Source organism: Nuphar pumila, chromosome 6 (assembly GCF_984573655.1).
Source record: "Nuphar pumila chromosome 6, dmNupPumi1.hap1.1, whole genome shotgun sequence".
Lineage (NCBI taxonomy): Eukaryota > Viridiplantae > Streptophyta > Magnoliopsida > Nymphaeales > Nymphaeaceae > Nuphar > Nuphar pumila.
The window spans coordinates 47,417,342-47,561,520 of NC_143254.1; the positions used below are offsets into that span (position 1 = coordinate 47,417,342).

The following is a 144,179-nucleotide window of genomic DNA, read 5'->3' on the forward strand; positions in this document are numbered from 1 at the left end:
GGGTTTTCTGTTTACATTATATTGCTTGATTGTTTTTCTTTTTTGATGTCGATCTTTGGCTTTCTTTTGAACAAACATTCGGACTAATGGGACTGAGGGTTAGAGTTCTGATTTTTGTAAAGTTTTGTTTCATTTGTTTCCCCTAAACTATGGGTTCCTGTGGTAAGATATTGGGGGTTATCTTGTTATTTCTTTGTTGATTTATTTTTGGAGTTATGCGTTCATTTTTAACTGGGCATTAGTCCTATGAAGTTATTCTTGTTTAAATGGATTGATGCCAGTGATGTTTTGGAACTTACTGTTTTAATTTTAGGTCCGTCTACGGGAGCCACATTGTCTGAGAGTGTTGATACTCAGTTTCAGGACAATATTATAACTAGAGAGATTTATGGAACATATTATTTTTGGGGAGTGCCTGTGTAGTTATACACTGCCGGTCCCAAGCCCGGATAAAGGAGGAGGGTTGCGGTAGGCCTGTGACAGCCAGCATAAAAACTTTGTCATATCCTATGAAAATGAACCAATATGAGAATTTCGTTGGGGCGTTCCCTACTGAGCGACGCGCTGTACTCTCTAGGCCCGGAGGCAGTGATAAATGTGCAAGGGTTGCTAGGTCGTCGCTCAGAAGCGACGCGTCACACCGGCGCCCGGGTGTGGTGTCAAATAGGCAAGGGTTCCCTCACTTTGTTGGACGGGTGGGGGTAAAGAAGTTAGTCCAAGACCATAAAATTAGGTTAGCCACTTGGAACATAGGGTCTTTAACTGATAAGTTGGTAGAGTTAGTAGATGTTATGTGTAGGAGAAAGATTGATATTTTATGTCTTCAAGAGACCAAATGGGTAGGTGAGAAAGCTAAAGTGATAGAACCTTGGGGATATAAGATTTGGTATACAGGAATAAATAGGAATAGGAATGGAGTAGGGATTGTTATGAGTCGTCAGTTTATAGATAATGTAGTTGAGGTCCGTAGGAAGGGTGATAGAATTTTACTTATTAAATTAGTATTAGGTACGGATATTATTAATATTATTAGTGTTTATGCACCTCAAGTAGGTTTAGATGATTCCATTAAGCATCAATTTTGGGAAGATTTAGATGGAGTAGTACAAGAGACATCTTATGGAGAAAAGCTTTTCATCGGCGGTGACCTTAATGGACATGTAGGCATTAGTAGGGATGGATTTGAGAATATCCATGGAGGCTATGGTATAGGAGAAAGAAATGAAAGTGGAGAAAGGATTTTAGATTTTTGTTTGTCCTATGATATGATCTTAGCAAACACTTGGTTTAGGAAGAGAGAGTCTCACCTAGTAACATTTAAAAGTGGGGTTAATACGAGTCAAATAGATTTTTTCCTACTTAGAAAGAGAGATAGGGGTTGTTGCATCGATTGTAAGGTTATACCAGGAGAAAGTGTAGCTACACAACATAGAGTCTTAATTTTAGATCTTAGAATTAGACAATGCCGCAAAAGGGATAGACATAGGATAGATCCTAGAATTAAGTGGTGGGCACTGAAAGGAGCTAAACAAGGAATGTTTGTAGAGCAGGTAGTTAAGGAAGTTGATTGGTGTCTCGAGGAGGATTCAGAATCAATGTGGAATAAGATAGCGGGTGGTATGAGAAAAGTAGCTAAGGAGGTATTGGGTGAGTCTAAAGGCGGTGCACCACTAGGTAAGGATACTTCATGGTGGAACGAGGATGTCAAATTAGCTATTAAGGTTAAAAGAGAGTGTTATAGAAATCTAAGTAAGAGTCGTGATAATGAGAATTTGGAGAAGTATATGATAGCAAAGAAGGAAGCTAAAAAAGTTGTTCGAAACGCGAGGGCTAAGGTATATAAGGAGGTTTATGACAAGTTGGATACCAAAGAAGGCGAGAAGGATATTTATAGGCTTGCAAAGATGAGAGATAGGAAATCGAAGGATTTGGGTATGGTTAGATGTATCAAAGATGAAACGCAAAGGGTTTTAGTCAAAGATGAGGAGATTAAGGAGAGATGGAAAGATTATTTTGATAAGCTATTTAATGATAGTCATGCTCAAGATCTTGGAGACTTCTCCATTCCTTTTCATGAGATAAATCGTGACTTCATGCGCAAGATTCAAAAGAAAGAAATTGCAGAGGCTTTGAAGAAAATGAAATCAAGAAGGGCAGTTGGCCCAGATGGTATACCTATCGAGGCTTGGAAATGCTTGGGAGAGAAAGGTTTAGAATGGTTGACAAATCTTTTTAACTTGATTTGGCGAACAAATAAGATGCCTAATGAGTGGAGGAAGAGTACTTTGGTGCCTTTATATAAGAATAAGGGTGATATACAAGATTGCACAAACTATCGTGGTATAAAACTCATGAGTCATACTATGAAACTTTGGGAGAGGGTGATTGAGTCTAGGTTGAGGAAGGTTGTCATGATATCGGAGAATCAATTTGGTTTTATGCCTGGAAGATCAACTATGGAAGCTATACATCTTCTTAGACAACTTATTGAAAGATATAGAGAGATGAACAAAGATTTGCATATGGTTTTTATTGATTTAGAGAAGGCATACGATAGAGTACCTAGGGACGTTCTCTGGTGGACAATGATGAAGAAAGGTGTTTCTCTCAAGTACATTAGTATAATTAAAGATATGTATGAAGGAGTAGTAACCAATGTCCGCACTTGTGGAGGGGTGACAACCAATTTTCCGATAACGGTTGGGTTACATCAAGGATCTGCTTTAAGCCCTTTCCTATTTGCGATAGTGATGGATGAACTTACGAGATCAATTCAAGAAAATGTACCGTGGTGTATGTTGTTTGCTGATGATATTGTTTTGATTGATGAGTCTAGAGCTGGGGTTAATGCTAAGTTAGAATTATGGAGACAGACATTGGAAGCTAGAGGTTTTAAGTTGAGTAAGAGTAAGACTGAATATATGGAATGTCGGTTTAGTAAGCAACGAAGTAGTGATGGGAGTGTAGTGAAGCTTGGTGAGCAAGATATACCGGTGAATGATTATTTCAAATATTTGGGATCCATCATTCAAAAGTATGGAGAAATTGATGGAGATGTAAATCATAGGATAAAGGTTGGGTGGATGAAATGGAAAAGTGCTACTGGAGTGCTGTGCGATCGTAGAATGCCATTGCGGTTGAAGGGAAAGTTTTATAGGACGACTATTAGACCCGCTTTACTATATGGTACGGAATGTTGGGCTGCCAAGAGACATCATATTCAAAAAATGAGTGTAGCTGAGATGCGGATGCTTAGATGGATGTGTGGAAATACAATAAAAGATAAGATTCGGAACGAAGAGATACGTAAGAAGGTAGGTGTTGCACCCATTGAAAATAAGATGCGAGAGAATCGTTTACGGTGGTTTGGACATATTCGGCGAAGGCCTAATGATGCTCCAGTTAGAAGGTTGGAGAAATGGGAAAATATATTAGTTAAAAGAGGTCGGGGTAGGCCTAGGAAGACTTGGATGGAGATGATAGGAAAGGATATGAATGCTTTGAACCTCACCGAGGACATGGCGTTGGATAGAAATGATTGGAGGAAAAGGATTCATGTGGAAGACCCAAAATGAATTTCTTTTTGGTTCATATCGCTGACCCCAATTGTTTTGGGATGAAGGCGTAGTTGTTGTTGTTGTTGTTTGTTGTATTATTTTTGGGGAGTCTGTTTTAGTTTTCATGACACAATTGCATAAATATATTATCTCGTCTGGGTTCCCCAATCGATTCACTGTCATGAGAATCTTCAGATTTTTATTATTTTCAATATAAGTTTACGATTCATGGTGGTAGTAGTTGATGGGTTGTAACTCTTGGAATTTATGCATCTTTTGAGTGGATTTTTCTGTTTTTGGTAATTCACATCCTTATTTCCCTTTTCCCAAAAGTTTCTTTTTTCATTTTCAAGGTTTCCACATCTTTTGAGTGATTTTGGTTTTTCTTCTTGTTTTTGTGGTCAATAATTCGGTCTAACTCTTGGATTTCTGTTGATCAATTGATTTCACTTGGATAGACTTGAAAGTAATTGTCATTGAAACCCTATTTTAAGATCTCCTTTGGCTGGACATTTATGTTTCAGTAGCTATAATTATAGCTGATTGGGGCTTTCTTGTTCTGATTTATGTGGACATCATACTTGAAAGTTGCCAAACTTCGTCTTAGCAAACTTCAGCATTTGGTTGGCAATTATCCGCTTTGGCTTGTGGATGCCTCTTGTATGATACATGATCCCTTGGTCAAGGATTTAAGTGTTGGTACCCACTTCCCAGTGTTTAAGTTTAATGCATATTTTTAAGCTTCTTGATCAACATCCAATTTATTTCTCAAAAGAAAAAATAAATATCCGATGTGACTCTTGAACATTTTATCTAAGGCTTGTCCATGATCTGCAGGTTTGTGGAGTCTCTTATTTCTGGGGAGTGCTAGTAATTTTGTTGAACCCTCTGGGAGTAAGTCTTGAAGTTTTTTGCCAATTTGCAATATAAATTTGAATTTTTTTGCAATGCATTTAGTTTATAAGCTAGAAAATTTTAGTTTATAAAGCAGTTTTCATTTATTCTTTTTCTCTTTCCTGGAGGTATGTTGTTTCCCGTTTGCATCTACCTTTTTCTAGTTTTTGTCAACTTGCAGCACAAGAAGCTTTTTTCCTGAAAAGTGGCATTTCAGGGATATCTTTCTCATACTTTAAATCTTAAGCATACAAAGCAAAAAGATCTTGTGTGCTCAGTCACAGTTGTGATTTTCTTTGGCTCTGACCTTATCTTAATTTTTCCTTTGTTTTCACTTCTTACATCATTTGATCATGACCTGCATGTTTGAGATTCTTGAAACCAATTCCTTTTTTATCCTTTTACATTGTTTCTGACTACTCTGCTCATGTTCATCCTGATTTTTGTTTTTTTGTTTTTTTGCATTTATGCAGTATTTGCAGACACCCACATTTCATTTGTTGTTCTATCCTGGACCTTCCATTCTTTCGTCATCCATCTCTGGATTAGCTTCCATCATTCATGGATTTCAAAATTTTTAGCGCACTTTTCATGTTAGAGTCCAGATTTGCAATTTCCAGGAACTTTCTTCTTCTTCTATATTTTAATTGATTAATTTCACATTTTGTAAATTTTGGTCGGAATACACTCCAACCTTAAGACTGTAGCAACAGTAAGTGAGAGAAAAGGAAAAAAAAAAGATTCTTTGCTGGTGTCTCTGCAAAATATATTCTATCATTGGAGAGTATGGCTCATACAATTGAAGTTAAGGAGGATGGCGTTGTTCCTCCCATCAAAATAGGAACCACCGGAACCATTGGTTCCTTGATGATCAGAGAGCTGGAGTCCATGAAAATCACACAGAAGACAGCAGACCGTCCAAGAAACAACACACCCACCATACCCGTCTCTGTCCTCTGTGGTAGCACTCCCAAAAAAGTGCAGACAAGGAAAAATTTGTCAACAGCAACTGGTAGTGGCAGCAGCAGCAGTGGAAGTTGCAGTAATGCAGCAGTGAGAAGCTCTCGGACCTTTCAGAAAACCCCCAGAAATAACCAGCTTAAAACAGATCATGTACCTATGCTGAATTCTGAAAGTGGCTTCACTGATAAACACTGCTGCAGCAAAGTGACCGACAAGAAGGCATCGGGTTCTGGTTCAGGTTTAGGATGTTATGTTGTGGAAGTGGTGGACGTGAGATGCAGTATCTCAGATAAGATTTGGTCAAGCCCAATTATGAGTCTTAAGAAGCTTGGATTCTCTAAGCTATCTGATACTTCCTAGGTGACGGAAGGAAAATGAAAAAAGAAGAAAAAGGTGGAGAGACAGGTAAACAGAAGGAATCTGGATTTAGGGTTCCCTGGTCTCCAACTTCAGCTTTCTGTAATCAAACATGGGTGTGCTTTCTGGCTGAGTATTGTTATGAACAACTTCAACCAAAGAGCATATGTTGAGTAGGAATCCATTACCATTTCTCTTCTTTTGTTTTTCAGAGCTTTTGGCACAAATCCAGAAGTGGATCCGAGAGTTTTGGCTGATGCGGGCTTTGAAGACCGTGGATGACTTGTTGGTAGATTCTAACTGCAGTTAAGTTGCAGGCTTCTGAAATACTCAATTTCCTGCTAGGTCAGGGAGGCTACGGTTCCCTTGTCCCTATTTCTAATGGATTCGCTGCTGCCATTCTTAAGAATTACCCTGTACAAGCCTCTGCGAGCTTTTTATAGATCTAGGCTTGTGGGTGGTAACAACAATCTGTAAAGTAGAAGAAGCCTTTGATGAGTCATGGTGGTTGTCCGAGTATGGTGATATATACTGAAAACTATTGAATAATGTATGCCATCTGCGTTTAGGATGGATAATTCTGAGTTTTCAAAGTGATGGGATTGGATGAGTGTGGTGGTGATGATACTGTCATCGTGTTTGTGTTTGCATTCAATTGGAACCTTTTCTGGATGGATTTTTACGTGGATAGTGGACCATTTGCGCCAGTTTGGAAGTCTGTACTCTTAGTTTGCTGCAATTTTTCATTGCCACCTACATAAGTTGTAGCATACCATTTTAAAAAATAGGTCTTATCTTTGGGGTTGTTACTTGACTGTGCAATGACCATAGGCGCATGGCTTAGCAACGGTGTTTTGTTGCTTTTGCCTTGGCTTTTAATATTTTTTTAGAGTTAGCACCTAGTGTGTATGCTTCGTAGGTTTTAAGAACATCAATACTCCTTGCAAATTCTTATTCCATTGTATGCTTTGAAAATGTTAAAGGCATTGATTATTAAAAAAGTATATTCTTTGGTTTTAAAGTATAAGCTGTTCCATAGAATTTCTTTTTGTATAAAATGTAACACTCCTAATCTTATTATTTGAACCATTGCTGTGAGGTTCTACATGTTGCTATTGACAATAAACAACGGTGAGCCTGTTAACTTCCACTACGGCCCATGTTGGTGCGCATGCATGCGCCCATACATTACTCATTTTGATATAGGATTCAGCATTTTCGATGGGTTAATGTCACGTGTAGCCAAGCCACCCACATCCTGTCTTTTCTTTGTAACTGTGGCCATCGACATTTATTAGTATCTGCCGAGCATTCATATAGTAATAGTATCTGACGATTCTCGTTGACAAGAATGGCAATGTAGGCCAACCAAACCATCTTAATATATAGGTTTCAGGTCACCAGCGAAGCATTTCAAGGATCAAAAATGGATTTGTAAAAGCATAGCTAATACGCATTTTATTAGCTATACTTTAAAATGTACAATAACTTCATCTAAAAAAAACATCAATATGTTTTCTTTAAAAATTATCAAAATACCCACAGCTGGTGCATAATTAATGCTTCACCATGTCATTTTTAGTTTGTTAGGAGCAAGATTATGTTGGAGAGATGGTGTTTGGGAGGAATTAATTGAAATGATCTGCAATGTGGGAGGAATTTAGAGAAATTTAACTTGTTTTGAAGAACTTTGCCTAGGTTTCAAAAGGAACCGGTTGGCAATCATGTCCTTTGTTTGAAAGAATCCAAAACAAGGTTTTGGAGGAATTGACTGATCCGTATTCCTTTCGTGTTTCATGATTTCACAAATTCCTTTGTCAGGAAATTGGAAATCCTGATTCACACTACCTACTCGAAATCCCTCTGGTTCTTTTAATTCCTACTTCTCGAACCATGTGCATGGGTGCACACACACACACAAAGAGAGAGAGAGAGAGAAACTATAACCATCAACATTACGAAATAGGTTCAACCAACATTGAACCTGCCGGAAAGCCAAAAAAAGCCCAAGACATGCCAAGGAGCCTCAAAAAGAAAAGAAAGAAAGAAAGAAAAACAAGATACATATACAATTAGACGACGAGCATCACCTTGGATCATGAGGGGGCCGTGGAGGCAGATTGCGTTGAAGATCAGGGGTGCTGATGTGCAGAATGGCGTACACGGCCACCAAAATAAGGTTCACTTGTTTATTGAACACTGCCGAAATATGTCGAAAAATAGCGTTGTTGTGGGTCATCCATACGGCCCACCAGGATGAGAGAAGCCAAGTTCGCCAAATAATTTGTCATTTGTTGCAATGACGAACTGGCTGGGAACCCCATAGCAAGTCGTTGGCGAACGATTCCTGACGCACGCTGACCCCTAGCTTATTCCAGGTCACCTTAAAGATGTTTTGAAAAACAGTGCATTCCCAAAAAAGGTGAAGCAAAGATTCTTCGACCGCCTCGCACAACACACATTTACTCGACAGATGGAATTCGATTGATTTGAGAAAGTTGTCAGTCTGCACTCGATCGTGTAAGATTAGTCATGCCAGGAAACGTGATCGAGGAGTCGGTCCCTTGCCCCAGATCAGGCTCGCCGGGAACCGGTCTACCCCCGAAGGAAGGAGAGCTAGGTAGCATTCTTTTGAGCGAAAAGATCTGCTCAGAGCAAAATTGTGTCCAAAGAACTGTGACTGTGAGTCAACAATTTCATTATTTGAAAGAACCGCGGACCATGCTTGGATCCATGATCGACAAAGCTTTGACATTGTTTGCTGACGCACACTTGTAGCCCCCACCAACGATTCTACACCCCCGTATTTAGCTAGAAGAACGCTTGCACATGTGGACCCAGGTTGGTGCGCAAGCCAGCTCTGCTTCACGACGAGCATCATACTCATCAGCCTGGGATCCTTGATTCTCAAACCCCCTCTATATAGAGGAAGTCGAAGGGTGTCCCACCCTATCAGGTGGCGCTTGTTGTTGGGGCCTCGCCCAGACCACATGAAGTTTGCCACTACCTGAGCTAACTTCTTACTAACCCCCATAGGCATCAGGAACATAGATATAAAAAAATTCTGGCATAGCATTTAGAACGTGCTTGATGAGAGTCAGTCTACCAGCGATGGAAAGGTAGGAAGCTTGCCAGTCCGATATTTTATTTTGAACCCTTTGAAGAGTAGTAATCCAGGTTGTCGTTGTTACACAACTAATCTGAAGCGACAGACTCAGATAAGAAAAGGAATTTTCTGATACCGAGCACCCAAATATCCGCTAGCCCATGGCCAGCATTGACGGAGGGGCATTTACCATAGTCAGACAACACTTATCATAGTTTATGGATAGACCTAACATTGATAGGAAAAAAAGAAGGACAAGCTTGAATCTTAACATTTGTTAGATGGTAGCCCTTCCGAAGATAATTATGTCATCGACATAGGTCAGGATCTGAATACGACATTCCGGTATATCGAAAGGCTCAATTAGACCACACTCCACTGCCCTTTTAACCAATACCACAAGGCCTTCAGAGACGACGTTGAAGAGTAAAGGAGACAGGGGACATCCTTGCCGAAGACCACGACCAAGTTTGAACTGTTTTCCCTTGACCCCATTGATCTAAATCTGTGACTGGGCATTGGTTACCAACTCATGCACCCAGCTAGAGAAGCGCCTACCAAAGCCCAAGTTCTCCAACATGTTGAAAAGGAACGGTCAATAAACCGAGTCATAGGCTTTATGGAAGTCAAGCTTAAGAGTGAAAAAAGGTCCCCCACTGATCTTGAGAGAATGCAACACTTCAGTGGCAAAAATGAAGGAATGTTGAATCCTTCTATTAGGAATAAAGGCGATGAACCACAGAAAAAATCCTAGGAGCGACTGACCGCATCCTATTAGCCAAGACCTTGGCGATAATGCGATATAAACCCTCTAACACTGATACAGGGCAGAACCGCGAGATGTCTGATGCAGCTTCTTCCTTAAGAATAAGTGACACAATGGCTAGGTGAGAATGAACCGGCAATCGGCCATTGCGATGAAACTCAGCGAAGACACTAATAATATCATTCTTAACGCATTGTCAGAATATGCGAAAGAAATCCACCAGAGACCCATCAAATCCTGGAGTCTTCCACCCTGATGAATCCCGCACCGTCGAGAAGATTTCTTCTTCAGTGAACAACACCTGAATTGACTTGGAGAGCGCCCAATCCATGGACAAAAATAATGTCGTACCCATATAGCTACCTGTAGCTTGGTTGCAGGAATACAGGTTAGAGAAATAGTTGGTGACAACATGGAGTACCTGATCGCCCGAGAAGGAGACACCGTTGATAAACATAGAATGAATCGCATGTCTTTGATGCCTATGAGATGCAAAAGAATGAAAGAACCTTGTGTTCCCGTCACCCACTTTAAACCAAGTCATCTTTGACCACTGATTCCAGCAAATCTCATCCTTTAGACACCAAGATTGTAACGCCCCAACTTTTTATAGTAAAAATTTTGGAGTAAAATTTTTTTTTTGAAATAGCGAAAGTGTGAAAACAAGAGTTGGGTGCATTACAGGATAAACAGAGAAGTACTAAAAACATACTATTCATTAATTGAAGCATTAATGTCATTAATTACATCCCATAACAGGAATGTAAATCTACTAATCAGAGTTCAAACAGAAAACACTGAAAAACTGAGATTTCTTGACTACTTCCATATGTGACGCTCACGATGCTCTGATTTAGTTGCTACCTGAAAAACATTTAAAGCAGAAGGGTCAGACTTCCTTGTCTGCGTAAGAAGCATTATAATTATATGTGGTGCTCAGTGTCCTGTGTACAAATATGTGCAACATCTGCAGATATAACTAGCATAAAAATTTATATCATTCTAAGGAAATGATTATGCGTTCTAATTCATGATACAATGTAAAAGTTAACTGAGCTAACAATACATTAGCATAAGCTGTAGATTTCACCAGCTTTATGAAAGTCATATCAACAGTACGCAAATCTCCAAAATTTAGTTTCTAGTCAACTTAAATTATTTATTGTTTATCTTACTCTTACCCTGTGGGTACGCACAAGCATAGACATCGTAGTAAACTGAGACCATATGGTGATACGCCTAGCTTTCACAAAAAACATGAACGTTTACGAAGCTTGTACCACATACCCTCTCCAAGGTAGATCAATGGGTCAAGTAATATATATTGTCTTTCAGGTATACCTAGAGCCCAGAGAATTCGGTAACATATACCACCTTTGAGGTATACCCAGAATCTTGAAAGTTTTATGTTTATGTTATCATTTAACATCTTCTTTATAATCACGTGTGAATCATTGCATCATGAGGGGTTCGGTAACACACACTGTCCTTCAGGTGTACCCAGAGCCTCGAAACTTTATGATGTTGCATACATTTTCATTTTTTTTCCCGTGTGAGCCATCACACCACAGGGATTTCCCAAAATCCTGAACCCGCCATTGGATTCACACGACTTGTATGCACTTCCAAGTCAAGGTGCCATAGCACCACCAAAAATTGATATTTCACAGGACTCGGCTCAACCCTAGAGCCACAATTAATATTCCAAATTTCTAGCTAGGGTGCACACTTCCACAACCCACGAGCTATGCCAGTCTTGTGGCTTAATTCACTTATTATATATATTTAGATCTATATCTTTAGGCAAGCTCCTAGTGAAATTACTTGGCCTTCGCTCAACACGATGGTTGTTATAAGCCTAATTAGTGCCAAAATGGGGTCCAACCCAGCAGCAAATTGGATTTGGTTGCAGCATGGTTCTGTTTTTATAAGGCTAACATTAGCCTTTCAAATTAGGGGCACCACCCTAATATACTTAGAATGACATGTGGGTTATGTAGACTATGAAAACAACAAAAATACTGATATCACTTGAAGTCCAATTTTTTTTTTGAACAATAATTCCAATTCATCAATCATTATTACCAGCAATATCATGTTGAGATTTGTTTCACAAAATGGGAAAAATACGAACTTATTTCTACCCATCTCACGTTTTATTTTTATTTTCTTTTTTTCTTTTTAATTAGTTGTGGTAACCATCTTTTAGCTCTGCAGCACACTTAAGTCAGTGTCCTGTTGTTAGGAACAATGTGGCCCAGTTCTGGTCGTCCATCAATACCCAAATCCCACCAACAGTCCTTGCATCTTGGGTCCCAGGGAGGTGTGTTGTTCATGGCTAGCACTTAAACGTCTAGACCAAACCTTGATGTATAAAAGTATATGTGAAATCCCATTGTATGTTGTGAGTGAATCTGTTTCAAAATGTGCCATTCATGAGTGGGTTATACCCATTTAATCATGGGTGTTGGTTATATATATTGCAAAAGTTTATGGTTCCTCAAGTATTAATCCAACTAAAATTTTTCAGAGCTAACATCATACAACAAGGAATCAGATGTTAGGTCAAGCTATTCACATTCCAAACATTAATTCCAGCCAAGACATAGTGCACTAGAGCATAAATCAGTAGCTTATTTGGCCCATGTCTAACAAACTATCAAGCAACCTTTAGTAAAGGTTCAAAGCAAAAATCATTAGGTCAAGGCAAGCTTAAACCTACAGGGAGCAACCAATCATGAGTCTCAACAACAATCTTGTAAGTACCCCATTCACGTTACTTCTAATGAATCCTGGGACAACAGATATGGGAGCAGCATATACTTTTTTTTTATTTGCAGGACATGTCAAATTTTTAAAAAAAATTGGAACCCAATAGCAGCCTTGTATACATTAACTGATTTAGTAATGATAACAAATCAGCATAATATGATGCCTAATCTGGACCAGATTTGAATTAACATCCTTCCTATGCAACCTCTAAATAACTATATGAAAAAAAAGAAAAGTTACATATTGCAATACTAGCAGGTGTGATGGCATGTTTATTCATTCAAAATACACCATGAAATCACAGGTAGCAAATAAATCTCTAGTCACTACATATTTCCTTAGTTCTGGCCATGGCACGGTAGGACATATTTGGTAGCATCATTTTGACAAGGTCACAAAGCCAAAACACCTACTTAAATCCAACGATCTCATTTTCATATATTTATATATTTCTTTATTAGGTGGAACACACCTCGTATTGCCACCATGAACATTATAGGGGTGTTCACAGTCCAGCATTGGACAATGTGTTTGCTTGAGGAAACGTCATGGTGGCCTTGCGCTCGCTATGACGTAGCCAATGGTTGAACTTTCGATATTACCACATATATATAAAAAAGAAAAGGTGGAATCCATACATGAACGGACCCCAAAACCCCAATGCACGCACCTGTAGAGGGTGCTATTTGCTAGAATTCAATGGTGCTGCAACATGGTTGTGGTACAGGACCTCGAACCCTACATACAAAGATAATGCTCCTTACCTCGTTGGAGTCTTGCGACGGCACGGCTGCAATCTCGTTCCTTCGTTGGAGCGACACACCACGTTGCCAATGGAGGTCTACTCAGTCCAACAATGGAGGTCGACCACCACCGGGAGAAACAAAAAAAAAAAGAGAAACGTTGTGAGAGAGAGAGAAAAAAAAAAGGGAGAGAGAAAGAGAGAGGGAATATGGGACATCCAACAATGGCTACCCGTTCCTCTCTTGAGCTCTTCATTCAACTCCTCTTAATTAGGGGAGTTAAAAAATTTCAAACTTCAAAACTCCACCCTATTCCCACGGTTTTTGGTGGGTACATTTTTCTTTCCAAATTCACCCCCCTTTCTCCTTTGGCAAGCTTTTCTCTAACCTCCCCATTTAGTTGTTTTATGGGTACCCCTCTTCCATGTCACATGGAATTCTCCTCTTTTTTTGGTAAAGTGAGAGAAGTTGCTCACGTTTTTTGTGGAGAGAAGCCAAAATAGTAGGGTTTAATTTTAGCCCACGTTTTTACCTTTTCCAATAAGGTAAAAACCATGGTGTTTTGTGCAAAAAGAACTCCTAGACAAGGGGTTTTGTATCGTGGTCTTCCACCAAAGGGGTAACAAGACCCACCAATTGTGGTACATTGCTTTTCATTACAAAGTATGTGGATTTTATTCTATTTAACCCTTTTTTGTTGAATTCCGGATTTCATGAAAAAAACAACGTTTTTCCTTCCTACATAGGCGCATCGTGAGTTTTGAACTTGGGTTGTTACTCCAAACAACCGTGTGTCCTACCACTACACCACACCACTGCTTGTTGTTTACTTTTGCAAAGAAATTTTCTTTATGTCTTATTGAGACGTTTACCCCCGTTGGTGGATCTCTCCCGTTACTACGTGGATTTTTTCTCCCGTTTATTTCAACCTTGCACCCTCTCACCTTAAATGTGCTTCGGATCTCACGCTATTATCCCAGAACTATTGAATTTCCCCACTTGGCCTCGTGAACCGGGTCGGATCATCGGATCTCGCTAAAGTCCGGATCCAAGTACCCTTTCTAGTATTCGTTACCGGGTTCACTCTACTGGCCCGCAAGCCTCAAAATCACATTGAATATTTCATAAACCATATTATTTCACATAAACACACCTTTTTATTTCATTGAAAATTCTTTAAAATTCATGGGTTTTACAAAGATTGCAAAAGAAGAGCCAGCTCCGCCGATCTAGCATTTAGGCTTTCCATCTCTGATGCATTCATAGAGGTCATAGCCAAGAGAGAGTGACTGATAGACGACAACTCACTCTCCCAATCCTCTATATTTTGGAATTTGCTTATTTTATTAAAGATAAGCCAAGATTTGATGTTGCATGATAAGCGAAAAAGCTTAACCATGCATCGTGTCACCGCTCGGTCCGCATAGCAAGGTTTACTCCAAGATTGTTAGACTAACAACTCGAAACCCGCCTCTTTAAGCCATCATTGCTCAAATCTGAAGGATTTGTTGCCGGTGAAGCCTTGGCCCCATCGAATAACAATCTGACTATGGTCTGAGACAAATGGTGGAAGTAGGCAACATGAAATATCATTAATAGAGCTCAGCAGATCCGACAAAAGCACCATGTCTAGCGTACAGAAGCACAATCTAGGTCGCCGATTGGTCCAAGAGAAAGCTTCACCTACATGGGGAACGGGGTACAGTCAGTTCATCTGAATAAAATTTTGGAAGCCCCTCATTGAAGCTGAGTAAGAAACCGGAATGCTTGAGTCGATAGGTGACAGAAGGCAGTTGTAATCTTCTATGATAATATGTTGTTTCCCGAATGAAGTAATGACCCTATTCAAATCCGACCAAAACTCCTTTCGACGGCTTTGACGGTGAGAACCGTACACCATTGTGACCATAGCTGGTGCCATCTTTGGCGGTAGGTGAAGAGCAATGGATATAGAAAACGCTCCTTCATCCACTCGTAGTAAGGCTAGAGAATGTTTTCCGCGGATGAGGAGGCCTCCCGCATATTGAATCGCAGGCTTGAAGAAGAAATCTGCACCACACCAGATTTTGGAGACGACAGAACTCGAGATATCCGCCATCTTTGTTTCACAAAGTGCAATCAGATCGGGCTTTTCTTGACGGATCCAACTCGCCAGGAAAAGACGCTTGGAGGGGCAATTCAGTCTCCGAATATTCCAACACAAGATCTTCATAACTGGAAGTCCGGAAATCTCTGAGGAGTACGGACTCACTGGATGGAGATAGCGAAGGCCGACAACGTCTTTTTATTGGGAGACCACCCGCCCAGTTTGAGATAAACCCCCGACCGAAGGAGATTGGGGGTTGACGTTATTGTTACGCCAATCATCCGCGGCCAAGGTCGATAAAAGATCTTCGATCATGGCCAAGGACTCACGCATAACAGAATCAACGTTGAGTAACTGAGGTTGGGGAAGCGCTAGGTTGAGACATCAAGCGGCTTCGTCTACGGACATATCCATAATTGATGAAAAATGACCACTCATAGAGGGCGAACCTGCACGCGATGGATAGACCGAGTTTGGGGCGCCCCCCTGGTCATCGAAGTCGCCCTCCCCGATGAAAGAGGTGTTGTCCAATCCAAACGGAGCCATGTGCTGGAGAGAGAGAGAGAGAGAGAGAGAGAGAGAGAGAGAGAGAGAGAGAGAGAGAGAGAGAGAGTTAACCAATTAGGTGAAACTAATTGATTTTATGGTAATCATAACACTAATTGATTTTAGGGTAACCATAACTAACCATATGATGGGGCTGCCTCTATCATATGCCAATCTCGGCCAATGATATCGGCATTCAGATGCTGCCACGCGGCTAAAATCTTTCGACATTAAAAAAAAAAAACCATGGTCTTGTGTTGGTCAATCTTCCTAACCTCACCGCCTAGAAAAGGCTTCGCCGAATTTCATCTTGTTATCCTTTGTCGTGGCTCTATTAAAAGTCATGGGCTTGATAGCAACTCCACGTGCTGCTTGAATCTTGATGTTTTGTTATATATTGCATCTAGTCGGTGAATAAACCTATTTTAATAAATTAAAAGTCCCACAAGGGCTCCTCTGCCTTCGCGCGCCTGAGTTAGAGGGTTGGCTTAAAGCCTTAAAAGATGAAGGATGTCACGACTTCGATACTCGGGTCGGGTGTATGTCTCTTACGTCAATTCAGAGAAGCTTGTGGGAAACCATTCAGGCCAGCATAATACACCTACTCGTAGAATTTTACAATGCCAACATCGAAATAAAGTCAGTCAACGTGGCACCTCCCGGCCCGTAATGGGATGTTCGAATCAAAACAGTGGTTTCGAGCACCGTTCAATGTCAAGCTCAGTTGGGCATTTACTGGGTTCCGGCACAAGTGGATGGTGCTTCGAGGTTTTTCTTTTTCTTTTTTTCCTATCGACACTCCTCAACAACTAACTCAAGGATCCACTATTGACCACTACCATCATCCTTATCCTTCTCGATTATCTGATTCAGGATCTACCAGATCACCAGCATGGCGTGAACATATGATATGGACCCACCCACCAAGGCTTGCCTTGGTGTAAAAGCATTGCGGTGCTTGGTGGAGCGTCACCGTCTACTGTGCTACCTAGTCATCGATTCATTAATGGTTCTCACTTCTGTGGCCGCTGAGACTGTTTGTTGTATTTTGGACCCACCAGCTTCTGACCCAAAGCACAAAACGCTAGGTATCTTGAAAAGGGACTTCGCTAGCGAATGCAACGTAGGGGGGTTTTCCAGGATCATGAATTCAGAAGAGCAGGTTTGCCGAGCCGAATCTGAGACCCGCCATTCATCGTCGCCTTCTTCCCAACAGCATTTGTTTTCTTATAAAGACCAGCTTCATGTATGCATCTTTGTGCTCTCGCGTCTTCGTACAAAATTTGAGGAAGAGTAGTGCATCAATTAAACGCTAACTTGATTTTTCATGGGATTTCATCTGAAATTAACGAACAAAAGGATGGCAAGCGTGAAGGAAACCAAGCCCCATTATAGAACAACGCAAAAAATGATTGAAGAACAAAGTCCTATTTTGGCCTTGCAGTTTCTGCAAAGTCCCAATTGGTTACTGGTTTTGCCCAGACCCACTTGTAGAGAGTCCAGTAACAGTAAAACAATGTAACCCAATCGAAGACCATGTCCAATATTTTAGAGGTGCCAAGTTGGACGCATATAAATCGAGGCTACAAAAGCCAGTTTAACTGCCATCTCACATAGACACACAGCAACACGGCACACCCCAATCTTGAGTAATTTTCCATTAAGAATAGTATCGAAGGAGGGGGCCATGACACTGGTAAGTTTGGGACCATCCCTAGTTCAACTCATCGAATTCAAGTCTCAGGACACGGCTACCCTCACAGTTCAACCAGGGCAAAAGCAGGAGAAACAAAGAATTTGAATTTATTGATAAAAGATCACCATTAGCAGTCGTCGGATACATCAAAAAGCCAGTTCCCCTCAGAGCTCACACCCAGCAAAGGAAAACAGAAGCATGAAACAAATCCCCAGACTATGCAACTATGAAATGAGATTATACATGACAAATGACCAAAATACCTTTTTTTTTTTTTAGAGGACAAGTGACCAAAATACTTACATACCCCAGAACCAAATGAAACATAAAAGCCCGAGGTGAGACCTTAACATCTAAAACCAAATCCGTAGCCCGTAGGCGCTCAATCATTCCTTCCTGAGGCGTCAGCTTTCTTGAGAACCAGACACAATACCAGACAAACCAGCTATGCCACCAGGACTATGATCACAATGACAAGGATAACACCAAAAATCACTAGCAGCAAGCATGTCTGCAGGAAAGCAAACATCACCATTAAAACACTCATGCTAGTTTTCCTGATTCAACAACGTCATAATCTATTTAATAGATTATTACCAGAGATGAATTTGATTTTTGAGTCTTCCCTGCTTTTGCTAATTGAGTTTTCCCTTGTGCAGTAGCTGCATAGGAGCTCTCAATGTTGGAATCTATGTCGTCTGTAAGTAGGAAAAGGAGATTCAGTTTTTTTTTCTTTCAGAAGATACTTGATAGAACAATCTGCAGTTGAAAACAGCATACCGATCATAATTCCTTGTTCATGGACAAGCACTGCCAGGTCTTTAAAGATTTCGTTCACTTCCCCTATTTGCTGTTGGATCTCTTGAATCCCCTGTTCACGTTCCTCGATGATCGCCTCATTAAACGCAATCTCATTGTCAAGCAATAGGACCTTTTGTCTAGGAACAAAAATAAACAACGATGAATAACAAGTATAGCCCTTAAAGCAGTACTAAATAAAAGGGCAAAAAGAAATAGCATATAATATATGTCCTGAAAAGATACTGTCATTTAGTATAAGGTCTGGATCTCAGGATCCAGATCCAATTCCTTTCATTTTAAACACATGCTCATTAATGTTTCATTAATGGCATGCTGTAATTTTATCATAACATGTAATGGGTATTTTCTTACCCTAGCTATTGTATCATTGTATATTTAATCAGAGAAGCAAAACTGAATCCCCTGATTAGGGATTTTTGCTGCAGCCATGTTCTCTCTCCCCATGCTCTGCTGTTGCTTGTAGATGAAGAAAGGAACCCATGATTTCTATTGGTCATAATGCTAGCACTCCTGAAATTGAAGTTTATCACCCTTGGTTGAACTCAGATCTCTTTTTTAGTATTGATAATGTATGTTCTTCTGAATGTAATCAAAGAGACGAGGGAAACGTATCTACTGTTGCGCAAAGAACTCAAGAAAGTATAATGTCGGAATCACTATTGGCCCCCGAAAGGTATAAAGGCATTGTTTACTCTCGACGTGAGAAGGAGATACCTCCCAGCTTTATGAAAAAGGTGTAAAAGATCTGACCCGATCCATGTAACTCTTTTTACATTTATCGGGTCTGGATACACTAGACCCGGACCCATACTGTAATGTAAACTTATAAACTTAAATACACAAGTTAGGTCACGATTTCACTTTATTGAAATCGTGACAGCTGTAATCGATCTCTCTCTCCGTCTCTCTCTCTCTCTTCTCTTTCTCAACGCAGGTGCAGAGGAAAACTTTCATGGTATCAGAGCCTACATCTATCTAGGGGTTGAAGAGGATTCCAAATGTGCGACAGATCAAAGGTTTGAGGATTCGTTCATCTCCCATCTTCTTTTCTTCTTCAGATTTCTTTCTTTCTACCTCCATTCCCAATCTTCATCTCTCGTTTTCTCCCTTTTTTGTTTTTTTTTCAGTCTTTTCTTTTCTTGTCACTGGATTCACGCCTCACGTGAATCCCTAAGTTGTTCACGCAGAGTTCACGTGAATCCTGGTTCACGATAACCCTGTACATCAAAGAAAGGGAAAAGCTCGTTTCACGTGAATGTCCTGTTTCACGTGAAACACTAAGATTAAGTTATAACCCACTCAAATTTTTTTTGCGTATCCCTTCTTCTCTTTTCTACGTATCTCTTCTTCTACTGGTCTGGATATCCAAGTCTGATCATGCATTTCGGGCAAACCTACAACATCAAATCTGGGATTCTAAACCCTTTTGATGTTCAGCCTGTTGTATGACAACCTCTTTTGATTCGACTCTCAGAACCCCTTTCTCGTATCATATTTCTTTTGACTGTTACGAGTGGGATCCACATTGAAAATACAGTCTGAATTTTTTCTATTCCTTTTCTCATTGCTTCCACATTGAAAATATACTCTGAATTTATTTTTCATTGCTTAAATATCCGACCTTACAAAAAAAAAAACTCAGTCTTGGAATACAGTCTGAATTTCTTATGACGGCCTCTGGTCGCCAATTTTTTGAGTTTCTCAGTCGTCAAAAAAAAAAGGGGGGGAAGACGATCATCAAACCTCTCTGGCTGCAGACTGAGCACTCGGTGGATACTCTGGTAACACAAAAAGGGGTTCCTTTTTCTTGTTAAAACTCTTCTTCATTCCTCTTCATCCAATATTTCTTCAAGTTTTCTCACTCAACTCGTTTCTGAAAAGTTAACTACCTCAAACTTCTTGATTTGGAAGAGACAAATCATTCCTTTATAAGGAGTCAAGGTCTCTTAGGTCACCTTGATAGAACCACTCCCGCTCCACTCGAATTTGTTACGAGAGAGGAAAAAGACGACAAAGGAGTAAGTTCAATTGTGTATGTCAAGAATGTAGAGTACCTCAACTGGAAAAGGAAAGATCAGTCAGTGGTTGCATATATCACTTTCACCTTGTCCCAAGAGGTCCTTGTTGCAATTCCCGACAATTGTATTGCTCTGCAACTTTGGGAAAAATTGGTTCAAACATATTCACAAGTTTCGTAGGCATGAATGGTTTTTCTCAAGAGGGAATTTCAAATGCTGAGAAAAGATTCCATGACCATCATGGAATATCTGAACAAGATGAAGACTATCACAGACCAACTTGCACTTATAGGATGCGCGGTGAGTGACAGTGATATGGTACAACAGACTCTGAGTGGATTGGGATCCGACTACAATATGATCGTCACTTCACTATTGTGTCTCCCTGTCCTTCCTACCTTTGATGAGTTGCGAGCAGAATTGATTCAGTATGAGATGACTCTGAAAGGGTTTTCTGAGGAATCTCACATTCACACAAATTCTCAAGAAGTTTTTGCCACAGAAGTGACTTATGGTAGAGGACGAGGAGGACAAGGGCGAAGTGGATACGGAGGGCGTGGTCTGCTTCCCACTCCAAGTACGTTAGCTCATGCGCAGGGATCAAGATCCATTCCTACTTGCTTCCTTTGTAATAAAAAAGGGCATATCAAAGCGAATTGTTGGCATAATCCAAAGAATAAAGGAAAGGGTCCACAGACAGAAAACAAAAGGAAGTTCTCAAATAGTGAAGAGATTAAATATCTTCTGATATCTGCCTTGTCAGAGTTGAAATTGAAGCAGAGTGATGAAGGCACTTGGTTTGTCGACTCAGGGGCAACGACTCATGTGACAGGTGATGCAGGTAAGATTTCTAATCTCATTCCTTATTTTGGAAAAAGTAAGATTGTCACTGGAGATGGATCCCACCATCTTGTTTCTCATGTTGAAAAATTTGTCATTCCCATGTCATATTCCACTCTTACTCTTTCAGACGTTCTTCATGCTCCTGACATTAAGAAAAATATTGTCTCTGTTTCCAAACTTATTGATGATAATAATGCTTCAGTTGAATTCATTCCCTTCTCTGTGCAGGTCAAGGACCTACGCACGAGGGAAACATTCGTTGATAGAAAGAGACAAGGCAATATGTATGTCTTTGAAGAAGCTCCTTGTCATGTTGTTCGCCCGGTCCACCTGAACTCAAAGCCCTCATTAGAGTCGTGTTCATCATCTTCTGCTAATGTTTTTAGTATTTCTGAATGTAATAAGTCATTCTTATGGCATAGTCGGTTAGCACATTCTGGGAGTCATTTTATTGAAAAACTTGTATCTAATAATCTCATTCCAAAAGAAAGTCTCAATAGGGATGAGAACAGTCACAAATGTTCCAGTTGTCTTTCCTGCAAGAGTCATGTATTGCCTTTTCATTCCATTAATAAGAGAGCTTCAAAACCTTTTGAGATAATCTGTTTTGATGTATGGGGACCCGCCCCAATTGCCTCTGGATCTAGAAGCAAATACTATCTAATATTTGTTGATAACTATTCTCGATACACTTGGATATATTTCATAAAAAATAAGTCGAAAGTCTTCTCTTTGTTTCAAATTTTTTTTCCCTTGTCAAAAATCAATTTTCTGAGTCCATTCAATTTTTCCAATGTGATGGAGGTGGGGAATTCTCATCCCGTGATTTTATTTCTTTTCTTCAAAATAACGGAATAGGAAGAAGGGTGTCTTGTCCTCACACCCCTCAACAAAATGAAATTGTTGAACGAAAACACAGGCTTATCGTTGAAAGTGCCATGAGTATGCTTCATGACAGCAATCTTCCCATCAACATATGGACAGAAGCTTTTCATTATGCCGTTCATGTGATAAATAGACTGTCTATGGTTGTTCTGGAAAATAAGTCTCCTTATCACTGTCTTTTTGGAACTCATCCTAGTTATTATGATCTGCATGTTTTTGGATGTGTCTGCTATATGCATATCGATCAGTCCCTGAGAAACAAGTTTCAAGACAAGGCCCAAAAGTGCAGATTTGTGGGATATGCAGATGACTACAAAGGATATAGGTGTTATGATCCCACCAACAAACGCATCAGGACGTCAAGAAATGTTGTCTTTGATGAACAAAATTTTGATCACGGAGCTGACACAACGAATATGCCAACTGAAATTTACTATCCTTGGCTGAGCTCAGAACTTTTTGCTGGCTCCAATGAAGCATGTTCCTCAGATTGTGTGCAACAAGAAGGAGAGGTGTTTGAGAACACTGGGACGTCGGGGTCACAGAAGTACCGGGCAAATACAAAGGCATTGTCTATTCTAGACAGAAACCGACAACATCAAGTCATTCAGATCATGTCTCAGTCGCCAATCCTGCGCCTTCTCATACTCTTGCAGCCAGAAAATCAAACTGCATACGACATCCTATTGACAGGTGGGTTAGTTATAACAACTTCTCCTTGGATCTTCAACTGTTTTTAACTGCCATCAATAAGGATGAAGAGCCCATCATGTATTATCAGGCAGCCGCTTCTATGAAATGGGTAGAAGCTATGAATGATGAAATGCAAGCCCTGCATGAATGTGAAACATGGGAAGTTGTTCCCAGACCACCTGACAAAAATGTTGTCGAATGCAAATGGGTCTACAAAATCAAGTACAAGCCAGATGGAACCATTGAACGATATAAGGCAGGGCTTGTAGCAAAAGGATTCACTCAAGAAGCAGGGCAAGACTATGATGAGACTTTTAGTCCGGTTGTAAGAATGGGAACGATTCGAATCATCATTTCCCTGGTTGTTGAACATGGATGGAAGTTGAGTCAGCTTGATGTAAAAAATGCATTCTTACATGGGAATTTGAAGGAGGAAGTATACATGGAACAACCCCCTGGATATCAAGAACAAAATTGTAAAACCCATGTATGCAAGCTAAAAAGAGCCATCTACGGCCTGACGCAAGCATCTCGCTCTTGGTTTGATAGTTTCTCGCTAGAGATTCAGAAACATGGATTTTCACGTTCCATGCTGGACCACTCATTATTTATTTTTAAAAGTCCGCCTGTGACCACTCTATTATTAATTTATGTCGATGATATTATCATCACAGGAAACTCTGCGGACCACATCCAAGAAATAAAAGACTTATTAGGTCAAAGGTTCAAAATGAAAGATCCTGAAGTTCTACGCTATTTCCTTGGTGTAGAAGTTGATAACCAGGCTCATGACTTGACACTCACTCAACACAAGTACACCGTAGATGTTCTCAACAAGGCAGGCATGAAAGACTGCAAACCTCTGGGAACTCCGAGTGTACTTCATCAAAAACTTAGCGCTCATGATGGAGATCTGTGTGATGACCTCACCAAGTATCGTAGCATAATAGGAATGTTACAATACCTCACATTCACTAGACCTGATATTGTTTATTCAGTCAATCAAGTGTCTCAATTTATGCATGCGCCATGTACTGGACATATGAAAGCAGTCAAGAGGATCCTTAGATATCTGAAAGGGACTTTTGGGGATGGATTGATATATTTACCACAGTCATATGGCCAAGACGAGCACGAAATTACTGTATATTGTGATGCAGACTGGGTAGGAGATCCTGACGAACGAAGATCTACATCAGGATATTGTGCCTTCATTGGAAGAAATTTAGTCTCTTGGAGCAGTAGAAAACAAAAAGCTATCGCTAGATCAAGCACTGAGGTTGAATATAGATCCATGGCTGCTACCACTGCCGAAGTCACATGGATCAGGCATCTTCTAACTGAAGTAGGAGAAAAGATCTCCCACACTACCTTGCTATGTGACAATCAAAGTGCCATCAACATGTCATTCAATCCAGTACATCACAGTCGTGCCAAGCACATTGAGATCGACCAACACTTTGTGAGACAGAAGGTTGAAGAAAAAGAGATTGAGCTTGAGTTTGTCAGCGCTGAAAGACAGGTTGCAGACATATTTACCAAAGGGTTAACCAAGGACCGCTTTTGGATGCTTAAAAGCAAGTTGTTCATGGTTCAAAACCATAATCAACTTGAGGGGGGGTGAAAAAGGTGCAAAGGATCTGACCCGATCCATGTAACTCTTTTTACATTTATCGGGTCTGGATACACCAGACCCGGACCCATACTGTAATGTAAACTTATAAACTTAAATACACAAGTTAGGTCACGATTTCACTTTACTGAAATCGTGACAGCCGTAATCGATCTCTCTCTCCCTCTCTCTCTTCCTCAACGCAGGTGCAGAGGAAAACTTTCACTTTAATCAGGAGCATAATTCTCCTTATGTTTTCACTCAATCACCTGCTCACAGAAGGTCTACCCGACCTCGGCATCCTATTGATAGGTGGGTCAGTTATGAGAACTTCACGATGGATTTTCAACTTTTCTTAACCTCTTTGGGCAAGGAAGATCAACCAACAACATTTTATCAAGCAATAAATTCTAAGAGATGGATTGAAGCTATGAACAACGAAATGAAGACTCTTCATGAGTGTGGCACTTGGGATATTGTTCCCAGACCACATAATCGGAATGTGGTTGGGTCAAAATGGGTCTATAAGATAAAGTATAAGTCAGATGGTACTATCGAGCGATATAAGGCAAGGTTGGTTGCCAAAGGATTCACACAGGAGCAAAGACAAGACTATGATGAGACCTTTAGTCCAGACGTGAAAATGGGAACTATCTGCATCATACTATCATTGGTTGTTGAGCACCAGTGGACTCTCAACCAATCGGATGTGAAGAATGTGTTTCTACATGGAACTCTGAAGGAAGAAGTATACATGGAGTAGCCCACTGGGTATGCAGAAGGGAACTCTAAAGAATACGTGTGCAGGTTAAAGAGAGTTATATATGGTCTGAAGCAGGCATCTCGATCTTGGTTTGACAGTTTCTCTCTTGAAGTAGAAAAATATGGGTTTAGTCGGTCTCTTCTTGACCATTCTCTTTTCATATTCAAATGCAAAGATATAGTTACCCTGTTATTGATATATGTTGATGATATTATCATTACAGGTAACTCTAATGAACATATTGAACATGTTAAAGAACTTTTGAATCATAGATTCAAGATGAAGGATCTTGGTAAATTGTGATACTTTCTTGGAGTAGAAGTTGACAAGACTCCTGAAGGCATGACGCTTACTCAACATAAGTATACCATTGATGTTCTTAGCAAGGCAGGTATGACAGATTGCAAGCCCCTCAGCACACCCAGTGTACTTCATCAGAAACTAAGTTGCCAAGATGGAGATTTGTATGAGGATCCTACGGGATATCGCAGGATAGTAGGAATGCTTCAATATCTTACCATCACTCGGCCTGACATTGTCTATTCTGTCAATCAGGTATCTCAGTTCATGCATGAACCACATATTGGGCATATGGAAGTCGTTAAACACATTCTTCGATATTTGAAGGGTACTATTGGAGATGGTCTTCTGTACAGAAAGAGTATGCTTGGTCATCACATGCATGAACTCCTTACTTACACAGATGCAGATTGGGCAGGAAATTAAGATGAACGTAGGTCTGTCTCAGGATACTGTGTTTTCATTGGGCTAAATCTTATCTCCTGGAGCAGTAGAAAACAAAAAGCCATAGCCAGGTCGAGCAGACAAGCTGAATATAGATCAATGGCAGCTGCTATAGCCGAAGTAACATGGATCAGACACATGTTGACAGAAGTAGGAGAATCGATTTCTAAAAGTATTCTCTCGTGTGACAATCAAAGTGCTATCAACATGTCATTCAATCCTATCTACCACAGTCGTGCCAAACATATTGAAATTGATCAACATTTTGTAAGACAAAAGGTTGAAGAGAAGGAAATTGAACCAGAATACGTGCGGACTGCTGATCAAGTTGCTGACTTGTTTACAAAATGACTTATCAAGGACAGATTTTGGATGTTAAAAGGCAAGTTGTTCATGGTCCAAAACCATGTACAACTTGAGGGCGGGTGAAAAGATATTGTCATTTAGTATAAGGTCTGGATCTCAGGATCAAGACCCAATTCCTTTCATTTTAAACACATGCTCATTAATGTTTCATTAATGGCATGTTGTAATTTTATCATAACATGTAATGGGTATTTTCGTACCCTAGCTTTTGTATAAGCAAAACTGAATACCCTGATTAGGGATTTTTGCTGCAGCCACGTTCTCTCTCCCCATGTTGTGTTGTTGCTTGTAGATGAAGAAAGGAACCCATGATTTTTATCAGTTCCCTCTAATGGGAAGACATACATGTGTGGCTTAGAACCTTCCCAGCAAATACACTATCAACACCTAGTGACAAATCTCGTCCTTGGGCAACTCTGTGAGGGAAAATCTTGTGATATTTTTAAAAATCTGACTTCTTCAGGAAAATATCGGTACATAAAAATGTAAAATATATATAGAATTTATAAAATCATATATTTAACATATAAATAATTGCAAAAAACTTAATCTGATATTTTAAATGTGATAATAACTAATCAAAATGCAATATTTCAAAATAGTCAGTTTTTAGAAAATACTACTTTTTTTAACAGCAAATATCAGCATTATATGTAACTATGTTCAATATAATTAATAATTGGCAATTCATAATAAAGGTTAAATACCGAAGCCCTCAAAACTACTAATTTATGTCACTAGTCATTGCCCTCCCTCAATTCATAGAAATTTGGTGAAAAGTTTGGATTACCTAATCAGGGTATTACACTCATGGGTTAGCGTTAGGTAGAACAGCAATTTAACACAAGGCATGGAAGTTAACCAGATGGGCAATTTGACTCAATTTTCATGCATGAATTCACTGAATAATCAAAAATATTTTGGCATGGAATAAAAGCAAGATATGGTGGTCAAATGAAAATTAACCGATAGAAAAAACAGCACACACACACACACACACACAAAGAAAAGCTTTCATTTGACATCATACATTATTTGCTCACTAAATTAGCCAATGTGAGAAGATGTATTTTTTGGAAAAGGGAAAATTTTCAATATGTGATTGGCCTTTCATACTTATATCACAGCTGGAATATAGTCAAGGAGTTAATGGGCACAAAAAAGTGAGAAAATTAAATTGAATAAAATTAAGAAAACCAGAAGCAGAAGTAGCAATGGCACAAGTACCCTACTTTGTCAAGTTAGGTACTTTTTCTAAGATTTTGAATTAATATATAACTCGTTATGGTTCATCCAGTACTATAAATGTCATAAGAAAACTACTGAGCACCAATACCTAGTAATGCATCTACACAACATATACGAAGGGAACAAAAATATATATCACCTTCTGGACTCGACAAGAAGAGTGCGTTGTTCACGAGTTTTATCCAGAGTTATATCTAGCTCACTGGATGTAAAGCTGCAAGAAATGATCGATGGTTAAGTATCAGGAAACTGTAAATAAGAAAAGGCCTGGCACAATCAAAGGCTAATGAGCAGCAGATAGTAGAGGAAAAGGACATCTAAATGATGTAGACATGCACACACAACTTCTCATTAGTAGCTTCATTTTTAATGGAATTCCAGTTGCATACATGTAGATTGAGGAACAAAGGGTTTCATATAAATATAATTTATAAATAACCAAAGTAAAAAAGAGATGCTATCACAGTCTTCGTTTGAAAATGAAGATGATAAGTTGCATGACTTTCGAGTTACCTTCAACTTCACAGACCTAAATAATAACCATTTTCTCTGGTAGATTGAAAAATATGACCGTCCTAGTTAATTATGTCAAAGACAGAAACCCCCTCCCCTGCAATTCCCCCCCTCCCTCCAAAACATACACCAACACCCCAAAAAATTAATTAGAAACAAAGAAGAGAGTTATAGGTATTGAAAAGCTAATAAGAGAAGGTGTTGAATCAGGCCTGAAAGAGCCTGGCCACCAGACCTAGATACAGCGACCAGCCGACCCACAGGCAAAAAGAGGAAAAATGAGATATATATATATATATAGAGAGAGAGAGAGAGAGGGAAAGTCGTTATTCTTTTCATTCATTCCTAATCCCTTCGATTAGTTAAAATTAGTTTACAAAAAGAACCAATCTATTTTGTCATAATTACATATTGCTACCCAAGCACATAAATATTTTCTTTTAACACTCCCCCTCAAGCTGGAGCATATATATCTATCATGCTCAGCTTGTCACAACATCGAAGAAAGCCCGCACTAGCAAGAGGTTTAGTAAAAACATCAGCAGCTTGATCCTCTGAAGCAACATCACAAGTAGAGATTTGTCCTGTCTGCACTAGATCTCGTATGTAGTGACAATCAACTTCAATGTGTTTCGTCCTCTCATGAAACACCGGATTGTTAGCAATATAGGTGGCTGCTCTGTTATCACATCTCATCACCATTGGCGTTGAGGTCTTTACCTATAGGTCTCTAAGAACTGATCGTTTTTGCCTATAAACACACATAACCCCGTAGTAGATTTTCTATCATTAATGTCTCCAGCGTAGTCAACATCAGAATAGGCAACTATATCGAGAGAGGAGCTTGGTTTGTATAGTAGTCCTTTACGTGGAGAAGATTTCAAATACCTGAGAATCATCATTGTTGTCTGCCAATGCACTTGGGTTGGTTTATCTATGAACTGACTTATCTTGCTCATAGCTAAGGAAATACCTGGTCTTGTCACTGTAATGTACAGGAGTTTACCAACTAGAGACCTGAAACTTCTACTATCCACATGTGAAGTTTAGGATCCATTGGAATGTTAGCAGGTTTGGCTCTTAACATTCCTGTTTCCTGCAATAAATTAAGTGCATACTTCCTCTGTGATAGAACTAACCCCTCACTGTTTCGAGCCACCTCTATACCCAAGAAATATCTAAGAGGACTAAGGTCTTTGGTAACAAAGTGCTTCTGAAGATGAGCCTTGGTATCTGAGATAGCCTTTGTATTGCTTCCTGTGAGGATAATATCATCCACGTACACAACCATAACCACAACACCTGTGGGAGTTTTCTTAACAAACAATGAGTGATATGATGCTGACCCATTGAAGCCAAATGCAGACATACTCTCAGACAACTTCTAAAACCACGCACATGGACTTTGCTTTAGACCATATATTGCTTTCTTTAACTTGCACACCTGGTAACACTCCCCCGAACCTCGAACCTTGTAGGTTGCTGCATATACACATTTTCGGACAAATCACCATACAAAAAGGCGTTCTTCACATCCAATTGGCATAAACTCCATCCATTATGTACAGCCACTGATATGACAATCCGAATAGTGCCAAGACGAGCCACTGGAGAAAATGTTTCAAAGAAGTCTACCTCGTACATCTGTGTGTACCCTTTTGCCACCAACCTGACTTTGTAACGTTCAATTAAGCCATATGAATTGTACTTAATGGCGTAGACCCACTTACACCCGACAATATCAGCATCGACAGGAGGAGTAACCAACTCCCAAGTATTCCGTGAAACTAAGGCATCCATCTTATCTTGCATAACTACTCTCTATTTGAGGTCTACTACTGCCTGATGGTGATTAAGCGGTAGAGATGCAGTAGATAGAGCTATGATGAACTTTTGGCAACGGTACATGACCAAGACGAAGATGCCATTGATAAGAACTGGAGGATGACTCAGACATGGTGTGCACGGCTCCAAGTGGTTGATGTAGATAGTAGACACCTTCTTTATAGCCTCCACCAATCCTCTTCCCCGTCAGCAAATCCTGAAACATGCAACACAAAGGATCAAAAATCACTCTACAATTGTGGTCATTCACAATACAGCTAACTGATAATAAATTTTGAAGAAAGGAAGGAGCATGGAGCACATTTGTTAACTAAAGTAACGGAGAGATGGAAACATTTCCTTGACCCACAATGGGTGATGAGCTCCCATCGGCAAAGACAACATTGTGATGTTCACACATGGGATCTAACTTAGAAAAAATCTTAGACGACCCACATAGGTGTCTAGAGGCACCTGAATCAATAATCCATCTACTACCTTGGTGATTTAATCCATCACCTACGCAACATCAGCAATGGGAGTAACTGCGCCAGATCTAAAAGGGCGGTGAGACATCAATTCTTCGTACTCTGCACGACTAAGAGTGACTGAATCATTGGAGGAGTCAGTGGGAGTCTTTGTATCAAACTTTGCAACTTGTTCCTTGTTCATGTTTGATGTCTGAGAAGAAGAAGGGGGTCGACCATTTTTGTCCCAACACCTGTCTTCAAGATGTCCCAATTTGGCACAGTAGGTACACTGAAGTCTACATCTTCCTCCTATGCCTCTGTCTAGACCTCTTCCACGAGTATTTAGGAAATTTCCTCTTCCATGACCCGAGGTGACTACAAGAGCAGATACTTGTGAATCAGACCGAGTCTCTGGAAGAGTGATAGCTAATCTGCTCAGACGGTTGTAGGCCTCGACAAGAGTCGGGACATCAGATCCAGACAACATCTGAACCTTGGCAACAGAAAATTCAGATGATAGCCCAGTAAGAAATCTTGCAACCATGGTTTGCTCCTGATGAGACTTCTGCTTGGTCCAACATAGGGGCATGTGTGCATTCAGCCTTTCAAAGGCAAATTTTACAAATGCATAATATTGAGCCAGTGTTTGATTTCCTTGGTGCAATTGATAAATCTCCTGCTCAACTTGCAAGATGCAGCTAACATTAGTCTCATGGGAGTACGTATCTCGAAGATTGTCCCACATTTGTTTAGCGGTAGTATTGTAAATAAGACCGCCAGCTATATGAGGCAATACATTGTTCATAATCTAAGACATAACGATCGGATGGTTCTTGTTCTAATAGAATATGCTTTTTCCGATGACCTAAAACGGACATCATAAAGGTCCGGGACCATCTTGCATAGTTAGAGTCATCTAGCTTGACAGAAGATCCATAAGAAAAAGGGTTTGCAAATGCCTTATATTCGCCAAGAAGCTCCCTTTTTAGATCAGCCATATTGATGGAGTCTCAACCAGACACCAGACAGAACTTGCACGTATACAGTCTCCCTAGAGGGGATTCTGGTCTTATCTTATCACAATCTTAACAAAAAACTTGTAGACCAACCCAGATCTGATCTGCGATAGGAAAAAAAAATCATGTCAAATCTGACTTACGGTCAGATCAGATCTGATATCCGATTTGACTCCACCATGTTAATCCACAACCAGTTCCCACGCCAGATCTGATTCCTGATCCGAATCTGCCACGAAAAAAAAATCCACGACCTTCAACAAATCAGATCTCTGCTTGATCTGATTCTTCACAACCTTCGACAGATCAGATCTCCACTCGATCTGATTCTTCACGACCTTCGACAGATCAGATCTCCACTCGATCTGATTCCACGACTTCTCTACATCAGATCTCCACTTGATCTGATCTTCTCCACGATCCACACTCCACGATCATCTTCAGCATCATCAATCAGTAGCAGAATCCCAGATGAGGGCCCGACTCTGATACCATGTTGAATCAGGCTTGAAAGAACCTGACCGCCAAACCTAGATCCAGCGACCAACCAACCCACAGGCAGAAAGAGGGAAAACGAGATAGACAGAGAGAGGGAAAGTTGTTATTCTTTTCATTCATTCCTAATCCCTTCTTAAAGGGATTAGTTAAAATTAGTTTACAAAAAGAACCAATCTATTTTGTCATAATTACATATTGCTACCCAAACACATAAATATTTTCTTTTAACAGAAGGCCCAGTAGTTTTCTCTATTATGGGTGACCTTATTTCATGGTTCAGAGAGCACTTGTGTATGTTATGCAAGTGAACAAACAGAACCATCAAATTGCAATTCCCCCCCAGCACATATGTCTGTTGCCACTAATGCTAAGGCAAAATTTCCAAATTTACTCAAAGAGCTGACAAACAGACCATGATTACCTTGAAGTTAGAACAGCTTGGGGAACAAAAGGGGTATATGCAGTTTCTCTCTCAGCGGCAAGCCTTTGGGCCTTCTGAAATTCCTTCAAAATTGTTTGAAAATCTTTTGCAAGCTTTGCATCAGCAATCTTTTTGCTAGCCTGCATGTAGCACATGGAAGCTTAGTTTCTAACGATATGAAAAGTATAACTATATGGACTTCATAAATGTGTTTAAGTATCACATAAGAAGCTTACGTTGTGACATGTATTTATGTTGATTTGATGTAACCTTTAAAGGAAGCAAAAATTACTGACTATGCTCCAAATCATAGAATTTCATGGCTGATAAAAACCAGTTATAGTTTTGCTTACACACAGAAAAGAAACATATGATGTTGATAAGACAATAAGCATATCATAGCACTAAGGGAACATGTGAAAGGCAATAAAGAAATACTCGTACTAATATTCATGAAAAGTATGGAAAGAATCAATGGCCTAGACATACCAGAGAAGTAACAAAAACAAAAAACAAAACTAACAAAACATTTGCACCTGAAGCAAAAACAAAAAATAACAAAATATGTGTACCTCTCTCTCTCTCTCTCTCTCTCTCTCTCTCTCTCTCTCTCTCTCTCTCTCTCTCTCTCCTGGCGATGGGCATCCAATGATCCACTGATGGCACAAACCTGGTGGATGCTCCACCCTAGCATTTTTCCAGCAGATTGGATAGCTGAAAAAGTTTGGCTGCTATTGTCCAGCAAGGCTGAAGGCACGTTGACTTCTTCTTGCACCTTGTCATGGGAAAAATTCAACCACAATAGTAGGTATAAGGAATGATAATTTTATTGAGAATTGAAAATCTGTGTAGTCAAGTGACGAGAGGTCACTTAACATACCAGATATACAGGATGGAAATATCATAATGCGTCAACCAAGTCTACTCCCTCTAATCACCCATCCTATCAATTGGGCAACCGACAGAAATTTGTGCTAATACTGCAGAGGCATTGCAATAATCCAGTGTGCAATGCTGGCAGACTGTATCTTCAGATCATAGCCCGACCCGACCTGATCCAGTCCAATGAACCCCGGCCCCACTTCCGGGAGACACAGTCCCCAATAACTAGTCTGATCGAAATCAAGTGTGCAGCGTCATCCATTGTTGTTTCCTTGAAGATTCTGCTGTTCCGCTCCTTCCATATGCACCTCCAGGCAGTTAATAACCAAAGCCTCCATACAAATTTCCATTTGCTGCCATGGCTATTGAGATGTGGAGCTATAATGAGATCCCTAGGAAAATGCAGTGTTTCGAGAGCCAATTGTTTGTCCTTCCAAGCGGCATCCAGCAAAGCTCAGAAATATGCACAATCCCAAAAAATATGCTGGTCATCTTCCACATGGCAACCACATAAAGAACAACGGCTTGCTAGGTTCAAACCTCACCTTTTCCTCCTCGCGTCCATAGAGAGTCTACCAAGTAATACGAACCAGTCCAATAACGAAGAGCGAGCCGGTAGGTACTGTTAAAATGTATCATTCGACAATTGTAATATTATATATATTTTATATATAAAGGATAATACATATTCATATATGGTATATATGCATATGTATTATCTTAATTATATATATAAAATATATATTTATCTATTTATAGGCATAGGGGTAGTTTAGACATTTCACAGTTTTTACGCATATTCCATTTGGAATATGTTTGTAATTTTATTTTTAATTTTCTTTTTTATTTTTCCCTTTTTTGTGGTTTGCGCCACCTAGGGAGGTTCCCCAAAGAGTCGTTGGGGAGCCCCCAACGGTCACAAATGTGACCGTTGGGGGCTCCCAACGACTCCTTTGGGAGCCCCCTTGGTGGCCCCTCTCTTGTGTTATAAATAGGGGTCTCCTCCTTTGTATTCGACACTCTTTGGAGGAGCTTACGCTCCATTGTATAGGGTTTTTACCCTCTTCTCCCTATTTTTTCAATAATATTCAACTTATGACTTTAAGTCATATTTATCCCTTTATGGGTTTATGTATTAGCACTTGATGTGCTTGTGTTGTTCCCTTAAGTGGGCATATTCGCACTTAATGTGCATGTGTATGGGTTCATTATCGAACCTAAAATATTCAAAGTCACTTTCTAACATGGTATCAGAGCAAGGTTGAGATCGAGTTGCTCTTTGGTGCATCGGGAAGCGTGGTATTCAAGAAAGTTTTTAAGAAAAATGGTGAAGTATTCATTTCTCTCTCTTTTCTAAAAGTTATTCGGTATGCATTCTATTTCTTTAAGTATTGTATGAAGAATTTAATATGTTCTTTTTTTATGTGTACTCTTTGTCATTATGTCTTTTTATAAAAATTTGAGTTACTTGATACTCTATTGAATATTTTTCATATACATACTTTTTCGTATGTTTTTCTTTGAAAAATTTTAAAATGATAACTTGTTTGGCGAAAAATTAGATATATGATTGCTCAAAACTTAATGGGTCGGTAAAGATTTATGACCGTTGGAGTCTTGAATTTATATTTTAAACCTATCTTTGTTTATAAGAATACCTTTTATATGTGCTAAGTCTTTAAAGAAAGGTATGTTAAGATTAAAATTTTTGTGAAATGTAGTTTTTCGAAAAATGCTTGGCATATATGAAAAATTTCTTAATAAGTTTTGATTCACTTCCCTAATGTGTCCTTTTTATATGAGCAACATTTAATTAAGAAAGTTTTTTTTTATATATATAATTCCGGTTGAATTAAGTCATGTTTTTTTATAAAACTTAAGAGCTTTTTGAATTTTTCCTCAATAAATGTTTAATTTTATAGATTTATGCCATAGTACAATCTTACTTTATCATAAGGTTTTTTAACAAATCTATTATTCTTCTTTGGGATTTCTCTCACTTTAGTGGAGTTTCCCCCTTCTTTGGGAATTTTTGTGTGTTTTGAGATCTCCTTAAGGAGCCTTTTTGGTCCTTATAATCTTCTTGTGAGTATATGCTCTTTTATGAAGATTTCATGGTTGTTGTGAGAAGATTGTTTGTGAGTACCTTTTCCCTTGCATAATATCCTTCAAAGATTCATTAATACTTGTAACCCTTTGTGGATCTTTTGAGATTGGTTGTGAGCATCATTTTTTAAGTTACAATAGTGGATTTCATAAGTTTTTCAAACTTCACCATCTTTATGAATGCCTATATTGGCCTAAGTTTGTTATTTGCTCATTCAAGATTATTGTCATTTAAAAATCTTGCATTGCATAAAAGTGCATCTATTATCATTTGGTATGCATTTAGTTGCACTTTATATCTATCATAGTTGAGGCTTGTTTTTGACTTTTTGATTATTCCAAATCGGTTCTTACGCATGATGTTGCTTAATATTTCATAATTGTGTTAGTTGCATAATAAGTCTTTTTTGTATAAATGACTTCTTTTGAAGATTAAGCATAATTCGTGTTTATGCAAAATTATTGTTATAAAACATATTATTGTGATTGGTTATATTGGACCTTTGATTCAATTTTTTAATCGGTCCTCTTTTCTTTGAAAAATAATTCCTAAAGTGTTTATTGCCTTTTTATGGCATTTATATTTGTCCATCACATGTTTTTTTTAATGCATCATTTGTTTGGCCTTATTATTGTTTTATTAGAGATGTTTGTTGAGGTGAGTTATGGGCACCTCGTGTTATATCATTCTAGATTGTCCACTTGCCATATTATAGATGGTGATTGAGGTGAGTTATGGGCACCTTAGGACTCTAGAATGATTTGGTATATGATCTCTAATTATGAGTGTGTCACTTATTGTTATGTCATTTTAGTTTGTCCACTTACCATATTATAGATGGTGGTTGAGGTGAGTTATGGGCACCTTGGGACTCTAGAATGATTTGGTATATGAGTGTGTCACCTGTTTAATGTTGGTCATTGATCTTATGGATGCTCTTATTTATATATAAATGTGATGGATATATGACGTTTAAAACCTTAAATGTTTTAAGGTATATTAAAATCAAGGTTTTGGGGTTATTGCCCAACCTTTTATTGTTTATGAATCATATGAGTGCATTTGCACATTTATGTTTTGTGCTTTTGTGCACAAGTGTTCTTGGTGTTTGTATATTCACACATTTTATTTCAAAATGATATTGTTATGGGTATTCTTTTTTTAAGAATATTGTTTCAAGGTTTTATTTATATGTTTGTCATTACAAGTTTTATTGCCTCAAAAGTCTTCTCCTTTTATGCCCCTTATCTAAGTGTCATCATATGTAGACAAGAATTTTATAATACCTTCGTGTGTTGGTAGCCCTTTGTTGGCTTTTGCTCTCTTGCTCTAGTAGCTGAACACACTTGTCTTGAGTGTTATTTTATGTAGACAAGGCACGTTGATTCACACCATGGTGTGTGATTTTAGTTCATGTTGGCGTTTGTGTTCTTGTTCTAGTCGCTGAGATGTATGCCCATGGTTGGCTTATTTCACTCATTTCAAGTGTCATCTTATGTAGACAAGAGATGTATTGTGTTTTAGCCCATGGTTGGCTTGTTACTCTTGTTCTAGTAGTTGAACATACTTGGTTTTAAGTATATTTTTACGTAGACAAGAGATGCTTTTGGTCCATGTTGGCGTGTATTTTCTTATTCTTGTCGTTGATGCACTCATTTCAAGTATTATTATATGTAGACAAGAGGTTCTTTTGCACACCTTTGTGTGTGTTATTTAGCCTTTAATGACATTATATTTATATTCTTGATCTAGTAGCTTATACACTTGATTTATGGGTTTTGGAGGACTAATGAGGTAGTTGCCTGTAGTGGATGAACTACTATTGAAAATTACAAAATTTCATTCATAACTTGGGTTTTTAGATAAAAGTGAATCATATCTATGATATGTTCTTAAATCAAATTGATTTTTTGCCATTTAATCTATATATTAAGTGCTTATGGTTGTTTGGCCACTTTTGTATGCAAAATGTGTTTTTTGTCAATTGAGTGAGATTTTCCTAAATGGGTAAGATTCTCTACTCAAATAACACTCTTCGTTTTGCCTCGTAAATGGATTTAAAACCTTGTGAACTCTTGTGTTTATTTTGTCTTAAGTATGCTTGGAGACTTCGTTTCTCTTGTTTGGCACTTCATTACATGTTTGAAACATGTTCATTAATGATTCCTTTACGTATTAATTCATTTCATGATAATATATGCATATGCTCTTTATGGCCTTTTAGGATCTCATTCAATAAAGTATATGTTGCTTATGCCTCTTCGTAGGATTATTGTGGTGTCCCTTAGTGGACTATTTTGTTATTCTCCCATTATGGGGTTGTGTTTGTACCTTATGAATGCATTATGCATTCTTGCAATATGTTTCTGCTCACTCTTTAAACATGATATATGATTTTGAAAACTTTGGTTTTCTAAATTTTCTTTTCATGCTAAAGTAATTATCCTATTATGCATAAATTTTGCACCTTGTTAGGAATGTTCCTTTTTGAGTAAAGTGCAAAGATATTTTTTACTTGTTATTTGTTGTTGTTCCTCAGGATCTTGAAGATAAGAGGAAAAGAAGTACCTTGGATAGATCATGGAAGGTGCTCATCGTTAAAGACATTGGAGGGAGACATTTACAATGGCATTCGTCCTGAAGGCTCTTGAAGCCTTGAGATTCTTCCTCTTGCTTTCTTCAATCTTTTCGTTCCCCCACGCAAAGCTTGAGGGGGGGTGTTAAAATGTATCATTCGACAATTGTAATATTATATATATTTTATATATATAAAGGATAATACATATTCATATATGGTATATATGCATATGTATTATCCTAATTATATATATAAAATATATATTTATCTATTTATAGGCATAGGGGTAGTTTAGACATTTCACAGTTTTTACGCATATTCCATTTGGAATATGTTTGTAATTTTATTTTTAATTTTCTTTTTTATTTTTTCCTTTTTTGTGGTTTACGCCACCTAGGGAGGCTCCCCAAAGAGTCGTTGGGGGCTCCCAACGACTCCTTTGAGAGCCCCCTTGGTGGCCCCTCTCTTGTGTTATAAATAGGGGTCTCCTCCTTTGTATTCGACACTCCTTGGAGGAGCTTATGCTCCATTGTATAGGGTTTTTACCCTCTTCTCCCTATTTTTTCAATAGTATTCAACTTATGATTTTAACTCATAATTATCCCTTTTATGGGTTTATGTATTAGCACTTGATGTGCTTGTGTTGTTCCCTTAAGTGGGCATATTCGCACTTAATGTGTATGTGTATGAGTTCATTATCGAACCTAAAATATTCAAAGTCAGTTTCTAACAGGTACCCACCCCAAAAAGCCTCAGATGATAACCATTACATGGAAGGGGCCTAGCAAGAGGAGATAAACAGCCCCGGGTGTAAATCTGCCATTACTCGATAGGCACGCAGACTATCGAGTCTTCACCAATACCTGGTACCACGTTGGTGAGCAGTGTAGCAAGCGCTGCCCGCTGTTGCTGCACCACTCGCAATGGTGATCTTCGAAACTGAAAATCCCAATCTCTCACCGAGCCCGACCAAAGTTGTTGTATTGTAAGGAATTTACCCCTCACCGCATCATAGAGGTCTCGAAATTCGTCTCTAAGCCTTTCCCTCCCACACCAAGGGACTTGCCAAAATAGAGTTGAGCCTCCATCTCCCACCACAACCTTGATCGCCGCACAAAATATTGGTAGGGCTTGCAACCACCCCTTCCATACGCTCGAACCCCTCAACCATTTGCTACAAGGCTCCCACCTCCAAGGCTGCCCATTAAGAGAGTACTTTTCTAAATAAATTCTTTCCACATTTTCATTCCTCGTGCATAGCCTGCAAAGCCATTTGGACAAGATAGCTAAATTCCATGAACTCAAATTATGAATGCCCAAACCACCATATCCAATTGGCCTAGCAATAAATGACAAAGAAACCGAGAATAAGTATTTGCCTTCCAACTTATCAGTCCAAATAAACCTTCGGATAACGGATATCAAGCATTTCTTCACCTTTTTTGGAATCTTAAAAACTTTAAAAAAATGTAATAGCATGGGCATGATATTGAATCTCAGCATATACACACTACCAAGCTTCGATAGAATCCATGCCCCACAATTTTACACCTTTGTTCTAACCCGATCCTCCACCCCATGCCAATGCGATTCCCTTGACACCCCCAAATGCAATGGGAGTCCAAGGTAGTTCAACGGTAATGTGTCTGGTTGACAATTAAAGATCGTTGTAGCCCTCGCTTGTAATTCTCCCGAATGAACACCATGATCCTCGATTTAATTTCATTCATTCTCAAACCAGAAATGTCCGCAAAGCACTGTTAAAATATATGTAATCACACACACACACACACACACATATATATATATATATATATAAATACCGGATAGGGGTATTTTCATCATTTTTTATTTTTATTTTTTCTTAAAAAATATTTTTTGTTTGACATTGGGGGTCCCACATAGGATCGTTGGGGGCTCCCAACAACCCCAAGCCCCCAATGGCCCCCCTTCTTTTGTCTTTTAGCCTCTCCCTTTTGCCTACTTTTTGTGTATAAATAGGGGACTCTCCCCTTGTATTTGTTAATGCTTTTAGAGCTCCTCTCTAATAAAGCTCATATTCTTTTATGTGTGTTTCCTTGAAGGCTTGTTGTATTGTCCCATAGCGGACTTCTATCTTGTTCTCTCTCTCTTGTTCATTGTAGGACATTGTGAATGCTTTAAGCATTTGTTATATTTTCGCATAATTCATTACAAGCACCTTAACACACCCAAAGTGTCAAAAAATTTAATTCGGATGTTCCCCCAAAAATGAGTAAATCATCCACAAATAGAAGGTGAGAAATGATCACACTCCGCGAAGTCTTACACCCCCGAAACAGCCCACAATGTAACGACCCAAATCCAGACCCTTTAAAAATGCGGAACATTTTTTTTCTAAGAGTTGCGGAAAACTTCCCAGAGACCTGGGGTCCCTACAGTTCCAATTTCAGTTGGATAACCACACACCACAAACCAACTTACATTTATCATTCATAACCAATCAACTGAACTCTTTTATTAATGAATCAATAAGAGTCATATTCAATGTCAAAAGTGAAATATCAAATTGCAGGAAATAAGAAGAACTAAAAGAAAACACAAGCAGAGCCACTCTGTCCGTAAGTGAAGCCGTCTGAAGTAAACGTGACCCTCGTATCCCCTCAGAAGCGAGTCGATTTCACTGATCGTCTGGGTCTGGGAAAAACCAATAAAATGAGAGGGTCAGAAATTCGAAGAATTCTGCGTACAGGTTTCCCTAATGAATCAAATAAGAAAAAGAACATAAATAAGATCCATGTAATATTTTGAGGAATACAGTTATAATCCATTTATAAGACAATTAACCAGTTATGCATCAATAAAATAAACATTAAGCATGAGGGAACGCTAAGTGAGTAACAGTGATTATAATTTAACCAATAAAGGCATTTGAGTGCAAAAGAGATCAACATCATGCAATGATCAATATATAACAACCAAGTGAACAGATAAACATGCATGAACTAATGCAAAGCAAGAATATGCATGATTTATGTATAATGCATGAACCCATATTATCTTTCATTTAAGCTCCCCTCTTTCCATATGCATGTCCTATTAAATGCACACAATCTTTAAGTTCCCCTTTTTAATATATCATTGCTCGCGGATACACCAAACGGGTACAATCCCCGAGGTCAAGTAGGGTTCCCGGGGTAACTTCACACACAATTTGTATTTTATTACCGGGTTCCAAACTTAGCCCTCGACCGATATCAGGAAACAACATCATCCATCGGAACCTTGGAAAACAGCATCCAAAGTCGGGGACACCAGGGAAAACAGCATCCACTGGCGCCACTTTCTTGGTATACCAAAACAAACTCACAGCTGTGACTAACACACCACTCCCGGGTAAAGTGGCGGATTCTCCCTAAAACCGTGGCCAGTAGAAGAACCTCAATATCGGGTTCAGGGGCAACAAAACGCACACGGAGTTTTTGTATCCTCACAGTTTCCCCTAAACCGCAATATCCAAGATTCTCACGCTAAAGCAGGGACATCAAGAAGAAAGTGAATTACACTGTTCTTTACTTTCTTTTATCTGGGTATTAATTCATTTCTTTTACATTTGCGAATTTACATACAGAATTAATAACATAAGCTTGCACATTAGCATGCTAAGCTTTTCACGGGACCACAGCCCGTGACAACATAGAACAGTGCGGTAAAACAACGATATCACATTTGAGTTGTTGCAATGCATCAAAAATAATTAAAACGGAGAACAACTAGTTCTCGAGGCTCACCCAGCCCCTGATGATCCAATTTATCATCGATGCACCACATGCAAAAACCATGAATAGCATACCACAAAGCGTCACTTTTGAATGTTTCACAATGTACATTTATGCATGCCAATTAAAAATGTGCACGAAACAATGATAAGCATATGCATGCATATGAATTCGCAGTCTCATATTTATTGCATGTGTCCCTCGGATTTGCATATTCATGTCAACGGCATGATTTCATTAAGTATTTGTATGCATGCTTTCCCTGCAATACACACGTACAACTGCTATGTGCACACTCACACAACCACTCGCATGTAGACATACTTCAATTCCATGTAGACTCATGCATGAGAAAACAGCCAAGTGTTACCATTAGTAACGCAGCATAAGCTATCCTACGTATCTTGATCACAATGTAAATGGGCATGAACAAAATACATCAAGATAGATTTGATGTCCTAAGATTGCTTTTTATTATGATAAAAAATGCACAGCGCTTGCACCAAAATGTTTTCCAAGAATTTTGAAGGTTGACAAATAATATGAATATTAGGCATATGGTCTAAGTAGCATTGGTGAACACTGGGCGGCCTGGACCAAGACCATGTCGGCTTACCAAACAGAAGCTTCTAGCACTGGTTACTGGACCAAAAAGAGTTATGTAGAATAGTCACCCAAAACACGAGTCAACAAATCACCAATCATACACCACAATCTTAGTAAACCATGTACAATCTTTCTAGGACACTGAACTTGGAAACAGATTATCTGCAAACAGGGTATGACACAGATAACAAGGCCCAGTCAAAAATACATCAAACTAAAGGACATCTTTTGTGATGTCGACATGATTTGTTCTCAACTACCCAGTGCATGCACATTTAGATATTTCAGTAAGTTAAGACATATTGCCCATATTGTACATAAACATATTGTATTTCAAATCCAAAAAAAAAAAGAAAGTACATAAACATATTGTATTTCAAATCCAAAAAAAAAAAGAAATATTGCCCATATGTCAAGATAGATAAGTCTCATGCAGTTACATTTTACACTAAGTGGACAGTGAGCCTCATTCAAATTTGAAAATTTTATGCATAAACTAAAACAGGTACGCCAACTTTTTCCATATAATACAACAAGAAGTCAGCTACTTCGCAATAATGTTAACTAGGTATTATCCCACATTAAGATTTGAAGAGTCATATTTACATAAATGATTTATATGCAGATAAGAACTTCTCCCCAATCTTAATGTAAATCGTTCTAACATTTCAGTATTTATAAAACCTTAAATCATGAAAAATCTGGACCGTGACTGCATATGTGAATGGCAAAGACGGCAAAAAAAAAAAATTTATTAGAGGGCACAAGAAACACGACATAGCAGGATTAGGCAAAAGCCTTGAATCCAAGACCCAAAAAGAAAGCATATTTTATTTAGAATTTGACTAGTCTACAGGCGCACCTGCTAAGACACGGCCTTTAGAGCACAAGTACATGGATTTTATTTTTTCTTAAGACACAGCCACACCCCATTGAAGGTGCATGCTCACGGTGCTTTTTTTTCATGCGATACCATAAACTTTTACAGCACAATAAATGCGTCCAATAATTTCTACACTACCAGTCATACAACAAACTAGAAAAGGGCCAGATATAGGAAAAACCAAAGTGTAAAACATTGGATGTAACGTGCCAAAATTTCTAACCTCTAAAATTTTTTCTAATCCAACCCACTTAAAGCCCAAAAGAGAAAAACAGAAATTTCAGGATGATATTTCCCAAAAAGATTACATGGAATCCAGTCTATACCCATTTTCTCACCCGATTTCAAAAGAGAGAGCCCGTACCTCTTGAAGAATTCTCCGGCGATCGGAGGCTGGGAACGCAAAGCAGGGCCGGCTAGTGATGCTCCTCTCACTGACGTGACGAAGGAAGGTCGCTGGAGGTCGGCGGTGGTGGATGTGGGCTGCCGCAGCTCGCCGGCGACCTCCTCTCACCCAACTCGACAGAGAGAGAGATAGAGGGATAGAGAGATCGAGGGAGAGAGATGGGGGACTGAGTGGAGAGAGAGACACGAGGGAGACGAGGGAAGAGGGTGAGACCCCCTCTTCCACCCCCCTTTTATCGCCGAACCCCCCCCCCCCTTCTTGCCGAGATGGGTGGGGTTTCGGTTACGCCTGCGTAACCCCCCCCCCCCTCTTGCCCCTTTCTTGTCTTTGCTGAAGACCTAACGGGCAACCCTTATCGGGTTGCCCCTTTCTTTAAAAGGGGTTACACAGGGGCGCGGCTCGGGTCCGGACCCGAGGCCTGTAACCCGACCCCCAAACTATATGGATCCACCAGTTGGATCCGAATGGATCCAACAGTGGATCCTCGGATAAATAAATAAAAATTTAAATTTTATTTATAGATTCTTCTTATTATTATTATTATTAGTTTTATTATAGATATGGATATAAAGACCATTTTATGGATCTTAGATCCACATGTTGGATCCATTTGGATCCAAACACGGATCCAACCTTAAATACTTTTTTTTATACTATTAATTATTTATTTAAATATTATAAGTATAGTTTTAATACCCCATGGTGGGTTATTTACGCATTCTTTTATGGATCCGGTAACGGATCCGAGGCCCAAAATTAGAAAAGTACTCGTTATTTTCAAATAAATTTAAATAAATAAATTACAAAAATTGAGGTTATTACACACAATCCTCAACCAACAGAAGTATGACTGAGAGTACCTACATGGCAATGACAAAGAGCAACAAAGAAAGTGGATCTCATTGCCTTAGACCCCTTTTGGTTTAAAAATTGACCATGTTTCCAATTCAAAGAGACCACAATTGAGGCGGCATTCAATAAACCTTCCACCCAAGAAACCCATTTATCACCAAAGCTCATACCACGCAAGCACCCAAACAGTGTTTTAAAACTCGCCGAGTCAACTCGTTGACTCGACTGACTCGGCTCGGCTCGCCCCTCCAGCGAGTCAACCCGGCAAGGCAAACTCGGTTTGCCAAAACTCGGGCTTGACTCGGCCTGACTCGGCCTGACTCAGCTTGACTCGGCCTGACTCGGCCTGACTCGGCCTGACTCAGCTTGACTCGGCCTGACTCGACTTGACTCGGGCGAGTTTTGGGATGTTTGAAATTTGTTTTTTGAGTTTCAAATTACAGTTTCGAAATATATAATAACATATATTTTAACGAGGGTTACCCCCAGATTTTGTATAAAAAAGAAAATAAAAATCATTTAAAGATAAAAAAACATTTAAATCCATAGAATAAAATCGCTATGTTGTTCGAACTACTGTTTACCCTGTGTTATCAACTTATTCTAGCAAAATATTTTAAAGAAATGATTCTCACTATATATCGCGGGTCAACTGTGCCTATGGGAAGTCACATTTAGGTTTCATTATCCATTTGTTATGTGAACAAGCATTGAACATATTCAAATATTAGTAGTCTTTTTATAGTTGTGCCATTAATATATTTCCTGCATAGTTTTATACATAAGAAAATTGCTTATTTATGTTGATATTGGGCACTCTGTAAACTTTCAATATGCACATATATCCTTGTTTTACATTTATGGATTTGTTAGAGAGGGAATTAAAACTTTTAAAACAAGCTAGCATATATGATTGGTCATTTTAGGAACCTTAGGTAGTAGCAGACTGAACTCATGGTGACCAAATCCTCTAATTCAAGTCATGAATTAGTCAAAGTGCTTGTATAGATATCAAATTCAATTATTCAAGCAAACCTCTATAGCTCTTTGCAGTTGTTTTTATATTCTTACAGACGTTTGGAGACTATGTTTACTCAAAAACATGGTTTCAGACAAATTATATATTGTTTTTCTTTTAAAATCAAAAGTTAACAAAACCCCGTCCGAGTCACCGAGTTGACCCGCCGAGTCACGAGTCAATAAAGAACGAGTCGAGTTTCGAGTCACGGGTTTTAAAACCTTGCACCCAATCAAGAATTTTCAATCAAGCGAGTCAAAAGCCTTTTCCAAATCAATCTTAAGCATGAATGATTTGGATCCGGAGGTTTTGATGGAGTGTATTGTTTCCTGAGCTACTTTATACACACGAATCATGCAAGTGCCTACCCGGCAAAAAAGCACTTTGTGAGTCCGCAATGAGTGGGTCAAAGAGAGTTTTGATATGGGATGCTAAGACCTTGGAAATAATTTTGAAAATTGTTCCCACCAAGGAAATAGGTCTAAAGCGATCAATGTCCAAAGCAATTGAATCTTTAGGAATAAGGATCAAAAGCGACTTAGGTAACAAGTGCAGAACCTTGGCATTTGAGTGAAAATCAATAAATAGCTGCAAAAGGTCCCCCTTCGAAACCTCTTAAACCACCTTGAAAAATTCTCCGAGAAACCGGTCCACCCCCGGGGTCTTCCCATTGGGCAAAGACCTCACTGCAGCCATAATTTCGTCTAATGAGAACTCTATAATGTTGTCCAAACAAGTACCCTCATCCAACTTATTGAAGTTCATTCCAGACATGTCATAATTCACATTCACCAAAGGAGAAAAACGATGCATGAAGTAATTGGATGCATTAGGTAAGATACTCACACCTTGAAATGTTTGGTCACTAATCGTCAAAGAGGCAATGGCATTGGATCTCCTTGAGGAGGCGCGCATGTGGAAGAATTTATTGTGCAACTCCTCGGATTTGAACCAATGGACCTTGGCCCTTTGTCGCCATCAAACGCATTCCCACATTTGCCATTCCGCAATGTCCTTAACAAGCTTTTTCTTCTCCATAGTCAAAGCATCAAAATCAGCCCCCACAATCCCGAACTCCTCTTTCTCTTGTATCACTTTCAATTGCTCTTCCCAAGAAAGAATGTCTTTGAATTTTGCCACGCACCATTCCTTATTCCATTCAATTATTCAAGAATATCAAGTTCAAAGATGACTTGAATAACCCACAAGATTCACAAAGAGAAAAAGTGCACAAAGGCACAAGGAATCACTCACAAAGGAGCACAAATGCACAAAGGCATAAAAAAGTAATCCTTTATTGAGAGAGAGAGAGAGAGCACAACAAAAACATAGAAATTACATGGGGGAAACCCCTTATTTATAGGCTACAAGGGGCCCGAGGAGGGGCTCCCGTATAGACGTTCAAACGTCTATATGGTGGACCCCTCCAAGATATAAAAAAACAAAAAATAAAAGGAAAAAAAGAAAAAGAAAAATGCATATTCAAGTGAATATGCGAGTTACATGTGAAAAGACAACATTACCCCAATAGGGTATTACAAAGAAAAAATATGTATATATATAAGTAGATAGATACATAGACATATAATATATATATATATATATATGTATATGAGATACAATTTAACACCCCCCTTCCTCAAACTTACGGTGTAATGACCGAAAGGAGCACAAATGCACAAAGGCATAAAAAAGTAATCCTTTATTGAGAGAGAGAGAGAGAGCACAACAAAAACATAGAAATTACATGGGGGAAACCCCTTATTTATAGGCTACAAGGGGCCCAAGGAGGGGCTCCCGTATAGACGTTCAAACGTCTATATGGTGGACCCCTCCAAGATATAAAAAAACAAAAAATAAAAGGAAAAAAAGAAAAAGAAAAATGCATATTCAAGTGAATATGCGAGTTACATGTGAAAAGGCAACATTACCCCTATAGGGTATTACAAAGAAAAAATATGTATATATATAAGTAGATAGATACATAGACATATAATATATATATATGTATATGAGATACAATTTAACACCCCCCTTCCTCAAACTTACGGTGTAATGACCGAAAGTTTGCCAATGGAAAAATTGAATCTAGGAGATCAGAGTGTCTTAGTAAAAAAGCCAATTAGTTGATATTTCGATATTACATAAGGTAGATCTATAACTTTCTTCAAATATTCTTCTCTAACATATGGCAGTCCATCTCAATATGCTTCGTGCGCTCATGAAAAGTGTGATTCTTGGCAATATAGATTGCATTCTTGTTATCACAACACAACTTCGTGGGTCCTTAAACATGAACCCCCATGTCTTCTAACTGCTGGCGAATCCACACAATCTCCAAGGTTGTAGATGTCATGGCTCGGTATTCGGCTTCAGTAGATAACAGAGACACTCTTTGTTGCTTCTTACATCTCCAAGAGATTAATTATTCACCTAAAAACACGCAAAAAAAAGTGGTGGAGTGACTGTTATTTGGATCACCTCCCCAATCAAAGTCAGTATAAGCAATTAAATTTAACTTAGAAGATGAAGAAAGAAATACTCCCTTATTCAAGGATCTCTTTATATATCTAGAAATTCAGAGAATTACACTCATATTAACTGATGTAGGAGCATGCTGGAATTGACTTGCACCATGAATGGCATGTGAAATATCAAGTCTAATGATGCTAAGATACATCAAAGATCCAACAAGTTGCCTGTAAGGAGTGAGATCTTTTAGGAGAACCCCATCATCAATTTTTAACTTTGTTCTTACTACTCCAGAGGTTTTACAAACTTTATCATCTGTAATTCTTGACCTGTCAATAATCTCATATGCAAACTTAGTTTGAAAAAAGAAATAACCCATGTGAGAGTAGGCAACTTCTATGCCTAAAAAGTATGTCAAAAATCCTAAGTCTGACATTTAAAATTTTTCGTTTAGTATAGACTTTATACTCTTAATCCCTTTAGCATTGTCTCTTGTAATTAGCATATCTAAGTAAATCCATTTTCTATCACTAAGTTATTAAACATATCATACCATGTAAAACCCGCATTTAAAAAAAAAAATCGGACCCGACCCGGGCCCGCCATCGATAGGGTTTTAAGATAACCCGACTCGAGAAGGGGATTTTGAGAAAACCCCTTCCCGAGCGCCGCAACACCTTTCCCCCCTCCACCTTCGATTTTGGGGAGATTGGGGGAAACCCATCGGGGTTTCCCCATTCATCGCCCCCCCTGAGGCTTTTAAAAGCACTGCAGGGGGGCGGAGGAGGGCACACATCCCTTCGCCCCCAGCGCAGCCCTCGATCTCCTCGCCGACAACCCCGACTGACGCCTCCTCCTACTGGTCCGATCGCAGCCGCCGCTGCAACCACCGCCGACGATCCTCTTCCCAGGTACGTCGTGAGGCCGATGGCCCCTGTCGTGCCCTCCCTCTTCACCTCCCTCTTTTTCCCCCTTCCAGGTACTCCCTCTTCTCCTCCTCACCCCCCTCTCTGTCACCTCGCTGGGAGGCCGACAGGCGGCGCACGGCCCCTGCCGCGCCCTCCCGCCTCGCCTGTGCCCATCGGAGGCCCGACAGGTGGCCTACGGGCCCCCTGTCGCCTCCCCCTCTCTCTTGAGGTTGCAGGTGAGCCTGCAGGGGGCCAGTCACCCCTGCGGCACCCCTCCGCCCTTCTTTCCCTCTCCTTGAGGGCTTGCCGAGAGGCCAACATACGGCATACCGCCTGTGTCGTGCCCTCCTTTTTTCCTCTATGCCTACCTGAAGGGTGGCAGGGGACTGACACCCCCCTTGCCGCACCTTCCCCCTTGTTTCGCCGTTGTTCCGTCACGCAGGGGTCGGGGCCCCAGTCATTTTTTCGTTTCGTCAGGCAGGGGCCGAGGCCCCTGCCAATTTCCGTTTTGTCTGGCAGGGATTGAAGCCCCTGCCATTCATTGTTTTGCAGGGGCCGAGGCCCCTGTCGTCCAATATTGTCAGGCAGGGACCCAAGTCCCTGCCATTTGCTGTTTCCGTGAGGTAGGGGGCTCGGCCCCTGCCATTTATTTCTTTCGTTAGGCAGGGGCCTAGGCCCCTGTTGTTTGTTGTTTTGGCAGGCAGGGGCCGAGACCCCTGCCGTTTGTTGTTTCGGCAGGCAGGGGCCGAGACCCCTGTCGTTCGTGTTTTGGCCGGCAGGGGCCTCTGCCCCTGCCATTCACTGCTTTGTCTGGCGGGGACTAAGGCCCTTGCCATCCGTTGTCCTGTCAGACAGGGGCCGAGGCCCCTGTCATTCGTTGTTTGGTCAGACAGGGGCCGATACCCCTGCCACTCTTTTGATTCCGCCGGAAGGGCAGGTCTTACCAGTGGCCTTCTGCTATTTTTGACAACTACGTCATAATAACTCTCACTCTAGCAGATTTTCGCAACGAGTCCAGTTCGCGCTCCGCGGCCCGACCTTCGTATCATCCACACCCGTAGACGTACGCAGCTGCACGACAACACGAGGTAGGGTAAAGTCGCACAAAGGGCAATTGATGAACGTATTTAAGTTGAAATGATTAAGATGCCATGCTAGATATGCTTAGAGTTATATTGCTTCTGCATTGCGTATTATCATGTTTGTATGCTCATGGGTCGAGGTACAATTTCATTCTTCGATCATTATTTTGCATAGTTGCTTATGAGTTTGAGGTGTGGTTTCGTACTTCGTGCAATACATATGCCCGTGTTTGCTTGTATACATTTCTGCCTGCATATTTCCTTTGAGTGAGGTACGATTTCGTGTCTCATGTATTACTTATGACCTTATGTGTTTGCCTGTCTAAGTGGTCAATGTATGGTTTTGGTACCTCGTGTATTACTTATGTGCTTTTCCCTCGATATGCGGCATCGCAAGTCGAGAGTTGTTTGTTGACATGTTATAACCTGCATATGCTCACACTCATGGTAAATATGTACTTACATAAATGTAGTCTTGTGCCTATCCTGTTATCACTTGTTTTCAAAACACTAGAAGTTGCACTTGTGCGCTATAGTTCTTTTAAAGAGGATTTCCTTCTGCAAACCCAGGGCTCTTCAAAATACACAGCTTTTGCAAAGTTAAGTTTTAAGTCATGTCGGATTTCGAAGTCATATATAGGCCCTCACAGGTCCACACACTTGGGAGAAATATTTTATAACCCTGATTCGAGTTGCGACCCAATTCGAATAACCCCGATCAGGGGCATGAGTCTATGGATGAGTAGAGTTCTGTTGAAGGACCCATTCTTCATTTATCAATCTAGTGTCGCATGTCGATACTAAAATAAATTTTGGATGCAAGATTGATAGTGATGTGCCTTGTGTGGATGACTTAATGTGGCATTATGGCTTTTAAGGATGAATCGTGCCAAATGAGCACTCCTATATTCTTTGGATTGTTATGAAGTTGTGTGTTAGGTATTCCTTTTGAGAAGCCCACAGACCTCCCTTGTTCAGTATAACATACTTTTAGACATGCACAACATGTTAAGTACTTTGTTGATCAGACGAGAGATCCGAGACGACCTTGCATCATGAGATATGCAAGATATTGTTGAAGTGAATTCAAGATTTATCTTGCCAGACTGTGTTGTATTAATCCTTTGGCAGATAATATCTGTTGGGGTTTCTTTTGTGGAACCATTTCCCTTTCATTGTAGCCGTACTTTTGACAAGTACGTCCGTACTTCTTGACAAGTGTGTCTTCTTACGTTGCGATGATTGGATAAGTAGGTTGTGGCAACCTCGATGAGTGCAAATAACAAAATGTTGTGATCACCTAAATAAGTGATGTTTTCGCCTTCACCGGCAAGATACTTGAGTTGATCGAAAGACCAGAGTATGTAGAATGGGTCTTCAGTTAACTACCCCTGATGTACTCATTCGAATCGTTGACTCCTGTCAGGAGAGAGGACAGGAAGGTACAAAACTTCGATGGACAGGCCATTAATGGCAGTTACGAGCAAAAGACTCGGCTTCCCCAGTCATCGGAGTTAGAGGAATGGGACTACCATAATTATCCTAGGTGGTAGCTCTCCATGTTTGGGATGCATCCATTGTTTATGCTGCTTTGGGGATTTCTCTCTTGGTCACCGACCGTCCCCTTAGGTGCGGACTCAGTCAGCTATCCGGGTTATCATAAAATACATAGCATAATAAACTCCCGGATCAGTCTAGGTTGTTTCTAGAGTCGTGCCTTGTGCGTACCCGCTTGGCTAGTTAATATCGAAACATAATTTAAATCCGATCAAACAATGTGTTCAGTTATGCACGTATGAAAGTTATAGGGTACAACAGGTTCAATACTTATGGAATTGTGTGTGTGGTTGATGAAGCATTGTATTTTGCTAGTTAACTTTCTTGTGCAGTGCTTTGCTTGTAATAGTTAGCCTACTTGTGCCAGTAAAATGCTTGTAATAATTTTAGCATTGTGCTCATGATAGTTGCTCTGTGAATCTGTTGAAATTAAATTGCTATATAATTGTCTATCTACTTGACATATTAAATTATTCTGCTTAATTATGTTCAATATTGTCATGTCTGTGCACCTACCAGTTTTTAGTGAAACTGACCCATTTTATGGGCAGGTTTTGGATAGGTAATACAGTCTGCGATGGCACGATAGCGTGATGAGTTCAAGATAGAGCTTTTTCCCTAACGTTTCGCTCCTGAGGACATGTTGGTAAATTTGGTATAAAGTGTATTTCAAATTTCGCTTTTTATAAAACCTTGAGTTACTAAAACTGTTTTAGTAAACTTCTTCTTGGTTTCAACAAACAAATTCTAAAGCATTAAAATTGCATTTTAAAACCCCTTTGATTTCAATAGTTGTGCGGAATTCGGTAAAAGAAAGTTTACGTTGTAATGCGCTCAAGGTCCATCGACTTATTGTTTTAAAAATATCATTTTCCGCTGAAGTACTATTTAGACTCTGATAATTGTATGATTTCAAAGTTTTCTAAACTATTCTAAAAGTTACAAGTCCTGGATTTTTGGGGCGGTACATACCAAGCCTTGGGAGCTTATTTTAAACCATAAAGAGCTTTTCGTAGGCGAGAACTTTACCTTTAGGATCATCCATACCTGGAGGAGCATTCATATAGACTTCTTCATTTAGGTCACCCTTTAAAAAGGTATTTTTAACATCTATTTAATATATGTTCTGCAATAGTAATAAGACACCTAACAGTAATCATACATGCAACATGAGCAAAAGTTTCATAGCAATCTATTCTATATTCTCGATTATACCATTTGACAACTAGACGGCATTTATACCTTTCAAGAGACCCATCACTCTTGGTTTTGACCTTAAAAACCCACCTATATCCTATTGCCTTCTTTCCACTAGGTAGTTTTTGAAATTCTCAAGTTTTAGCCTTTCTAAGAGCTCTAAGTTCATTATTCATGGCTTCCCTCCATTCTACAATTTTTTGGCTTCTTCAAAGTTTTTAGATTTCATGTATGAATGAATGGCACTAAGGCATGCTCTATATTTAGGTGAAAAGGATTCATAGGATATGAATCTAGAAGGAATTCTTCTAGCTCTTTCGGTTCTAGGAGGATTTAGATTATTTGTGGAGGTAGGCTCACTAGTCTCACTATATTTCTCAATTGAACTTCTAAAAATGTTTTTATCTCTATACGTATAGGTGATAGGATCACTAGTTGTTCTTACTTTGGTAGGTTGATCAAGAGATTGATAAGGAAAATTGTTATTTTCATTGTCACTAAGATCATTATATAAGAGTTTATCATCACTAGAAACATTCATTTCTACATGACATCTCAAACAAAAAAGAGTAATCAACATTATCTCTATGAGATTCACATTCTTCAAAAACACCAACATTTTCTAAAAAGGTTACATTTCATGTCACAGGGATTCAGCTAACAGGGTGCCACACCCGCGTCGACGCGGGTGCGGTCAACCCGATCCTGGGTGCGTTGACCGCACCCAGGGTCATTTCGGTCTATTTTTTGGATTTTTTTTTTTAAATTGCCCTATGAAATGGGCTGCAGAATTTTTTTAAAAAAATCTTGGGGGCGGGGGGGGGGGGGCGCTACCCCCTATAACCCCCGCCAGGGGCGGCCCCCCTGACCCCTGCCCGCTAACCGCGCCGGGGGGAACCCCCGGACCCCCCTTATATATATATATATATATTTATTTATTTATTTTACATTTTTTCCCTTGCCGCACCCCTGCACCCGCACCCCTGAGACATAGGTTACATTCCTAGAAACATATAATTTATCATTTTTAATGTCATAGCATCTAAAATATTTTTGTGTTTCGGAATATCCAAGAAATGCACAAGGGATGACTTTTGGTGAGAGCTTATCATTTTTGTCAGTAAGAACAAAACATTTTCATCCAAAGACTATCAATATATTATAATCTAATTCTTTTTTATATAAAATTTCAAAATGTAAGATCTTATTTAAATTTTTTAAAGGAAGACGATTTGTAAGATAAACGAATGCAAGAGCCACCTTGGCCCAAAATCTTTTAGGAATATTTTAAGAAATAAGCAAAGTTCTAGTGGTTTCAATAATATGCTTATATTTTCTTTCGGCTAGACTATTTTGTTGAGGTGTTTTGGGACAAGATTTTTTATGAACAATTCAATTATTTTCAAGATAATTTTTAAATTCATTTGAAAGATATTCACCTCCGGAATTGGTTCTAAGAATTTTTAAGTTACCATTAAATTGTTTTTTAATCAACATATGATATATCTTAAATGATGCAAAAACCTCATGTTTATGCTTAAGAAAATATATCCAACAATATCTAGAATAATCATCAACAAAAATAACATAATATGCAAATCCTCCTTTAGATAAGAGGGGTGTCGGTTCTCATACATCTGAATGCACAAGTTTAAATGGTTTGGTCATAAACATAAATCTTTGTTCAAAAAGCAAACTTCTCATTTTTTCAAGAATACAATCATTACAAGTAAAGTTACTTTTACAAAGATCTTTAACAAAATGTAAATAGGAAAGCTTGATGACATTAGGATGCCCAAGTCTTTTAAGTCAAACATTTATATCTTTGTGTTGGGCAAGATTACAAAAAGAATGTTTTAGAATTTATAGAAACTTCATATAGTAGAGATCTCCTTTTCTAGAGCCTTCCCCAATCAACTTCCTAGACCGACGATCATGTACCCAATATTTATTTGATGAGAACTTAACATCACATCCATGGTCCAAGAGTTTAGAGATCGAAAGCAAATTTAAATTTAATTTTGGTATAAATCTAACTTTGGGAATAAAAAATTCTTGTTTTTCAAAGTTTTCAACTGCTTTGATTTCAAGAGAAACGTCATTTGCGGTTGAAACAAAAGAAAGTAAAACATTTTTTGTGTATTCAGAAAGTGCAAAAATATTGAGAGTCATATGAAAGAAGGCACCCAAATCTAAAAGCCAAAGAATCTTACTGGGAGAAGAAGAAGATGATATGACGGGACCGAAAATGGATCCTTTAAAAAAGGGTTGAAGAGCCCCCATGACTTGGTTTAATGATAATGCTCCAATGTTGGAAGTAGATGGATTATCCTCCTTGTGTGGTTTAAACGTGGTAGACATAGCCACCTTCTTCTTCCACTTTTGACAAACCGGCTTAATGTGTCTCGATTCTTTACAAAAATGGCAAATAATTTTTTCATACTCCCTTCCTTGATTCCATCTTCCATTTTGGCCTCCTTCCCTTACTCCTTGATTTTGATTTTGAAATTTGTTGAAATGAGGAGGCTTATAGGTTTTCAAATTATTTCCCGGCCTAGAGAAGGCACGGGCTCCTTCATTCTCATCTTTGGTTGGAGGCATAGCAAGAACACTTTGATTGGTTTTACTCATTCCTATTCGAGTTTCTTCCGTACTTAGCTTAGTAAGAACATCTTCAAGAGGTGGAGAAGTGAAGGAAGATAAAAGAGAGGATCCTATTTGCTCGAATTCGGGTCTAAACCCATTCAAGAAATTAAAAAATCGATCTTCTTCTAATTGTTTGTGTCGTAGCTCAATGACTTCTACACTCCACTTTGGTGCAGGAATAGCAAGTCCATCCCAAATAGATGATAATTCGGCGAAATATTCTCTAATAGTCATTTCACCTTGTTGAAGGGTTAAAGCCCTTTTTTGGAGGTAATATTTGTGAGATAAATCTCTCGAGGTATACATCCTCTCAAGATATTCCCAAACTTGAGACGCCTTTTTAAATTTCAAAATATTGTCATTAATCCTAGTCTCAACGGTAGAAAAAATCCATAAAAGAATTTTGAAGTTTTTCATTTTTCATCCTTCATGTTTCTTGTTATATTCTTCAAAAGCCTTCACTCTTTCCTCTCTATAAGGACTTTTATTTTCCCTTTTCAACTATAGTAATTTTTGGCTTCGGTTCCGGAATTGTACCTTTGATGTAGCCCCAAAACCCTTTTCCCTTGATATGAGCTTGCATATTACCGGCCTAAACATGATAGTTTGACCCGTTGAGTTTGAATCCAAGGAAAAAATGTGAATCATTTTTTGCCATTGAGGAGTTTTTATGAGAAACAAAAAATCCTCACAATTAGAACACTTACCACAACGGGTCTTCTTTTAGCTATTTCCTGTAGTACGTCAAATGGGAAGAAGATTGCAAGAGCTTTTCATGTCAAAAAACAAGAATGAAGAGTGGGCACAATTTTTTAGGCAACCATCGTGATAATGCAGCACACGTGCTAACTTTTCATAAACCAAGCTCTGATACCACGTAAAAATATCTTCAAGAATATCAAGTTCAAAAATGACTTGAATAACCCACAAGATTCACAAAGAGAATAAGTGCACAAAGGCACAAGGAATCACTCACAGAGGAGCACAAATGCACAAAGGCATAAAAAAGTAATCCTTTATTGAGAGAGAAAGCACAACAAAAGCATAGAAATTACATGGGGGAAACCACTTATTTATAGGCTACAAGGGACCCAAGGAGGGGCTCCCATATAGACGTTGGAGGGGTCCAAAGTCTATATGGTGGACCCCTCCAAGATATAAAAAAAGAAAAAAGAAAAGAAAAAAAAAAGAAAAAATGCATATTCAAGTGAATATGTGAGTTACATGAGTTATATGTATATATATATATATATATGCGACATAATTTAACACTCCTCGGATTTGAACCAATGGACCTTGGCCCTTTGTCGCCATCAAACGCATTCCCACATTCGCCTTTCTACAATGTCCTTAACAAGCTTTTTCTTCTCCATAGTCAAAGCATTCAAATCAGCCGCCACAATCCCAAACTCCTCTTTCTCTTGTATCACTTTCAATTGCTCTTCCCAAGAAAGAATGTTTTTGAATTTTGACACGCACCATTCCTTATTCCATTCAATTATTCAGCATCATATAAACTTTAACTTGGAATTGACATTAATAACCGCCCACCTGGCCAGCAAAGGCGCCTCCACCCACCATTCGGTCAAACGATCTTGCAAGCCCGAAACCCTAAGCCACCAAATCTCAAATGCCCACCTTCTCCCCAATGGAGCCAAATAGTGGCATGATCGGAGATTGAAATCGAGTCAGCCACGGCATGGATGTCATGAAATTCCTTGAACACCATGCTGAAAACCAAAAACCGGTCAAGTCTTCTCATAATGGGAGTTGATAGCTTGTTAGACCAAGTAAACCGCATCCCTTGGAACAGGATGTCCGTGAGACCACAATGATCAATGAAGTTTGCGAACCTCCTCATGTTTCTCGAGTAAGATTGATTGAAATTGGTGTCCTCCATTCTTAGAATTGAGTTCAAATCACCGCCTACACACCAACGGACTCCATGATGAGCAATGTGATCAACCCACACTTCTCGAGTAAGATTGATTGAAATTGGTGTCCTCCATTCTTAGAATTGAGTTCAAATCACCGCCTACACACCAACACACCCTATAATGAGCAATTTCTTCTTAAATGTGGATGTACAAGGTGTTAGTTTTGGATCATGGATCCGACCCGCACCACATTCCAAGGATCCATCTTGGGATGCGTGGGCGGTGGCATGTTTGTAATTTATTTTTATTTCTTGTGTAATGTCATACCCTGTACAACACTTATAAATAATAAGTGAAAGAGGAAAAACCCTATTGCCACCGACTTCTCTCTTCTATCTCCTCTCTTCTCTTCTCTCTCTCATCTCTCTTTACCTCACCTTTAACACTTGCGGGTCGATATTTCTGGCATGGTATCAGAGCACAGGCGCGGCGTCAATCATCTAGAAGACCTATAAGGACCAGCACGTGCGTCAAAAGGACGTAGGCTTTATTTCTGTCTTGTTTCCCTTAATTAGATTTCTTTATTTCTCATTTTCTTAATCTGATTTCACGTCATTCTAGTTTTCCTTTTTTATTCTTCTCATTCTCAATATTTCCGGTACGCACGTCTTAACATCTTGTTTCAGTCTGTCGAGTTTTTGTTTTTCTTCCCAAAATATTTTTGATCCTTTCTTTTATTTCTGGTTCGCACGTTACTATTCATCTGTGTAACGTGTGTGCTGATATTGTTTTCAGCACACAGCAACATTGTTGTTTCCTTTTCTCTGTGTAACGTGTGTGCTGATATTATTTTTAGCACACAGCAACATTGTTGTTTCCTTTTTCTCTTTGTAATGTGTGTGCTGATATTATTTTCAGCACACAGCAACATTGCTGCTTCTTTTTCTCTGTGTAACGTGTGTGCTGATATTATTTTCAGCACACAGCAATTGTTGTTTTCTCTTCAATACACTGTTATAACAGTTTGGCTTCTCATTCTTCATATAATACATGGATTCCAAGTTAAACCCTAGTTTTCTTACTCACCTCATGACCCACAAGTTATCTCATGATAACTACTTACTTTGGAAACGTCAGATTGTGCCTTTTATTCGCAGTCATGGTCTTTATGGGCATCTAGATGGGCGATCACCCGCTCCACCTACACATATCATGCAAGAAATAACAGGTGAAGATGGGAAGGTGAGTCAACTTTGAACCACCAATCCTGCTTATGACATATGGGTACAACGGGATTAGACATTAGTTGCTTACATAACTTCCACACTTTCTGATCGTGTTTTACAAACTATTTCTGATGATCAATCTGCTGCCGAGTTGTGGAATGGACTAGCTCATTCTTTTTCTCAAGTTTCCGAATCTCGGGCTTTGCAACTCAAGTGGCAATTCCAATCCATGCGAAAAGAAAACAAATCTATTACAGAGTTCATGGGGGATGTCAGGGTTATTACAGACCAGTTAGCTGCCATTGGAAGTCCTGTATCAGATAAGGACATGATACAACAGGTATTAGGTAGCCTTGGACCTGAATATCGCATGTTTTGCACAGCACTCCAGGTTGTCTCAGTTCTTCCATGTTTTGATGATCTTCAATCTAAGCTTTTGCAATATGAGGTCAGTTTAAATCAGGAACACGCGTCAGATGATACTCATCCTGTGATGATGGCACATACGCCTATTCAAACAGGAGTCTCATTTACTCCTCCTTGTCCCAATAGAACAACTATAAACAAAGGAGGATTACTACCTACACCAGGTGGAGGAGGCCTTGGCTCAGGCAGTGTACCACGAGGGGGACGTGTTCCTACTTGTTTTCTATGCAATAAGCAGGGACATGTTAAAGCAAATTGCTGGTACAATCCTCAGAACCAGAACAAAACAGGGAGGCCAGGGCAGAGGGCAACCCAGACGTTTGCACGCACTCCTCAGGGACAAGTTCTTCCACAGGACGTACAAAATATCCTTATGACTACTTTCAATCAGATGAACTTGCGCCAAAATGATGAAGGTATATGGTATATTGATTCAGGGGCAGCAGCACATGTTACTTCTGATGCAGGTAAATTTTCTCACTTGACTCCTTACACTGGAAATGGCACTATAGTCATAGGAGATGGATCTCACCACCCCATCTCTCACACTGGAAATGTCTCTCTTTCTTTGCCTGAATCTCAATTACCCTTGTCAAATGTCTTACTCACACCTGCTATTCAAAAGAATATTCTATCTGTGTCTAAATTAGTTGATGAAACAAATTCTTCCGTTGAATTTACTCTTGTTTATCTTAAGGATCTTCACACCAAGAAGACGCTCGCTAAAGGTGAACGGCGCGGGAACATGTACGTCTTTGAAGAATCTCATGTGCCTTTGAAGACGTCATCTTCCGTAGCCGTGGCTTCTTCAGCTCCTTCCTTTCCAACATTTTTGAGTCGATCCACAGATAATAGTTCTTTATCTAGAGTCTTGAAACTTAATAAGCCAGACTTATGGCATCTTCGTTTGGGTCATTGTAGTCAAGTTTTTCTTGACAAGTTGTTTGCTAAAGGTCTAATACCCGCAGTCAGTTTAGAGTTAAAATGTCCAAGTTGTCATTTATGCAAAAGTCATGTACTTCATTTTCATAATATCAATAAAAGAGCAACAAAGCCTTTTGAGATTATATGCTCAGATGTTTGGGGTCCTGCGTCCATTGCCTCTCTTTCTGGATTTCGATACTATGTACTCTTTATTGATTCTTACACTAGATTTAGTTGGATTTACTTCATGAAAAACAAACATGAAGTTTTCAAGTTGTTCAAACAGTTTCATGCACTAGTCCAAAACCAATTCAATACCAATGTTGTATATTTCCAGTGTGATGGGGGTGGGAGAATACATATCCCATGATTTTAGTGAATATTTGAAGGAGCATGGCATTACACGTAACATTTCTTGCCCTCATCCCCTCAACAAAATGGAGAGAAAACACAGGCATATTGTTGAGACAGCCTTGAGCATGATGCACACTGTGGGTATTGAAATGAAGTGCCAAATGAAAAGAGCAACGTCTCCAAGCGAAAGCACGGAAGCACGCACATACACAAGAGGCCACTAAAGGGCAAAATAAACCACAAAAGTGGTCAAGCACAAAAAGAGATAAAAAAATATATTTCACTTCATTGAATGCTTCACAAGAAGCTTAACAAATACATGGGGCTGTGCCCCTTATTTATACACAGCAAGGGACCCATGGAGGGGCTCCCATAGAGTCGTTGGAGCCCCTCCAACGGTCATATTTATGACCGTTGGAGGGGTCCAACGACTCTATGTGGACCCCTCTCCAATGAATAAAAAAAGAAATTAAAAAACAAAAAAGAAAAAGACTAAAAGGAAAAAGAAAGAAAAAAGAAAGCATATCAAAGATATGCGTGTACAGGTGAAATGACAGAAATACCCCTATCGGGTTTTACAAAAATAGATATATATATATATATTTATATATAGATAGACACATAGACATATATATATAATATATATGTGTATGTGTCGTAATCTATATATATATATATATATATATATATATAAATATACATCATATTTTAACACCCCCCCTCAAACGCACGGTGAAATCACCGAGAGTTTGCTAAGGAGGAAGTAGAAGCGAGGCGAAGGCAAAGCTTTGGTGAAGAAGTCCGCCAACTGATATTCGGTAGAAACATATGGGAGTTGAATGGTGCCTCGTAAGAACTCATCTCGAACATAATGACAGTCCATCTCAATATGCTTTGTCCGTTCATGAAAAGTGTGATTGCTAGCAATATAAATGGAGCTCTTGTTGTCACAACACAGCTTTGAAGGAGTTGAGAGTGAGACACCCATATCTTTAAGCAGACTTCTTAACCATATAATCTCAGTTGTGGTAGTGGCCATCGCACGATATTCTGCTTCGGTAGACGAGAGAGAAACTTTACGCTGCTTCTTACACCTCCAGGAGATAAGCGATTCCCCAAGAAACACACAATAACCTGTGGTAGAAATACGATCATCGGGGTTACCCCCCCAATGAGAGTCAGTATACGCAAGTAAAGTAAGAGGTGAAGAAGAGGATAAGAACACTCCCTTAGTTATGGAATTTTTTAGATATCTGATAATTCTCATAACTGCTGCCATGTGAGTAGTGGTAGGAGCAGTTTGAAATTGGCTTGCACTATGAACTGCATGAGAAATGTCAGGCCTGGTGATAGATAAATATGTTAAGGATCCAATCAATTGACGATAAGGCGTGGGATCTGCTAAAGGAGTGCCATCATTGGCTCTCATCTTGGCATTAATCACTTCTGGAGTCTACACCCTTTTGTCATCAGTCAGCCCAGACCTAGCAATAATGTCAGAGGCAAGCTTCATTTGAGATAGGACATACCCCTTGGGGGAGTATGCAACTTCAATTCCTAAGAAATACCTTAGAAAACTCAGGTCAGACATATCAAAATTTTTCTTAAGAATATTCTTAATAAGATCAATATCTTTCTTATCATTACCTGTGATAATCATATCATCAACATATAATAACAGAATTGTTATATACTCATTAGAAGATTTAACAAACAAAGCAGTATCAGTGTAACATGAGGAGAAGCCATTATCAAGAACTACTTTGCTAAAAAGATCATACCAAGCTTTTGGTGTTTGTTTTAACCCATAAAGAGCTTTGTTTAATTTTAGAATATTACCTTTCCCAATTTCAAGACCCGGCGGAGGATCCATAAGAACTTCTTCACATAAAGTTCCATTTAAGAATGCATTTTTAACATCAAGTTGGTATATAGGCCATTGTTTGATGGATGCTAAAGCAATTAAGGTTCGTACACTAGTCATTCTGGCCACAGGAGCAAAGGTTTCTTCATAATCAATCCCATATTCTTGGGCATAGCCTTTTGCAACCAGACGGGCTTTGTATCTCTCAAGAGACCCATCACATTTGGTTTTGACTTTATATACCCATCTACACCCAATTGTTTTTTTTCCTAAAGGTTGAGGAATAATGCTCCAGGTTTGGGCCTTGTTAAGAGCCTCTAATTCGATTTTCATAGCTCCAACCCAATGTGGGTGATCTTTAGCTTCCTTGAATGAGGTAGGTTCGTGATACGAATGTATTAACATGAGACAGGCCCTATAATTCGGAGAAAAGGATTCATAGGACACAAATTTTTGTGGTGGCCTACTAGTACGAGAAGATCTCCTAGGTAGATTGTTGTCAGTAGATTCTTCTAAAGAGAAGTCTTGAGAGTATCTGTCAATAGCAGGTTGATGTTCATTTCCTATCCGCCGGGTATAAACATTTGTATCATTAAGATTTTCATTTTGGGAAATATTATCATGTTGTGGTATATCATTATAATGTGAAATTCCATCACAACTAGTATCACAAGTAATATCCTTAGGAGACTCAATTCTAGGAGCTAAGTCAAATAAAAAAGAATAATCGATGTCTTCATTAGATATGTGGATATCAAAACCATTTTGTTCTTCAATAAAGTTTACATTTCTTGACACATATAATTTATTGTTTCGAATATCATAGCATCTATAGCCTTTTTTATTCTCACCATAGCCAATGAACACACATTCAATAGCTTTAGGTGACAACTTATCTTGTCCTTGACTAAGCACAAAACATTTGCATCCAAAGATTCTTAGTCTATTAAAATCGGAAGTAATTTTAAATAATTTTTCAAAGGGCAAAACATTTTTCAAAGAAGAAGAGGGCATATGATTCACAAGATATGTTGCGGTAAGAAGAGCTTCGGCCCAAAAATTTTTAGGAACATTTTTAGACACAAGAAGAGTTCTTGTGGTTTCGATTAAATGCCTATGTTTCCTTTCCGCAAGACCATTTTGTTGCGGAGTTTTAGGACAAGATCGTTGGTGTAAAATTCCATTTGTTCTAAAATAATTTTGAAAATCTTTAGACATGTATTCTCCTTTTGAGTCGGATCTAAAAATGGCTATATTGTGATGGAATTGATTTTGAACAAGAGCGTGAAACTCTTTAAAATTAGTGAAGACATCGGATTTATTTTTGATAATATAAATCCATGTGTATCTAGAAAAATCATCAATAAAAGAAACATAGTAAGAGAAGCCTCCTTTGGACATAACGGGTGCCGATCCCCATACATCGGAATGCACAAGTTCAAAAGGCCTTTTTGACACAAAATTGCTATGAGAATATGGAAGAGAGTGAATTTTCCCAAGAATACAATCATTGCATGTAAATGTATTTGTATTACAAAATTTTTCCAAAAATGGAAAAAGGTACAATTTGGAAATACTAGGGTGTCCGAGTCTCTTATGCCAAGTCTCAATATCTTTGGATTGAACATGATTACAAAATGATTTGGATGGCAAAGACAAAAAATCCATATAGTAAAGGTCCCCTCTTCTATGGCCTTGCCCAATCCGCTTCCCGGACTGGAGATCCTGCACATAGCAATGGGTTGGTGAAAACGAGACATTACATTCAAAATCGGTAATTTGAGAGACGAAAAAAAGATTTAAATTAAGTTTTGGGATGATCCGGATTTTGGGAACAAAAAATTCTTTGTTTTGGTCTTAAATTTTCTCTAGGTTTCCAATACCCTCAACATTTAAAGATGTTCCATCGGCGGTGGATACATATGATTTAAATTTATTGAGACTTGGTTTTGATAAAAGCGATGCATTTGGAGTCATATGGAAAGAGGCACCCGAATCAAGAATCCAAGAAGTCATACCTGGGAAAGAAGAGATGGCGGCACCGGAAGTGGAAGGTGAGGATGATGATGTAGAGGCGTTCATCTTCATAAATTGTTGAAGAGTTTCGGTTAGATGAGCGATGGAATCCTTTATGTCACCATCCTTCTTAGAATCTTCATTGATGATTGGAGGAGTTTCTCCCACGGAAGCCACCTTCTTCTTGAATTTAGGGCAATCGGGACGAATATGACCCGGTTCATTACAATTATGACAAATGATTTTTCTTCCTCCACCACCATTATTCTTCCAAAAATGTGGTGGTTTATATGGTCTTACATTGTTGCCGGGTCTAGACACGGCATACACTTCATCAACATCTCTTTTCAAGGCCAAGCGGGTTTCTTCTTGACATAAATCGGCCAAAATATCGCTTAGAGGAGTAGAGGCCCTATGAAGTAGAGATCCTTTAAGTTGTTCAAATTCGGGACGAAGCCCATGAATAAATTGAAAGAACCTCTTTTTTTCCATTTGCTGTTGTCTCATAGCAATAGCACTCCCTTCTCATTGCGGTTCGAGAAGAACAAGTTCATCTCATAAAGAGGATAGGGCACTATAGTAGTCCCTAATGCTCATATCACCTTGCTTGGTAGCTCTTACCTTTTCTTGTAAAAAGAAATGTCTAGCAAGGTCCCTTTGAGTGTACATACCTTTCATGAAAAACCATGCTTCATTAGCCTTTTTGAATTTTGCAAGATTTGCACAAATCTTCAATTCGACATTATTCATGAACCATGCTAAGATTTTAGCATGTTCACTTTCCCAATCTTCCATTTTAAAAGAGTAATCAAGAATAGCCTTTTCCTTTTCTTCTTCATTCAAAGCTTTTTCTTCACCTCCTTCAAATTTAGTTAACTTTAGTTGTGGTTCCGGAATGGTTCCACATACATAACCCAAAGCTTTTTACCTTTGAGATTATTCTCCATAGCGGCCGCCCACATGCGATAATTGGTCCCATCCAACTTGAATGAGAGATCGATCTTTGCATCTTTGTTGGCCATTAGAAGAGAAAAATTATAAGACAAGAGAGATGAGAGGTATTACTTGTCAAGGGAGAATCCGATGAAGCCTTCTTATCCAAGGCTCTGATACCATGAAATGAAGTGCCAAATGAAAAGAGCAACGTCTCCAAGCGAAAGCACGGAAGCACGCACATACACAAGAGGCCACTAAAGGGCAAAATAAACCACAAAAGTGGTCAAGCACAAAAAGAGATAAAAAAATATATTTCACTTCATTGAATGCTTCACAAGAAGCTTAACAAATACATGGGGTTGTGCCCCTTATTTATACACAGCAAGGGACCCAAGGAGGGGCTCCCATAGAGTCGTTGGAGCCCCTCCAACGGTCATAATATGACCGTTGGAGGGGTCCAACGACTCTATGTGGACCCCTCTCCAATGAATAAAAAAAGAAATTAAAAAACAAAAAAGAAAAAGACTAAAAGGAAAAAGAAAGAAAAAAGAAAGCATATCAAAGATATGCGTGTATAGGTGAAATGACAGAAATACCCCTATCAGGTTTTACAAAAATAGATATATATATATATATATATATATATATATATATATATATATATATATATATATATATATTTATATATTTATATATAGATAGACACATAGACATATATATAATATATATGTGTATGTGTCGTAATCTATATATATATATATATATATATAAATATACATCATATTTTAACAGGTATTCCCTTCTCTCTTTGGGCCGAAGCTTTCCATACAGCTGTTTACGTTATCAACAGGTTGCCCATGACCATCCTTGAAGATAATTCTTCGTATTTTGTTCTTTATAATTGTCATCCATCATATGAAGAACTACATCCTTTTGGTTGTGTATGTTATGTTCACATTGATCATTCATTGAGAGATAAGTTTCAAGACAAAGTTGTTGTAATAACCATAATTTTAGGCATTTATTTAAATATATTATAATATATATTTCATAACAGAGTGATTTGGGCCTGGGATCCAAATTTCAGATCCGGGACCCATAAAAGGATTTTTCGAATAAATTTACCTCGTAAATTTGATATGTATGTATAAGTACAATAATTTTTATTAATTAAATAATTCGTGGGATAACTATTTACGATGGTGCGTAGATGGGTCCGAGATCCACCTTCCGGATCCATATACCCGTATATATATATATGTTAATATATATATAAAAATCGTAATAAAATAAAGAATGCAGTAAATAGTGGGGGCGGATCCACTCTTTTTCCAGCCCGGATCCAAATTGGGATTTGGATCCTGAGTCGTAGAGTTCGGATCCATTACCCGAATCCGTAAATAAACCACAAATGGGGGTTAAATTATATGTATAATGTTAAATTCAAATTAAATAAATAATTAATATTAATTATAAGAAAAAAATAAATAAACAACTGTGGTACAGGGGTCGGACCCACAGTTGGACCCGCAAGGATCCAACTGAGGATCCGCTAGCTTTTGGCAACCCGGATCCAGTTGCAAACTGGATTTGGTATCGCGGGTCACGAGTTCGGACCTGGACCCGGGGCATGCCTTATAAAACCTATAAAAGAGAATCGTGCCTAGGGCACGATTCTTTCTATTAAGGAAAGGGGCAGGGGGGGTTACGCAGGGCGTAACCGATCTCCCCCCATCTCGGCATGGAGGGGGGGGTCTTGGCCGATAAAAGGGAGTGGAGAGGGGCCCCTCTTCACTCGTCTCTCTCTCTTCCCTCGTTTCTCTCTCTCCCCGTCTCTCTCTTTGTCTGTGTGCGCGCGCGCCGAAGGAGAGGAAGTCGCCGGCGAGCTGCGGCAACCAACAGTCACCACAGGCCACGACGAGGACTTCCTGTCACGGCAGCAGCAAGGAGCGTCAGCCGGCCCTACCCACGCGATTGCAGCCTCCGATCGCCGGAAAGATCGTCGGGAAACCCATCGGAAACAGGTACGGTGCTTCTTGGATTTTGGGTGAGGGATCGAACATGGGTTCGATTCCATGCGTGGGTTTGAGGGGAGAATACCTTTGATTCGTGAAAATCCAAATACGCTATGGGGTGGTTGGATTTGTTATTGAAAAGGGGGTTTGGGTAATAACCATACCCAGGTTTCGGATTTCTGTCTTTCTATGTATTAGATGCTTTGGCTCTGTTAGAATAGGCGTGAACAAATCTTTTTTTTTTTTAGCTGATGTTGTCGATGTGTAGTGTGCTAATGAGATACGTAAATTTCTAGTAATAAGTCTCTGTTGAATGTGCATGTTTTGTGGGACAAAAGAAATCCGTGGTTCTATAACTAAAAGCTAATGGATGCATACTTCATTTGACACTTTTGGTTTAATATTGCTACCTGTGAGCAGAAACTGTACAACAATTCTCATTCGGGTGTACTAAGTTTTTAGAAATAATCTAGAGGTGTGCCCTAAGACAGGCTGATATGGTTGCTCATGTATATAATACTTAATCTGTATTATATACATACTTTTAAATTTGTAGATTTGGCATTGGAAATACATTTTAAAATTTTTGCTCAGCGTTAGCACGATCTTAACATTTACTGCTGGTGGTATGAGTTTTGACAGAAGCTGGTATGGATTGAGTTCAATGACAGTGAAATTTTTATGCCCTGATTGTAATCCAGTTCTGTTTTGAACTCAAGAAATGCAGGGAGTCTTGTTATGTTGAGTACAGGGCAGAAATCATTCGGTTGCTTTCCTCTTTCCTTGATAATATTAAATAGCATTATTAATGTAAATAGCCAGAAAGATGTTGATACGGCTGCAAAGCCCATTCTGTTCCTTAGCCTCCTGCAGGATTGTGAGGATCAGTAACACATACTGCTACTGCTATCATGTTTGGCCTTATGTTTACATGCAGTTTTCTGGTTGCACTGGATTTGGGTTTCCCATGAGTAGTCGGTTTTGGAAAAAAAACATTCTTGAGGGAAAAAGGATCTAACATTATTAGGGATCTTTATTATTGATAGCTGAAATGTCTATTTTGACTAGTGTTAGAACCAATTATCATGACCATTGTGCAGTTTTTGACAATCTTAGTCTTGTTATTTTGTTATAAGTATTGAGGGGAAGGAGAGCATAAGATCATGGGTGGTGTGGAACCCTGCCAAGCCCAGCCGAATGGTGCTGGACTATATTTTTACAAAGGAAAATATGATAAATGTCATTTCCTTAATTGTCCATGCTTGTGGACAGATGACAGGTCGATTGAATCCTTGTTCATGTATAGTATGGCTCATATGGAAGCTTAGCTTAGCACTTTAATTTTTCAGAATGCTAGCGAATCGTGTTAGACCTGGCTTTTTGCATACAGGTGAATGAAAATGCTAATATGCTTAGACTTGATTGTTATGCTTGATTTGGATATCGTTGTCTAGTTGTTTTCATGGGCATGAGAAATCATGAAACTAATGCTTTATTGCTTGAATTTACATGCATGGGTGTTCACATGATATAATAAAATTAATCAAGGAATGTCAGCATACATCTGGTATAAATATGTGAATCCTTGCGCATGAATCTTTGAAACCATGCTTGTGAGTGTTGTTGTTTCATGTCCATGGTTATATTGGCATATATGGATGTGCATTTGGAAACACTTGTCGTGGAGGTTTATGTTTTCATTTGACTGTTATGATTATGGTACTCATGAGTGTGAGCATGATTCAGTTATTATTAATTCTTCTTGAACATGTACGCTTGATTATTGAGTGAATTGGTACATGTACACTCACACACTTAAAGAAACCATGGATTTGGTTAATGCCCATATGTGATGTAGGTAACACATATTGAAAATGCATATGAATGAATTATGACATGCATATGTTTGGGTTTATATTTGCATGAACATATATGCTTTTGGCATTTTGGCTTAGTGTTATAAATGAAACACTATTTTGGTTTTGTTATGTGATGCACCGATGGCCTAAATGGACCATTATCGGCCTGGAGAGTCATGGGTTTGGTTTGCTTTCACATATGCATTTAACTGCATCACTTAAACCAATAAGATGGTTTGGCACATTACTACACTGTTCTAGTGGTTTATACGGGCTGTAGTCCCGAATGGGTCCCCGCAAGGGAGAATGCGGGTTTTTCACTTTACTTTTGCATATGGTGTTGCAAACTTAAAGAATAGACTTAAATAAAAATATAATGAATAAGAACAGTGTAATATACATTCTGGGATATCTCATCTTGAGTATGAGAATCTTGGATATCTGGTCTTGGGGAGACTGTGAGGATACAAAAAGTCCGTGTGCTGTAAAATTGTCCCCTGAACCCGATATTGAGGTTTTTTCTCCTGATCACGGTTTTAGGGAGAGTCTGTCACTTTACCGGAGAGTGGTGTGTTTTGACACAGCTGTTGTTATGGTACCAAGGAAGTGGCACTCGTGGGCGTGGGGTGTCCCTTGTGTCCCCGACATTAGATGTGGAGGTCTAATGTTCCGATGGATGGTGTTGTTTCCTGATATCGGTCGAGGGCTAAGTTAGAACCCAGTAATAAAATACAAATTGTGTGTTAAGCTACCCTGGGAACCTACTTGACCTCGGGGTTTGTACCCGTTTAATGTATCCGCGGGCAACGATAATTAAAAAGAGGAACTTAAGGTTGCGTGCATCTAATAGGGCATGCATATGAAAAGATGGAACTTAAATGAAAGATAACAGAAGAAATCATGCATTGCACATAATCATGCATTTTTCTGTTATGCATTAGATCATGCATGTTTGAATCATTCTTGATATCATGACATGATTTGGTGGTAGCATATGATTTACTTCTCATGCTGCAAGGTTTGATTATTTAGTTCTTGATATATGACACTGCTTTACTGTTCTTGACTGGTGAGTATATGCAATTATTGGTAGTTATGAATATTTGAATGTTGTAAATTTTATATCTGTACTCACTCAAATCATTGCATGAAATTTTATCCATGTTCTTTCTCTCACCTGGTTTCTTTAGAAGTAGCTGTGCTCAGAATTTCGGTTCTGACACCCTACTTTGTTGGTTTTTCACAGGATATGGTGAACAGTGAAGTTGGACATGCATCTGAGGATGGATGAGAGTCATACTTGAGCTTGACCGCTTCAACAGAGGACAGAGTGACTCTTTCTTAAATTCTTCTTGCTTCTTTCCAGTTGTCGCTTTATTTTCCGTTGAATAAAACCTTGTCTTTGAAATTTCCTCTTACTCATAAATAAAGGAATTGGTTTGGTTCTTATGGATGATGATTGCAACTTCGTTTGTGGTGGTTGGGCTATCCAATGGAAATTGGAACTGTGAGGACCCTAGATCTCTGGGAAGGTTTCCGCATTGAAAAAAAATAAATAAATATTCCGCATTTTTAAAGGGTATGGATTGGGGTCGTTACAGTTGTACAGTGCAAGTTTCTTGGGTATGCAGATGACTATAAGAGATAGAGGTGTTATGATCCTCATACAGGCAAAATTCGGGTATCTAGAAATGTTGTTTTTTATGATGAAAATTTTGACATTCTGGGTTCGTCTTCCACAGATACACAGGACAGTTATGATCCTTGGCTCAGTGACTCACTTTTATATGACTCGTTGCCTTATGAGGATTCATCTTTATTGACAGACAATGAACCATATACTTCAGATGTGGAACCGCATATGGAAGACATTCCTCCTACAACAACATCCTCACGTCTTTATGGTCTTGTTTATTCTCGTAGAGCTCATCCAGTAAATGATGAGACTCCTCTATGACGTTCTACTCGGATTAGACATCCTATAGATCGTTGGGTAAGTTATAACAATTTCTCTTTGGATTTTCAATCATTTCTAACCAAAGTGTCCAAAGAAACAGAACCTTCCTCTTTTAATGAGGCTGTACATTCTCGTGCCTGGGTAGAGGCGATGAATGAGAAAATGGAAGCATTACATGAATGCAATACATGGGAAATTGTACCAAGGCCAGATAACAAGAATGTTGTAGGATCCAAATGGGTGTACAAGATCAAGCATAAACCGGATGGCAGTGTTGAGCGCTATAAGGCTCGTCTGGTCGCACGAGGCTTCACACAGCAGTATGGGCAGGACTACGATGAAACGTTCAGCCCAGTAGTAAAATTGGGCACCGTCAGGATTATCATTGCATTGGCGTTACAACATGGATGGTCACTCACTCAACTTGATGTTAAAAATGCTTTTCTACATGGTGAACTAAAGGAAGAAGTTTACATGGAGCAGCCACCTGGTTATAGTATGCATGATTCATCCAATTGGGTATGTAAACTTCGACGCTCTCTTTATGGCTTGAAACAAGCTTCTCGATCTTGGTTTGAGAGTTTTTCCACGGAGATCCAGCATCATGGGTTCACTAAAAGTGTTCTAGATCATTCATTGTTCATATTCAAAAGTGATTCAGCTATTGTTTGGGTGCTTATATATGTTGATGACATCATTATTATCGGGAATGATGAGGTTCACATATCTTGGGTTAAGTCTATACTGATGGCTAAATTCAAGATGAAAGACTTAGGTCCCTTGCGATATTTTTTGGGTGTGGAAGTTGATAGTCGACATGAGACTATTACATTGAGCCAACATAAGTACACCATTGATATTTTACTTGCTACAGGGATGGAGAATTGTAAACCAATTAGCACACCTTGCCTTCTAAATCATAAGCTAAGTGCTAAAGAAGGCACTACTTATCATGATCCTACTTTGTATCGTCAAGTTGTAGGGATGTTACAATACTTAACATTCACTAGGCCTGACATAGCATACTCTCTCAATCAGACTTCACAGTTCATGCATGCTCCTACAAATGTACATATGGAAGGAGTAAAAAGGATCCTTCGGTATTTAAAAGGTACGATTGGAGATGGCTTGATGTACACCAAGGACACAACTTATATGTCAGGGCATCGACTATTCACCTACACAGACGCGGACTGGGCTGGTGATCCTGACGAGCGCAGATCAGTTTCGGGGTATTGCATTCTTATCGACAATAATATTGTAACATGGAGTAGCAAGAAGCAAAAGGCAGTGGCGTGATCTAGTACTGAAGCAGAGTATCGTGCAATGGCAGCAGGAACAGCCGATGTTACATGGGTGAGACATTTGCTGCAAGAATTACAAGAACCAATCTCATCCTCTATGCGTCTTTGCGATAATCAGAGTGCTATTAATATTGCCTTCAATCCCATCCTTCATTGTCGCACGAAGCATATCGAGATCGATCAACACTTTGTTAGGCAAAAGGTGGAAGAAAAAAAAATTGAACCTGCATATGTTCGGTCAGATATGCAAGTTGCTGACATCTTTACCAAGGGATTATCCACTCATCAGTTTTGGGCACTCAAAGACAAGTTGAGCATGATCAAAGACCATACTCAACTTGAGGGAGGCTGTTAGTTTTGGATCATGGATCCGACCCGCACCACATTCCAAGGATCCATCTTGGGATGCGTGGGCGGTGGCATGTTTGTAATTTATTTGTATTTCTTGTGTAATGTCATACCCTGTACAACACTTATAAATAATAAGTGAAAGAAGGAAAACCCTATTGCCGCCGACTTCTCTCTTCTATCTCCTCTCTTCTCTTCTCTCTCTCCTCTCTCTTTACCTCACCTTTAACACTTGCAGGTCGATATTTCTGACACAAGGACCATAAACCGTCATAAAGACAATAGGTGCACCACCCCCCGGCATATGAAAAAGTTGCAGACAATGAATGATCCCTTTTATCAATGATGGAGCCTATTAATTGTTCCCTCCAAGCAAGAACAATGACACCCGATCTACCTTTCGATGGACAGAAATCAAATTCACAAGATAACCAAACCCAATCCATCGTGGGACGATCCACATGCTGAATTTTGGTCTCTTGAATCATCACAACATCTGGTCTTTTGCTCGCAATTACGTTGGAGAGGAATAATTGCTTCTCCCGTCCTCCCAAACCACGAACATTCCAAGAAAGTACTTTCATTAATAAACAGAGAAAAGAAAACCCCTCCCACCATGAGACCTACTCCCGAAAAATTAACGACAACCCATCTTTGCTGCCATTTCCTGCCTGATTTGCCTTTGCAAAGAATCTGAGAGAGAGAGCATGGTGACGCTCAGGATTTGCTAGAGCAAATCAGCCCCATCAGTGGCCGTATCAGCACCCTGATCCAAACAGGCCTACGATTTCTGGGCGACCATGCTCGAGTACTGAACGGCACAGTCAGGCAGGAACTCCACAACCCGAGTGTCCGACCGTATTTCATCAGACTGAATTTCGAAGGTGGACGTCTCCAACAGCAGTTCATCTCGAACACTCGGTGCTATAGGATTCTGAGAAGCTAGTTCAGACGGGTGCCCCAGCAGAGCACGCATCAAAAAGGAAGTGTGGATCGGTCCAAAAAGATCAGGTCGACCACCCCCATAACTCATTTCAGGATCCAAATACTTCAAGGGGCTGTGTTTCGGGTGAAGACAGATAAGGTGGCCCCGATCAACGTCAGATTGGTTCAGCAGTTCCCTAGACCCATCAAAGGCCTGAAGCAATAGTTTTGTGGGAGGATAAACCAAAAAACAAGAATGGGATCGGGTTAGGCAAGAAGAAAAGGTAGCCGACTTAGGGAAAAGCACAAGCCAAAAAGGAAAAAAATGGTGGAAGTGGGAATGGTCGGGGCCAGGCGTGGGAGGAGGAAACGAGGAGTCGGACATTACCCCTGAAGATGGTAACCAGGTCCGACCCCCCCCCCCCGACCCAATCCAAACAAATCGACTTTAAAGGGGGTCAGCCTCGGTTTGAATGGGAGAAGGGAGGAAAAGTGGGCCAAAGGGCCACACTCAATAAAGGGACATGGCAGAAGAGAAGTGGTTTGGTCTTCAGGACTCACATAACAATAATAGGTTCTCGGGTTTGAAGCAGAGGTAATCAAAGAGTCATGGAAACCAGATCATAGTTCGCCCGTCGGAGACCGGCATCTCACCTCCTGAAAACCTGCAGTCCGGCCAACAGCAAGAGCACAAGCATCGGGAACCTGAGTTGCAGTAAACGTATCAGCATTGATGGTCAGCCCTCTGGACCCCCCAGAGCAGAGTTGCGCGGCTCGATCTAAGGGGCATTGAAAATCTCCAAAAAATATTGTGTGAAACTCCGCAACCACCACGTCAGTAGATCGTGGCCAGAGTGGTGGGCTGTCCTTCAAGGAAGATTGAGCCAAAGGTTTCACAGGCCAACTAGCAGCCAAAGGCCCTTTACGCAGTGGTGCCCGACATTTACAGCATTCCCCACGCCTCTTGAAGTTGATATAGTCACAACGGGTACAATTCCAGTCCCTTCCCTTGCGCACAAAATGAACTCCAGTCTTACGGTTCCCTGTACGTCTTGCATTTCTTGATCTTCCAGTTTCTCATGTATCTTTCACCCCCTCAACCTGTATGGGCTTAAAACCAAATTCCATCGTGAATAGCTGGTCTGGGCAATTGTTTTGTGACATAGCACACTATGCCCAAGAGAACGCTGCCAATTTGTTAAGTGTTCCACACCCAGGACACCACCAGGCCCGCAAGCCTGTTTTAAACTTGGCCGCATAATGAATCAACCGACTCAGGTACCGACTCAGGTGGTCTACACAAGGCTACGGCTAGAGCACCCATCTCGTCAGGAGAAAAGTGAATACTAATAGCCACCAAGGCTCTAACTCCACCATTATCATTTATTATGGAGAGAGAAAATCCTTGACGAAAAAGGATCTGGTTGGTTGAAGCATAAAGACTTCAAAAGGCTCTTGAATTTTGGTTTTAATTTTTGAGGAAGATGGATCATCATTTCCAAGTTAACAGTATGTTTTCCAACGCTGTGAATTAATTGTTTGGAGGCAGGAATAGCATGGGATGCCAACAAAGCTGGTCAGATGTTGTGGACACAAGTGCCCCTTTATAAAACAAGAGCAGCAGCAGCAAGCAGCTGTCCAGAAAAAAAAAATTTTTAAATTCTGCAGCCCATTTCGTAGGGCAATTTTTTTTTTAAAAAAAAAATCCAAACAAAAATGGACCGGAATGACCCTGGGTGCGGTCAACGCACCCAAAATCGGGTTGACCGCACCCGCGTCGAGTCGCGTCGACACGGGTGCGGCACCCTGCTAGCCGAATCCCTGTGACATAGGATGGAACCCATCTGGTTTCTGACTACCCTCCTTGTTCAAAAAAGGGAGGGAGACCAGAATATATATATACATATATATATAGTGGTATCTGCCTACCGCCAGCTTTCCGTGAGCAAACAAGTGTTTTCGGGTCATTTTTCGCAAATCTGACCCTATAGATGTGTTTGACAAGGTCGATTTGCTAGGAAATGACACTTGGATCATGATAAAAAAATGAAATTTTAAGCCTTGAATATTTATGAAAATTTTAGACCAATGATTTCTAAACCTTATGGAAACCTACCTGTGTGTCAGAATCTGACGATCCAAGAGTCGATTCCTATAAAATCAAGCATGTAGAACACATCTGTACGGTCAGATTTAAGGGAAACATGGGAAAACCCTTCAAATTCCCAGTAGGCTGGCGGTAGGCCAGAAAAGTGGTATATTCTCCTAGACACAATTATTGTAATTCTTCATCAACCTAGAGTGCTCATGAGGTTGGTCAATGTGATCATTCCCTGACACAGCTTATATGCACAAAAATGCATCACATAAAAAGATTATCAACACTTAGAAGGACCATAACCTTAGCAGATTGATCAACAAACAAATGCGAGGAAAAACAGATTTGTGCTATTATAACATCAGCTCCTGAGACTTGATCATGCAATAAGCTCCTAAGACATAATAGAAACATTTAATTAATTATCAGGTCTTGCAAGACAAATCCAAGCTTTCAAGGATAGGGGCATAAAACCTGGTCTAAGCCAAGCAAGTATTATCCTGCTTGAGCCCATTATGTTGAACATTGACCGTTCTCAAGCTTGACTAGGGATGTAAATGGACATAAGTTCCAAACTGGCTCAACCCACTTTGTTTGATCTGGGTAGCATATATCCTATCTAGATCAGATTCAGAACAGATATGGACAGTTCTTGACAGAATTGGGTTGGAATTAAATTAACATGTTAAGTCAGATCAAAGGTTGGGACTTAATATATTAATGAAATTGCATTCTATTCATGTCCATACTAGAATGAAGCATGAAACCTATACATGGACAAGGATATGAGTGTCAGTGTCAGACGTGTAACTTTAAAATTTTGGAGTGTGTGTGTGAGTGCGTACACACCTCATTCTACAATCAAAGGAAGAGAAAAGGGAGAGAAAAATGTTGCAAGAGAGAGGACAAAAAAGTGAGACAAAAGAGAAAAAGAGGACAAAGGTCGCTACTCCTCAATTAGAGGATTGAGCAACCCCTAGACATGATATAAAGTGATAAGAGAGAGAGAAGAAGAAGAAGAAGCTACGCCAAAACCAAACTAAATGAAAAGAAATGCATAATAAAAAGTAAATATACTAGGCTCTTTTAGAATATGAAACTCAAAAGGCCATCTGGTGCTAGAGGCCATAATTGTTTACCATATAGTCAATACTAGTAGTTTATAAAATATTAGACATGATATTTTTGTCTGCACACCCCACATAAAGTGTCCAACACTTGACACACTGTATCCAGCATGTCCAATAGTGTTGGACACTTTGAAGTTTGAAAGTGATCATGTCCAAGCCATATCAAGAAATATCGGTGTCAGTTGAACATAGCGGGACACAGACACACTAGACCTCTAGGAGTGTCCATGTAATATAAACAACTAAGAAGAACTAATGAAGAAAAAGACCAATTTTTAGCATAGCTCCTCATGTTTTCAAAGGAATGGAAATTAGTCCTGTGAAGCTGAAAACATCTGATTGATGAAAAAAAATTAAAATATCAAAAGTTTTCATAAGTTGTATGAGATAGCTGTCTTAGACCATGTATAGGAAAAAATATTAAAATGTCCAAAAAATTTCACAAGTTATATAAGACAATGGTCTTTACTCATGTATAGACTAAAATGGGTAACCTTTGTTGGACAACAAGAAGCTTAATGCTTGCATTTCATGCCAAAATATTTAAAAGTTCTACATGTGCAGCTTTGTAAGGCGCTGTTTCATTGGACAACAGAAGGTTTTTTACATAGAACAGCAATATATAAGCTAAATGTTGCTTTCTGATTGGAGAAGATTATTTAGTCTTGTTGAATAGAGATCCATGAGCACAAGAGTAATACAAGGCTTTGACTTGGGACTAATAACAGCTTGGGCAACTTGTACATACTTCAGTCAATCAAGATAATTTCAAAACTCAGTAGCAGAGACCTCCAATTTTCAGATGTCTTAAATTATGGACCCTGAAACAGGTACATGAATTTGCTCATGAACCAAAAAAAGTCAAAAAGAGTCATAGACCAATTACAGGACCCGCCAATGAGTAAATGTGATATCTGAAAGACATGAACAGAAGCCAGCACGGGTAAATTTCAGGCAAATCTCATTGCTAAGGTAAAGAATTAGCTAAAGAAATGAGAACCAATGGGGATATTCTTCTAGGTAGTGCTGAAACAAGGGGGTAAGATGAAGATAGCTAATACTCACACTAACTTCAGCATGCTGATCTGTTTCACTAGCAGTTTTAAGTTTTGCAGAAGTTTCTTTAACCAATTGCCCAATCTGTTGCCGAGTTTTGCGCCTGCAAAGAGAAGAGATTATATGCATAAAAATCATATTCTAATTTTCCAAATCCACTATCAAACACAGTGGCAACAGCTGGAGCAGCCTAATCACTCTTCAAATAAATAGAAAAGCATTCACATAACACATGCACAAAATGTGAGAGATAAAATATTGAGGATTAGCAATAGAGTAGTAGTTGCAAAAGAAGACAAAATTATGTGGAAGAAATTAGATACAGAGGTCCATAAATGCAATATGCTTTAACTTCCAGTCCAGCAACAAGAGATGAGTGTTTTTTTTCTCCAACTTTGATTATTTAAACCTAAAATCACCCCAATAAAAGGGGAAAGGAAACTAAGATGATAGAAAGATCCCAAAAGATCCATATATAAGTGGTGTCCAACACATGCTTGCAGCAAGACCCCTTAAGGCCAGCCACATTCAGAAATACAAGAAGGGGATACAAGTGTTATTTACAAGCATTCTGAGAACTAGTACATTGTGTTATGCAAAAGCAAGATCTGAACTCAGAAAATGATGCGAGTCGTCTCAACTCAATCACGTGGAGACAACAAGAAACCCGAGCACATTGTCCATGACTAGAGAGCTTAGATCGGAGTTGGTCCATTTGGCCCAAGTTGTACAACATCATATGCAACTTGAATCCCTTTCTTTCTCTTTTATAGAAAAGGGGAAAGGAAACAAAAGAAAGACCAAAGCCAGAGAGGGAAAGTTGTAAGCTTTGTTTCATTTTTCATAAACATAGTAAGCCAGGGAAAAAAATTTATTAGAAGGGAAGTAAAAGTCTTCTAATTGTTACAGTTTCTTGGTGGGATGACAAGTTAACAAATGACCTATTCAAAGTGTAATTATATACCCTAGCATGTTGTGTATCAATCGTACCATTGCCAGATACCAGACCGAATCTCGCCACGGAAACCATAAATAAAAGTATCAAATGCTTAAGAAACCCAACCCAATTACTTGATAAATGTGTACCATATTAAGTAGAAACATTTTTTGTTAAATTATAAAAGAGTATCAAGCTTGTTTCTGTTAGAAAATAACAATTGTTTGTAGTGTTGTGGATCGGGTCATGATAGACCTGAGATCCAGTTGTCTTGTATTGTTACATATGTAATACTTTTCTGTATTAGGGGTATTAGAGAAAATTACCATACCCTAATGTAATCATATTAAAAGGCAATGAAAACAAGAGGAGCCACATAACAAAAAGGGTGCGTTGCTCCTCTATTCCACACGCCATCTTCTTCTTCCTCTTTCTCACCTTCTATTGCAGGTATTGCAGATTGCTTTTCTTACATGGTATCAGAGCACAGCATCTCATCCAGGTAACCCTAATTGGATCTGTCTTATTCTGATATTCCTATCTCCCCTCCCTATTCTTGACTCGTGTTCTTTGTTCCTCTATCTTCCCTTCTCCTTCACGTCTTTCTTGATCATCATTTAAAAAAAACAAAAGGATAAAACTGTTATTTCAGATTTCCTGTTCACGTTTAAAAAAAAAGGGGGAAACATGATTTCTTCTTTTCTGATCCGTTGTTCATGTTTGCTTAAAAAATGTGATTCCCTTTTTTATGACCAAAAAACGCATATTTCCTTCTGTGATTTAATCGTGTGCCCGACTTATCAACTTTGTTTCTCCCTGCTGCAGCCCTAATAAAAAAACAAAAGGTAAGTGCAGCATCCTTCTTTTTCTTCCTACCGTAAATATATAGATTTTTCCTATATTCTTTCTTTTATCTGAATCATCTTCAGATATTCTCTTTTGGGTGCATTGGTATTATTCTGTGTGTCACTGAAATCTCACGTGACCTAGCCGAGCAAAAAAAAAACTTGTTGTACCATACCTGATTAGCGCAATGTGTTTTTTTGTACCCCCTCTGATTCTCATGGCTCAGCTTCCTACTCCTATTTGTTAAAATAGAACATGCACATGGATCTGGATCTGGATCCAAATCCATCTTTTAATTATGCAGCTAACGTTTTTCTCATTAATGGCACTTATGTAATATAAGTGTTATGGTGTAATATTTTAGTCTTCATTTGTAAAAGCCTTTTAATGATAAGAGATTAGGGCTCGGTGGTGTGAAACACATTAGCCGCCCCAGCCATTGTGTATCTCCCTCTCTCTCCCTTTTCTCTGCTTTCTGTTTCCTGTGCAGGTTGAACAGATCCCTTACAAATTTTTACATGGTATCAGAGCTTGGCTGCGGAACCCTACCAGAAGCGTGTTCAGCGAGATCTGAAAAAGGAGGTTTTGATTCCAGCGAGATCTGAAAAAGCAGGTTTTGATTCGTCTCTTCGTTTACTCTTCCTCTTTCCTTTTAACTCTACTGCTCGTTCATTCTTCTTCTTCATAGTACTCATCATTAACGACTGCAGCATTAATGTCTGCATCTCCTTCTTCTTCATAGTACTCTTCACCATCTGCAACTTTACTTAACATCAAGGACTGCTGTCAGTAAAACAAAACGACTGCAGCTTCCTCCCCTCTGATTCCTTTTCTTTCTGTGCTTGTGAAACTTTTGTTTCTATATTGCTGAACGTGCATATCAGTTTCTCTTTTCATTCTTTCTTATTGCTGTCAGACGTGCATATCAGTTTCTTTCTGTGGTAACTTTTGTTTCCATATTACTGGACATGCATATCAATTTTTCTTTTCATTCTTTCTTATTGCTATCAGACGTGCATATCAGTTTTTCTTTTTCTTTCCTTTTGCGTGTCAATCTCAATTTAAAAGGGGTTTACAATCTGCACGTCAATCTCAATTCTTTCAAATTAGTGTTTTTTGTGCAACGTCTATAGGCAGATTATAACAGTTTACAATCTCCACGTGAATTCAAAAAAAAAGGAGGGTTTCCTTTCAAGGCATTGATAGCACAGGTACATGTTTTATTGAAGCTCTACTGATTGATTAAGTGATCTCAAATCAGTTTGTTCCTCTTCATTCGTCTTGTTTGCTTACTCGTTGTCCCATTGATATGGATTACTCCTCGTCATCCGGTCCCTCTGCAAATTTCTTGAATCAGCTCGTTATGGAAAAACTTACTCATTCTAATTTCTTGACCTGGAAGAGACAAATACTTCCGTTTATACGGAGTCAGGATCTCGATGAACATCTGGATGGTTTTGTTCATGTACCACCATGTCTTATTTTGCAGGAAACCAAGGATGAGCAGGGTGACACAATTACTAAATCTGTTAAGAATCCAGAGTATACAGTTTGGAGGAAACGAGATCAGTCTTTGGTTGCTTATATTACGTCAACACTCTCCCAAGAAGTGTTGGCTACTCTTTCAGATGATTGCACTGCGGCAGATCTATGGAATAAGTTTCTCAGACATACTCTCAAATATCAGAAGCCCGAGTTATGTACTTAAAAAATGAGTTTCAAAGTTTGAATAAAGGCTCCATGACAGTTATGGAATACATAGGTCGCTTAAAGAGTATTACTGACCAATTGGCGGTTATTGGAAGTGTTATTTCAGATAAAAATAAAGTTCAACAACTTCTCAATGGATTGGGCCCTGATTTTGACATGTTTACCACAGCTTTGTCCTACCTTGCCCACCTTTGAAGACCTTCAAGCGAAACTTTTCCAGCATGAGATGGTTATGAAACAAAGGGCAGAAGGAAATGAATCAGCTCGTTCTCATTCAGTCTTGGCTATGGACACTTCTGTAGGTGATGAGGAAATGGAGGGCATCAAGGAGGCCGAGGCCGCGGACGTTTTGGGCAGGGAGGACGTGGTATCTTACCCACACCTAATTTTTCAGGTGGTTTTAATGCAGGGAATCAGAGAAGAGTGCCCACTTGCTTCTTATGTAACAAAAGAGGACACGTGAAAGCTGATTGTTGGTTTAATCTGCAGAACAAGGAAAAAATAAACAAAATTGAGAATAAGTCAGCTACTACTGTGGACACGAAAGCGCCATCTACAGATGTGCAACAACTTTTGCTATCAGCATTATCACAGATGACAATCAAGCAAAATGAACAAGGAGAATGGTACGTTGATTTCGATGTTGCCACACACGTCACAGGTAATGCGGGTAAGTTATCTCACTTATTGCCTTATCTAGAAAAAGGTAGTATAGTTACGGGAGATGGAACTTATCACTCCATTAGCCATACCGGCAGTGCACATGTTCCTATGTCAAAGTCCACACTTCACTTGTCTAATGTTCTTCTTGCTCCTAATATTAAAAAGAACATTGTCTTTGTAGCTAAACTTGTTGACGATATGAATTCTTCAGTCGAATTTACTCCATCTTCTGTTTATGTTAAGGATCTACGAACGAAAGAGACGTTCGCTAAGGGGGAGCGATGAGGAAACATGTATGTCTTCAAGGAGATTCCCTCAGTTCTAGTTCTCCAGTTGAAGTCGTCCAAGCATTCTTCAGTGTCTTCGTCTTCAGAGTCTTTGTCTTTTATTCCATTGAAAGTTTTTAATTCATCTCATTGTAATAAGCCAGATATATGGCACAGTCGCTTGGGACATTGTAGTCGAGGTTTCGTTGAAAGTCTTGTCTCTGATGGTCTTCTTCCAGAGTCTAGTTTATGTTCCTTTTTAGAGAATAAAAAATGTTCATCTTGTGAACTCTGCAAAAGTCATGTTCTCCCTTTTCATATTATTAATAAAAGAGCTTCAAAGCCATTTGAAATTGTTTGCTCCGATGTTTAGGGACCCGCACCTATTCCTTCTCTCTCTGACAGTCGTTATTATGTTATTTTTATTGATTCTTATTCCCGCTATACTTGGATATATTTCTTGAAACACAAGCATGAAGTTTTTCAAATATTTCGGGAATTTCATTCGATGGTCAAAACAAAATTTTCTTGTGATATTGTGCACTTACAATGTGATGGTGGAGGTGAGTATTCATCGAACGAGTTTATTGCCTTTCTTCGAGATAAGGGAATAAGTCGACAGGTTTCTTGCCCCCATAGCCCTCAACAAAATGGGGTTGCGGAGAGGAAACGGAGGCATATTGTCGAGAGTGCGATGAGCATGTTACATGGCAGCAATGTGCCCATTACTCTTTGAACAGAAGTTTTTCACACATCTGTTCATGTCATAAATTGTCTTCCTGTGGTACTTCTGAATCGAAAATCTCCTTATTACGTTTTATTTGGGCAACATCCCTCTTATGATGAGCTGCGTGTTTTTTGTTGTACATGTTATGTGCATATTGATTCATCTCTGCGAAATAAGTTTCAGGACAAGGCCTCTAAGTGCAGATTTGTTGGGTACACGGATGAATACAAAGGCTATTGATGCTATGACCCTACTACAAAACGTATTAGGACTTCCAAGAATGTTGTTTTCGATGAACAACATTTTCAGATCAATGACTCTGAAGTGTTTCCCTCTCGAGAAGTAGAGGTATATGATCCATAGATGAGCGCAAATCTTTTTGCCAATACAAAAGAGACATGTCAGGCAACTTGTCCTTCCTTTGACTTGAGTAGGGAGTTGGATGACTCACAGATGTATGTTGAGCCATCTTCAGTTGAACCACCTCCAGTTGCACGCTTCTCTGGACAGATATACACTAGAAGGAACAGAAATACAGGACCAAAGGATGTGAAAATCATCCCTAATGCTCCAGCTCAAAGGTCTTCACGCATCATGCATCCTATTCAGCGACGGGTGAGTTATGAAACCTTTTCTCTTGATTTTAAGTTATTTCTATCTCAACTCACAAAGCAGAATAAACCCACTTGTCTTAGTCAAGCTCTTCAATCTCGTCATTGGATTGAGGCTATGAATGAAGAAATGGAAGCTCTTCATGAATGCCAAACTTGGGAAATAGTGTCTCGGACGGAAGGAAAGAATGTAGTTGGCTCAAAATGGGTTTATAAAACAAAATATAAGCCCGAAGGAAGTATTGACCGATATAAAGTGCGGCTTGTTGCTCGGGGATTTACACAATAATATGGTGAAGATTATGATGAAACCTTTAGTCCTGTAGTCAAAATGGGCACAATTCGTGTCATCATATCCCTAGCAGTCGACCGAGAATAGAAGCTTAGCCAGATGGATGTTAAAAATGCATTTTTGCATGAAAATTTAAAGGAGGAAGTATATATGGAGCAACCTCTTGGGTATGCCGAGAAGGATCCTACTGCCTGGGTGTGCAAGCTAAGAAAATCTATGTATGGGTCGAAACAGGCGTCTCGTTCTTGGTTTGAAAGTTTCTCCATGCAAATTCAAGGTTATGGTTTTAGAAGATGCTCTCTGGACCACTCGCTCTTTATTTACCAGAAGACGGACATCGTTACACTTCTTATATATGTTGATGACATTGTGATCACTGGGAGTTCAGATAATCATGTGTAAGATGTGAAGTGTTTTTTGATGAAAACTTTCAAGATAAAAGATTTAGGGGAGTTGAGGTACTTTCTTGGTGTGGAGGTTGATAGACAAAAGGACACATTGACACTAATGCAACAGAAATACACTCTTGATCTCCTGGAAAGAGTCGGGATGACGAATTGCAAACCAGTCAACACTCCGAGTGTATTACATCAAAGGTTGAGTTCTGAAGATGGCCATCTTTGTGTCAACCCTACAACGTATAAAAGCCTTGTAGGGATGATGAAATATTTGACCTTTACCAGACCTGATATCGTTTATGTTGTCAATCAGGTATCCCAATTTATGCATGCTCCAATGGAAGGTCATATGGAAGTTGTGAAGCACATTCTACGTTATTTAAAAGGAACTATAGGAGACAGACTTGTTTACCGCAAGAACGATAACCTACATAAAGGACATGAACTCATCACTTGTACAGACGCAGATTGGGCAGGGGATCCAGACGAAAGACGATCTGTCTCTGGATATTGTGTATATATTGGACACAATTTAGTGTCTTGGAGCAGTAGAAAACAAAAGGCAGTGACACGATCAAGTACAAAGGCTGAATACAGGTCGATGGCGGCAGGCACGGCAAAAGTTACATGGATTAGACATTTATTGGGTGATCTTGGGGAGACAATTATTCGATCATCTCTTCTATGCGACAATCAAAGCGCGATAAACATTGTGTGTAATCATATTCAACATAGCAGAACGAAGCACATTGAGATTGATCAACATTTTATACGGCAGAAAGTCGAGATGAAAGAGATAGAACTACGTCATGTTCGAACAGAATATCAAGTGGCAGACTTGTTTACCAAAGTGTTAACAGCACGTCAATTTTGACTATTGAAGAGCAAGTTATACATGCTCCAAAATTATGTACAACTTGAGGGAGGGTGTTAAAATAGAACATGCACACGGATCTAGATCTGGATCTAGATCCATACGTACGTCTATTCTTTTAATTATGCAGCTGACGTTTTTCTCATTAATGGCACTTATGTAATATAAGTGTTATGGTGTAATATTTTAGTCTCAATTTGTAAAAGCCTTTTAATGATAAGAGACTAGGGCTCGGTGGTGTGAAACACATTAGCCGCCCCAGCCATTGTGTATCTCCCTCTCTCTCCCTTTTCTCTGCTTTTTGTTTCCTGTGCAGGCTGAACAGCTCGCTGAACAGATCCCTCACGAATTTTCACACTATTATGATGAATCCTTCTCTTCTTTCTCAACTTGTTCCTGAAAAATCAACTTCCTCCAACTATCTCATATGGAAATGTCAAATCACTCCTTTAATAGAAAGTCTGGATTTGATGGGACACCTGGATGACTCTTATCCAAATCCTGCTGAATACCTAATGGAGAAAAGGGATGGAAAAGAGAATACTGGAAGCGATCTCACACACGATCCCACCTATCATCAGTGGGTTAGACAGGATAAGATGTTAGTTGCATACTTGTTGTCCACTCTTTCGCAAGATGTTCTCATCAGCATTGACGATGGTATGAGTGTGAAAGAACTTTGGAATAAACTTCAAAGGCACTGCATTTAAAGGCTCAATTTTTTAACATGAAACACAAACATGAATGAAATGAAGGTCGTCACCGATAAGATGGACTTGATCGGACAACCTAAGGTACAACAGATTCTTGCAAGGCTTGGACCGGAGTACTCCATGTTGCTTGAATGCCATGAACATCTTCCTCCATATGAAAAATTGTGACCCATTCTTCTGCAATTTGAGGCCTCACATGTTAATAAAGAAAGTGATGATCAGCGACATAAGCTCATTGAAGTCTTTAATGTTAATGTGGGACAAGGTAGAGGTCAGTGGTGGCAGAATAATTTTAGATCAGGAAGTCGGGGAAGGAATTATGGACAAGGTGGAAAAGGATTGCTTCCTTTACCGCAACAACAACAAACTTATCACCCCCAAAATTTTCACAATCCGAATTTTCAGTACCCGAATCAAAATTGTGAACCCCTTGTTTGTCAGTTGTGCAGGAAACGAGGTCACAATGTTATTGATTGCTGGGATTTACCCAGTTATGGAGTAGCAGCTGGGGCAAAGAAGGTGGAACATAACGCAAATTACGCACAATTGCAACAGGGTAATGATCCGCAAAATCAAGAGGTTTTGGCTACCTCATTTCAGCAAATGCAGATGGATTCAACAACAAAAGGGTCACATGAAAAATAATGAATCTTGGTTTCAGGGTCCAGCAGCCACGTTACAGGTGATGAGGATAAGATTTATGAACCTAAGGTTTATACTGGCCGTGGTAAAAGCATCACAGGCAATGAAATTGTTCACCCCATTACTCACACAGGAAATGCTCAGGTTTCTAACATCTCAAAACCTTTGATTTTATCTAATACTTTTCTTGTTTCTGGCCTCTAGCCTAATTTTGTTTTTGTTTCCCAACTTTGTCAACAAAATAATTCTTCTATTGTCTTTACTCCTTCGTTTGCTTTTTGTGAAGGGTCTGGATTCAAAGGAAACGTACGCTAAGGGAGAAAGAGACGAGAATTTGTGTCATCAAAGAAGCACTGAAATTCTGGCTACTTCTTTTTGAATCAAATTCCTCTTTGAGCTCATTGATTGACCTTTGGCACCGTTGGCTGGCTCATTGTAGTCGTCCTTTTTGCAGTCATTAGTTAGTTCTGGTTTAGTGTCTGGACACTCTTATAATAAAGAGTTGATGGCTAATAGTCTATGTTGGAGTTGTCAAGTTTGTAAAATTCATCAACTCCCATTTCTAGTTATGAATAAAAGAGCTTCTTATCCTTTTGAAATTGTCTATTCCGATGTTTGGGGCCCAGCTCCCATTGCTTCTTATTCTTCGAGCAAATATTATGTGACATTTATGGATGGGGTACAGCTGTCACACATTGATCTTTTTCATGAAACAAAAATCTAAAGTGTTTGGCATGTTTTGTCGTTTTCACAAGTTTGTCAAAAACTTTTTTGGTAAATTCATCACTTGTTTACACAGTCATGGAGGGGGTGAATATAATTCTAATCTTTTCAAGGAATATCGACAAAACCATGGCATATTGCATCAGAAATCATGCCCTCATAAACCCGAACAAAATGGTATAGATGAGAGGAAGCATCGACACATCGTTGAAAGTGTGATGACGATGATTCATGCGAGCCATGCTTGTTTGGGCTTATGGAGTGAGGCTTTCCATATTGTTCACATCATAAATAGATTGCCAATGAAGATTCTGGATAATCAAACACCTTATTCAGTTCTTTTTAAGAAAGATCCTTATATGGTTGAACTTAAAGCTTAGGGTTGTGTTTGTTATGTGCATGTTGATGATTCTCAACGTAACTGTAATACCCATGAATTTTATTAGGTAAATAAACTCGCAATTTATGTCCAAAGTTATTTTTATAATTGTTATTCGTATTTGGATCTCGAGAATCCTATTTGGATCTTCAATGATTGGGTCCCTAATATCCAGTTCGAACCTTCTATATCATGTTCGGATCATAGATATCGAATCACGAACATTTTTAATTGGATAACCATTAATGAATTTTAAGCAAATGGATCAGATCTCTGATATTGGATCCTCAATGTCATGGTTATATTGGATATTGGATCCAGGATGAATTCAGCGGGTCCGTGAAGTTTAAATAAAATGTTAATGAGAAAATTTCTATATTGGACCTATAACACTTTATTGGGAATCCGTAATAGCCTAGGCGATGTTTGGATACACGTTACTTTATTTGGATCTTGGATATCAGATCCTTAATTTTCAATGTCAATTTTACATCGGTAATATTTGGGTCCAGTTAAAACTTTACTTTGATCCAAAATAAGATCACTTGGGATCCACATTTCGGATCCAGGATCCATAAAAGGCATATACTTATAATATCATATATAAACCTAATAGAAAAAGAAAGGAAAATAGCTAATAATAATAATATTATAAAAAATAATAATAATAATAAACGTAACACGTATAAGGATAAAATATTAAAATGTAACGCTGGGATCCGCAGTTGGATCCAACCTGCGGATCCATATCCCGGGCGAGTCACGGATCCAACTCACAGTTGGATCCCGGGTCTCGGACCCGGGCTGCGCCCCATAGAAAAAAAAAACGTATGGCCCGATATGGGCAGCCCGATAAGAGGGCGTGTTAGGGTTGAGAACCCTAACACACGCCCAAGTAATGAAAAGAGGGAGGGGCTGAGGGCAGCAGACGGAGGAGAGCTTCTCTCTTCTCGGGCTTTCCCCTACAAAGGGGGACCCCGAGTCCGTCTCTCTCACTCTCCTCTGCCTCTCATCTCTTATCTCTCTCTCTCTCTTGTTCTCGCCTCTACCCTCTATCTCCCCTTCTTCCTCTCGACTTCTCGCGTGACCCACCCGCGGCAACCACCTTTCCTTCCATCGTCGGAAGCAGTAAGGCCACCGGAACCGACGACCATCGCCTCGTGACAGCCACCTGCAGAGTGCCGAACGAGGTAGGTTTTCTGTGCTTTTTCTTTTGGGTATGCGGTGGGTCGAGCATGGGTTGTGGATGGCTGGAAAAGCCCCAGAAAAAGAACGGTTTGGGTTTTAAGTATCGAGTAGGCCCTAAATCGCTACCTTCCGACAGTAAGGGGTGGTGATTTCCGATTGGGGCGGGGGGTTACTGGTTTCAAGCATGTGAGTCCTACATCATAATCCATTGGTATGGGGTTAGGATTGTGCAAACGCAGAACCTTGGTTCTGCGGGTGTTCTCTAACCCAAGCAACTGTGTTGCATGTTCTGATTTGGGGAAAGACTAAATAAACTTAGTTTTTCATAATATTTTGATTAGTGTACTCTCTGAAATGAACAAATCTGTGTTTTGGCTTAAGTGAAGGCATGTGCTAAATGTCAGTGGACAGGGACTGGTTTTAAATCTCCTTGAGTGTGTGCTGAATGCAAGTGCACATGGACTTGGCTAAAATTCACTATGCTATACAAACTGCATGTACTTAGAATTCGATTGATTAGAATGTGTGGAATTCAGTCACAGAGAAAATTGTTGTACTACCTATGGGCTGATTCGGGCATACAAAACAAAATTAAAAAAATAAAACTGCTTTTATGTATGTACATGTGTGTTGAATCTAGATATACAGGGAAAATCATTTAAGGGGATTCGAGTACATAGTAAGAATTAATAAGTAAAATTTTATATATATATAGAGAGAGAGAGAGAGTTCTGGCTACATTGTACTTCATAGGTATATGTCTTTGAATATAGTTTATTTCATGACCAACATGTATATAGATCGTCAATTACATTTTATTTCATGTCCAGTAGGTATATTAATCTCTAGTTACATTTTATTTAATGTCAAACTTGATGGTCCTACGTAGGATAATAAAACAGATTGGACTTGGGAGACCTTTGCATTCCGTCAGCTGATGATAAAGTTTTATTGTTTCATTGCAACCGTTTCCTTTTGATATTTCTAAACACGTGACATAAATTGTAATTCCACTGTCAGGTCCAACTATTGTAGCGGGTACTGTGTTCTTTTTATTATTCTGAATTTCCTAGACTTGTTTGATGCACATGTGAAGACTTATTTCATGCATATGTTGGGTTCAAAATTAGCAGGCTCTAGTTAAACTGTCGTGTTCGTTTTCTGTAATGTTTCACTATCTGTTTGTTTGGATATGAACGATGCTCAATCATGTTAACTGGAACTGGCATATTATACTAAAATAGAACCAAGAATGGACTGAATGAACTACAAATAGTGTCGCTTGGGAAAACCTGCCTAATGGGTAATATGGGTTGATTACGCGGGTACTTGGGTTGATGAGCTTGCACTCAATGTCAATAACACCGATGAGAAACTTAAATTTAAATTTTGTGAGCTTAACTGGTTTAAAAGTACCGGGGCTTGTGTGTTTGACTGGTTTAAAAGTACCGGGGCTTGTGTGTTTGACTGGTTTAAAGGTACCGGAGCACTCTGAGTGAGTTTGTGCCATCAATATAAAAAAAATTGGGATGTGTATGCCTGGGTAAAATGACTAAGGTTGGGGACCTACTACTATGGTAGTAGGAGGTAGTTTGAAGAAATGCCCCTATACTTTGGGTAATTTAAATAAATGAAAAGATTAACCTACTTATATTCGGGCTTATCTTGGAGAGGGTAGGTGGTATAAAACTCTGGGGACATGTGTTTTGTGTTTCGAACAAAAATAGTTCGTTGGTCCCCAGTTCTCGGAGTTGGGGGACCTGAACTACCAATGTGTCATAGGTGATAGCTCTTTGTTCTTCTGCATAAGTTAGGGATGAATGTTGTTTTAGTTTTGGGTCTTTGGGAGGTTCTTTCGGTCACTGGCTGCTCCCTTATGATTTACAGTTTAAGTTAAAATATTCGGGTTAATAAAACACCAATGAATAATAAACCCCCGAATGTTCTTTTCTGAAATGATTGTCTTAGCCCGCGTGTACTCGCAGGATAATTAAAGATAAACATTTGAATTAGATCATCTTAGGTATCACATCTGAGTAGGTAGTGACAGATTTACAATTGTACCCATACACAGTTATTTTTGAAATGTGGTCATTTACTTTTAGCATTCAATGAAATATGTGGTTATGAGATATTTAAATGATGCTAATGATGTTACCTGCCAGTTAGCTTCTGATAAATTATTGACTATCGTAGCGTAAATCTTTACTTATTCTTGTATATGTTGAAAATCACACACGGCATCCACATCACATACTTGACACATGATATACCTGCAAGAAAAATTACAGTATTTTCTACTTAGACAGTTGTAGTCTAATTCCAATCAATTTATCATTTTTCAGGTGAAAAATAGAGTTTATAAGCGACTGCGGGATGAGGCTTCGATCGAGATGTTGATTTATTGTGTTCCCGAGACAATCTTATTAAATTACAATTTATTATTATTCATGTTATTTGGAAACTCTGATGTCGGTATTTATTTGGAATAAAATTAATGTTGTTGCTTGATCACTCATGTAATGCGCCTGAATGCTTAACCCAATGAAATGGTTTTTTCTGTTGTTATTAAAAAAAATCCTCTAAAAATTTGGGTTAAAATTTCGGGGTGTTACAGTAACGAGTTTCTTCCTAAGTCCTCAATATGCAGATTCGTTGGGTATGATGATGATCACAAATGATATCGTTGCTGGAATCCGGTAAAGCGTTGTATTGTTGTGTTCATACATGTCTTTGATGAGCAAAATTTTGCCTTCACAAAAAAAGGACCCTGGTATGGAAAAATACTCCCATAATTATGATGTGCAAGATTGGATAAATGTGCTTATGATGAAGGATGCTGCAATGGAGTGTCAGGACAGTCATAATGATCATTCAGGAGGTAACAATCCGTGCAAAGAGAAAGATCATGAAGAGGCTGAACGTGCAAAGAGAAAGATCATGAAGAGGCTGAACCTACTGGTGAAGACAAATGGTTTGGGCAGGTTTATCATAGAAGAGCTAAAGAACCAGTGATCACTACCATTCAACAGGATACGGGCTAACATAATAGTGTTGAGGAAACTTATGATATGCGCGAGCAATCAGAGGAATCAGAAACAACAGCTGAAGTGTGCAGATCTACTAGAGAAAAGCATTTGATTGACAAATTGGTGAGTTATAATACTTTCAGTCATGAGTACCAGATTTATTTTCATGTAATGATGGGAATGCAAGAACCCAAACATAAATCAGAGGCAGCAAAGGATCATCCCTGGATTGAGGCTAAGAACGATGAAATGTGTGCGTTGAACCCATATCAAACATGAAAAATGATGGACCCACCTGTTGAAAAAAATGTTGTAGGCAGCAAGTGGGTATATAAGATAAAACAAGAGGAAGATGGCAGCATAGAAAGATTTAAAACCGGCCTTGTAGCAAAAGGGTATACACAAGAATACAAATTAGATTATGATGAATCATTCAGTCCTATGATAAAAATGGGAACATTCCGATTAGTGTTCACCTTGCAATGATGCATGATTGAAAAATGCATCAGATGGATGTAAAGAATGCTTTCTTACACGGAGAACTCAAGAGGTCTACATGGAGCAACCTCAAGGCTTTGCAGAAGGAGACCCGAAGAGTAAGGTATGCCTTTTACAGAGATCATTATATGGATTAAAGCAAGTTCCCAAGGCTTGGTTCCAAAGATTTTCTGATGATATTCAAAGATATGGGTTTCAACGAAGGCAGGTAGATTATTCCCTTTCTACTTGTATTGAAAAGCATGGCATTACCATTTTGTTGATATACGTGGATGACATCGTGATTACTGGGAGTTTCAAACATCATATAGTTGAGCTGAAAGAATATCTAAAAGGATGTTTTTAGATGAAGGATTTGGATGAGTGTAAGTTTTTCTTATGAGTTGAAATTGATCGAACAGCGGACCAAATGTTTCTCTCACAACAAAAATATGCAATTGATTTATTAAACAGAACTGGGATGAGAGATTGTAAACCGATTTCCACTCCCATGCCTGTTAACGAGAAACTAAGAATCGATGAAGGTTAGCCCATCCAAGATTGAATAGTTTACAGAAGCATAGTGGGGGCCTTGCAGTATTTGAGCTTTACTCGTCCAGATATTGCATATGTAGTTGGTCAAGTGTCACAATTTATGCATGACCCAAGAGAAGGGCACATGAAGGTTGTGAATCGTATCCTAAGGTATATTAAAGGTACCCTCAATGATAGTCTACGATATGTTTCAAATAAGTAGGATCATTTTTGGGTTTACTGATGCTGACTGAGCTAGAGATCTTGATATGTGGAGGTCCATTTTAGGATATTGTGTATTTCTGAGCAACAACTTAGTATGCAATGTATTGTCGATTGCGTTTCTTATAGTTTTTATTAATAGTTCTGCATGCAAACAACAATTTCATTTTATAAAAACCAATGTTGTAAGTATCATACAATACAATACGATACATATTGTTACTATGGAAAAAAGCAATACGGTACACACTCGTATCGCCTCTGTATCGAGTGTATTGTATGATACAACCATGGGTGTATCGTACGATACACCTTTGGTGCACTTTAAAAAGGGCCGAAACTTGTTTTTTATTTTTGGGGTTTTAAAGACCTCTTGAGAGCCGACTTCCTCATTTGTTTAGAGGCCATTAGAGAGGCATTCACATACCCTAGGAATCGTGAGAATGATTTGAGCATCGATCTGTGTGCAAGGGAGAAGGCTTTTGCGGTTTGCTCAAGTAAGAGTGCATTTCCACCATTTTTTCACTCAAGGAAGTGGGTTAAGGTAAAAAATCTATATTCTTGGTTTATGAAATATTTAATATTTTGTGGCATGTTCTTAATTGCAAGATATTGAATATTTTGCATTGTTCTTGTGAGATAATTGATGTTTGATGATGTCTTATGTAGCTCATATAGACATAAATGCTTCATATGTGATTTTATGATTGTATTTTGTGTAATTCTTCATTGTTTCATATGTTATACTTTCTTTATATTTTTTGCTTTTTTCTGATTTTTCATTGTCTTTTTGGAATTTTTGAAAAGTTATGATTTTTACGATACGATACGATTCGTATTTTATTTTGGGCCCGACCGATATGGGTAACGATATGATACTTACAACCTTTATAAAACACTAATTTTATTCAAACTTTTTAAATATTATAGTTTATAAAGAATTATTATACAATAATGATTGATTATATGTGCAAGTTTAACCATGTTAAATTGTAGGTATCTTTATGAAAATATATACTTTTTATCAACCTTTTAGAAACTCATAGCAGTTCTTTTAAAAACCGTGTCAATATTTAATATAAACTCATTGATTTTTTTTTTACTCATGTCAATATGTAGTATAAACACATATCGATATTTTTTGGAACCATGTCAATATGCATTTCAGATGAAAATACCTGAAACCTTTTAAGCCTTTATATAGCAGTACTAGTACCTCGTATCCATACCAGTACCTGTACCGCTTTCCAGCAACTATGGTTCTAAGTTTCACAAGGATGTGAAGGACCATACAGGCAAACTGGAACTAAAGCAGAAGAGAAAAGGTAGCTATAAAGAAGAAATGAACAAATTTATAACAAACCGGAAAGCAGAACTCACAGAAAAGCATTCCATATAGAAGACAAATACCATACAGCCATTTCGCCGTGTAAGTTTTGTCCAAAAACATGCAAATATAACATCTCTTTTCAGTAAAAACTGAGCTAGTTCCAATTGCATTTGCATGCACACAAAGCCACTTCATCATGTGAAGTTTTCTCTAGAAGCATACAAATATAACTTCTCTTTTCAGTAAAATAAAAACTCAACCAGTTACAATTGCATGCACACACATAATCAAATACCATTTAGGGATGAGAAAAAAGACATAATATTTTAAACCATATCTCCGCAGTGAGCTCAACATCTTGCAATCCCCAAATTTCATCAACGAAAAAAATCAATGATACAATGGCCAATAAATTCTCCTCTATCAGCTCGACTGAAGATCACATAAATTTTGATGAATCCTTGGAACATGACGCGGACCAAATTACACCGAGAAGCTACAATTTTCGTCGATTCTGCATCAAATCTATTTTCAAACAACTCCATGTATATCATTTAATTAAAGGAAAAAAAAACTAAATCTCATTGCGTTCACCGAAACCGAAGCAACAGGACCATTTCCGGTTCCACGAAATAAAAAAGGGAAAAAAAAAAACTTATTTCAAGTCAGTTCTGCACGCTAAACCCTAAGCATAATTCCTCGAACAGAAAAACCGCATTCCCTCATGCAAAACCCTAAAGATGAAATCTTCAGCAGCAATTGAAGAATCTAAAGCAAGAAGAAGAAAGAAATGAAGGAAATTGTTGAAGAAGAGAAGGGAGAGGGGAGAGATGGCGAACTCACAGTTTGTCTCGGAGGTCGGGCGTGTCCTTGGGGGTGCCGAGGGTGTTGACGAGCCGCTGGAACGACGAGACGGACGTGCTGATCTGAAAGACTCCGGCGGCCACGGCCTGTGAAGGGTCCTTCTTGACGTTCCCCACATCACGCCGCGGCGGCAATGGCCGACCAGATTCCAGATCCTGGAAGCTCATCCTCTTCCTCCCCTCTCTCTCTCTCTCTCTACAACGCCCTCAGGAATCCCAGAGAGAGAGAACCAAATTTAGTGGAGGAGGGAAGGGACCGGGAATGACAGGCTGTGTTTCAGTGGCGGACTGCAAGGAGACGCTTTATTGTTTTGATTACAACGAAAAGAGGGATCGACGGCCCCCCACCACAATTCAGGAGACCAAACCGGGGAAAGGAAAGTGGGAGCAAAATGCAAAATGCAAAATGCAAAATGCAAAAAAAAAAATTGTAAATGTCTATTAGCTTCTGCAAAACGGAGGAGGGTACGGCTGGGTTGCGGTCGGCCAAAAAATGAGAGGATGGTCCGAGTCCTCTCCTCCATTTGGCTTCTATGGGACGGACTGGACCCAGGCTTTTTCAATTTTTGAAGGCCACATGGTGCTGCTCCTGCTTCCCCCGTATCGAAAACTTGGATTAGTGTGTTTAATCTGAGAATTGTTGGTCTACGAATAGCGTTTCGATTCTGGTATCGCAGTGTTCGGACTGCTGGGCTTTAGCGAGTTTTGATTGAGGCACCAAATGCCAGACAAGTAAAAAAAAAGCAAGTATTGCCTGCTGCTCAACTTGCTTTTAATCTCTTGTTCTGAAAACCGCGGGACCGGCACACAAGCCATCGCTTTTTTGCCTCGGGCGAGTGAGGTTCTCCTCCACATGCACTAAGAAAAGCTGGGCCCACATTGCACCTTCTTCTCAAATCGGATTCCATAAATGTGATCTACTTCAGTTACAAAACACGTAATTTTGTAATTTAAAGAATCACATATATATATATAGATATATATTCAAGAAAATAGGATTCAAGGGTTGATCCTTATTAAATAGACCCTGCTGTTGAACTCATCTATAAGGTCAGGTTTGATCAAGACAACTTCCATGTAAAATCTAAGAGGGGGGATGAAAATGGGGGGATGAGTGGACCCCAACTCCAACTTCGTTCTTCCATGCTCGTGCTACAATGCTGATTGGGCTGTAGTTGCCAGACCCCGTTCAATTTCGAAAACCCTAAAATCGCACAAGGAGAAGGGTTTTCTTTTTTCTTGATAATAAAGTGAAAAGCTGAGGATTTTGGAGTAGGTCAACAGCTACAGCCACACTATAAAAATTGTTGTTTGTGAGAGGGTGGTGTATGTTCGCCCCCGATGATTCACTGAATCTCATGTCTGTGTTCGGGGCTTTGAATGAGCACCACGTATACAAGCACATGGGGCTCGTATTCCCGTGTATGTTGGCATAACTTTGCATCGGACTCTGGTGTTGTTGCAAAGACTTAAGTACCCTTTATTGCTATTCTTCTTATAAAGTGATGATTTGAGAAAATGACAAAAATGCCTTCCATCCAGAAAGTCGAGGATGATGTTGACTCTTCAAAGTCTTCTTCTTCTTTTTCCGTTTAAAAAAAGGACAAACATGTCCTCCATCCAGAAAGTCGAGGATGATGTTGACTGTTCAAAGTCTTCTTCTTTTTTCTCGGTAAAACACTGTAAAACCTTCTCTTTCTCTCTAGAGAAGAAATCAAGAGAGGCAAAGAGTTCTTCCTGGAGAAGGTCATGAACATCAACCCTCTTACTCTTTCTCCCTTCTCTCTCTACTTCTGTGCACATCCAACAGACGATCCTACATTGCTCCATCAAACACTGACTGACCTGCACACTGACTGTAGCATCGTTCAACTTGAAGAGTTTATATGTATAGGAGAATACAAAGATGTCTCTCGGATTCATTAAAACCTTTTATTTCTTTTTCAATGTACAGTTGGCTCTTATCATTTTCAGTTGCTTTTTAGATTGTACTTTCAATTGTAGTGTATTTTAAATCCATTGATTTATATGTAATCGGAGCTCATTTTGATCTGAATTTTTTACTGCAACTTTATGCATATGTCTTCATGCTCTCAACCAAAAATCAGATCATTCTGAGTTTGTTTGACCCACTTTAAAAATCGAGGTTCAGAACCTGTTATTTTGCACGGTCAGGATTTTAGCAGAATTAGGACCAACTTGCGGGAGTGATTTCTCCCTAACCAAGGATGATCCTTCCGATCTGTAAAAAGGGTTGTTTTTTAAATTGAAGCTAGTTTGTCCATACCAAATTTCAATAATTTCTTTGGTGTTTTCATACCAGTTTTGGGTTAAAAAACACAACCCTGTCACCCTGTGTCATTTTAACGGCTCAAATTTTGATCCATTTTGTCAGAATTTTATTTCCCTAATGAGAGATTATTTTTCAATTTTGTAAAACGGGTTCTCTTCGTTTATGTGTGTCTAGTTCATCTTTGTAAATTTTCAGAAATTTTCGTGATCAATTGCTATTTTATTTTGATTTAATACCAGAACCATGTATCCAGATTTTGTAAATGTTCTGATTTTGGCCCCCATATCATGACTGTTGTAGCCCTCCTTCAACAAAGCGCTATTTGATTGACAATATTCTTCAGCAAGTCGTTGTTATAATTTTTTTGGGTCTCTAATGTGTCCCTACTACGATTTGTAGTGTTTTCGGGTCTCCAACGACCCCTACAATGATTTATAGTGTTGTCCAGTCTTTTAACAATGATTTGTAGTATTTTCGGGTCTCCAACGACCTCTATAATGATTTATAGTGTTGTCAGGTCTTTTAACTATAATTTGTAGTATTTATGCTTAGATTAGAATGAATGAGCATGTAGTTTAATTTTTCATTTTTCATAATCAATATGTTGCATTTTTATTTTCATTTTCAATAACACTATGGTGAAACATGAATGGCACAAGCACCATTTTAATAAAAGGTGATTAAATTCTAAGTTGACGATACCAAATTTTGGGTCAAAAACTACAACCCTGTCACCACAACAGGGTGACAAGTTGGTATTCCGCAAATCGCTATAGCGATTTATAATATTTTTGAATTGCACTATACTAATTTGTAGTTGCTTCCGCAAATCGCTATAGCGATTTATAGTGTTATTCAGTAAGCAAATCGTTGTACATCACTACCCGAATTAGGACAAACTTGTTAAAATTTATAACTGTTTATACATATTTGATATTTTAAATTTGTTAAAAATCAGGACTGGACTGGTTAGAGATTAATCTTATTTAACCATGATTAAACAAAATATTTCCGGTTTTTTATATATTTGAAATATCAAATAAATATATAAAGTTATAAAAAATTTCAGATATAAACTAGACAAATAAAGCAAAAAAACACTTTTTACAGATTTGAAAAATGATCTCCCATTGGGGAGATATGACTCTTGCAAAATAAACTAAAAACATGAGTAACTCAAACGATATAGAGTGTGATAGGGTCTTGGTTTTTTACCAAAAATAGGTATGAAATGACCATAAAAATTGCTGAAAATTGACAGGAATAAACTAGACTCAATAAAAAAGACACCGTTTTTACAGGTTTGAAATTCGATCTCCGGTTAGGGAGATACGCCACCGACAAGTTGGTCTTGATTCAAATAGCGATTTACGCGTGACGACTATAGTGATTTGTAGTGTCAATCGCTATAGCCATCACACGTCTATGTTCGGCTGGTCGAATGAGCGCCACGTATTTATGCACATGGGGCTCGTATGCCCGTGTATGTTGACACACCTTTGCATCGGACTCTGGTGTTGTTGCAAAGACTTAATCACCCTTGCTTTTCTTGCCCTGAAATGACGGTTCGATTAAATAACAAAAATATCCTTCATTCAAAAGCTATGAAACGATCGTTCGAGAAAAGGACAGAAAAGGGCAAAAAAGTCCTTCATCCAGAAAGTTTGATGTTTACTATTTAAAGTGGAGACATTCCCTATTCATTAAACTCCTACGCGATCTGCTGTAACAGTAGCTCCCATTATCAACCCAAACTTTGCCTTCGTCTCCAGTCGAGTTTTCCGCCTTGTTTTTATCTTTTTTTACAACACATTGTCGCCTTCTTGTGCCTGCCTTGTGTTACAAAACATTCTTGTGTCTTCGTTTCATTTTTGTTGTCGTTAGGCATCATGGAAGAAAGCAATGATGCACAAACATTCAAACAAGTGCCATTAAGGCAGCGTGAGTATCCTTTCATCTCATCATGCTATCGATGAAGAAGGCATGTCGTCTGGTGTGCCATTAAGGCATTGTTTGGTTATTGCAGGTAGATCATGTTCTTACGATGGTTGGAAACTTATCGATATTTGTAAGACGTTGGGACCTGTTGACAAGAATGCTTGTTTACAAATGCTAGGAAGGGCCTCTACCCCATCAGGTATCCTACATTAACTCATTATATGCATTGTATCGATTTGTTTGCTATTATGCTCAATTTCTTTCTTATCGATTTGTAATTTATTGTGCGATATATTTATCGACCTTTTATATAGTATGGTTTTGATTGTCTAGTTGTAAGTTATTATGTTGAACTGCCGTATCGATTTTCAATATCTTACAAATCGATATGTATATCGATTTGTAAGATATTATATGTTATATAATATGTATTTATAAGATATTTGTACACAGACTTTGAAAACGTGTGCTTGCAGAAACACATCGTTACTTGCATGTGGGGGGTAGGGGGGGGGGGGCGATTTTCGCAGACATGTCGTTGCTCTTTCAGCGACTTCGATTGGACTTGCTTTTGAGCCTAGTAGATGTAATGAGAGCGTTATCGTCAACACACACATGGGTGATTTTTGGTTTTTGTGTTATTTTTCTATTATTTTGTATTTTTAGAATAAAATCCTAAGATTTGCGAGAAAACAAAGGTTAAAACTAATTTTTTGGTGTTTTTGCAAAAATATTTACAAAAGAGAATTTTTCTGAGAATGTTAAAGCTATTTTGAGAAAATTTCTTCAGAAATGGGTTAGGATCCGGGTTTTGAGGAAATATGGATTTAAAGCACCGGATTTGAACCTGAAAACGATTTTGAATGGATCAATATGGTTTTTAATCCAGAAAGTCTGAAGAATTTGCTTTGATTTATCAGAAGATGAAGTTAGGGGCAAAAGGGTCATTTTGCAAGTCTTTAAAAAATTTGGGGTGTTCACAGATGCCCCTCTTTGCTACTAAGCCGGTTGAAAGCCGAGCTTAGTGGCAAAGACAACACCCCAAATTTTGAAAATGCCCCAGTCGACAGATCTGAACTGGGTGTGGAAGAATTTATTTGGGAAACATGACTTCTCAGGCTTTGAAACCTTATCCTGGATGGTTTTGGGGAGACAAAATCCTCGAAGATGGTGTGATCAAATGATAGAAATGAGGAAATCATTATGGAACTTTGGGTGAAAATCCTGAAATGGTGGGAAATGAGAATTTTGATCAGGTCTCATGGATGAGACAAGATACTCTTTTTGGAATGATTCATGTTTTAGCCCTTAACCTGGATGGGACGAAAATATATCAAGATGAATTTGAAATTAGGAAAGGAATACACGAGGGTCTTGATGGGACATTTTTGGAAAATGTCTCCTGAAATGAAGCTCAAGTAGGATCCTATCCTGAATGGATATACAAAGCATGGATTCCTCGATGGGAAGAACCATGATGGGATTGGAAGGAAACATCTCGTTAGAACGAGGGATCTTGTTGGAACGAGTCTCAGGTTTAACCCAAACCTGAAAGGAAGATACCTCGCAAAGCAAGGTTCCGGGTTAATTCTTAACCTGGATAGGAAATCTACCATACGGATTTCTCAAATGAAGAAACCATAATGGGACCTTCGGAACTTGGATGAAAAAATCCGAAAGGGGTTTTACGAGAGGAGAAAAATATAGGGTTCCCTAAAGCTTCGAAAAGGGGAAGAAATTGGGTGTCTCATTGCTGAGACTGAAATAGTTTTTAAAGTAAATGACCTCTCGCAGATGGTTCAGGTTTTGACCCTTAACCTGAGTGGGAACACCATACGGAATCCTTGACTGAAGAAACCGCGATGGGACAGGAAGAGATACTTCAACTGAATGAGGCAACTCTTCTGGAAGATATAGACAATGCTAGGTTGCGTAAAAAAATGGATATTGAATGTTTATTTCATTTTTGGAATAGCTAGAAAATTCTGCCAATAAGATAAAATTATAGTTGTTTCAAACACTTGAAAATATGCACGTATGTGCAAAGATATTCCCTCTCTTACCTAGAGTATTTTTCCCAAACGAGGTTAACTCCTTGGATTCTAGAGTCAAATTCAAAATTTTAGCACTGATGATTTTCTTCAAGGAAGCTATCCATTTCCCTAATATGAGAATAGAAGAAATATTCTTAGTTTCATAAAAGCAAGTAATGAAAAGATACTGATAAAAGAATTTTGCATGAGAAAAGATGATTTCTGGCAACTTTGGCAGTTTGATATCCGGGTGTTTTCCCATGATGATCTTTTTACATTCCTTTTGAGTCATTGGGCTTTTTTTGGTTTTTCACATCATCCTTCATTTGGATGTTCTGACTTTTCTCTCTTTTTTTTCAGGGAAGGGTACGTCACAAACTCCTTCATCTTGGAGATGCTCCGATCCTTCTTTTATCTCAGGGATTCTATTGATGATGTTGGCTCAAAAGGGGTTTTAGATAGCAGAAATCAAATATCTTTTAGGGTTTGTCGGTAAGTTCATCGCATCTGCCTTCATCTCAACAGTGATCCGAACTTTCCCTGGAAGGATCCATCACAAACTCCGTCATCTTGGAGATGTTTCAAATCTTCTTTGGCCCCTGAGATCCACTCGCTTAATTCACCTTCATCTTGACGACAATCGAGAGATTTCTTTTGCGGATATTTGACTAAAGCTTTAAATGAATAAATGAGGAGATATGGATTGAGTGGATTTTTTATGGCTCAAGATATTTCCACTGTCTGATTGCCAGAAAGTCATCTTAAAATATGCGTCATAGCTATGATCAATAACAAATCATTTCTGGCTTTTCAACATCATTGAAGATTTCTTCCATTGATCATATCAAGGATACTTCTTACATCCTTTTGGTTGATCAACAGGAAAAGATTTGAATTTTACCTCTTTTTCGCGAAGAAGTTTTCACCTTTTGGAAGGAAATACTAGAGATAATATGAGGAAATTCTTCTTGTGTAGTCAGACTTTTAGAATAAACTAATGCTTTTAGCAAATTGGCAAAGTTTTCATGAATTCTTTGTGAAATAATCGCTCAATATAGATTTTGATGCATCCTTTAGCTGAAATTTTGGAGGAAAAAAAACATGAAAATATTGGTGTTATCACACAACATTGGCTCAACAGGGACTCAACCTAAGAGCTGTAAAGAATATTGGATGCATAGGGGTTCATCCTACAGATTGAAATTTTTGGAAAAAATGAATTTTAATTTAATAGGAATTTCAACCCAAGAATTTTGTAAAAGAATTTGTGACTAATAAGAATTTATCCATAGACTGAATTTTCGAAAGAATGAATATGATTCAATAGGATTTCAACCTAAGAACAACAAAAGAAATATGGATCAGTAGGAGTTCAACCTACAAATTGGATTTTTGAAAAAAAATGAATGTTGGTTTAATAGGATTTCAACAAAAGAATATAGATCAGTAGGAATTCAGCCTACAAAAAAATGAATTTTGTTCAATAGGAAAAAGAATATAGGTCAGTAGGACTTTTATCCTTCAGATTGATTCTTTTGAAAAATGAATTTTTGGTTTAATAGGAATTCAACCTAAGAACCGCCAAAGAATACACATTAGTAGGAATTCAAACTACAGATTTACTTTTTGAAGGATAAATGTGGTTCGATAAGAATTCAGCCTAAGAACCGTAAAAGAACATGGGTTAGTAGGAATTCAACCTACAGATTAAAATTTGGAAAAACGAATTCTGGTTTAATAGGAGTGCAACCGAAGAACTGCAAAAGAATATAGATTGGTAGGAATTCATCCTACTGACTGAATATTTGGAGAAAAATGAATTTTGGTTTAGTAGGAATTCGACCTAAGAACCGCCAAAGAATATGGCTCAGCAGGATTTCAACCTACAGATTTACTTTTTGAAAAATGAATTTGGCTCAATAGGAATTCAACCCAAGAACTGCAGAAGAATATAGATTAATAGGAATCCAACCTACAGATTGACTTATGAATTATCTGAAGGGGATTCAAAATGAGAACTGTGGATTAGTAGGAGTTCGACCTAAAGATCGCGGATCATTAGGAGTTCAGCCTAAAGATCGATGAAAGGAATGGTCCTAGAGGATTTCAACCTAAGGACTGCGAATCAGTAGGACTTCAACCTAAAGCTCGCTGATCAGTAGGGGTTCAGCCTAAAGATCGGAAGAAATGGTCCTAAAGGATTTCAACCTAAGGACTGCGAATCAGTAGGACTTCAACCTAAAGCTCGCTGATCAGTAGGGGTTCAGCCTAAAGATCGGAAGAAATGGTCCTAAAGGATTTCAACCTAAGGACTGCAAATCAGTAGGACTTCAACCTAAAGCTCGCTGATCAGTAGGGGTTCAGCCTAAAGATCGGAAGAAATGATCCTAAAGGATTTCAACCTAAGGACTGCGAATCAGTAGGACTTCAACCTAAAGCTCGGTGATCAGTAGGGTTTCAGCCTAAAGATCGAGGGAAGGAATGGTCCTAAATGATTTCAACCTAAGGACTGCGAAGCAGTAGGACTTCAACCTAAAGCTCGTTGATCAGTAGGGGTTCAGCCTAAAGATCGAGGGAAGGAATGGTCCTAAAGGATTTCAACCTAAGGACTGCGAAGCAGTAGGACTTCAACCTAAAGCTTGTTGATCAGTAGGGGTTCAACCTAAAGATCGATGGAAGGAATGATCCTAAAGGATTTCAACCTAAGGACTGCGAATCAGTAGGACTTCAACCTAAAGCTCGTTGATCAGTAGGGATTCAACCTAGAGATCGATGGAAATGGTCCTAAAGGATTTCAACCTAAGGACTGCGAATCAGTAGGGGTTCAGCCTAAAGTTTGCTGATCAGTAGGGGTTCAGCCTAAAGATCGAAAAAATGAATGGTCCTAAAGGATTTCAACCTAAGGACTGTGAAGCAGTAGGACTTCAACCGAAAGCTTGCTGATCAGTAGGTGTTCAGCCTAAAGATCGATGGAAGGAATGGTCCTAAAGGATTTCAACCTAAGGACTGCGAATCAGTAGGACTTCAACCTAAAGCTCGCTGATCAGTAGGGGTTCAGCCTAAAGATCGGAAGAAATGGTCCTAAAGGATTTCAACCTAAGGACTGCGAATCAGTAGGGGTTCAGCCTAAAGTTCGCTGATCAGTAGGGGTTCAGCCTAAAGATCGAAAGAATGAATGGTCCTAAAGGATTTCAACCTAAGGACTGCGAAGCAGTAGGACTTCAACCGAAAGCTTGCTGATCAGTAGGGGTTCAGCCTAAAGATCGATGGAAAGAATGGTCCTAAAGGATTTCAACCTAAGGACTGCGAATCAGTAGGACTTCAACCTAAAGCTCGACTGTTTTAAGAAAGAATTTTAGTTCAAGAGGAATTTAACCTGTGAGCCATATTGGTTTGACATGGGTTCGACATATGGGCTTTTGATTCTATAGGAATTCAACCTAAAGAAAGGATTCAACTTGTGGATTGAAATAGACCATCATAGTTAAGCTGTATGTGGCCTGGTTTTCAGGATTAACCCCTTATTCTGAATGGGGAAGAAATAAAATTTTGGGAAGAATTGATAAAAGGTTTGATAAAGAATCAAAAGAATTAGCAAAGCTTGAAAAAATGATAAAGAAGAGTTTTGGCAGAGATTAATGAAGCTTTAAAAGAGGAGGAAAGACATTCAAGACTATCCCTTGTTTTGAAGAAATAAGGACCTCATAGAATGAGGTTTCAGGTTTATCTCTTAACCTGAAGGGGGAAAAATAATAAAAATAATACCTCATTGAAAGGAGGCATCAGGTTTATCACTTAACCTGAAAGGGTATTTTTGAAATAAGAATCAAGAAGATTTAATAAAATGGATGAACAATCAATAAAAATGAATAAAAGCTGATAAAATTGATAAACAAAAAGTTGATAAAAATTGAGAAAAAGATTTTGATCCTGCCTGCATATGGGATCTTCAAAACGAGAGAAGAATATAAGAAAGTCATTCTTGGAAAGAAAAATCATTCGCGAGAGCTGATCTTTGAAAGGGGATCATTCACGAGAGATTATCATGAGGGTTAATTTTTTGAAGCAATGATTTGAAAATCAATTTGTAGAAAATATGATCAACATGGTTGATATTTGAATGTAATGATTCAAAATCAATTTTTTTAGAAAATATGATCACCGCAAGGGTTGATCTTTGAATGCAATGATTTTAAATCAATTTTTTTAGAAAACATAATCAACACTAGGATTGATCTTTGAATGCAATGATTCGAAATCAATTTTCAGAAAATATGATCAACACAAGAGTTGATGTTTGAATGTAATGAAATCAAATTTTGGAAAATAAGATCAACACAAGGGTTGATCTGTGAATGTAATGATTCGAAATCAATTTGTAGAAAAAAATATGATCAATACGAGGATTGATCTTTGAATGTAATGATTCAAAATCAATTTTTTTTTTTTTTAAATGTGATCAACACAAGGGTTGATCTTTGAATGTAATGAAATTAAATTTTGGAAAATGAGATCAACACAACGGTTGATCTTTAAATGTAATGAAATCAAATTTTGAAAAATGAGATCAACATAAGGGTTGATCTTTGAATGTAATGAAATCAATGAGATCAACACGAGGGTTTGATCTTTGAATGCAAGAGTTTGAAACCAATTTTTAGAAAATATGATCAACATAAGGGTTGATCGAATGTACTGATTTGAAGTCAGTTTTTGGAAAATATGATCAACACAAGGGTTGATCTTGGAAATGCAATAATTCGAAATCAATTTTCAGAAAATATGATCAGCGCAAGGGTTGATCTTTAAAAAAAAAGGTTGTAATAAAATATTTGAACTAAAGTTTTCATGATTTTTGAAAGACCCTCATAGGTAATATCATTTCTCTCATGAATGATGTCAGGATTGTCCCGCGTTTTTGAAAAGAATAGGAATTTGGTGGCAAAAGAATACCTTGAAGTGAAAATGAAAATTTAAATAATAAAAGGTGCCCCAATATTGCGAAAAGAAATAAGAATTGAACCTCAAAGATAGGAAGGAAATTGACATTTCATTTATAAGCAAAATTGACAGCAAAGACTGAAATATTTACAGGTATTTTTGACCAAAAGGTCACAAAAGACTCGGGCTGACTTGCCCTTACATGATGGTTTGGTAAAGAAAAGGGAGGACAATAGAAAAAGACTCTAGTGTCATCAGCTTTTTGAATGATCCGAAAAAGGCTATGTCTGGATGGCGGGCTGCTCTTCAGTTTTCTCTTCTATCAGAAGGTGCTTATCGATGCAGTCCTGGATGATGTTTTTCAGAACGAAGCAGTGCTCTGTATCGTGCCCCACTGCTCGATGAGACTTGCAGAACTGTTCTTTGAAGCTGCCCAAGACTACTGAAGGATCGCCAGCTTTTGGCAGACAAATCATATTCTTTGTGAGCATATATTCCAGAACCTCATTGAGTGTCTGCTCCAAATGGGTGAATTCGCGGTCAGGACCCCAGTCCTTACGCTTTGGTTTTTCCTGATTCTTTTCCCGCTGCTGAGAATTAGGTTGGGAAGGCTTATTGCTGCTAGAAGACCTTCCTTTTTGACCTCTGAATTCTTCTGAATTGCTGACATGATCATCCTTGTTACCCTTGTTGTCGGATGAGGGACCAGCGGAAAGAGTGAAATGGGTTTTCTTCTTTGCATCTTGATTGCCCCTTGCCAAGGTGGTACCGTCATAGACTCCGTTATCTATTCCCATCTTGAGCCATTCAGCTCGCTCAGTCAACTCAATAAATGACTTGGAAGGGTATGGGAAAATGAGGCTTTTTAGAGGTTGAGAGAAGTTATTGAGGATGAGTTGAAGGGCATGTTCTTCTGAAATTGGGGTTCTCATCTTGTTGCAGGTATCTCTCCACCTACGGATGAAATCTATGGCCTTTTCGTTGTCATCCTGCCTCAAATTGCATAAGTGATTGAGGGTTGGCGGCGCCTCAGTATTGAACATGAATCTCTCTACAAACAGGTTGACAACTTTATCAAAATCATGTAGCTCGACAGGGTTGATGTGCTCTGCATATCACTTAGTTGCTACGCCCTCCAAACTGCGAGGAAAGCATAAGAAGAGGGCCCGATTGTCTTCACTGAACCTGGCACATTCGGCGAAGAATATTGCGAGATGGGCCTTTGGGTTGCCGGACCCATCGAACTTAATAAACTTTCGGGGGAGATCTTCCAAGCTGTTGTCCTTATCTAAACCAAGGTAGAAGTCTTGTCTGGTATATACCCTTTTTCCTTTATCTCGAATCTGCAGATCTTTGACCATCTTAGTCAATACTTGAACTGAATCTTCTGTCGGGACCCCATTTTTAGGTTTGTTGACTGAGTCAGGTTCTTCTGCCACTTTCTTGGGCTGTCGCAGATGTTTTGGGATGAACACAAATTGTTCTTCTTCGGAATCCTTTTTTGCTGATTCTGTGCCCTCAGAGGTGTTGTTCTGCTGGACCTTCTTCTTGCTGATCCTGGCATGCTTCTTTACTGGCTTTCTCTTGGTCTTGCTCTTAGAGGATGTCTTCTTTGAACTTGCCCCTCCTTGCTCACACATCATCTTTGCCATCATTTTTTGAAAGATCTTATACATTGCCGGGTCAACATCATCTTCCTCTGAATTATGTTTTCGAGACAATCTGGAAGAGTTTATTTCTTCCACTTCATTGTCATCGTGCCGCTGAGCTGCCCTTCTTCTCGCTCTCGTTTGAACCATGATGAAACGTTGACATTTTCACTGATGAATAAATGGAGGGTTTTTAGAAAAGATCTAGGAAGGAAATTTTAGTAAAGGAAGAAATCACAATTTGACAATGAAAATATCCCATTACGAGGGATCGGGTTGTCACCAAAATTTGCAACAACCACATTGTTTTTCTGAAAAAGGATAAACAAGTAAAATATGAACAAAGATTAATTTTGAAAAGGACATCTCCTGACAAAAGATGTTTTATTGTAAGTGAGGGTAAGGAATAGAATATAGAAAAGGATTTCAAATTTTTTGAAGAATTGCAGGCAGGATAAAAAAGAATTAGAGGAAATTAAGAGAAAAAAGAAAAATACACCTGGGTTTTAAAATAAAGAGGAAATTTTGAACAATATATACCCACGGTTTTGAAAAATATAGGGAATATAAAATATCATACAATCATAGATATACAAACAAGGATGCACAAACAACACTCCCTAGAGGCTGACCCTAAATGCAATATTTTGAAATGGCTTGTAGGACCTTAATCCTAACTCTAGGGTTCAGATCATCTGATTCCAATCAAGATACGCCGATATACTCAAGCCGAAGCTCGAAGTACATGGCATAGAAATATTCCTCCAGTTCTAAAGTAATGGCTTTCCAACATCCTTGAGCACCTACCGATATACCTCGGACTATGGCCCTTAGGTACGTGGTAGGGGGGCGCGAACCCAAATAAGTGGTCCAGTTGTGAGATTCTCTCCCGAACTATGGTTCAGTGAGACAGCCCAGCAACGTGAAGACCGGGACAATATAGGTAAAGAGGTTTTCAAAATATGTTCAACATGCAAGAAATCAGATGTCTCTAATACAAGTCCTAAAGAAATAGATTAAAATGAAGAGAAGCGTACACTTACATACATTGTTTTTGCATTCAATCCCTAGAATTGAGGAGAGTTGTATTTCAGACCTAAGTCTAATGTGAGCATGGAATAATCTCCTCAATATGGTCCTACCAAACCATGCTTAAATCCTATATGCAATGATGTCAGCTTAGGACAAAATCTAGGCTCCTAAGGTTTGCATGGAAATGAAGCTGACATATGTTTAGAGTAAAGACTTAGATAATTTTTAGCAAAACAAAAGGCATAAATTCGACCGGACGGAGACGAGTCCCATCTCGGTCGCCAAACCTGTGATCATCGCAAAAATTTTTCTCTCTTGTGTATTTCTCTCTCTTTCCTCTCTTTTCCTTTCCAACCTCTATTTCCTCCTTTTTGAAGGGAGAAAATAAAAGACGGAAAGAAAGATAGAAGAGAAAAGAAGAGAAAAGAAGAAGATGAACTCTTTTGCGGGTCTCACTTGACCTTAATTTTGAAAATATTTTGAAATAACTCGCCTCCGTTTTTGAAATATTTGCAGAAAAACTGGGAGACAGAATCCGCTCGTCGGTACGAGGTTCGACCGTTCCTGGCGCCTTTACCAGAGGTAATCGAACCAAGGGTCGGATTAATGCCTTTTGCTTTGCTAAGAAATTATCTAAGTATTTATCTTAAGTCTAGATGCACAAAGAATCATGCTTGTGCAAATGCAAAGATGTATGCTCTTTTTGAAATATTTTGAAGAATTCCCAAGTGTTTCTGAGATGAATCTGATAAAGTGAAGAAATGATTTTAACTTATAACTTAAGATTAAAGTTCTAAGTTTTTAGAATAATCAAGAGCTTGGGAATATGAATCTGGATTTGGAAAATGATCTTGAAACTGAGAGAAAAGAGAAGAAAGGAAATTTCAAAGTCATAAATGGACTTTGAATTAGAAATTTGAACTTGGATGAATATTTGGAATGGAATTGAATTCTATCTTTGAAATTTTTAGGAGAAAAAAAATGGGGAAAATAGATTTGAGAAATAGAATAGAGTTGGAATTTCAAGATGAAATCTGAATCCAAGATCTGGGCTCTAAATAGGGTTCAAAGTTTGAAATTTTGGATTTAGGATCCAAAACGGGAACTTGATTTGAAATCTGAAATGAAGTGGAATTGGTTTTAAGGATTGGAATTAAAGTGGAATTTGGATCTGGAATTTTGAATGGAATTGGATTCGAGGTTTGGAATCCAAGATGGTTTTTGGATCTGAAATCTGAGATCCAAGATAGAGTTGGACTCTGGACCCTAAGATGGGATTGGATCTAAAGTCTGAGATCCAATATAGGATTGGATTCTGGATCCGAAATGGAATTTGGATCTGTAATCTAAGATCCAATGTAGAATGAGGATCTAGATCCTAAGTGGAATTTGGATCTGTGATCTGAAATCCAAAGTGAAATTGGATTCTGGATCCTAAAGGGGAATTGGATCTGAAGTCTGAGATCCAGTATGAATGTTGAATCCTGGATCCTAAAATGGATTTGGACTTGTTAAATTCAGACGATGAATTAAGAACTTCCAAAATTTAAAATTTTGAATATAAATTTCAAAGTCAAATTGGACTTTGAATTTCGGGGTTTGAATTTGGAATTCAGAAGAGGAATCAAGAATTTCAAAGTTAAATTGAACTTTGAGTTTGATTAGAGTTTTGAATATAAAATGAATTTGGAATTTCAAAGTCAAATTGGACTTTGAAATCTGTTTTGAATTTGAATATAAAGAATGACTTTGAAATCTCAAAGTTAAATTGAACTTTGAGATTTGAAAAACAAAATAGAATTTTGAAAAATGAAAGGATGAATCAGATTTGATAAGGATTGAAGATAGATTGAGGAAGATATTTACATCACTTGGATTTTTGGAAAAGAAACTTCTGAAGACATGATGCAGTTTCATCATAAATGATGAATGAATTTGAAGAATTTGAAATTGGATTTGAAAATTATATTTCATTCTTTAAATGAATTTAAATAAGATTAATGATATAATACACTCCTGACTATGGTCATTGAATGTATTATATAATAGTCATATCTAAATTCAAAGGAAGAATAAAATACCTTTTTGGTGCTTTTATAAAATTTAAAATGAAATTAATTCTCAATATACCCTGACTATGGCCATTGGTATATATGTTGAATTAATTTAAAATTAAATTCTGATAAAAGAGGAGAATATTTAAAGAAAATATGATAATTTTTTGAAAAAGGATCCAGTGTGGATCCAATGTTATTTTGTAAAAGATAAAGATGCTAAGTTTTGTCTACATTCTGACTATGGTCATTGATGTAGATCATCAACTTAGGATCAGTTATCTCTTACTAAATGATGCACGTGCCATTCGTGTTACCATTGGTGAGAATTTGAGAAATAAAGACAAAAATACATGAAAACAAACAATTCATGATGTTTACAATGCTCATTCATTCTACCTAAAGCAGGAAATGTAAATTCTCATTAGGATCTAATTGTTACAAGTTTTGAACTGAGAATAATAATTCCTAATCTAAGTAGTATCTTAACAATTTCTGCATATTCCTACAAAACCAAATTAACATGGAACAACATTGCAAAATAGGGAGGTAAATGAAAGATATCATGGTATGCACATGGTTAAATGGAGAAATGCATGTATTGTAAATGAAGGAATGCAGGAAATGTGTTATACATGAAGTATATACATGCTATTGTGACCATCTACCAGGGCATATTCAAGGTATAAAATGAATCAGCAGTTATCATGAGGTGTAAATGTGTAGCAGGTTATCTGGGTGGCTACAGTAAGGTATGTGGTGAGGATGGGGTATAACCAGTGATTTTGATGAATGTAGAAGGTGGTATGGTGCTACTATGGTAGATAGCGCCATTCGCAGGGAATGAATCAATATTGACCTTTATACACATCAATATATGAATGTAATAGTCATATGTATTTGAGATCAATTGATAATGAGAACATCAACTCAAAAAAAAAAAATTCAAGTAGATAAAATGGGTAAATGACTCGTACCTGATCGCCGCAACTTGACTTGCAATTTGGCCCCTGTAAAAAGGTTTGGTCAGATTGATAGCATAATGAATTTACTCTGCATAATATCTTCATGGGTTGGCTGAAATTACAGCAACTTTTGAAGTGCTGTGAAGGGGAAAAGTAAAGGTGGTTGGTGGTTGGCAGTAAAGGTTATATGGCATAAGTATAGGAAACGCAGGTAACAGGGTGATAAGAACAAAGAAAAAGAGGAAAGAAAATTATACCACCTTCCTATTGTTGTGCTAAATTATGCAACTTCCTTATATACCAGTCTTCAAAATTGGATATCAGAATAACAAATAGATCTTATCTTTCAATTATCAATAAAATATGTAGAAAAGAAAAAAAAGGTGTACACGATAAATTAGAATGAAGCAATATCATTTCACAATAAGTAGGTATACATTAATGCAAAATTGATGAAATTGGGTCAAGTAACTGTAAAAAAAAAAATCAGAACATAGTCATATTACCTGTAGGCATATGCATATACCCTGTCAATAACAGGCGTTGGATAACATATGAAATCTAATGTATTTATTAGATCTACTGGAGCTTTCATCATAGTAGAGGAGCTTTATAGCTCAAGTCTGTAGCATGAAATCCTTTAAATATCCAAAGATTACAGATGGAACATTCAAGTTTGGGAGAGCATCAAACTGTTATGCGATCATACTCTGGTCTTCAAAATTCCATAGATAATCTGCAGGGTGGAAGATGCTTTTGCAATATTCTGACCATCATAAATACTAATTTGAAAGAGTTCAAAAATACAGAACAGTGGGCAAGACGAATGGTGATCTGAAGAAGAATTTCACAGATGGGTTTAGCCTGAGTGATAGGTGAACACAAATGGCAATCAGCATATTGGGAATAATGAATAACAGTGAAAGTGATGTGAGGACATTGCAGATATATATCACGCCCACAACAAGTAGTTCCATGATCACGACGGTAAAACAGATAATACAATATAATGTACAAATAATGCAGATGCCAGAAATATATGAGATTACACATGAGAGCTAAAAGACATATACACATGAGTCAATTATGAAAAAGCAAACGATGTAACCATGTAAAAAAAGATGTGTAGCAGAGAATCGGAGGACCAATGGTGACCTTCTGCTGTAACTTCCAGACTGATCTGGAACAAATGCCGGTGATTGTAGAACCTGTACATAGGAGTCTTCTGTTGAACAAGTCCCTTTGGCAGGTCACATGTGACTATATTGGTCTGAGCCTGTAGGCTATTGAATGATCTTCTTTAGTTTGATGAATCCTTCATAGGTTTAGATGACCCACGACTCTAATGACCTTACAAAAACCTGAGTTGTAGCATGCACATTTTGCTAGGCTTAATTGACGATTCTGCAGAAATTCTCCATCGATCTCCAGAATATGTTGTATCTTTGATGTTCCATGTGTGATACAATGGGTATATATACAAGTTCCACTCTTCTTTCAGCGCTTTTAGGCCATCATGAGCATTAGGTGATCCTATGCATCCCTTGAAGCCATAACAAAAGGTTTCAGGGCTTCAGCAAATCGTGGTCACACTTAGCCTACCGTCATATCCAACATTCGGCAGCCTGGGATCTTCCTTTGACAGAGATACATGGAATATGGCATATGAAATAACATGGGATGGTGATATACATTAAAGCAAAGGAATATGAAAAGCATCAAGGTGCATGGCCAGATGCACACGGAGGTAAAACATCACCACCACCCAATAAAACCAGAGAATCAGGATTACCACGCGGTATTGATGAAAAGGGGACACCAAGTGATTCTAACAGCATATATCAGATAGAAAATGAAATCTAAGTATGGAAGACATAGGCAGACCCGATAAAATTTACACCTCTGGGAACGAAAACAATATGCAAATCGTGAATGTTAATGACAAACCTGAAAATCAGATGCATGTGGTACATATCACATGGAAATGACATTATGAATGAATCGTAAAGAAGATAAAATGTCAGCTTGATCAGAAACTCCAGATTGTAAAAAAAAATGTAGTCCCGAAGAGTGTATTTCATTCAAATTGATTTAGCCATTCCAGATTGCAACTTATAGAGATAAGAAATACACGCAATGGATAGCAATTGCTGGTGTACAATCATGAGATCGGTATTAGATATAAGGAGAACTAAAAGCAAAAGTATCTAAAAGTCATGTAATGCAGTAAAATGAAGACCAAAACATAATAACTAATGAAACCAGAAATCGACTTCCTAGAACAGAAATAATCATGAGAACAGAAAATTGAGAGTGCTCTGAGAGATTAAGATGAAGGCAAAATTAGAGATTCAATTAAAACAAAATAGGGTAAGACCCAAATGAAACACGTAGGGGGATTAATTTTAACAACACAATAGAAACCAAAGCAAAATCACAAATCAATCAAAACTAGCGAAGCAAAAGAAAGAAGGAAAAAAAATGTTGGAATAGGATCATTCCTTTGATATCACACGGGTTTGCCTTGGGATTGCTACAGACAAGCCAATGCTCTCAACAGTGTACTAATAAGTGAAAAGAAGAAAGAAAGAAAAAAAAAGAAACAGAAATGAAAAGAACATAGAAGAAAAATCAGAAGATCAAAAGGTAAAAGGTAAAATACCGAAATGGGGTTAAGATTTAAAACCCAGGTGAATCGGCGATGTCATTGAGAGGCATCGCCGATCATCAGTAAGTAAGGAAGGATAAAAAAAAACTGGGAGTTTATTGTAAATTCAAATCAGAAATACAAATAAGAAAAGAAAAAAAAACAAAAAAACAAAAAAAACAAACGAAAACAGATAAAGATAGAAGAAGACAAATTCTAAGGACGCATTAAAACTCTATGAAATTAAAGAAATCCAGGGATAAAGTAATGAATGGTAGGGATTCTGATCTTACCTTGCAGGAACTCTGGAGAAGAGAGGGGAGGTTTTTTTTTTTTCGTTATGATGTTGCTCACTCAATCGAGTCCTTTTATTCTCCTATTGCTGCAGGAAGGGCCGATTTCTTTCAGATAAGGAGATGAAGGCGGATGTCTTGATCAGGGAGGAGATGCGATGCTGCTGAAGCTCTGGAACTGGAAGGCACTTGAAGACGAGGGGCTTCAACTACAGGACCGACCTTCCTCCGTTCGTGGGAAAGAGAACCCAAAAGGAAGGAAATAGGAAGAATTAGGAACCGAGATGCATGAAGATGGAGGGGTGATAACGGGTGAAATGGAGAGGGGATTTGCGGTTGTTTATGTAGGGATGAGAAGAAGGGTCGAGAATGGAGGTTTGTTGGTGATGGAGGGTGGAAATGAAAAGGGGAGCTCGGTGATGGAAGGATGGAGGTGTGATGGGCGATGGAGGAGAGAGAAAGAGAGAGGCGAGAGTGAAGGTGATCTAGGCGGCTCCCTTTTCTCTTTTCCTTATAAAGAAACCCTAAAAAGTTTTTTGCAAAAGACCCCCTCCCTTTGATTTTCAAATTTTTACAAAAGGGGGTTCCTGAGGTTTTTAGCAAAAATTGTTTTTCAAAAGGCTCAGAAATCATTTGTTTTTCTCAAAATTTTTCCAAATTTTTGGTTTTTGTGTTAATTTTCTATTATTTTGTATTTTTAGAATAAAATCCTAAGATTTGCGACAAAACAAAGGTTAAAACTATTTTTTTGGTGTTTTTGTAAAAATATTTACAAAAGATAATTTTTCTGAGAATTTTAAAACCATTTTGAGAAAATTTCTTCAAAAATGGGTTAGGATCCGGGTTTTGAGGAAATATGGATTTAAAGCACGAGATTTGAACCTGAAAACGATTTTGAATGGATCAATATGGTTTTTAATCCAGAAAGTCTAAAGAATTTGCTTTGATTTCTCAGAAGATGGAGTTAGGGGCAAAAGGGTCATTTTGCAAGTCTTTGAAAAATTTGGGGTGTTCACAATTACAATTGGCATGGTAAGCGACAACTCGATGCTCAGTATTAGCAAACATCAAACCGCACTTGCTTTGATACTGTCATTCATTAAATCGTTGCCTTGACTTGCTTAACCTTATCGATATCCGTTGTTATATGCATCCTGATTAAATCCTAATAAACATATACGCTTGCTAACTCCACTATCTTCTCTTCTTTTTCGTTGCTTGTAGGCATTATGGAAGAAAACAATGATTCACAAACATTCCCACCAGTGCCATTAAGGCAGCGTGAGTAGCTTTTCATCTCATCATGCTATCGATGAAGAAGGCATGTCGTCTGGTGTGCCATTAAGGCATTGTTTGGTTATTGCAGGCAGATCATGTTCTTACGATGGTTGGAAACTTATCGATATTTGTAAGACGCTGGGACCTGTTAACAAGAGTGCTTGTTTACAAATGCTAGGAAGGGCCTCTACCCCATCAGGTATCCTACATTAACTCATTATATGCATTGTATCGAAAAACCTCTGTTTTAGTAACATACTTCTGTTTTTGTGAGATACATTTTTGTTAGTTAATATTGATTTTTTTGCTATTTTGATGCAAACACAGATTGATATATTGCTTAAAACATTGTTGAGCTTATCATCAGGTTGTAATGAAGACGATGTAGCTCAATCAATCGAAAGATCTGAAGAATTGAATATCTATATTATTGACGCAACTGAAGAATTGAACATCTGCGCTAATGATGCACATGAAAAGAAGGGTGCAGTCATTAGACCCACTTTTGACTTGAATGTTCCAGTAGAAGAAATGCAATTCAATAATGAGGTAGACTACCACGGCAGTACACATAATAAAAGTGTAGGCACCGGGAATGTACATGGAAGTACACTTGACTTGAATGCTACAGTAGAAGAATTGCAAGTTAATAATGAGGTAGATTTTGATGTCAGTACACACAATAAAAGCATCAGAACTGGGAATGTACATGGAATTACACTTGACTCTGTTCCTGTAGAAGGAATGCAGTTTAATAATGAGGAAGCTGCATATAAATTTTACAATGATTATGCCTTAAAAGTTGGCTTCAGTGTGAGAAGATTTTCCTGGTCAAAAAATGCACATGGTGTCGTGGTTAGAAAGACATATGTTTGTTCCAAGCATGGTTGGAAGAAATCAATGGGAAATCCAACAAGGAGCATGCCAGAATCAAGATGTGGATGTCAAGCCAGAATGGTTTTGAGAAGACATCCGAATGGAAAATTTATCGTGCGTACTTTAATCAGTGATCATAATCATGAGTTATCTGCATCATGTATGACTCCTATGCTAATGTCACATCGTAAAGTAATTGTAGCGCATGCTGCAATGGCTGAAATAGCCGATAGCGCCGACATTGCACTAAGGAAGACATACAATTTGTTTACCCGCATGGATGGTGGTCACAAAAATGTGTCGTTCACACCTTTGGATCTAAGAAACCACTTGAGAAGGAAGAGGACAAAAAACATGAAGAACGGAGAAATATGTTCTTTGGTTCATTACTTACAGAATAAATCAAGCAATAAACATGGTTTCTTTAGTGCAATGCAAGTGGACGAAGATGGATATGTTGTGAATATGTTTTGGGCAGATTCAAAGTCAAGAGTGTTATCATCGCAATTTTTTTTACTTTTTGCGAGTCAAACTGACATTTGAAAAAGATTTTGAAAATAACTCGCCTCCGTTTTAAAATGCGGGAAAATTCCGTAGAATGGGACTCACCTGTCGGTACGAGGTTCGACCGTTCCTGCCACCTTTAACAGGGGTAATCGAACCAAGGATCAATCTACTGCTCTGCTCTATTCAACTTGTCTAAATTATATTCTAATTTCTAAATGCACATAGAATCAGGCATGTGCTATGAATTTTCTGAAAATGCATATTTGAAAACATGATGTTTGCTTTGAATAACTGAAACACTTAGAATAGATATCACATGGAAAATCGTGAATTGGGATTTGAAATATACTTCTGAGAAAAGTAAAAATCGATTTCTGGGGAAATCTTGAGATTTTGTGAAAATTGATTCTGAGAAAACTTGGTTTCTCTAAATTCAAACTTGGAATTGAATGTATAACTTGAAATTTCGAATTTTGAACTTGAGAAACACTTGAAACATACTTTGAGATTTTCATATTCTGAGAAAATCGATTTCCCCATATGACTTAGAAAAGTTTGAGAAAATGAACTTCTTTGAATTGAGATTTGAACTGGAATTGGCAAATGCATGAAATGAATGAATATGGATTTGAGGAATTAAGAAATACTTTTTGTATTTTTGAGAAATGCAATGCATTTTGAAGTTAGCCTAAGAGTGTAGGCTGAATGCGGCTAATGTGAAGATCATAAATCTGAGTATCATTCATATTCTGACTATGGCCATAAATACGAATTCTACCAAGTTTATAAACTTCATAAAAGCTAGTGTATGTGCCATTCGTGTAGACCATAGTGAATTAATAAAATGTGCATGAATTGGCATACATGGCACTTATATATCAAAGTTTAAACTATATGAAATGCAAATCCTAATCTATGCAGGAATTTAAATTCTTATTCCAAAGTTTACATTTAATTTACATCACTATTGAAATTTAAATACATGAAATTAAAATCTTCAATGTACCTGCAAAACTAGAAAACTTTGTTAGTGATGATATGTTGGCTTTTCTAGATTTATCTAGCAATATCTAGAAATTACTGGATTTTGTTAGATATAAGCCTTTTTGCCATGATTTCCTTAAATCAAAATGATGAAATATGAAATAAGATTAAATAAATAAGGAATATAAGATATGAAATTTCTAAATTGGGGTCAAAATGACCAAAATACCCCTAATAACAAGACTATGGCCTTGAAATTAGGGTTTTTAGAAAGATATTTGATAAAATGCAAGTTTTGAAATTCAAATGCAAATATACTAAACTAAATATGATATGACATGCTTAAAAATGTGAAAACTAGGGTTAGGGACTTCGAAATTGATGTCAAATGACCAAACTAACCCTGATAGCAAGACTATGGCCTTGAAATCAGGGTTTTTTCAGAAAATATTTTGGTAAAACTTAGGTTTTATGCACTAAATGAAATCAAATGAACATCAAATTTAACCTAAAGTATCCTAATATGATTATGAATATGATTAAACCCTACAAATATATGCTTATGCACGAAAATCCAAGAATATCACTAATTTTGTGATTTTTGCAGTGTTTTGGAATTCTTCGGGTGCCCTGTTTTGCAATTCAAGCCATTCAAGCATCAAACAGATTTTAAAAATCCTCAAAATTGGTACCTGCACTTGTTATAACCCTAATATCAAATTAGAATTATAAAAATATTTTGTTGGCATTAAATTAATCCGAAAATTGCATTAAGTCTTTGAATATTGCCATTTTTGACCTAGTTCACCAACCAGTCTCAGTCCAAGACCCGAACCAGGGGTCAAACCTCCATGAAAATCTATGAAATTTTACAGAGACCAAATAGACAGGAAAAAAAAACTTTTCCTTTTTACATATCTGAAAAAGCCTTTAAAACCAGGGAGATCCCCATCCGACAATCCAGACTTGAATATATTGATTTTAACCTTGGTCCAAACTGATATTTTCAATTGAAAATTCTGAGATAAATAGCAGCACTCATTCAAAATATTTGAGATTTTAACAGTGAACAGTAATTAAAAAAATAGCAGTACTCACCTTTTACAGATCATGAATCGGATCTGTATTTTGGGATTTATGAATAACACAAGTCTGATTAGGGTTTTGGTAAACCCTAACAAGTTTTAAATTGAAAATCAGAGTCTCTGACAAAGGAAAAATACTAAACAGTAATAAAAAATTTTCAAAATTTCACAGTAGATAGATCTAATCAATGTGAATCCATGGCATTTTACAGATCTAAAATCGGATATAGGATGAGAAAAATATCATCATAGCAAGTTACCTTCTTGATTTTAACAACGATTTTAAAGATTTAAAAACCTGACTTGATGTCTGATTTTTCTGACAGAGTTCCCGAAGTCCAAAATCTCTGATTTTTTTACAGTAGTTCTATCACATATGCATGCATTACATATAAAAAAATCAAAAATAAACAACAAGGATTTAAATCCTAAATAACATTATCTTTACTGTTCTAAACCTAAAACACACAGAAAACTAAGAAACTTAATAAAACATGTATTAATTAATGTAAATCAATAAAATAAACCATAAAACAGTAAATAAAAATTATTCCTATGCTATACAACGTAAAACAAACATGAATAAACCATTAAATAAATAAAAAATCAGGGAATCAATGGCTGGAATTCGATTTTACCTTTAAAACATAGATTTAACCCATTAAAAGGGTAAATCATATATTTTATTGGTTAATAATGCAAAGAATCATGCTCAAATAACTTTTAATGGATTAAAATCCCTTGGAGTTGCAGCAATGGAGGAAGGCTGGAGAGGAGAGAGAAGCTCCAAGATTTTCTCAAGAGGTGGCTGGAAAAATCGCCCCCCCTATAGCCCCTTTTTATAGAAAATTTTTAGGTTTTAAAAAAATTGGAAATTTTGAAAATTTTGGACTCTAAAGGGGGGGGGGGGGGATTTTGGGGTGTAGTTACTATCCTACCCCTAGCCTAAATTGTCCTAATTACTTCCTAATTAACCCCTAGACTATCCTAGAAATTCCCCAAATGTGATGCCACTTGGCATTCTCTACATTTGGTTTTGTAAAACACCTTTAAAAACACTAGTTTTAAAAACTAAACTTCAAAATGAGTTTTCAAAATGATTTTTTACTCTTCTAAACCCCTAACACTAACCAAGACACTGACTAACCCTAGTCTAGCCCTGACTTAGTCGAATATGGAAGTCTTCTAAACCCCTAACACTAACCAGGGCCCTACTTGAGTTTTTCAAAAAGCGATTTTAAAACTTGAAATTGAAGGAGTTTTCAAAAGGATTTTCAAAAGCAATCTTGAAATTTAAAGTTTTAGAATTGTATAAGGTTCTAACTGGGTTAGAATTCCTTTAGATATGGTGCCAACTGAGTGGGCCCACATCGAATTTTGAAATAAACTTTGAAAATGGTTTTGAAAAGGTGTTAAAATCAATATTTGAAATTCAAGATTTCTGAAAATAGGGTCTCAAGCGAACTGGAACTCCGAGTTAGAGTCCTGAACTCTTAGGACTCTGAGATTTTAAATTTTAGAATTCAAATGAAACAATTTTCGAAAGATTTTATCAAGAAATGATGAAATAAGTCAGAAAACACAGTCAGGGTTAGACTCCTAACTCGACCGAACTCTAAAATAGAGTCCTGAACTAACTGGACTCTGTAAAATGACCTAAATTTTGAAAACAAATGGAAAAGATTTAAAATGGAAATGAAACAGACTTCAAAACAGACTCCTGACTGGATTTGGACTCTGGGACAGAGTCCTGCTCAGACTGAAACTTTCAAAACTTTAAGAAATTTGATGAATAGAGAAATTCAGAAGCGACACCACCTCAATGGGCCTCATTTGTGAATTGAAATCGATTGAAATTTGAATTTAAAATGAATCCAGATTGCTTTCTGAGAAAATATTTCGAAATATAAAGTCCTGGGGTTTGCAAATGACAGATATTAAATAAAAACCCAGGTTTTGAAATTGATTTTGAAAGAAAAGCTTTAAAATCAAATCTGGATTGAATATATTGAAAACTGGAGTGCTGGATCTCGAAAATGAGATGGGATGACATGCAATGCAATGATATGCAAAATGTATGTAGTGATATGCAATTACATATGAAATGGACAAACACTGGATGAGGGTGAAAATTCGGGGTGTTTACAGATGTCCCTCTTTGTTACTAAGCCGGTATAGGGCCGAGCTTAGTGGCAAAGAAAACATATCAAATTTGAACCATAAAAATGCCCCAGTTAGATAAATCTGACTGGGTATGAAAGAATTAATTCAAATGATGATGGTAGATATGAAATGGAGAATAAGGAGAAAATTTTACTTCAAAAAGAAATGAGATTCAGGTTTTGCCCTTAACCTGAATGGGACAAAAAATACCTCGTGTAGAAACGCAGCTCAGGTTTGACCCTTAACCTGACCGGGAAATGAAATACCTCATTAAAATGAAGCTCAGGTTTGTACCTTTAACCTGATCGGGCAGGAAATGAACAGAATCCTCAAAAGAAGAGACCGTGATGGAACCTTCGAATTTTGCACAATAAATCCGACAAGGGTTTTGCAAAAGGATGAAATTGGGGTCCCTAAAGCTTGAAAAGGGGTTTGATTTTGGATGCCTCATTGCTGAGACTAAATACTTTTTGAAATTGCCTTTTGCGGGAATTGGTGGCTTAACCTCAAGCCGAAATTGGACTGTCTATGGTGGGACAGTGGGGACACAGGGAAGTGTGCGAATCTGAAAGCCCAGGCGCTCAGATTATACCAAAGAAGGGAAGGAATCTTGAAAACTCCCGTTATCAAGTCCTAAAAGGGATGGTGTCAGGATGCGCTAAAGATGAACCTCAAGCTCTCGATTCATGCCAGAATAGCTAGAAAATATTGTCAAAATGTTAAAAATTATTATTGATTCAAAATAATTGAAAATGATGCACATTGGTGCAAAAATATTCCTTCTTGTCTACCGAAAGTATTACCTTTGACTGGGCTTAACTCCGTAGAATCAAGATTCGAATTCAAATTGCTTGCGATTGGCTTTCTTTTAAGAAAGCTATCAATTTCCTTGATATGAATAAAAAAGAAAGTATTCTTGATATTGCGAAAATCATTAGTGAAAGAATATTGATAATAGAATTACACAAAATTAAAGAAGATTCTTGGTAGATTTGGCAGTCTGATATCCTGGGATTATTTTCTCATGATGATCTTTCTGCCCACTTTTTCTTTTCTTTTTATTGGCAGAATTAGAGTTCTTTTGAGTTTTAGGGGATTACATCATCCTTCATTTTGGAGATGTCCTAGCTTTTTCTCTCTTTTTAGAAGGGTACATCACAAACTCCTTCATCTCAGAGATGTTCAGATCCTTCTTTTCACTCAGGGATTATATTGAATGGTTATTGGCTCATGGGTTGGAAATCTCTTGGTGATAGCAGAAATTAAATACCTTTTAGGGTTTGTCGGGAGGCTCATCGCAGTCGCCTTCATCTTGACGGTGCTCTGAACTTTCTCTGGAAGGATCCATCACAAACTCCGTCATCTTTGAGATGATCCAAATCTTCTTTGGCATCGGGGGTCTACTCGCTTAATTCGCCTTCATCTTGACGACAATTGAGAGATCCCTTTTGCAGATATTTAATTGTAGCTTAGGTGATTGAGGAGATATGGAGATTGAGTGGATTTTTCTGTGTCACCCAGGATATTTCGACTGCTTTATTTTTCAAGAATGGTCTTTAAAAATGTGCCATTGATTGCGATCAATATCAATCACTCATGGCTTTGCAACAACATTGAATATTCTTTGCTGGCCATATCGCGGATTTATTCTTCATCCTTTTTGTTGGCCAATAGAAAGATTTTGAACTTTGAATCCTTTTTTTGCGAAAGCTTTGTATTTTCGAATGTAATACTGAGGGTATTCTGAGGTAATAATTTTGTGCAATAAAGATTTTTGAAATCAACAAATATTTGATGACAACATGACAAAGTTTTCTTGAAATCCCTTGTGAAAGCGAGCATTTGAGGCACAATGCAACACATCCATGACTAAATTGAATCCTGAAAAGACTTAGTAAGAGATCAACTCGAAGGTTAGGTTTGGTTTTGATTTACCAGCTCGAAAGCAGGATTTGTTGACCGACCAGCTCGAAAGCAGGTTTTGTTTTGACTTACCAGCTCGAAAGCAGGATTTGTTGACCGACCAGCTCGAAAGCAGGATTTAATTTGACCGACCAGCTTGAAAGAGGATTTGTTGACCGACCAGCTCGAAAGCAGGATTTGTTGACCGACCAGCTCGAAAACAGGATTGAATTTGACCGACCAGCTCGAAAGCAGGATTTGATTGACCGACCAGCTCGAAAGCAAGATTTGTTTTGACCGACCAGCTCGAAAGCAGGATTTGTTGACCGACCAGCTCGAAAGCAGGATTTGTTGACCGACCAGCTCGAAAGCAGGATTTAATTTGACCGACCAGCTCGAAAGCAGGATTTGATTGACCGACCAGCTCGAAAGCAGGATTTGTTGACCGACCAGCTCGAAAGCAGGATTTAATTTGACCGACCAGCTCAAAAGTAGGATTTGATTGACCGACCAGCTCGAAAGCAGGATTTGTTTTGACCGACCAGCTCGAAAGCAGGATTTGATTTGACTTACCAGCTCAAAACCATGATTTGTTGACCGACCAGCTTGAAAGCAGGATTTGTTGACCGACCAGCTCGAAAGCAGGATTTGTTGAGCGACCAGCTCGAAAGCATGATTTGTTGATTTGAAAATGATTGATATTAATGAAGTTGTAACCCGAAGGCTTGGAAAGTGATAGGTATTGATAAAGTTGTAAATCGAAGGTAGGAGCATGACTGATGTTGGTAAGATTGTAACCTGAAGGCATGAATTAAGAATCTGATAGAGTGGGTGGCCTAGAGGCCTGATTGATCAAATTGGATGATCCGGAGGTCAAGATTTGAGAATTACATGACCCGAAGGTCGAAATTGGGAGTCGAACGACACAAGGGATTGAAATGGGAAATCAAAGGTTGAGATTGAAAAATTGAATAACCCGAAGGCTGAAGTTGAGGATTTGAATCACTCGAAGGTCGAAATTAGAATTTGAGTGACTCGAAGGTTGAAATAGAGAATTGGGAATCAGAAATTAGAAATTGGAAATTGGAAATTTGAAATTGGAAGTTAGAAAATTGAAAATTGGAATTTTGAATTTAGAAATTGGCAATTGGAAATTTGAAACTTGAAATCTGAAATTTGAAATTTGAAATTTGAAATTGGAAATTGGAAATTGATTGACGTAAAGGTCGAAATTGGAAATTTGAAATTGGAAATTGATTGACCTAAAGGTCGAAATTGGAAATTTAAAATTTAAAGTTTGAATTTTGAAAATGGAAATTGGATGACCTGGAGGTCAAAATTGTGAATTGGCTTACGGGGAATGACATGGGTTCTGTAGGGATTCAGCATAAGAACGACATTGCTTCAGTTGAGAACGACATTGATTCATTGGGAACGACATGGGTTTTGTAGGGATTCAGCCTAAGAACGACATTGGTTCAATTGAGAACGACATTGGTTCCGCAGGGGTTCGACCTACGAACTATCAATTCCATAGGGATTTAACCTAAGGATCATAGTTTAAGGAGGAATGATTCCAACTTGTGAGCTTTAAATGGACCAGGTGCTAAACTGAGTTTCGAGGAAAGATTCGAATCAGAATTCAACTCTTCAAGGAAAAACTAGATGAATTGGATTTTGAAAGAAGATTCGAGTCGGAACTCGGATCTTCTAGACCAACTAGCAGGATAGTTTAAGTAGAAGTTCAAACTTTTAAAGAAAAGCTAGGCGGATTGGATTTGGAAGAAAATTCAAGTCGTAACTCTAATTTTCTATACCAACTCTGAAGGAAAAGAAAACTCGGGTCGGGACCCGAATCTTCGAAGGAAAACTAAATCCATTGTGGAAGCAAAAGAAATTCGAGTCGGAACTCGAATTCTGGAGGAAAACTAGATTAACTAGAAGGAAAGAAGATTCGAGTCAAAACTCAAATCCTGAAGGAAAACTAAACCGGTTAGAAGGAAAGGAAATTCAACTCGGAACTCGGATCACGGAGGAAAACTAGATCAACTAGAAGGAAAGAAGATTCGAGTCAGAACTCAAATCCCAAAGGAAAACTAAACCAATTAGAAGGAAAGGAAATTCGAGTCAGAACTCGAATCCCGGAGGAAAACTAGATCAACTAGAAGGAAAGAAGACTCGAGTCGGAACTCGAGTCCCAAAGGAAAACTAGACCGGTTAGAAGGAAAGAAAATTCGAGTCGGAACTCGAATCCCGGAGGAAAACTAGATCAACTAGAAGGGAAGAAGATTCGAGTCGAAACTCAAATCCCGAAGGAAAACTAAACCGGTTAGAAGGAAAGGAATGTCGAGTCGGAACTCGAATCCCGGAGGAAAACTAGATCAACTAGAAGAAAAGAAGATTCAAGTTGGAACTCGAATCCCAAAGGAAAACTAAACTGGTTAGAAGGAAAGGAAATTTGAGTCGGAACTCGAATCCCAGAGGAAAACTAGATCAACTAGAAGAAAAGAACATTCGAGTTGGAACTCGAATCCCGAAGGAAAACTAGATCAATGTGGACACTGAATTTTAAAGTGTACCAGTGCGAACACCGGATTTTAAGGATGTACCAATACAAGCATTATGTTTTGAAAAATTACCAGTATTAATACTGGGTTTTGGAAGATTACCAGTACGAGCACTGGATTTTGGAAGATTACCAGTACGAGCACTGGATTTTGGAAAATTACCAGTACGAGCACTGGATTTTAAAAAGATTGCCAGTACGAGCACTGGATTTTCAAGAAAAATTTACCAGCACGAACACTGGATTTTGGAAAATTACCAGCATGAACACTGGGTTTTGGAGAATTACCAGCACGAACACTGGTTTTTGAAAAATTACCAGCACGAACACTGGATTTTGAAAAATTATCAATTGATTCTGATAGAAGATTTTCGGTCTTCACCCTCACGATGACTTGGACGACTGTCGGGGCCTCAGGATTTATCCCTTACCCTGAATGGGTAGTTCGATGCAAATGCAAATTGATGCAGATGAATGCATGTGAATGCAAATGAATGCATGCAAATGCAAATGAATGTAAATGAGTGCATATGCGTGCAAAATGAGAGATTTGTTTGATCCTGCCTGCATACAGGGTATTTGTAGATAAAATGAAAAATTAAAAATGCCCCAGTGTAATGTGGGAAGAATATTTTGAACAAAAGGATAAATGATTGATGTTCGAAGAGCGCTCTCTGAAGGTGACACGACAACTGGCTTTTGATTGATTCAGAAGAGACTCGAAAGAGGTCATTCCTTATGAAAGAACATTTTGCAGAGAAGGAGAGTGAAAGGTGACATCAAGTCTATGAGGAAAATGGATAATTTATTCAATTAGTAAAAAGAAATAACAAGTTGGTAAGAAAACTGGGACTGCATTGCCCAAAATCAAAATGATTAAAGATGACATAGCCTTGACGCTGTCAGTTTCTTGGAAAATTTGATCAGGATAGTCAACTGGTATTTTCCTCATCTCCAATAGGGATATTCTTGTCGATGCAATCTTGAATGATATTCTTCAAGAAGAAACAATTCTCAGTGTCATGTCCTACTGGCCGATGAAATTTACAAAATCTTTCTTTGAATCTGCCCATAATTTGTTGCTGGATCAGCTGCTTTAGGTAAACAGATCATATCTTTTGCGAGTATGTATTCCAGAACACTCTCTAGTGTTTGGTCCAGAGGGGTGAACTTTCGATCCGTACTCCAATCCTTGCGCTTTGGCTTTTCTTGCTCTTTTTCTTTATGCTGAGGACTAGATTGAAGAGGCCTATCATTGTTGGAGAACTTTCCTTTTTGGCCCTTAGATCCCTCTGAATAGTGATCATGATTTTTCTTATTGCTTTTGCTATCATTGGCAGAAAGAGTGAAGTGAGCCTTCAGAGATCCGACTGTATCTTTTGCAAGCATATATTTCAGAAAAGTCTCGACTATTTGATCCAATGGGGCCATCTTGCGATCTTGGTTCGGATCATCACGCTGCACCTCTTGTCGAGTGCTTGATTTCTGCTGAGACTTGGATAAGACAGTCGACTGGTATTCTTTCTTATTCTCAACGAAGAAATTCTTGTCGATATGATCTTGGACAATGTTCTTGAAGATGAAACAGTGGTTGGTATCATGCCCTACCGCCCTATGAAATTTGCAGAACTGGTATGTGAATCTTCCCATGACTGTAGGAGGATTTGTGGCTCTTGGAAGCTTTACCAATTCTTCGGCCAACATATATTAAAGGATTTCATCGAGAGACTGCTTGAGAGGAGTAAACTGACGATCGCAATCCCAGTCGTCCCGCTTTATCTTTTCATTCTGTTGATTCAATTTTCCACTCTACTTTAAAGATTTCTCTTTCTGACTTGTATGATTGCCTTTGTTATCTTTGCACCCATTGCGGTTGGCATTGACAAAGAAGGCGGGATTCGTCTTCTTTTTTGAATCTTGATTATTCCTGATGGGGGTGATGCTCTTGTAGAGGTCTTTGCTCGTGAAGACCTTCTTTCCCTTGTCGCGGGCTTCCAAATCTTTAATCTTCTTTGCAATTTCCTTCAGCTGTATTTGGACTGGATCATCCATTGCTTGATTTTTCAATTTATAGATTGTCCCTTGTCTATGAGGGCATCTTTGAAATGCTTGTTGGACTTCATACTCTTCATCAGTGTCACCTACCGATTCTGATTCATCAGATGTATCCTCATGTTGGATATGTTTCTTGGATATCATCGACCGCTTCTTCAGTGTTTGGCCCTTAGCCTTCTTCTTGCTAGATATCTTACCAGAATTGACCTATGCTTGCTCTGGAGATTTCGAGCAGGTCCACATATTCATTTCCATCCTCCTCGATCAAAGGCCAAGACTTGCATCCTGTCATGCGAGCTAAAGCATCTTTAGGGTCTAGACCCTTGACATTAATTAAAAACTGCTTCTTCAATGGATCTCCAGGCTGACCAACTGTTTCAGGTAATCCCATACTCTCTGAGAACTCGTCCATCAACAAAGTCATTTCCCCCCATGGGAACCAGAAAGTAGAAGTGCTCGGATTCCACCGTTCTGCTAGTGCATGGATCAAATTGCCGTTGACTGTTTGCTTTCCCACTGCGGACGCCAGTTCTAACCCACAACCGTCCAAGTGGTCCGAAAACATACGAGAGAAGCTCTTGAACCATGAATAGTACCACCGGGAAAAGAAGGATCCGGTGCTGAGGACTCGATGCTCGAGAAGACTTTGTCGCATCTCGTAGGAGATGTGACCCTTAGGGAAGACTGAATCAAGCTGACTGGATGTCATCAGACTGGAAAACACGGAAAATTGGAATAAGACTTGGAAAAATATAGAGATTTTGAAAAAATGCAGGTAGGTAAAATGAAGTAGGAAATTCGAGATCCAAAAGAGAGAAAGGATGAAAAATCACCTAGAGTTTTGAAGGAAATTTAGAAAATCATCCAGGGTTTGATGAAATATGAAGGAATACTTCATAAAATGGAAAATGAAGCATTTGAAAAATCGTCCAAGGTTTAAAGCATGGACATTATATGGAAATAGATTGGGGATTTCTGAAAAATCGTCCAGTATTTTAGAAAATTGGGAAAATATGGAAAATAAAAAGGAAATGACTATAACACATTCTGCACAAACAAGTATACACATACAACATTCCTTAAAAGCTGACTCTAGATGCACAAGTTTTGAAATAGCTGTAGGACCTTAATCCTAACTCTAAGGTTCAGATCATCTGTGTCCAATCATGCTATGCCTATATACTCAAGCCAAGGCTCAATGTACGTGGCATAAAATCAATTCCTCCGATTCTAGGTTCAAGTTTTCCAACATCCTTGAGCACCTGCCGATATACGTTGGACTATGGCCCTTGGTACGTGGCAGGGGGGTTTTCACCCAAATAAGTGGCCCAGTTGTGAGGCTCTGTCCCGAACTATGGTTCTGGAAGAGAGCCCAGCAACGTGAAGACCGGGACAATATAGGTGGGGGTAGTTTTTGAAATATGAGCACATGCAAGAAAACAGAGGCTCTAAGTCCTAAAGAGATAGAATTTTGAAATATTTGAAGAAGCAAACATTGTTTTCAATCAAACCTAGATTGAGGAGGGTTGTATTAGACCTAAGTCTATGTGAGCATGAAAATTTCCCCCTCAATATGGTCCTACCAAACCATACTTAGTCTACATGCAATCCATGTCAGTTGGGTTCAAGTCTAGGCTCCTAGGTTCACATGATAGCATAAATTAAAAGCTGACATTCCATGGAAATCGATTTTGACAACTTGAACTAAGTAGAGCATTAAATTGATCAGGCGAAGACAGGTCCCATCACGGTCGCCAAACCTGTTATCATCACAAAAATTTTTACTTTTTTGCGAGTCAAACTGACATTTGAAAAAGATTTTGAAAATAACTCACCTCCGTTTTAAAATGCGGGAAAATTCTGTAGAATGGGACTCGCCTGTTGGTACGAGGTTCGACCGTTCCTGCCACCTTTAACACGGGTAATCGAACCAAGGATCAATCTACTGCTCTGCTCTATTCAACTTGTCTAAATCATATTCTAATTTCTAAATGCACATAAAATCAGGCATGTGCTATGAATTTTATGAAAATGCATGTTTGAAAATATGTTGTTTGCTTTGAATAACTTAAACACTTAGAATAGATATCACATGGAAAATCGTGAATTGGGATTTGAAATATACTTCTGAGAAAAGTATGGGGAAATCTTGAGATTTTGTGAAAATTGATTTTGAGAAAACTTGGTTTCTCTAAATTCAAACTTGGAATTGAATGTACAACTTGAAATTTTGAATTTTGAACTTGAGAAACACTTGAAACATACTTTGAGATTTTCATATTCTCAGAAAATCGATTTCCCCATATGACTTAGAAAATTTTGAGAAAATGAACTTCTTTGAATTGAGATTTGAATTGGAATTGGCAAATGCATGAAATGAATGAATATGGATTTGAGGAATTGAGAAATACTTTTTGTATTTTTGAGAAATGCAGTGCATTTTGAAGTTAGCCAAGAGTGTAGGCTGAATGCGGCTAATGTGAAGATCATAAATCTGGGTATCATTCATATTCTGACTATGCCCATAAATACGAATTCTACCAAGTTTATAAACTTCATAAAAGCTAGTGTATGTGCCATTCGTGTAGACCATAGTGAATTAATAAAATGTGCATGAATTGACATACATGGCAGTTATATATCAAAGTTTAAACTATATGAAATGCAAATCCTAATCTATGCAGGAATTTAAATTCTTATTCCAAAGTTTATATTTAATTTACATCACTATTGAAATTTAAATACATGAAATTAAAATCTTCAATGTACTTACAAAACTAGAAAACTTTGTTAGTGATGATATGTTGGCTTTTCTAGATTTATCCAGCAATATCTAGAAATTACTGGATTTTGTTAGATATAACCCTTTTTGCCATGATTCTCTTAAATCAAAATGATGAAATATGAAATAAGATTAAATAAATAAGGAATATAAGATATGAAATTTCGAAATTGGGGTCAAAATGACCAAAATACCCCTAACAACAAGACTATGGCCTTGAAATTAGGGTTTTTAGAAAGATATTTGATAAAATGCAAGTTTTGAAATTCAAATGCAAATATACTAAACTAAATATGATATGACATGCTTAAAAATGTGAAAACTAGGGTTAGGGACTTCGAAATTGAGGTCAAATGACCAAACTACCCCTGATAGCAAGACTATGGCCTTGAAATCAGGGTTTTCAGAAAATATTTTGGTAAAACTTAGGTTTTATGCACTAAATGAAATCAAATGAACATCAAATTTAACCTAAAGTATCCTAATATGATTATGAATATGATTAAACCCTAAAAATATATGCTTATGCACGAAAATCCAAGAATATCACAAATTTTGTTATTTTTGCAGTGTTTTGGAATTCTTCGGGTGCCCTGTTTTGCAATTCAAGCCATTCAAGCATCAAACGGATTCTAAAAATCCTCAAAATTGGTACCTGCACTTGTATAACCCTAATATCAAATTAGAATTATAAAAATATTTTGTTGGCATTAAATTAATCCGAAAATTGCATTAAGTCTTTGAATATTGCCATTTTTGACCTAGTTCACCAACCAGTCTCAGTCCAAGACCCGAACCAGGGGTCAAACCTCCATGAAAATCTATGAAATTTTACAGATACCAAATAGACAAAAAACAGAACTTTTCTATTTTACATATCTGAAAAAGCCTTTAAAACCAGGGAGATCCCCATTCGACAATCCAGACTTGAATATATTGATTTTAACCTTGGTCCAAACTGATATTTTCAATTGAAAATTTCGAGATAAATAGCAGCACTCATTCAAAATATTTGAGATTTAGCAGTGAACAGTGATTAAAAAATAGCAGTACTCACCTTTTACAGATCATGAATCAGATCTGTATTTTGGGATTTATGAATAACAGAAGTCTGATTAGGGTTTTGGTAAACCCTAACGAGTTTTAAATTAAAAATCAGAGTCTCTGACAAAGTAAAAATACTAAACAGTAGTAAAAAATTCCCAAAATTTCACAGTAGATATATCTATTCAATGTGAATCCATGGCACTTTACAGATCTAAAATCGGATATAGGATGAGAAAAATATCATCACATCAAGTTACCTTCTTGATTTTAACAACGATTTTAAAGATTTAAAAACCCGACTTGATGTATGTTTTTTCTGACAAGGTTCCCAAAGTCCAAAATCTCTGATTTTTTTACAGTAGTTTAATCACATATGCATGCATCACATATAAAAAAATCAGAAATAAACAAGGATTTAAATCCGAAATAACATTATCTTTACTGTTCTAAACCTAAAACACACAAAAAACTAAGAAACTTAATAAAACATGCATTAATTAATGTAAATCAATAAAATAAACCGTAAAACAGTAAATAAAAATTATTCCTATGCTATACAACGTAAAACAAACATGAATAAACCATTAAATAAATAAAAAATCAGGGAATCAATGGCTGGAATTAGATTTTACCTTTAAAACATAGATTTAACCCATTAAAAGGGTAAATCATATATTTTATTGGTTAATAATGAAAAGAATCATGCTCAAATCACTTTTAATGAATTAAAATCCCTTGGAGTTGCAGCAATGGAGGAAGACTGGAGAGGAGAGAGAAGCTCCAAGATTTGTTCAAGAGGTGGCTGGAAAAATCGTCCCCCCTATTGCCCCTTTTTATAGAAAATTTTTAGGTTTTAAAAAAAATGGAAATTTTAAAAATTTTGGACTCTAAAGGGGTGGGGGGATTTTGGGGTGTAGTTACTATCCTACCCCTAGCCTAAATTATCCTAATTACTTCCTAATTAACCCCTAGACTATCCTAGAAATTCCCCAAATGTGATGCCACTTGGCATTCTCTACATTTGGTTTTTTAAAACACCTTTAAAAACACTAGTTTTAAAAACTAAACTTCAAAATGAGTTTTCAAAATGATTTTTGACTCTTCTAAACCCCTAACACTAACCAAGACACTGACTAACCCTAGTCTAGCCCTGACTTACTCGAATATGGCGCCACCCCGAGTGGGCCCTACTTGAGTTTTTCAAAAAGCGATTTTAAAACTTGAAATTGAAGGAGTTTTCAAAAGGATTTTTAAAAGCAATCTTGAAATTTAAAGTTTTGGAATTGTATAAGGTTCTAACTGGGTTAGAATTCCTCTGGATATGGTGCCAACTGAGTGGGCCCACATCGAATTTTGAAGAATTTTGAAATAAACACTAAAAATGGCTTTAAAAAGGGGTTAAAATCAATATTTGAAATTCAAGATTTCTGAAAATAGGGTCTCAAGCGAACTGAAACTCCGAGTTAGAGTCCTGAACTCTTAAGACTCTGAGATTTTAAATTTTAGAATTCAAATGAAAGAATTTTCGAAAATTTTATCAAGAAATGATGAAATAAGTCAGAAAACACAGTCAGGGTTAGACTCCTAACTCGACCGAACTCTAAAATAGAATCCTGAACTAACTGAACTCTGTAAAATGACCTAAATTTTGAAAACAAATGGGAAAGATTTAAAATGGAAATAAAACAGACTTCAAAACAGACTCCTGACTGGATTTGGACTCTAGGACAGAGTCCTGCTCGGAATGAAACTTTCAAAACTTTAAGAAATTTGATGAATAGAGAAATTCAGAAGCGACACCACCTCAATGGGCCTCATATGTGAATTGAAATTGATTGAAATTTGAATTTAAAATGAATCCAGATTGTTTTCTGAGAAAATATTTCGAAATATAAAGTCCTGGGGTTTACAAATGACAAAATATTAAATAAAAACCCAGGTTTTGAAATTGATTTTGAAAGAAAAGCTTTAAAATTCAAATCTGGATTGAATATTTTGAAAACTGGAGTGTTGGATCTCGAAAATGAGATGGGATGACATGCAATGCTATGCAATGCAATGAAATGATATGCAAAATGTATGCAGTGATATGCAATTACATATGAAATGGACAAACATTGGATGAGGGTGAAAATTTGGGGTGTTTACAAAGAGTGGATTATGAATGCTTCAATAATGTGCTTGTGTTTGATACTACAGTAAAAATTAATACTGAACATTGGCCATTTGCGCAGTTTGTCGGAGTGAACCATCACGCACAGAGTTGTATATTAGGCGAGGCGTTTTTGTATGACCAGACCAAGGAAAGCTTTGAGTGGTTGTTCAGAGTATTCACACAGGCAATGAACAAGAAGCATCCTGAAACTGTACTTACAGATGGTGATCACGCAATTGCGGCTGCAGTGCTTCATGTGCGGCCAGATGCACATCATCGCCTATGTTTGTGGCATATCTTTCAAAATGCAGTAAGGAACATAGGACACATATTTAATCAAAATACAGGGTTTGACAAAAAGTTTACAAGGTGTGTACTTCATAGCGTAGACGAGGTCACCTTTAAGTCAGATTGAGAGCAAATGATTAAGACATACGACCTTATTGACTGTCTATGGTTACAAAATTTATATGCAGGAAAAGAGAAGTGGGCATTGGCATATGGAAGACAATACTTTTGTGCAGATATGATAAGCACACAAAGAGCTGAATCTATGCATGCCACGCTGAAGAAGACCCTGTATTCATGTTTAACAATGTTTCGTTTCATGGAACAATATGATTTATTTGTTGAGGGTCTAAGACAGAGTGAGCTTGAACAAGACGTGAAATGCTTCAATACACGACCTCTAACTCTTGGCATGAAAATATTGATGCGACCTGTAGCTCTGTATACACTAACTGTATTTGAATTGATCAAGAAAGATGTGTTACATGTCATGAATTGCAAAATAGAATGACTCGTGCAAACCGAGAATATGCACAAATACCATATTTTATGGCAGGGCGAAAACCATCACGAAAGGCAAGAAGCACATGTCACGTACAATGTTGACAACGAAAGAGTTGAATGTTCGTGCAAAATGTATGAATTCAAAGGTATTCTATGCTGTCATGCATTAAAGGCACTCAATCAAGAGAAGATACAAGAAATACCTGAGTCTTACCTAATGCGAAGATGGAAGAGGCGCGCAAAGATTGAAATACTCGTTATGGACAATGCGAGTAAATCTGGTGTTGACCAAAAGTGCCACATAGGCTCTCGTTACCAACAACTGTGTAGGTCATTTATGCATGTTGCTGATTTGGCATCGAGAAGTGAAGAATGCTATGTATCTGTGAGAAAAGCTGCAATGGAGTTACTTGAAAATGTGGAGTCAATTCACCTTAAGCCCGTTGCAGCAAATGAATACCAGCCGAAGATAATGGGATTGAACAATGTAGGTGAAAATCATGTTTCGCTTGACACTCCCGAGAAGTTGCGTCGAAGCGTAAACATTATCTTCAACAAGTCAGTAGTGACCGTTGTTGATTATGATGGTCATATTCATGAAGCGAAGGGTATCAAAAGAAAACCTGCCTCTGATCGCAGTCGTCGGATGTCAAAGGGTGCACTAGAATTGGTTAGCAAGAAAAGGACTAAGAAACAACCAAACTGTAATAAAAAACAAGAAATCCCTTCGAATGAACAAGTATTTTAGACATTATATTGTTTCCCATTATGTGAAGCTTGTCAATATCTAACTCGTGTGATGTCCAACATGCAACAATACCCTACAGAAGTACCAGAAAACGTTGAAACCTCCATTCCTCCCAACCAGATTTCCGGCAAGGATTGCTTCAGTTTTACAAGTCTATTGGTATGTAATCAATGTGGTGAGGATGTATGCATTTCTTGTGAAACTTAATGCAATGTCTTATATTTTCTCTATCATGACAGGCTCTGATGCATTCGACAAATGGGTATGGGACGCAGGAATCTCGTGTGGGCTATTAGTTTAGTTGTCATGCCTCTTTGCATGACCCGATTTCGACATTGTCGAATTTGTTACGAGTTTATAGTGATTTGTCATCGACAACTTGCGGTTCGTGCTTGTGTTTTTGCTTAAATCGGTAAGTAGCGATTTATGGCTTCTGCTGGAAGTCGATTCATGACATCACTGAATGACGATTTGTGGTTATCGTTGAATAGCGATCTGTGTCATCGCAACATAGTGATGTGTGGGTATTGTTCGAATGTTAATCTAAGCGGGCTGAGAAAGGTTGTTCGAGTAAGATTTTATGGGGCATTGATCAAGGTTGCGATTCATTTTATGATCTGAGTAAGCTATCACCACGCAAATGAAATCTTACTTAGATCATAAAAAGAAACGCAACCTTGATCAATGCCCAAAAAAAACTTACTTGAACAACCCTTCGCATCCCGCTTAGATTGACAGTCGAACAATACCCACAAATCATTATGTTGCGGTGCCAAATATCGCTATTCGACGATAACCAAAAAATCGCCATTAAGTTATGTCATTAACCAGCAGAAGTCAGAAATCGTTATTTATCGATTAAAGCCAAAATACAAGCACGGACCGCAAGTCGTCGATGACAAATCTCTATAAACTCGTAACAAATCCGACGATGTTGAAATCGGGTCATGCAAAGAGGCATGGCAACTAAACTAATAGCCCACACGAGATTCATGTCCAGCTGACAGCATAATCGCTTTCCCGCGATAACCACAACTGGCTATGCAGCGATTACGAAGTCTACTTACGCAGCTCCAAGCGATTGCGAAAAATCGAACCTTACATTTCAACGGCGCCATTCCTGGACGAAGAAAGATCAACCATGGAACAAAGAAGGAATTCCAGTCAATTTACCAACGTTAGTTGGTAAAGCTATGATTGTAATTAAAAGGCGTCGATTCAACTTCTTCTGCAACAATTCTTTTGTGTTCCCAATACCTCCAATTGTTATATTGTGAAAACTTTTAGCCATATGTTGTAAATAAAAGGCTAATCAATGTGTCGTTTCTCTTCCACACTTTATTTCTTAGTTGGTAAGTAAACCTTTTCGTCTGTTACAGGGTGAGCTTTGTTCGCTTTAACAGTGGAAGTGCAAGTGTGAGTGGTACTCCATAATTACTCACAATTGCTTTGGAGTTCTTAACGTGGGATCGTTCAGATGCCTCTGGTTTTTATCACCAAACGACAGCACAATCGCTTTATACTAGTATCGTTTAACAACGCAATTCAGTGTTGACTAACACCGTTACGTGCTACCACCATGTAGGCCGTGAACAATAATTTAACGAGTTCTGGTGTCGTAAATGACATCAGTGAATAGCGATCAGAGAAGATTGATGCGACGAAATCGCTACTGATGATCATAAGTAAACTGTAAGTAAACTACAATCGCACAAAAGGATGCCGGCCAGCCAAAATCGATACGATATTATTCTCTGTCAGAAATCTCTCATTTGCGAGGATTTCAATTCATGAGGTCAACAACGCAAACGGCAATGGCTTGTCCCTTTGTAAACATTGTAAGTCAACAAGGATTCGCGGTGTTAAATGATACTAGTATAAAGCGACAATGAACGTTATTAAAAAACCGACAACGGCTACAATATTTGGCATGAATATATCACTGTATCCATGTTTGATAATCAATTGAGTAATCGTCAAAGATTATTCATACCTGGAAAACGGGTTTGTTTGGGTCGGGTCAATCTCCCATTCAACGTGATTAATCATTTAAGTTGCGGGTTGTCTTCAATAAAGGGCGATATTCGAAACGACGATTTTTAATTATTTAAAACGAAATCATTTAATTAGCGGGTTTTTTTTTCGAAAAAGGGCGGCATGGGAAAAGACGTATTTTGTATTATTTAAAACACAATCATTTCATTTGCGGGCGTTTATTGAGCAAGGGCGGCATGTGAAATGACGCATTATTAATTATTTAAAACGCAATCATCTAGTTTGCGGGCAATTTTTGAAAAAAGGTGGCATGTTAAGGGACGTTTCATTTATATTTGACTAACGATGTCGATTCTGTATCTGCGTTGCAAAGGTGGCATTGATATCTTCGTTCAGGCATGGCGCCGAAGAAAAGGACTATGGAAAAAATACGACCAGGCATGGCGCCGAAGAAGAGGACTATGGGAGAAATACGCCCAGGCATGGCGCCAAAGAAGAGGACTATGGGAGAAATACGACCAGGCATGGCGCCGAAGAAGAGAACGATGGGAGCAGTACAACCAGGCATAGCGCCAAAGGAGAGGACGATTGGAGCAATACGACTAGTCACGACGCCAAAGCAGAGCACGATGGGAGCAATACGACCAGCCACGTCGCCGACGAAGAAGACAACCACTCCCACAGTACCAGCTTTAGCTCTTAAGACGTATATTTCTGCCTTTTCATGTCCTATTTCATCTTTTGTTGTTTACTGTAGAAAATAATTTCAATGTCAAATTCTGAATACTATGCTCATGGTGCACTCAGTGCAACATCCACATATGAGGGTGGGCGGCAACTCCCTAAGGAGGTCCTAGATTACATCGAGGAGATGCAAGATGAATTTGCAGGCAGTAACACTATCAGTAATTTTATACGTATGCAACCAATATCATTTACTAGGTCTTCGGTTTGTATGTTCTCAAGTTTGTAAATTTTTGCAACCAGACAATGTGTGATTTTGTCAATTATATTCAAAACAACGCAACGAGCAATGCAGTACGCATCATCACCCCTTATTTCATGGTATGTCTGGTCTACCATTGTTTTATTTGCTTTTATGACTTACTCATTTTTCTTGGTGGTTAAACCTTACTATTTCGTGCAACAGATGTACGTCCGGCGAAAGCCATACACCAGTGGATTCGCAGATGCACTACCTTGTTGGAACAACGGTGAAGAGTTCGTAGACTTTGTGAATTTTGATAAGGTAAGTTAACAAACCTCTTCTCCAAGGTTTAGTCATTACATCCCCATCAGGATCTATCTATGGAATTATAAATTATTCTATCGATTCACAGATTTTACTTCCTACGCTGTGGCAAAATCCAGAACATTGGGTCTTATACGAGATGAATTTTGTGGAAAAACAACTATGGTGCTACAACTCATTGGACTGCCATAGTGGTGTAGAACGTGACACTATGTATTTGGTAAGCTTCTGCCCATAGGTGAAGCGTAGCTATTTGTGGTGGACCGAACTGTACTATATTTTCCCTTTATCACAGGCGGGATTTCTGAAGGACTATTTGGGTGTCGATATTGGCAAGTGGATGTTGCTCTGTGCTAACGATGCTCCTGTACAAACTAATGGGTTCGATTGTGGCATATTCGTAATGAAGCACATTGAAGCAATATACAAAGGAGAAGAAGCTGTTTTCATCGCGATATGAACTTTGCATCCGCTGTTATTGAGGATTCCTGTTATATATTGGTTTCACATTACATATTTTTGTTGCAGAAAGATATACCGGATTTACGCATGGAAATATGCGAAAATTTGATTGAGTTCAAAAAGAACAGGAGACAGAATCTGTAATGTGAAACCTACGATTGCTCTCTCTGTACAACCTAACGAACTCCGCCATCACCGTTCTCGCCCAACTACGGCTGTGCAGTCGCAAGATGGTGAGGAGCGATCAACGGAGGTGGAGTTGGCTGACGTGGATCTGCCGTCGGTGCAATTGCAGGCACTTAATTTGCGGTCGTCAGCGGTGGCGAGGGACGCAGTTGTCGCGCTGAGGGTGACCATCAGGAGCTTCACCGCGTCCTTTTCCTCTCGCAAAGAGGAGGTTTCAGAGGAGCGGTTGTTCCGTTGACGGGGGTTCATCTAACCCGGTTCCGTTGACGAGGGTTCATCTTCCGGTAGGCAAATTTTGTAAAACTACAAATATTGTAAATCTGTCTCCGTTGAAATATAATTTAAACATTACAACACACTCTTGTAAATCGTTGTACTGCTACATCTAAGAAAACTAAATCGTATAGAGACATAGTTTTGTGTTGTATGCGCTTAACCAATCTTGGTAATGCTGGTCTTCGGTAATTTAAAATACTGTACAACGAAAGATATTTTGTTGTTGTTCCAAAATCGTTGTATAGCTCGCTTTCCGTGAACGAAAAGTGCAGAAATGGATCACCGCGATTCCTAGTAACAAAGGCACGTAATGTTCGCTCTGAACAAAGTTGTGGTTTTATATAAGACCAAAAAATATTTATACAATAAAACCCACCCGCTACGTGCTACCATGATTTGAACTACCAGGTTCCATCACATTGATTAGTTTTGAGAATAGCTGTCTGACATGTCATTGTTTAAATTCATTAATATAGAGGGTATTTTATGTGAGATTTGCTCTTTGTTTATTAAAACTATCGTATTAGTTTGAAAACTGACGGAGGGTGATAGGACGTTTCATTAATATTTGAATGACACATCGCACAGGTTAAGGATGTGTTCCATTTTGCTTCGCGAATAAGGAACCGACAAACCGACAATTTCTGCAAAAGCGACTTGTTCTTGAATCGAGTGTATAGGCGCTTCGACGCAGTTGTTGTATCCATGTAGACTTTTTTAATATATATGCAATATCATAATTAAAGTAAATAGTCGTTTGAAATTAAAAAATTTTACAAATTCTTACACAACATTTCATGGTAGTAGTAGTGAAGCTGACGTTAGACCACCATTTCTGAACAACAAACCCGTCTTATCGCTGAGTACTATTTGTAATTACGAAAGCGACATTTTTGACTCTTATTCACCTCATTCATCTCGAGTCTCTTCTGCGATTTTCATTCTGTGCGTGTCAACAATAAGGCGATGTTTACACATCAAACATTTCATAATGATGTTGACCATTATCATTTCGAACATTACAAAGCTTCGTTCATTACATACATCACTATCTAATTCTTCGACTGTCAATCATGCGTGTTGGGCACCGCTGGTCGCTGCCTTTTACATACTCGTGGCGGCTCTGCTAGTTTCGCCTCCGCAATTAGGAAGGACGTCAATATTTGGCAGAGTTCTTCACGGAATCCAGGTATATCAACCTGAAAAATAAATTGTAATGTGGAACCAATAGACATGCATTTAATCACTAATAACATAGGACAAAAAATGGCATACAACGTCGAAACAGGGTTCTGCACCATTGTATATCGCTTCAATGTACTTCATTACAAATACGTCGCAATCAACGCCATTATCTTGTAATGGAGCATGGTATGCCGTGCGATAGATCCACTCGCTAACATCAACTCCCAAAATGGCTTTGACGAAACCGATCTGAGAATAATGCGACACAAAGTAAATTCATGACCCTAGTACAGGACACGATACTCATATAGATGGAATCTTATGAGATGGGAAATGTTTAGCCATAAACCACTATCAACTTCCAAAGAATTATAACACCAAAGTTGTTTTTCGTGTAAATCCATCATGTATAAGACCCAATGCTTTTCTGATTGCCAGAGTGTAGGAATCAATATATGCAAATGGATCAAAAAAATGTTGTTAGCACTGTCATGCTGTAACCTTGCATTCTAGGTTTGTTTGCTTACCTTTTCACTTGACAAAAGGTCTCTGCAATGATTACCGTTAACCCAATAAGGTAGGCCGTCTTTAAATCCACTGGAATATGGCAAACGACGTAAGATCGTCTGCATATCGAAACATTGCTAACAACAATGTTAACATACGAATCAATCAGACTTAATCAATAACCAAAAGCAACGTAAAATACAACCGATATACCATGAAATACGGGCTGACGATGCTTATAGTCTGGCTTGGTGCGTTGCTTTTAATATAACTGACAAAATCAGATATAGTCTGTTTGAAGCAAATATGGTGTTGTTAACGCACGTACACATGACTTACGTATATAGACAACTCCTACTAGTTTCATACGAACAAAATTACTGATCATGTTGCATTCTGAGAATTCATTGCGCATTCGTTTGATGTCCTCCATGAGTGATTGACTAAGTTTTCGCCCAACTTCGTCGGTGGATGTTCTACTGAAATGAATAAGGACATTGCAATCAACGATATGGAAATTACATTACATAGTACAAAACACAAATCGCAAATAACGACTTGAAAGAGACAGATTTTGTTGAAAATGGAGACGATGTGAAGACAATATACGCATGATTCGCCATCGTTGGTCGTGTAGCTATCTCTGTCTGCCTCACAGACCATAATTTTCTACGTTCGGGGGGGAGAGGGGGAAGTCCAGGTTTATGAAGGAACCGTCGGGTTGATTGTTGCTGGTTCACGAAGTAGAAGATAATCACACTGTCGAGTACTTGTGCGACTATTTATGACCCAAAAGATCTACTGCTCAACCAACATGATCAATGAATAATGTACGACAAATCCAAAATTTATGGCAATCGGTTGGAATTGCGTAATTTGACTACATATTCGCTGCATAGCGAGCTGTGGTTATCGCGGAAAGCAATTTGTGCTGTAATACTCGACCTTTGTAAACGGTGTTAGTCAACACCGAATTGCGTTGTTAAACCATACTAGTATAAAGCGATTGTGTTGAACGTTTGTTGATAAAAACCAGAGGGATCTAAACGATTCCACGTTAAGAACTCCAAAGCGATTGTGAGTAATTGTGGAGTACCACTCACACTTGCACTTCCACTGTTAAAGCGAACAAAGCTCACCCTGTAACAGACGAAGAGGTTTACTTACCAATTAAGAAATGAAGTGAGGAAGAGAAACGACACATTGATTAGCCTTTTATTTACAACATATGGCTAAAAGTTTTCACAATATAACAATTGGAGGTGTTGGGAACACGAAAGAATTGTTGCAGAAGAAGTTGAATCGACGCCTTTTAATTAAAATCATAGCTTTACCAACTAACGTTGGTAAATTGACCGGAATTCCTTCTTTGTTCCATGGTTGATCTTTCTTCATCCAGGAATGGCGCCGTTGAAATGTAAGGTTTGATTTCTCGCAATCGCTTAGAGCTGCGTAAGTAGACTTCGTAATCGCTGCATAGCCAGTTGTGGTTATCGCGGGAAAGCGATTGTTCTGTCAGCTGGACAGGAATCTCGTGTGGGCTATTAGTTTAGTTGTCATGCCTCTTTGCATGACCCGATTTCTACATCGTCGAATTTGTTACGAGTTTATAGAGATTTGTCATCGACAACTTGCGGTCCGTGCTTGTATTTTGGCTTTAATCGATAAATAGCGATTTCTGGCTTCTGTTGGTTAATGACATAACTTAATGGCGATTTTTTGGTTATCGTCAAATAGCGATATTTGGCACCGCAGCATAATGATTTGGGGGTATTGTTCGACTGTCAATCTAAGCGGGATGTGAAGGGTTGTTCAAGTAAGTTTTTTTTGGGCATTGATCAAGGTTTCGTTTTATTTTATGATCTAAGTAAGATTTTATTTGCGTGGTGATAGCTTACGTATTTTCCCATGCCGCCCTTTTTCGAAAAAAAACCCGCTAATTAAATGATTTCGTTTTAAATAATTAAAAACCGTCGTTTCGAATACCGCCCTTTATCGAAGACAACCCGCAACTTAAATGATTGAGTTTTAAATAATTAAAAAACCGTCGTTTCGACTTCATATTATAACAATGGTTGAATGGGAGATTGACCCGACCTGAACAAACTCGTTTTCCAGGTATGAATAATCTTTGACGATTACTCAATTGATTATCAAACATGGATACAACGATATATTCATGCCAAATATCGTAGCCGTTGTCGGTTTTTTAACAATGTTCATTGTCGCTTTATACTAGTATCATTTAACACTGCAAATCCTTGTTGACTTACAACATTTACAAAGGGACAAGCCATTGCCGTTTGCGTTGTTGACCTCATGAATTGAAATCCTCGCAAATGAGAGATTTCTGATAGAGAACAATATCATACCGATTTTGGCTGGCCGGCATCCTATTGCGCGATTGCAATTTACTTACAGTTTACTTATGATCATCAGTAGCGATTTTGTCGCATCAATCTTCTCTGATCGCTATTCACTGATGTCATTTACGACGTCAAAACTCGTTAAATTATTGTTCACGGCCGACATTGCAAATCCTTATTGCGATGTATTTTCGAAGAGGAGACAAATACAACAATTGCTGAGCAGAAATGCTCTATCATAACGATGGCAACC

General features: G+C 38.3%; 1 protein-coding gene and 1 long non-coding RNA gene across 2 annotated transcripts in view; one reads left to right on the forward strand and one right to left on the reverse strand.

Moving 5' to 3' along the window:
* Positions 1-6,364, forward strand: part of LOC149834785 (uncharacterized) — a 6,882-nt gene extending 518 nt beyond the window's left edge. Inside the window, exon 2 of the long non-coding RNA XR_016432570.1 lies at positions 4,395-6,364. This is a non-coding gene — a long non-coding RNA (uncharacterized LOC149834785). The remainder of the gene's footprint in view (positions 1-4,394) is intronic.
* An 11,385-nt stretch (positions 6,365-17,749) lies between these two features.
* On the reverse strand, positions 17,750-95,191 carry LOC149834786 (syntaxin-22-like). The gene is made up of 7 exons (XM_090011552.1): positions 94,893-95,191; positions 77,498-77,591; positions 32,223-32,362; positions 27,620-27,694; positions 18,267-18,424; positions 18,084-18,184; positions 17,750-17,997 (listed from the first exon to the last, which is right to left on the reverse strand). Exons 1-7 carry the CDS (start codon positions 95,078-95,080, stop codon positions 17,932-17,934), a joined length of 822 nt encoding a protein of 273 aa, XP_089867678.1. The 5' UTR covers positions 95,081-95,191; the 3' UTR covers positions 17,750-17,931.
* Between the last annotated feature and the right edge of the window lie 48,988 nt (positions 95,192-144,179).

Bases quoted from the DNA above. Each gene is read 5' to 3' on its own strand.
- LOC149834786 (XM_090011552.1), bottom strand. From the start codon at position 95,080: ATGAGCTTCCAGGATCTGGAATCTGGTCGGCCATTGCCGCCGCGGCGT. The intron at 77,592-94,892 runs GTGAGTTCGCCA...TTCTCTTTGCAG, and splicing joins CCCGACCTCCGAGACAAACT to GCGCAAAACTCGGCAACAGA. The intron at 27,695-32,222 runs GTAATCATGGTC...CATTTCTTGCAG, and splicing joins CAAGCTGTTCTAACTTCAAG to CTTTACATCCAGTGAGCTAG.